The sequence below is a fragment of the Chelonoidis abingdonii genome, chromosome 15, assembly GCF_003597395.2.
Source record: "Chelonoidis abingdonii isolate Lonesome George chromosome 15, CheloAbing_2.0, whole genome shotgun sequence".
Lineage (NCBI taxonomy): Eukaryota > Metazoa > Chordata > Testudines > Testudinidae > Chelonoidis > Chelonoidis abingdonii.
In genome coordinates, this window is record NC_133783.1 from 26,848,240 (window position 1) to 26,992,418 (window position 144,179).

At 42.0% G+C, this 144,179-nt stretch overlaps 1 protein-coding gene and 1 long non-coding RNA gene across 3 annotated transcripts; one reads left to right on the forward strand and one right to left on the reverse strand.

The window, feature by feature from the left end:
- The first annotated feature begins 4,846 nt into the window (after positions 1-4,846).
- On the forward strand, positions 4,847-83,111 carry IPMK (inositol polyphosphate multikinase). Of its 2 annotated transcripts, none has more exons than XM_032765862.2 (6): positions 4,847-5,253; positions 18,348-18,433; positions 50,384-50,480; positions 58,261-58,433; positions 75,874-75,955; positions 77,127-83,111. In XM_032765862.2, the coding sequence occupies exons 1-6, from the start codon at positions 5,016-5,018 to the stop codon at positions 77,759-77,761; spliced, it is 1,311 nt and encodes a 436-aa protein (XP_032621753.1). In that variant the 5' UTR covers positions 4,847-5,015; the 3' UTR covers positions 77,762-83,111. The 2 variants fall into 2 exon arrangements, with proteins under 2 accessions (XP_032621753.1, XP_074928753.1); XM_075072652.1 differs by lacking the exon at positions 4,847-5,253 and adding an exon at positions 17,034-17,476.
- LOC142047807 (uncharacterized) lies at positions 6,236-11,235 on the reverse strand. Its single transcript, XR_012657069.1, has 2 exons — positions 10,411-11,235; positions 6,236-9,420 (listed from the first exon to the last, which is right to left on the reverse strand). It is a non-coding gene; the product is annotated as an uncharacterized LOC142047807 (long non-coding RNA).
- Positions 83,112-144,179: the final 61,068 nt, after the last annotated feature.

Here is a 144,179-nt window from a genome sequence, read left to right on the forward strand (position 1 = left end):
ACCTCATCCCTCTCAGCTTTTAGAAGGCACTTAAACCTTCTTGTCCAGTGCTGTAGCTATCTTTAGAAATCTCACATTGATGGTACCTTCTTTGTATTTTGTCAAATCTGCAGTGAAAGTGTTCTTAAATTGAACAACAGGTGGTGGGTCATCACCTGAGACTGCTGTAACACGAAATATATGGCAGAATGCAGGTAAAACTACAGAGCAGGAAATAATTCTTCCCCCAGGAGTTCAGTCACAGATTTAATTAATGCATTATTTTTTTTAAACAAGCATCATCAGCATGGAAGCATGTCCTCTGGAATGGTGGCTGAAGTATGAAGGGGCATATGAATGTTTAGCCCAATGGTTCTCAAACTTTTTTCTTCGTGGACTACTTGAAAATTGCTGAGGGTCTTGGCGGGTCACTTAATGATCTTTCCAAATGTTGTTTGTACTGTTAGCTAACTACTGTAAAGTGCTTTGAATAAAAGCGCTATATAAAAAACTAACCTTTTTTGCTCTACAGATAAAAACACACAACTCAAATTTTCATATCAGTAGTCTTACCTTTCTAATGTGATGGATGTGAGCCCTCTCCCCTGCTGCAGGATCCTGAGCTGAGGCTGGGAAGGAGTCGGGGGGGATGTCTCTCTCCAGCAGCTGCAGCCCTGGAGCTGGGGAAAGTTGCCTCTTTCTCTGGCAGCTGCAGCCCTGCACATCCCAAATTCCCCCTTTCCTCTCTTCTCACCCCACTGTTCCCTACCCCCTACTCCCTCTAAGGCCACTACCTTACCTTACATGAGCGTCTTCTCCAGGGTCCAGGCACCTAATTAGTGGAGCCATGCCTGCACAGCTCCACCGATTAGGTGAGTGGCCCTTCATTCTCTTGTGTGCGGCCACCCAGCTGCACACCTTAGAGAGAACTATCCGCAGACCACCTGAATGGAGCTCATGGACCATTAGTGTCCACGGACTACAGTTGGAGAATTTCTGGTTTAGGCTACCTGGCATGTAAATATTTTGCAATGCTGGCTACAAAAGTGCCCTGCAAACACCTGTTCTCACTTTCAGGTGACAATGTAAATAAGAAGTGGGCAGCATTATCTCCTGTAAACGTAAATAAACCTGTTTGTCTTAGCTATTGGCTGAATAAGAAGTAGGAATGAGTGGACCTATAGGCTCTACAGTTTTACATTGTTTTGTTTTTGAGTGCAGTTATTTAACAACAACAAAAATATCTACATTTGTAAGTTGCAATTCCATGATAAAGAGATTGCACTACAGTACTTGCATGAGGTGAATTGAAAAATACTATGTATTTTGTTTCTTTTTTACAGTGCAAATATTTGTAATGAAAATAATAATCTAAAGTGAGACCTGTACACTTTGTATTGTTGTAATTGAAATCAATATATTTGAAAATATAGAAAATATCCAAAAATATTTATAGTACATTTCAATTGGTATTCTATTATTTTTTAACGGTGCAATTATTTTGTTTAAATCAGGTTAATTAGTTTTGAGTTAACTGCGATTAATTGACAGCCTTAGATCCTAGTCTTAAAATTCCTTATCAGCATCACTCTGGAAAAAATCTAGATGGCTTTATTGTGCTTGGAGAAAGGGAGCAGTTCACTTCTCACAACTATCCTGCTGCCCAAAATCTTGAAGTTGAGCAAAGGAGATTGAGTGGATGCACAGTGGGAAGGGATGAACCTTTTCAGGGGAGATGAGCAGTCTTTTCAGTCTAGGATTGGTCCTGCTGAACTTCTATTGCTATACTCTCTATACTAACAAACTAGGAATCAAAAAAAGACCTTAATCAAGGTTCAAACTGAGCTGCTATATACCATTACTTTTCACTGGAATAAGGTACTGTCACTGTGCCCTAGTAGGTATTGTATCCCTTGCAATAACTCCCTGTCTCTTGCACTGTTCGGATTCCCCTGGGCAGTGGGCTTTCTGCCTTTTCTACTCTTACTGAACCAATGCATCAGCATGATGTTAGGTGGCATATTTTTCTCTAGGAGGTGCTAATTGTCATGTGAGACATAGTATAGCTGACTTGATTACTTATCTAATTACAACCAGGTAAGCTGCTGTGCCAAAGTGCAGATCCGGTGGTTGCAATTGCAGGAGTGAATAAATGTCACAGAAGAAGAGAAATGGGGAAAAGAAACTGCAGTAATTACAGCATGACATGAAGAGCTGATACTTGCCCTGGGGTAGGAGAGAAGAAAGTGAGGGTCTACACACTGAGCCATCATAGTGATGTAGTGGCAGTCTTTCCCTTGAAGACATGGCCTTAGTCAGTCTACATGTAGAAACAATAGATAGCAGACTTTGTCTACCATAAGGAATTTTAGAGAGAAGAAAAATCCCATCAGTGTGCTACTGTTGAATATAGCTGGCACCCTGAGTCTGGTTTTACAATACTCAATTCAATCTAGAGGAGCACGTTTACTTAAATTTGTATTAGAAACAGGTCTGCCCCCTGTCCACAAGAGCTTTGTTTACCACTAGGCTCCTCTGGAAGCCAATGGTAGCACTGGTGGTGTCTTCTCCCTTCCCCACCTAAAACTGCCTAGTTTGGAGGAAACCTGAAAGCTCTTGTGACAGCTCTAAGCTCTAATCCTGCCCACGCTCTGTGGGAGCTTGAGGGCATCATCAAGAGTGTGGATCAAGGGGATCCAGTGGATATAGTTAGATTTTCAGAAAGCCTTTGACAAGGTCCCTCACCAAAGGCTCTTATGCAGAGTAAGCTGCCATGGGATAAGGGGGAAGGTGCTCTCATGGACTGGTAACTGGTTAAAAGATAGAAAACAAAGGATAGGTCTAAATGGTCAGTTTTCAGAATGGAGAGAGGTAAATAGTGGTGTGCCTCAGGGGCCTGTTCTGGGACCAGTCCTATTCAACATATTCATAAATGATCTAGAAAAAGGGGTAAACAGTGAGGTGGCAAAATTTGCAGATGCTACAAAACTACTAAAGATAGTTAAGACCCACGCAGACCATGAAGAGCTACAGAAGGATCTCTCCAAACAGGGTAACAAAAAGGCAGATGAAATTTAATGTTGAATTAGAAAGCATAATCCCAACTATACCTATAAAATGATGGGGTCTAAATTAGCTGTTGCCACTCGAGGAAGAGATCTTGGAGTTACTGTGGATAGTTCTCTGAAAACATCCACCCAATATTGAGGGGGAGGAGTAGCTCAGCAGTTTGAGCACTAGCCTGCTAAACCCAGGGTTGGGAGTTCAATCCTTGAGGGGGCCATTTGAGGATTGGTCTTGCTTTGAGCAGGGGGTTGGACTAGATGATCTCCTGAGATCCCTTCCAATCATAATAATCTATGATATGCATCAGTAGTCAAAAAAGCAAACAGAAGGCTGGGAATAATTAAGAAAGGGATAGATAATAAGACAGAAAATATCATGTTGCCTCTATATAAATCCTTAGTATGCCCACATATTGAATACTGCATGCAAATGTGGTTGCTCCAACTCAAAAACAATGAATTGGAAAAGGTTCAGAAAAAGGCAACAAAAATGATTAGGGGTAGGGAATGGAGAGATTAATAAGGCTGGGACTTTTCAGCTTGGAAAAGAGACAAATAGGGGGAGATATGATTGAGGTCTATAAAATGGGGGTAGAGAAAGTAGATAAAGTGTTGTTTATTACTTCTCATAACACAAGAACTAGGGATCACCAAATGACATTAATAAGCAGCAGATTTAAAACAAAGTATTTCTTCACACAACATATAGACAGTCTGTGGAACTCTTTGCCAGAGATTACTGTGAAGGTCAAAAAGAACTAGATAAATGCATGGAAGATAGGTCCATCAATGGCTATTAGCCAGGATGAGTACGAATAGTGTCCCTAGCCTCTGTTTGCCAAAAGCTGGGAATGAGCGATGGGATGGATCTCTTGATGATTACCTGGTCTGGTCATGCCCTCTGGGGAACCAGGCAGTGGCCACTGTCAGAAGACAGGATACTGGGCTAGATCAGGACCAGCACTAGTATTTTTAGCACCCTAGGCACACAGCCATTTCATCGCCCTGCACGCTGCTCCCGCAGCTCTGGTGGACCTGCTGCAGTCATGCCTGCAGAGGGTCTGCTGGTCCCTGGTTCTGGTGGAGCTGCCACAAGCGTGCCTGTGGGAGGTCCACCGGAGCCATGGGAGCAGCGGACCACCCACAGGAATGCCTGTGGCAGCTCCACTGGAGCCATGTGACCAGGGGACCCTCTGCAGGTTCAACTGTGGCAGTTCTACCAGAGCCGCCTGCCACCCAATAATCCTGGTACCCAAGGCAAATGCCTAGGCCGCCTAAATGGAAGCACCAGCCCTGGGCTAGATGGACCTTTGGCCTGACCCAGTACGGCCGTTCTTATGCTTAAGTTTGGGAGCACAAGCCCCTCGGTCATAAAGCTCAGCTCAGGCCTGTTTCTAGGATGCCACCCCTGCAGCCGTCGCCTTGGCGGGGGTGGGGGGGCGGTTTTCTCTGAAATCCGGAAAGCTCCAACGGCTTTTGCAGAAGGTGGGTGCTGGGTAACACCTGGCTCGGAGCGAGCAACTCCACTGCAGGAACCGGGTCCGTCCAGCCTACAAGCCGCAAGGGAGCTGGCCCCCTCCAAGAGAAGGAACCGGCAGAAAATGCCCCTCTTGGAAAAGGGCTGCAGGAGGTTGCGTTTTGTCCGTAGGGTGCAACGCGTGGGTCCCCTACAGCCTCGCGACAGGCCACGCGAAATAACGACAGGCTCCGCCGCCGATCCCTGCCTCAGAGCTTGCACGCAGGGGGCCGGACCAGCCCCGAGCGGGGCCGCTGGAGGAGGAGGAGCCGGGCCGGAGCAGGGAAGTATCGCGGTGCTGCCGCCGCCAGTCGCTCTCTGAGCGCGGAGGGAGGGAGCTGGGCTCCCGAGCGGGGCGATGGGTTCGCGAGCCCGCCCCACTCCTGCCTGGGCAGTCGGTAGCTGCTGAAGCCCGCAGGGCGCAGACCCGGAGCCCAAGCTCTGCCCCCCGGGACATGGCAACCGAGCCCCCGCGCCGAGCGCCGCCTCCGCCTCCACCTCCGCCTGCGGGGCGCCCGGAGAGCGGGCAGCGCCGCGCTGGAGACGGGGAGGAGGCCGAGCCGCTGCGGGGCTCCGCGCTCGAAGCGTCCAGCCCCTCAGTCGCGGTAGGCGGGGGCAGGCAGGGGTTGCTGAACGGCTGCGTCCCGCTCTCCCACCAAGTGGCCGGGCACATGTACGGCAAGGATAAAGGGGGTGAGTGCGGCCGAGGGCAGCGAGCAGGGCGTGGAGCCCTCCCCTGCCTAGTCGAGGAGCTGCTTCTAGGGTGAGGGGGGACACACCGGGCCCCGACTGGCTTCCTTCTCCTGGGAAGTGGGGCGGGGGGTCTGGTTTTCTCTCCTACGCCATCCCCTGGTGTGTTTTGAACCTGGGTCCGGTGCCCGTTACGTTTAATTCTCCTTTTAATTTCCTTTGGGAGTGGATGTGCTGTTCTTTGCTTTGCTATGATCTGAGCCTCTCCTGTGTGGTGTCTCTGTGTTCCCCTTTTGCCTGCTGGGGTGTGTGAACCCTATGTGGGGTATAGATCTGTTTCTTAGCCATATATAGGGCTTCCTACTAAGGAAGAAGTTGTGTGAAAGGGATAAAACCTGCATTACCACCCAAGGGGCCAACAAATGTCAGTTTCTCAGTAGAGATTGTTTTTAACTAGAGGCTGTACAAAATTACAGGAGCGATTGCATTGAGATTCTCTAGAGCGAAGGGCTTGAGTATTGGAGATTGTTTCACTGGGAGGCTGAGTAATAAGGAAAACATCAGAGTGAGGTGTAGCTGAACATAATGATGGTATTCATTATGAATGACTGAAGAGAGGTTTTGTTACCATGCAAAAAGTTTCTTTGTCGTTTGGAAAAATCTGTTGGAGGGGGAGGAGGAGAAGAAGCACCCATACTCTGAGTAAAAGAGGAAATTGTCAAATCTCAACAACCAAGGTTTTAATCACATTCATCACCCTACTTTAAACAAGTGTCTTTAAACAAGTCACCCTTTTGGTGATATGTTGGGAAAAGTTCTGGGTTAGGCAATACAACTGAGGTAATATTAACAGACCCAGCTCAGTAGGTACAAAAGGGTCTATGGGAAATGTACATGATTATATAAATGGAAATACAACTGACAAGTGACTGCAGAGCCTTCCAGATATTAATTCTTTTAGCTGTTAACTGAGAGGAAATGCCCATTTTCTTTTCTTTCTTTTTTTTTTTTTTTTTGGGCTGGATGTGCATTTTAATGGATCCCTAATGTTCTGATATCCTCTTTTTAATTGTCCTCCTCCTCCTGGTTTCTGAGATACTTTTGGTGAATACTTTCCTCCCACAGTATGTGTAGTACTGCAGCACTGAAGTTTTAGGTTGCTGGTTAGAAAAATATTAACTGATTTTTTTTTTTTGGTTCAACTAACTGTCTCATAAACTAAATATTAATCTGTTCAGGGAAATTGCTAGTTCAACTGAAGATGTTTTGACTGTCCACTTAAAGTAGGTTTAATTTAAATAAAATCTGTTCCTCTGCATTGAGCCTCTCTGTAATACAGTTAAATACCTTGTCCGACATAGAAAGGTGGATTTTTGCAGGGTCCCTCCCCCAAAATATGCAAGCATATAAAAACAGTAGCTATTAGAGAGAAATTTGATAACTATTAAAAAGTTTTTTTTCTCATATTTACATATAGAAGCAGCCTACAAATTTGTTTGATAAATAAACATACATCTGGACCACAGATCTTACCCATTAGAAATACTAATACAGACAGTCCCTGTCTAAGAACTTAACCATGGTCTTTCTAAATAACAACATTGCATAAGCAACTGCAATATTATGTGATATGGTTCTTCTCCAGTTTAAAATACTCATAATTCCTTCTTGTCCTCTGAATACCTGTCCTTCCTCTTTCAGAGGAAACCGTTCCCCAAAAAGAGAGTTAGCTCAAGTTCACAAAAGTATTGAGGAGCCTAGCTTTTATTAGTGTCAAGTATTAATAATGTCATCCTTGTAAAGAACACAGAAAATATTTTATAACTATTTCTGATGTGTATGTTTGAAGAGAAAATTAGGGGCATGGTCTTTTTTTATTGAACACTTTCTGTATGATAGATGGGAGTAGTTGGCAAGTCTTATCTGCTAGTGAGCACAAAGTTATGAACAAACTATAATGGCATTATGACTCTAAATATAAAATTTAATTTATATATTAATTTTGCAGCTTCTCAGCATAAGTCTGTCTTTTCCGTGGATGCAGTGGGCATTATATTGACCTTGTGAGTCTATCTGAAATTGTCCCTACTAAAAATCTTTTGTATGGTAAGAAAAAGTATGTTTGTTTTCCGTAACATCTGGCAATAAACATCTGTCATTTCTGTTTGAGTGTAAGGGGATGAGTGATTGCTTAATATCAGAGGGAACATATTAGTGATCTGCCAGTCAGGATGAAAATATAGTCCTCAAGCTCCTTGTTGGAGTCCAGGGAGATTGTAGTTTGAAGAATGTTTGTAGATATCTGTTTGTCTTCCTTATTCATGGCAGTTTGATGGGACTAATCTGTTGACAAGTTTGAAAGTTGGAAAAGAATTTGTCACCCTATTTCCAGCAGTGATAGTGGGCCATGTTCTTGGCCCATCTTTGTAAAGTACTTTGAGATTCTTTCAAAGGATCATGTCTTTGTTTTTCTACTTAAGAAATAAGCAAATGGGGTGTCTTCAAAATAAATGTTCAGGCTATTTATGTGAAAAACTGGTTTAGTTATAATCCCATCAAGGGTCTGTATTGGATGTAAAGCGAGAATATTTGTGCAGTAACCAAATAAAGTAACTTTTTTTTCTTGTTTTGGTCATCCGAGAAAGCATAAAGGTGCACACACAGAGAGAAAGTTCCATTGTGTTTTCTATTGGTGGAAGTCAGCTTTTTCACTGCCAAGCTGCTTTACTAATTGTTCATAAATGCATTGAGCTGTAGATCTTTATTGTGCACGAAACTAAACTAAACTAAACCAAACCAAACCAAAACCACTAAGACGTTTCCCTCTGGTGTTATGTGGACCGGTGAGCTGCTAGGTCACTCCAATCCTTGACTTGGGGAGCCAACCTTACCCTGCTCTGCTGTGAGAACCCCCACTCCTGGGCTATTAACACACGGCCTCTGGCATGTAAGCTGCTCCTTGGATTGTGCAAGCGAATGACACTAGCCAATATTTCCGGTCCCAGACATAACCCTAAGAACCTCTGCCTTGCAGTGTCCAGTTATGCCCGCTGGACACTGCAAGCTTATATGAGTTTGTCAATTTAACAAAGAAATTGATATGTACCAGGCTTGTTATCCCAAGGGGAGTCTTGGACATGCTTCAAACCAAACGCACTGCTTCAGGTATAATAAAAAAACAGATTTATTAACTATAAAGATAAATTTTAAGTCATTAGAAGTCAGAGCATAACAAGTCAGATTTGGTCACATGAAATAAAAGCAAAACACATTCTAAACTGATCTTAACACTTTCACTGCCCTTATAAACTTAGATGCTTCTCACCACAGGTTGGCTGGTTGCTCTTCAGCCAGGCTCTCCCCTTTGATCAGTGCTTCAGTCACTTGGTGTAGTGTCTGTAGATGTAGTTGGAAGAGAGTGGAAAAGCATAGCAAAGTCTCTCTGTTTTATCATGTTCTTTCTTCCCTCTGGGCTTTGCCCCCCCCCGCCCCCCAGCAGAGTCAGGTGAGCATTACCTCATCGCCGCCACAAACTGACCAAAGGAAGGGGGGTGACTCACTTGAGAGTCCAACAGATCCTTTGTTGTTGCCTAGGCCAGTGTCTTTGTTCCTGTGAGGCTGGACTGGGTTTGTCCTATACATGCCCTGATGAAGTATGAACTGCCTCTTTGCTTCTGGAGAGTTTTTGCCTGGGCTTGCTTTAAGCCATGAGGACAAATTTTCAGCCTCATAACAGTATACATGAAATGACAACCTATGACATTACTATAACAACGATTACTATAACATTACCATAACAACAATGCTCAGTACATCATGAGCCTTCCAAAGACACCCTACATGACAAACTTAGCATTAAGATATCACACAGTCCTATAAGGATGAACATGGGGGTGCTGAGTGTTTCCCCTGAGGTACAGAATGTCCCACCCACATACTCCCAAACTACATTAATATGATTCTCAATTAGTGTTGTTGGTTTTAGTTTTAGGTGGGTGGGAAGAAAGAATCTTGTCCTTGTGAAAAGTGCAAGCTCTGGAAACTACCTAGACCTCGCTTTACCATTCGTTAGTAGGTTTTAACACTTGGAGTGTTCTATATAGTTAAGAACGATTGTACTAAGTTCTTCAACTAATAAACTTTATCATAATCCAAAGTGTCACATATCAGCTTGTCATAAGTAGATAGGTAAGGGTTAATTTTCTTTTACCTGTAAAGGGCGAACAAAGGGGGAACCAAACACCTGACCAGAGGACCAGTCAGAGACCTGGATTTTTTTTTTAAAGTCTGGGAGGAAACTGGAAACTCGGGGGGTCTTTTTGTTTTCCTCGGCTGTGAGTAAACAAGCTTTTCTTCTAACTCCATCTTCTTTCAAATAATCTATTATCAAGTGTGAGTACAAAGGAAACAAAGTAATAGGCTGTGATGTGCTTTGATTTGTATTTACATGGGTGTTGATTTGCTGGACTGGTTTAATTGGGCTATCTTTTAAATCAGGCTGTTTATTCCTATTTTCTTATAAGCCATATCCTTGTATTGAGTTTCTTAATGCAGGGTGTAGTATATGTAAGTTCTTTCTTTTTTTTTTTTATAAAGTTTTCTTTTTAAAACTTGTGGGAGTTTCTCTTCCTATTGAGGCGAAGGGGAGAGAAATTTCTGTGCCCAGAGCTCTGTTACATCTGTGACAGGCTAGGGGGGGGAGGGAAAAGCCCATGCTCTGTGGGTTACTTTCCTATGTCCAGGGCGGGAAAAAGTTACGGGGAAAGAAAGAGAGAGAGAGTCAAGCTCGTCCTGGTGCTTAAGGCTTATCTCCTTGGAGAGACGGAGACAAGTTTCTTGGTATTGTGATGTAAAGAGATTGCATCAATTCCCTCAGGTTGCTCAGAGCGAAACAACGGAGAGAGAGGGAGAAGGGAGGGGAGATCATTCCTTTGCCGGTAGACTCATACTTCTGAGTCTTGGGGGTCCTCCTAGGGAAAGTTGGGGAGGCCAGAGGGGGGTCCCCCCAAGGAATTTGGGGAACCCAGGCTTATAGTAGCCTCAATATTATCTGGTGGCAGCGAAATAAGATCCAAGCTGGGTATAAGCTTGGGGAGGTTCACAGTAAGCACCCAGATTTTGTATGCTAAGGTCCAGATCTGGGACAGACGTTTACCACACAGCTGTTTAAAAAAACAAACAAAACCCCAAAGCAAACCAGCCAAAGACTTGTATAACAGTTTGTCCTCAAAGTTCAATATTCATCACATTTCATTTTGTTAATTCAGTATTGGATGGGTTTTATTTTGAGAAGTATTTGCCTGGCCTTATATGTTGTCTAACCTTGATGATGCAATGGCAGAATGTGAGCTTTAGGTTAACCGAAGTTCTGTATGTGGCCTTTAACACTGAGATCGTTAATAATTCACACATTTTTCTGTAGAGTACCATGTGCACCTGAAAGTGTGCTTTCCACCATGTCTGCAGGCAAATATATGTAAAAAAGCGCTGTTTCTCAAAGATTTTATGTTGGTCCTAGTGAGTTATGAGGCCCATATTCACTTCGTGTCTGAGAGTTCATAATTGTGGAATGTGTTCAAAACCCAGTCTTAGCAAACAGCTTGATTTCAGTTTTAAATTTATACCACTTAAAAAAAGCCTGTTACTAATGATGCAGCCAACGTATAGACTGTGAACTAACTTTTGACTGAATGCCCTTGTAGCTGTGTCTTTAGAGAGAGGGGCACATAATTCATATGCCCATATCTAAATAAAAGACAGAAATTAAGGACTCTAGAAAACTATATTCAGCTCTTAGCACACATTTTAAACTATTGTTAGTTGCCTGCCAAGACTTCTTTACTTACTTACAAAATCAACCACTACCTGATACATTGCATAGGCCACATAAGTAACTCCATTCCCTATGTAGTTGTTTGTGTAAATGGAAATGACAGGAAAATATAAAACCAGGCTTATTTAAAAAAAGAAGAAGAAAGAAAAAAAGCAACCATTTCCAAGACTGTCCAAAGAAACCCAGTCGAATGCAACTCTTCCCAGAAAATCACCAATTTTAGTAGCCATAAGAATTCTACCATGCCCTGACATGTCAGGGGCCACCCAGCTTTGTTTGTTTACCGTGTCTCATAAACTTTGAAAGGCTAAACATCAAAGTCAGGACTTATTCTAGGTACACTTTTTTTTAAACCAACAGCATATTGATATGTCTGGTAACTGCCACTCTGTATTTTCTCATGTTTTGTGTAGAAGAATTTAGCTGAAAAGTTAGGAATGAATAAATCCTAGAAAGAAGCTTGTCACCCCAAAGTGGAATTTTTCTTTTTGATCAGAATTACAGTCTTCAGTTTCTGTTCTCCATTAACAAAAATTTAGTAGTGGAGGGGTAGAAATCTCTTTAAAGGCAAAATGTTGTCCTACCCTGATGTTGTGATGAGGACAGTTTAATGCTGGCGGTGCAAGCTCTTGGTGAGCTGCAGTCAGTTTGAATCTCTCCCTTTTTTTCCCATCTTCTGCCCAACTCATATCTCTTGACTGTGTGCCAAAACAATTAAAGTAAATGTAAGCTGAGAGATTCAGTTAATTTCTTACACTGTTACTTTGCAACATTGCTATCAGCTAAGCCATAAGGCTGATCTTAGCAAAATAACGCATATGCAGGAAAAAGTGACACAGCCTTTTAAAACCTACCTTACCTATTAAATTTTGTTGTTATGGGCATTTGTTGGGTACTGTTATAGTTAAGTTAAATAGCATGGAAACTTTTTCAAGCATAACCTCTCTCCTCCATTTGTGTGTGCATAACTTGCTGAAACCTGAACATACTCTCCACTAAAGAAAATAGAATTATTTTTGTCTGGCTTAACTCTCAGCAGAAATTGACTAGTTTTGAAAAATAACATACCAATTGGCCTATAAAAAGGAGAGTAGCTTTGTTCTTACGCTATTCTATTCTATATAGGTTTTTACACCATGCTGTTCACCATTCTATCTGAGTGTGGTGTTCTTTCTCTCATCCTCTGCTCAGAGGGAGAAGTGAGTGGATGTTATGTTTTGCTAGCTGTTTTTTTAGATATACCTCTTGCTATGTTCATGTTAGAGAAGCGAGGTCAAAGAAATGCACCTTGACCTTAGAATGGAAAGAGGTGAGGTTTGTGGTAGTTCTTAGTTCCTGGGGGAGTTCAGGCCACAGTCTTGGTCCACCCCTCGAGAAGGTAGTCTCTTGCGCTGATGAGGCTTACTCTTGTTGTTCAAGAGTTCCTTTGTGCCAAAGGAATGAATGCTGCTCGTAGAAGCAATGTTATCTGATGGACAAGTAGGTTTCTGACCAAGCCACAGGTGAACTGACCAAGCATGAGTCTTAAACACACAATGAAATGAGAGTCCAGCGAAAACTCAAAGGTTTGGGCAGCTTTCTTAGACTGATCTGCTGCCTGTGACACCATATGGGTGAAGTCTTCTGAAAGCCAGCAAAATTATCCCATGCAATACAATGATAAAATTCTTCCGAGTAGTTCTGTCCAATCGCAGGTTTTTCATTTTCCTTGGTGACTAGGTCAGTAGGGTATGCTCTCTGAACAATTGCCTATCACAATGTTCAGTCCTAGGACCGATCTTGTTTAATATGTACACCAATGACCTTCCCCAGACATCATAATGGAAATCTGTCTTTGCTCTGACTACACAGGCACAGGATTTACTTACTGTAGAACAAGTCCTAACCAAGGATCTTAAAAGCATGGAAGAATATTTCTTATATTGGCAGCTGAACCAAAACCCATTAAGAGTGTTGTGTCAGCGTTTCATTGAAACAGTCAAGAGGCTAGGATGAAATTGCATGTGGACTTCTGTGGCCAGCAGATAAGACAGGATCCCACCCTGAATTATCTTGGAGTGACATTTAACTGAATTATCACATACCACCAGTACCTGAAAAATACTCATGACAAACTAAAAGTGCATGTAAATCTAATTTAGAAACTCAGGAATGATCAAGGAAGTGGATGCAAAAATTCTGTGGGCCTCTTCACTAGCCCTTGTCTGCTCTACTGCAGAATACTGCTCGTCTGTCTGGATTGATTGCTCTCACACATCACTTGTTAACACTCAACATCACTCTATGGATCACTATGGACACAGTAGAATCAATTCCATAACCATGGCTGCCTGTACTGGTACATGTCAACCCAACACAAATTTGTCACAACATGAGAATCCTTCTGGAGTTCCATCATGTTTGAGGGAGCAAGGATCTTCCAATATATGAAGACTTAAAAAACATACTGAGATTTCCAATTCAAGCCACCAGATTCCCCAGTTGGATCCTAAATGAGATGTTTGTTTGGAAGACTGGTGTCCTTCCACCTTGTTCAGCATTAATATTTGACAGCGAAATGCTGAGTCTTCAAGCTCTTGCACTCCAACTTTTGGCTTGGAATGAGGGGTCTAGTGGTGGAGATGGAATTTCCCATCACTTTTGTTTGGGTATATCCCTCCAGCTGTTACTCAGACCATTAAACAATCAGGGCCGGCTCTGGCTTTTTTGCCACCCCAAGCAAAAAAAACAAAAACAAAATCAAACTGCGGGGCAGCTGGAGCTCTGAAGCAGGCGCCCCCCCCCCCCCCCAAAAAAAAAGGCAAACCTGCGGGGTGGCCAGAGTGGCAGAGCAAAAAAAAATCTGTGCGAAACCAAAAAAAAAGGCAAACCTGCGGGGTGGCCAGAGTGGCAGAGCAAAAAAAAATCTGTGCAGGAGCGCGAGTGCAGGGGGACTCCCAGCACTGCAGACGTGCCCCGGGCAGTGAGGGGGAGGAGGAGGGAGCGGGGAGGTGGAGAGAGAATGGGGGCGGCTAGGCCTTCTGCTGCGCTGCCTGGTGGAAGGGCTTGCTACAGACCTGGCACCAGCTGGGGCAGATGGAGGGCATAGCCCGCTCCCAGCAGGGCACTCCTCTCCTCCGTGCCGCTGCCCCCTACAGGATAGCCAGAGTGGTGAACCAAAAAGGGAAAAAAAAAAACCTGCGGGGCGGGCGAAGTGGGGAAAAAAATAAAAGGATTCGAGGGAATGCCGCCCCTTAGAATCTGCCGCCCCAAGCACAAGCTTGCTCGGCTAGTGCCTGGAGCCAGCCCTGTAAACAATATCACCTCACCCACCTTGTCTTTCAAACCAGTATACTGCATTAACACTGGACTCCTGCCTCCAATCTCAGATGAGAGCACAGTATCTCATGATCAACAGGGTCAAATGCTGCACAGAGGTCAGGAGGATAAGAATGGATGTCTGTATGCTATCCATTGACAGCTGGAGAACATCTGTCAGTGTCACTAAAACAGTTTTAGGCCAAGTCTACACTGCAAACCTATACTGGTATATAAATATTCCTCAGTGTTATGAAAATTAACTGTCCCAGAGTAACATAGTTTTACTGACCTAATCCTGCCGTGAAGATAATACTTTGTTGATGAGAGAGCTGCTTTTTCCTCTTGAGGAGGTAGATTAACTACGCCGATGGGAGAAGTCCATAGTTTTGTGTCCTGGCTTACAACCCAGTTGTGCTGGGTCTAGAATGTTGGCTTCCGTTAGATGAACTTATAGTTGATTAGCTTGCTCAGGAGTGACAGGTTTGACAGTGGATGATAGTTGGTAGGACTGAAGTATCTAGGGTGAGTTTCTTTATTATTGTTTGGATAATTACATGTTTGAAAGAAAAGGGAAGTTTTTTCCTTTTTTGAATGGGGCACTGGTTATTTTGGTCAGGAGTAGTGCTTGTTGTTAATTTCTCTCTTTCACAAGCCAAGAAAGGCTTGGATTTATGTCTTGGGTTGGGTCTCCTTTAAGGTAACTGGAACCACTTGATGAGTGAATACATTGAACTCAGAGAATGCAAGTGGGATGTTGGTTGGGGGATGCAGGCGTAGTGGATCCATGTTGTTTGAGAAGACATCTTGAATGTGCATAATCTTTTCAGTAAAGTAGGATGATAGCTCTTTGATGCAGTTGTAGACACTCAGGTCATGTCTACACTACCAGGTAAATTGGCACCGTTGTGATCAATGTGGAAATGTTGATTTAGCAGGTCTGGTGAAGATGCTCTAAGTAGTGGCAGAGTGCTGTCCCATCGATGTCTTTACTCCACCTTCCTGAGAGGTGGAAGCTATGTTGATGGGAGAACATATCCTGTCAACATAGTGTGGTGTAGATACCCCTGTAAGTCAACTTAAGTTATGTCAACTTCAGTTACTAGAATAACTTAGATCAACTTAGAGCGTTAGTGTAGTCCAGCCCACAGAATTAAGTGATTTACCACTTTGGATAGCTTCTTGGGGTGGGATTTGGCAACCTCAATGGAGGCGAATAGGAAGGTTCTCTTGACCTGTAATACAGCCTCAGCATAGGCTTTGAGGAATTTTTGTTTCACTCTGTCTGAATCAGCTTTTGTTTTCTGCCCTCTGCACTTAAGTTTCTGCTCATCTCTCTCCATCCAACAGAGGGTGTCAGAAAACCAAGGAGATCTGTGTGGGCAACAGGAAAGAAGGAGCCATTTTTGTTGGAGTGGCATGCCAGTGGCTGAGGCCAGTGTAAAATGGTAATGATTCACCAGGTCTTCGACTTCTTGCCCTGTGGGTAGGGTACTGTTGTCCTTTAGTAGGCTTTAGAATTTGTTGAACACAAAATTAGAGAGAGAGACGTACACTGCTGATATAGTTTTTTTTTTTTTTTTTTTTTTTTTTAACCAGTATTTTAACTTGTCAAGCCACAGTCCTTACTCCACCTTCCTGGCAAAATAGAACCAAATCTCCCCCCCCCCCCCCAATTGCTAAAGATAGGTAGAAATTATGGAAAAATTTAAGGCTTTTGAGAGGAAAATACTTGATAAAGTTTTAGAGGGAGCTGAGATAAACAATTACCATTTGTGAATACCTCATTCCAGCATGATGCGTCAGTATGTATTGCTGTAACAAATCTCTTTGATCTAAAGTGTGCTCTTGTTTTCTTGTGTTTAGTGACAAAGTAGGTGTTTGGGATTTAGCTCAGAAATCATAAAGTCAGAAATTTGAGAACTGTTAACTTGTTAAAGACCTATTCAGATAATGGAAAAATGAAGTTAGATTTCTTTTGATTAATAAAGGTGAGAAGATAAAAAGAGAACTTGAAAGGGCTTTATAACTCTCATCAGATTGTCTGTGTGTTTTCAACATTATGCCTATTGCAGGATTTGTATCTTTTTAGCGTGGCTTCTAGTTGCATAACAATAATTAGTACAAAATGTTGATGTCTTATTTGTCATAAAACAAAAATCCATTTATAAATTTGAAAACTATTTTGATTAGCAAATATATAACACTGCATTCTTATTAGTTCTATATGGTTATCAAAATGTCCCATAATTGAATGTAATTTCTGCTGTAGTTTGTAATTTTTTTTTTAAAAAAAAATCAGTTTAGCTGATATGCTTACAAGTATCAGTGTATGTCAAAATATATTGTACAAGCTAGAATGCCTTTAGTGACCACTTTCTAGATAGTGGAAGAAACATGTTCTTGAAACTCTCATTACAGTGAGCAAATACTTCTTGTACTGCCGTAAAGGGCCCAATCTGGTCGCATTCCACATGCACAATAATCATTGTCTTTAGATTTTCCTGTGCAGAACAGCTATGGGATCAATAGGTTCCTGTAAAACTGACAGGAACAATAAAACTATTTGGTTTCAGAAATATTTTGTCTACAAAAGGACCAGTACTCCTGGTGTGCTGTTAAACAAAAAAAAAAAAAAATCACTTTCTAAAGGAACATTTTTTACGATTAATGCTCAAACACTACATAGTGTATTAGTTAAAGTTTCTACACACACAATATACCTAATGTGGCAAGGTCGGGCCACATGGCTACAAGAGAGTGTTAGAAGGCAGATATATTAGTCCCAGATTAAGCAGATACCATTTCTCTGGGTAAGGTAACGGGGCAGTTCCAGAACAAGCAGGAACTTGCTGGAACCAACTAAGGAAGGCAGGCTCATTAGGACACCTGGAGCCAATTAAGGAGAAACTGCTAGAATCAATTAGGACAGGCTGGCTAATCAGGGCACCTGAGTTAAAAAGGACCTCACTTCAGTCTGTAGCATGCATGCGAGGAGCTGGAAGCAAGAGGCACTAGGAGCTGAGAGTGCGAAGGCATATTGCTGGAGGACTGAGAAATACAAGCATTATCAGACACCAGGAGACAAGTCTTGTGGTGAGGATAAAGAAGGTGTTTGGAGGAGGCCATGGGGAAATAGCCCAGGGAGTTGTAGCTGTCGTGCAGCTGTTACAGGAGGCACTCTAGACGGCTGCAGTCCACAGGGCCCTGGGCTGGAACCCGGAGTAGAGAGCGAGCCCGGGTTCCCCCCCAAACCTCCCAACTCCTGATCAGACACAGGAGGAATTGACTTGGACTGTGGCTTCTACCAGAGGGGAAGGTGTCTGGGCTGTTTCCTGACCCACATAGTGAATTTCTGAGGTGAGCAAATCCGCCAATAAGCACAGGACCCACCAAGGTAGAGGAGGAACTTTGTCAGACTAACAAAACTTTACAAGAAAGGAAATGGAACAAGTAAGGCATTACTACCCTCAGCACATTAGCACTAGTGCAATTTAGTGCAGTCAATGCAGTACAACCTCAACTTTTTTCCCTCGTCTTCCAGACCCTTTTTCTCAAGCTTCTTCTCACTGGACCACCTTCTTCTGACCAGACCTTTCTGCCTCTTTCCTTGCAGCACAGTACTATAAAATCACTTGCACTGGGAGTTGTGGCAGGAAAGAGGCAGAAAGGTCTTCCATCCCTACTTGTGTAGAGATAAGATTTCCATTTTTTTCCTATAAAAATAATTTTGTAACTTAACACACTTTCTACAAGAACTCTTCTCCTCTCCTTTTCCCTAATCCCTGCTAAGGGCTTGGTGATAGGGGCTGTTTGTGCTAGTTTCCGCTGTTCTTTGTAAAGAACAGTAGGAGTAGTTTACACTGAATGGTTGGGCTACCTCTTGTTTAATATTTATTAGCTTTAAAAGACTGGATGGTTGCATTCTTTAGAATTAAACTATAAATGAACTGTTTTGTTTTTCTAGGTATACTGCAGCATCCAGATGGCACAGTCTTGAAGCAATTGCAGCCACCACCTCGGGGTCCCAGAGAACAAGAGTTCTACAACAAGGTAAGAGTTCTTCAGTAAAGAAGTGGCCTATCTTATTGAAGGGGGAATGTTGTCTGATTCACTGAACGTTCCCTACTCATCACTGCCTGAAAAAGTTACAGTGCAGTGTCCAGGTTTAAGTGGTAAGTAATGCACCGTCCATGGCACACCTGCTTGTTCGCATACAACGTTGAGCAATCAGGAGATTCAAATCCTGCTTTCCCAATGTTGCAGCTTTGAGTGATGTTGCATTTGCAGAGTTGTCAGGACATTTGTGTGTTTCCTGGATCTTGCTGTTAGCAGAGTTTCTGCTCTTTGGGTCCCAAATGCACTATCCAGATAGGGCTTTGGGATCATGTACCTGTTCCATGGTCTAACATATAACACTTGAAAAACAAACAAAAAAACCTACCACTCCACACACCTATCTTCTCCCATTGCAAAACCATTATATGTACTTCAGCTTCTTATTCCACCCCAGTTTCTGTATAATGTCTCAAAATCCTATGTTTAAAAATGTAGTGTATATGACCCATCCCTCCAGTTTTGGTTCATTGTTGAGAGAATAATTCCATTCTCCACTGTATTAGCAAGCTAGATCCATTATCTTAAAACAAACAAAATTTCCCTTCTAACTGGGTGAAATTCCCAGTCTGTTCTGAGTGGACTATGATGAAATTTATATACAGTCCAAATTTATTGCCTTTTGGGGTTTGCTTTATTGGTACCTCAGATAATTGTAGCAAACATAGGCCGATGTTTAAGTCTCCTGGCCAAGGTTTTGCTCTGTCTGGGGTTTTCCCTGTAGGACTTCCTGTTCACCTTCTCTCTACCTCGGTGAGTTGCTCCAATCCTACTAACATGCATAGGTTGGAGCAAATTGGACAAGAGAACATAGAAATCTTCATATGGGATCAAACCAGTAGTCCATCTAGTCCAGTATCCTGTTTTTTCAAAGTGTCCAATACCGTAAATTTCAGGAGAAGGTTCAAGAAACCCTCTAGTAGACATCACATTGTTAACCTTTTCCATGTTGAAATAAACCATTTATTCCTAGTGTGACAGGTTGGACCCCCCACTTTCTAGGGTGCCACCTGATGTGCTGGGGTTCCACTGAGCCCACCTGTGCCACCACCTGGCTCCCCCCCCCCCCCCCCCACTCTGTGCTGCTACGTCAGGCTCTCAAGCCCCTGTCCAGCACACACAGTTAGCAACGCTCCCAGATGCGGAATCATACAGTCTGAGATTAGCTCTCTGTGGGAGGGCTGAGCTAGGGAAATGCCCAGCTCTCCTGTGTGCACACCCTCTGGAGTGTAAACCCAAAATTATATTGTCTTGCACTGTATAAAGAGCTCTGTTCAGCATAAGCTCATAAAAATTGCCCCCTCCCTGAATGTGGAGGGATATATGCACAGCTTTTTGCCCCCAAGATATGAATTACACAAACTGGGTTTTGAAATAAAAAATGTTTATTAACTACAAAAGGTAAATTTAAGTGATTATAAGGGATAGCAAACAGAACAAAGCAGATTACTGAGCAAATAAAACAAAACACTCAACCTAAGCTTACTTCACTAAAGAAACATGTTACAAATAGTAATTTCTCACCCTAAATGTTGCTTTAGGCAGGTTACAGAGTTTCTGCAGCTTAGAGTTTCAGTTATTTCTCTTCACAGGCTAGACTCCTTTCTCAACCTGGACTCAGCCCCTGCTTTTCCCCAGTTTAGTTCCTTTGTTTCTTCTGGTGCTTTCAGCGGTCTTCCTTCTTGGGCAGGGGGGCAGTGGAGAAGAGCCTTAATTGGCTCACTGCCTAGCCTTAAGTAGGATTTACATAAAGCGGGAATCCTTTGTTTCCAGAGGAAAAATACCAGCAGTGTCCAAGGTGGTACTCTGTACCAGCTGACATCCTCACATGACCCTGCAATATCAAGCAACATCCCAGGAATCTTCTCAGGAAAGTGGGCAATTAGTATCTTCAAAGTTCTTATTGTCCTTCTTAAATGGCCCATTCAGGCTAATTGCCTACTGTCTGGTGGGCTTTCCCCCCAAGTACACGCACAGTTGTGCAGGAACTCCTCATGTAATGTTGTAGTTATGTTCCTGATAAATGCAACTTTAAGTGAAACAATGTTAAGTGAATCCAATTTCCCCATAAAAATTAAGGGAAAGTGGGGGCGGTTAGGTTCCAGGGCAGCTTCCCCTCCCCTGCAAGCACCAGGGGTGGGGGCTCAACCCTCAATCTGCCCACCCCGCCCCTTCCCCTAAGCCTCCACCCTTGACCTGCCTTTTCTCCCCACCCCACCTCCTCCTCCTTTACTTCCCACGCTGCATCCTGGCTCTCCCCCCTCCTTTCTAAACGCCTTGCTGCGTTCGAGAGGCAGGGGAGGGAGGGAGCAGGTGTGCCGAGTCCTTGCTCCTCCCTCCTGCCCAGGGAAATCAGCTGGCTTGCTGTGTTAGGGAGGCAGGGGAGGGGGATCCTACGTGCTGCGTCCTCGCTCCTCCCTCCTGCCTCCAAAAGACTGCAAGCCAGCTGACTGCCGCTGGCAGGAGGCCCGGGAGGGAGGTGGAAGGCGTGCCCCTCCTTCTACCCGGGGCAATCAGCTGGCTTGCGGCGTTTAACTCTTTCTATGTTTTGGACTTTAAAGTTAAAGATTTTTCTAAACTAGTGAGGTCTCCAGAATATTTTCTGTTTTGGGATTGTGTGTGTTGATACAAAATTGACTGCAATAAACAACACACTGCAAGTGAAAACAATATTTATGTATTAGTGTAACTTGATAATTGACACTTGAGACTAAGTTAAACAAAATTACAACAACTCTTGAGTTACAAGAGGCTCAGCAGGAGCCATCTAAACCTGAATGTAAATATTTCCCTGAAATTTCACAATGGCTACGAAGGACATAATCCAGACTAAGTAGTAATTCCCCAGCAAGAATAGGAGGCTGAATCCAGGTGTCTTGAACGATAAAATACCAAAGGAGAATGTCTGCTGGGCAAGTTCCTAGACCCTGATAGGGATGTGCCATCACCACCCAAACCCTCAATTGTTCCTTGAAAATCCAGGGGACGGAAACATTCAGATGTCTGAGGAAAAACTTTCAAGTATTAACTTCCATCATGCAGGATTTGTTTGTCTTCTGTTTTCATAAACCCATGTGAAAGAAGCTTGAGGACAAAACTAAGGACAAAAAGAGATCCTGAGTAGCATCACTTCTTTGTGATGCCACCACGGATCGAGTTGCTCTTTCAGGGCATTCTATGGCTACTAATGTGGAGGCCAGAAGTCAGTTTTAATTATGAACCCCAGGAAGAGGATTCACCTGCTTAACAAATCCTGGTGTTGACCAAGATTTGGGGGAGCAAGCTATTTGGGAGAAACCCTGGAAGAAGCACTAATTGAAAAGGAAAAGCATGTGTTACTAGTCTCCAACTACTCAAGCTAAAGTAGAGAGTGGATGGTGTTCTAGATAGAATATTCTTTTGGTTGTGGGGCAGAGTCACTATAAGAGAGGCCAAGAATATAGCAAGAACAGACAATGGAGAGGGAGGAAGTAGAGGATGCATTTCCAGATACAATGACTTAAATGCCACCTTATCTTAATTTGTCCATTAATATACCACCAGGTGTGTTCTGCTCCCTGTTCCTCCAAATCAAATCATCTGGCTCTCCCGAAATTGAAGGACTTCATTTCTGTTGGCAGTTGTCTGAAAATGACAGATAATGTGGCAACTGTTCAGTGTTTTCCCCAGGAATTGAAATGGAAGAGGGGGAGTTTCAAATTTACAGGGGGCAGGGTCATGGCTGATGAGGGGTGAGACTGTCAGGGTGAAGGTGGGCTGTATGGCATCCTAGTAAAAACTGAAAAATGTTTCATGACTATTTTATTAGATTTAACTCATGTTTTAAAAACATCACAAATTAAAGTTGGCCACTCAAGCCTTCTGTGAAGCACTACATCTACATCCTTCTTGGTTTCTTGTTATAATTTTGCACAACTGTTAACAAACTTCTTGAATGCAATGCGTTTATCTTTGATGGCTTCTCGTGTATCCATTCCTTCAATTGATATGATCAATAGTTCATTCATGTTATCGGGCAGAAGGTGAATAGAATTTTGTGTTCTGAAAGAAGTCAATGATGAAACAGAATACTCAACTGTAGCTGTTGTGACTGGGAGTAGCAAGAGTTGAATTCCTACTTCTTTCATCCCAGGAAACATAGCACAAAGATGGAGTTGAGCCACTAGTGATGATTTAAAAAAAAGAAGCTGAAGTCAAATCTTCATTCATTCATTCATCCTATGATATCCACTCTGTGTTCAAATTCTCTATTTTATCCTGAGCACATGGCAGCCCCACTGCTGGTAGTGCGTCACTCCACTCAAATGTTGGTGTTTTATAGGACAGGGATCTGTAAAAGCTACGAAGAGGTTGAGTAGAATCTAGAAGTCGCTGTTGTAGATTTTTAAGAATCTAGTCTATGTACTTTTTCAGTTGTCTTAACAAACACTTCTTGTCCTCTTCACTTTATGAAGGCATTTAAATTGAATCTTTTAGTCAACTTCTGAACTGAAGTCTTTGCTTCTTCCAGTACTTTTTCAATGGATAGTTCTCTGATTCAAATGTAGCTTCTATTGCTGGACAAAGATCTACTACTGTTGTCGCAGATGCCTGGATGGCATTGTTTATGACCCAAGTGGTTTCAACAGTAGACTTACAAGAGAGAGAATGGCAATAGTCTTCTCTGAACATAGTAGCAAAAGTAATTCACCAGCCTCACTACTTAGATCCGTCCCATCTTGGTAGATGCTTCCCAAAGCCAGTAATAATGGCTGGAGTAATTTTAAGACAAGAGCCAAGGATCGCTTGAGAGAGAGAGCCAGCGGGTTTTCACAGGTTGGACTCATTTGAACTTCAGTCCCAGTGTATCATCTATATTTTCCAAGATATTCAGTCTTTTTGGACCCTTGCTGAAAAAAGAATATAATGAAGACGTTAAATTTATAGCTTTTTTTAACATCTTTTGAAGTCTGCAGATGGACTCTGCAGTGTGTATAGGAGAGATTAGAGTTACACTTTTCTCTGAGCAAAGCTTGTACTCCACCATGTCTTCCAAAAAAGTTTGCAGCTCAATCAAACGCATAAGCAGCCATCTGTTTGGGGTCCAATTGACAAGCATTTAACTCTTCTAAGATGTGGGTTGTCACAGATGCAGTTGATGTGTCTTCTATAACTTGAACATCTAGAAATGCATCTACTGGCCTGCTGCTGACATCAAGACAACATACATAATGACTTAATACTTGATGCCCATTTGCATTGGTGCATTTATCAGCCACGTGTGCAAATTTTTTGAATCTGGTGAGAGAGTTCTTCACTTTTTCAACTGTTGAGTCTTTCACTGTTGCACCACATGCTTCTAGACAGTCAGTTGAGTTTCTTGCCGAAAGATGGTGAGCATTTGCCAGTCTTGTCTGGAAACAGTGTTCAACTTTAGGATGAACAAGTGACAATGCACTTACCATTGGCCTCCAGTTTGTAGTGTGTGGTATCTCTTGATTAAATAGAAAGTGTGATGCCACAGCCATGTTTGTTTGCATGAACTGTGTTGTTTCCCCAGCATTCTTAACAGCCTCATTAAGTACTTCTAAAATTGACTTTGAAAATGGGCTTATAAGGCCTTCTGCATGTTGATGCACTCCAGAGGCATGATGTTTTGCAGCTGTTTCACATAGTTTGTCAGCATTGGCTTTGCTGATCGGTCTGACAAACCAAGCTCCTCCACTTTTACCAATTGTAGCATTGGAAAGCTTTCCTTCTTAAGTTCTTTTGCAAGTGGTGCACCAGTAGCCATCTTTTGTAACTTCAATAAATGGGAACACTTTGACCGACAAACATCAGGAACTGCCCTTAGGTTTTGGAGGCACTGTTTCTTCACTAGGTAGCTGTATTTGTGCTTTGGGCTGGTTGGATATTGATACACCCACTTGAACTTTCAAATGACGTTTTCTTCACCTTGGTTGGTTTTGAGGCCTTTGAGTGGAAAAATTGTTGCATTGTGTTTTCATCTTTTTCACTTTGACCTGCAGCGTATAAAAGAGAGATGATTAAATTAAATGTTTTGTTAGGATAATGCAAATTTAACATAAGGATACTGAAGCCGTCATGGGATAAGAGGGAAACTTCTCTCATCGATCAGTAATTGGTTAAAAGACGGGGAAACAAAGGGTAGGAATGAATTATCAGTTTTCAGAATGGAGAGAGAGAGATAAATAGTGGTATCCCTGAGGGGTCGGTACTGGGTTCAACATATTCATAAATGATCTGGAAAAATGGGTAAATAAAGAAGTGGCAAAATTTGCAAATGATACAAAATTGTTCAAGATCGTTAAGTCCAAAGCAGACTGCGAAGAGTTACAAAGGGATCTCACAAAACTGGGTGGCAGCAACAAAATGGCAGATGAAATTCAATGTTGATAAATGCAAAGTAATGCACACTGAAAAACATAATTTCGACTATACTGTAAGGGGGAGCCCTGGCTCCCCGCTGCGCCTGAGGGGGACGAGCCAGAGCAGGCACCTCCGTGGGCGGAGCCAACACCGCCTGTCCCCGCCCCCCGGAAGTCAAGGGGCAGGACAGGAAGTATAAAAGCCCGGCCCCAGAGCTCAGTTGCGGCCCGGCCACTGAAGAGGACAGACGCTGAGGCCCAAGCTCCCGCTGGGCCCAACCTGCCCCGTGCCCGGTATCCGGAGGAGCGCTGGCTGGACCTGCCTCGGGCCTGGTACCTGGAGGACCCCCAGCCTGACCTGCCCTGCACTCGCTATCCGGAGGAGCGCTGGCCGGACCTGCCTCGTGCCTACCTGCCTCGGGCCTGGTACCTGGAGGACCCCCAGCCTGACCTGCCCTGCACTCGCTATCCGGAGGAGCGCTGGCCGGACCTGCCTCGTGCCTGGTATCCGGAGGACCCCCAGCCTGCCCTGCCCTGCACTCACTATCCGGAGGAGCCGTCGGAGTGTCCTGCCTCCCAGCATCCAGAGGAACCCATGGTCTGGGACCCCCCGAACTACGCCAGCGGAGGCCAGGTACAGGGAGAGGGGGGAATTGGAAGCAGCCCGGCGGTAGCCGACCGCAGTCTGGCTCCTGGGGACTGTGAATCGATGTCAGTGTGTTGCGGCCTGGATTCCCCACTGACTGCAGCGAATCCTTGTCGCTGCTAGGGCCCAGGGCTGGGACGCAGTGGAGTGGGAGGGCCTGCGTCCCCCCCTGCCACCCGTCCAAGGGTGGCAGATTCCCCCTCTCCCAGACCTGAGAAGACCCTCTGTATAGACTCACTGCTTGTACTGTGTTGTATTTGCTGCCCCGCCCTAACCAAGGGCTTGGGCTATAGACTGTGTTTGCTCAGCCCCTGAGCTGAGCCTGAACTAATTGCTGCCCCGCCCTGACCAAGGGCTTGGGCCATAGACTGTGTTTGCTCAGCCCCTGAGCTGAGCCTGAACTATTTGCTGCCGCGCCCTGACCAAGGGCTTGGGGTAGAGACTGTGCTTGCTCAGCCCCTGAGCTGAGCCTGAACCATTTGCCGCCCGCCCTGCCCAAAGGCCAGGCGGAGACGCGGACTGCTGTGTGTAAGGAGGCGCCCTGGCTCCCCGCCGCGCCTGAGGGGGACGAGCCCCAGCCTGACCGGCTTACACATACATACAAAATGATGGGGTTTAAATTAGCTGTTAACACTCAAGAAAGAGATGTTGTAGTCATTGTGGATGGTTCTTTGAAAATATCCATCCAATGTGCAGTGGCAGTCAAAAAAGCAAACAATGTTGAGAATCATTAAGAAAAGGGATAGATAATAAGACAGAAGATATCATATTGCCTTTATATAAATCCATGGTATGTGCACACCTTGATTACTGTTTGCAGATCTGGTCACCCGATTCCAAAAAAGATATATTGGAATTGGAAAAGGTACAGAGATGGGCAACTAAAATTATTAGAGGTATGAAGCAGGAGGAGAGATTGAAATGACTGGGAATTTTCAGCTTAGAAAACTGACTAAGGGGGGATATGATAGAGGTCTATAAAATCTTGACTGATGTGAAGAAATTGAATAAAGAAATGTTATTTAATCCTTCACAAAACACAAAGAGCTAGCAGTCACCTAATGAAATTATTAGGCAACAAGTTTAAAAAGAAAAAACAAAAGGAAGTACTTCTTCACAAAACATAAAGTCTACCCATGGAACTCTTTGCCAGGGGATGCTGTGAAGACCAAAATTATAACAGGATTAAAAAAAGAACTAGATAAATTCCTGGAGAATAGGTCCATCGGTAGCTATTAGCCAGGATGAACAGGTATGCGACACCATGCTCTGAGTGTCCCTAGCCTGTTTTCCAGAAGCTGGGAATGGGATGGATCACTTGATGATTACCTGTTCTGTTCATTCCCTCTGAAGCATGTGGCTTTGACCGCTGTTGGAAGACAGGATACTGGGCTAGATAAACCATTGGTCTGACCCAGTGTGGCCATTTGAATGTAAAAATAAATTAATTATAATAAAAATGTTTAGTACAGGAACTCCCCAACATAATGACCTCTCAAGATAGCAATGATGTGAGTTAACCTTGGCAAATAATGCATTTTAAAAATCCTGGCCTACTAGGAAATATATTTATATAAGTTTCCATTCCCAGTCACAAATCTAGCATTCAGGAGCAAAGTCACTAAAGTGTAGTCCAACAAACAAATATTTATTTAACATGCCCTTCACTTTTCCCTCCACCACACCCCGCTCCCCAATGTTGTCATTGGTCAGTGGAGACTCAGAGTTCAGAGGTTCTTTCACATGAGTTCACCTCCCAGTCAAGGGGCAAGAAGGCATCTTGCTCGTTCCTCCAGCTGCTCATTGTTTGCTCTTGCCACTGTTGTTCGTTGTCATACCGTTCACTCCATTGCTCTGTTGCCAATGGCCCTGTGCCATCACCTTCTGCTGCCACCTGCCACTGTGACCTTTGAGTTGATCTCTTGAGGTTCCACCCAGCTCCCAGTGAGGGAACCTCGCGATAGCTAAGGGTTAATGTTCCCTTTACCTGTAAAGGGTTAATAAAGGGTTAACAAAGGGAACCACACACCTGACCAGAGGACCAATCAGGAAACCGGATTTTTCAAAATTCAGGGAGGGAATTTTTGGGTGTGTGTCTTTTGTCTGTGTCTCTGCTCTAGTGCTCTCTCAGAGCCGAGAGAGGATCTCTCTACCTTCAGATTTTCTAATCTTCTGTTTCCAAGTGTAAGTACGAAGGTAGAAGACAATAGGTTTTTATATTGTTTTTGTACTTACATGTATGTAGTTTGCTGAAATGTTTTAAATTGTATTTCTTTTGGGATAAGGCTGTTTATTCATTTTTCTTTAAGCCAAATACCCTGTATATTGTCAACTTGATACAGAGATCATTTTTATGTCTTTTTTTCTTTCTTTTTATAAAAAGTTTTCTTTTTAAGACCTGTTGGATTTTTTCCTAGTTAGAACTCACCAGGGAGTTGGTGGGGAGGAAGGAAACAGGGGGGAAGGGAAAATCTCTTTGTGTCAGAGTTGCAAAGCTTACCTTTGCAGGGACTGTGACTGAGGGTGAAAGAAACTTGATCTCTCTGTGTTTGCATTTCAAGGACTTGCAACAGGGTGATCGTCCAGGGCCATCCAGGGAGGGAAAGCCTGGGAGGAAATTAAGAGGAGACAAGGGGAGGGAGTTATTTCCCTTTGTTGTAGACTCAGGGCATCTGAGTCTTGGGGTCCCCCAGGGAAGGTTTTGGGGAGACCAGAGTGCGCCAGACACTGGAATCTGGCTGGTGGCAGCGCTATCAGATCTAAGCTGGTAATTAAGCTTGGAGGTTTCATGCAGGCACCCACATTTTGGACGCTAAGGTTCAGAATTGGTACTTATGCTCATAACAAGGTTCCACCCAGCTCCCAGTGAAGGAACCTCGCTGCTAGTGCAGGCTGGGCTTTCTCTTCCACAGAAACATTGTCCCACAGCAGGTCTAAGCACTTAGACCTAATTATTAGTGTTTCAGCTGTAATGGTTACTTAACAAAACAAAAGACTCTCTATGGAGCTTAATCAGCTCTGTCTTTAAACAATGGAGAGGGGCAGGTCAAATAGTTCTTGTGACTCAGACAGACCATCAAGCAAAACACCTGTCCTCACCCTCTCTCTTGATGCCCTCAATCAGCACAGGCTAAGTACAGTTCTACTGCCCTTTCCTCATACAATAAGAATCACAACATTTCATTACCCCCCATATTCAAGTGATTTGTAATCCAACTCTTGTCAGTAGCTACCTGTGTGGTGCACTGCTCTTGTTCGATGTTCGATCAATCAGCTGCATGCGTGTTCCCTCTGTGTGCTGCCCCTGCTCTGCGCAGATAGCTGACACAGCAGACCCTGAGAGAACCCCCAAAGATCGCAGACTCTAGTAAGGCACGAAGGAACCTGAGCCAGGTTTATTGTCGAACGAAACACAGTAATAGTTTCCCGTAGACTCTACAAGACATACTACAAATTTGTGCCCCCTGACAATGGACCAGCTCAGTCAGTGGTGGGACCTTCCACTGCCCCCTAGACCAGACAAAGATGCGCATTCCGGGACCTACTTTTATACATTTACAGGACAGATTCTCATCCCTACTGATGTATTGAGGTACAGCCCCTTGGGTCATTAGGGTGCTGTCTCCCCTTTGGTCATGTTGTTTCAGACAAACAGATCTATCCATCATGCTGTCCTGTCTTTAAGATGCACCTGCCTGTTCCTTGTTATGCCTATGGAGTGTCCTTGTATTGGGCTGTCCAGGTGTCATCTTGGCACAAATTCCTCTTATTAGCACTTATATGTGAATGCACCTGCTTCTAACAACCCTCTTCTCGCCAACTTCTGTGAGTGAGGCCTGCCTCTGGGTCACAGCCCAGCTTTGCTTAGCAATGCCCGGAAGTACTTTGGTTCAGGCTTCAGGCCTCAGACTGGCCCTCCTGATACAAAAGTTTGTTTCAAGGCCTCATCTTACTACACCAGCCCCAGCCAAAATGTATCACTTCGGTAACACAGCTCTATTTGCTGGATATCTAGGTGGAATAGATGTGAATGTAAATACAGTGTGGTCCTGAAGCCTTTTCCCCTAGCTCATCACTAGCTGTCAGGGAGAGCTCATTTAGACTTTGCTTATAAATCATAATTTAAAATTATTAGGTTGGCCAACATCACCGAAATGAATGCACTAACATTGTCATAAAAAACAGCTGTATAAGGAAGCTAGTCTATGTTCATATTTTTCAAATCTATTATATTTGTTCAGATACACGTATTTTATCATACACTGTGTATGCTTTTAAGTGTGTATTAATGTTTCAATTTAAATTTAAATTTCCAGACAATCACTAAATTGGCAACACTGCATGTAACTAGTTCACAAAACTGGGGAGGGGGTGTTGGGGAAATTCGGGGGTATGTGTGTAAGGAAATCCCAGCAACTGTTGTCTGTTTCAGTAGGACAGCAGAAGCTCCCTGCCCCCTGGGTGGTAATGGCTAATCTCCATTGAGCAGAGAGCCAGAAGTGCCACTGATACGGGGTAATCACAAAATAGGAGTCTTACAGTATACAGCAAGGCAGACTCCTTAGTGGGACAATATTGGATCAATTAAAGTGGAACCTGCACCAAACAACAAATTTAATAGCAATAATGGCCCAGAAGGGGAAACCACAGCTGAATCTCTTCAGAAGCAGATGATAAATCCAAAGTGCCAAGATAATTTTCAGGAATCAGTGAAAATGTAAGACATCTTTAGTCCTCTCTGTTCAACTTCTGCCTAAATATGGATGACTGGGTTGAATTTTTTTCTTTACTTGTTTTCCTGGAAGACCTAAATTTTTGGCCAGGGAGAGAGACCTTTTCAGTCCAACAGTCTTCTAGTTAACAAAAAGAACAGGAGTACTTGTGGCATCAACTAACATTTATTTGAGCATAAACTTTCGTGGGCTACATGCATCCAATGAAGTGGGCTGTAGCCCACGAAAGCTTATGCTCAAATAAATTTTTTAGTCTCTAAGGTGCCACAAGTACTTCTGTTCTTTTTGCAGATATAGACTAACACGGCTGCTACTCTGAAACTAGTTAACAAAGTAAAACTTGGCTTGCTTGCTTATTTGTTTTCTATGAGATTATTTCATTGGGTATTTTACTTTACTCTCTACAAGACCGTGTGTCGATCTACACTGATTAGAAATGACAAATAGTGATTATCTCTGTTACTAGGGAGGGGAAAAAATAAACTGTAACAGGAGACTGCAAGAAAAATACTGAAACTGTCCCCTATAAAAGGCAATTTACTAACAGATTAACTATCAGTAATTTTAGTTAATGGCTTACTAGAAATTGCTTAAATTGATAGCTTTAAAGAATGTGTATACCAGTGTTAAAATAGTAGTGTAAGCTTTGTCATGTGGTGTTAATATGTGGCTAGTATCTGCTGTGAAAACTGCAGAGAACCCCTTCCTCTTTCAAATAAATTATTTCCCCTCAGGTTCTTGTCCCCATTTTCAGGCACATACTCTGGAGGCTGCATACAGAAGTGGCCCATATCTTACTGCATAGGGGTGCAGAACTATCCAGAAAGTGGTACCACTTCATTTCTAGTGGCTCTGCCTAGTTAAAAAGCTGAGATTCTCTTGCTGTTCATTGGTTGCAGCTCACTTCAGCAGACTTCCAAATCATGAGCAGGGATTTCCTTCTTGAGAATTTCTTACACTGCAACAGATTCTGACAACTTAGAATTGCAGCCTAATGGAAACGTGTAGTTGGAGCCAGTGGGGAAACTACAGAGAAATTGCAAGACAAGAGGGAGATCAGTGTTTTTGGGGGGTGTGATTGTAACTCTAATATGGCACCTTTTCTGTCTTCCCCACTTGTGTTTTTTTTTGTTTGTTTGTTTGTTTGTTTCTGGGAAAACCCCTTTCTCCTGCTGTCAGCTAATATGTTAATCTTGTAGCTCAAATAGTAGCAGTCAGTATTGCAGGTTTATGGTTCAAACCCTGTTGATTGATGTGGCTGGGAGGAAGCTATTTGTTTCTCATACTAGAAGTTGGCTTTTACTTTTTTCTTTAAAATTAAAACTCATAAACTAAGACAGTGCTTACATGCAATCTAATATTTTTAAATGGGTTAGGCTGCCAAGTCAAGCACTTGTGCACTAGGAAACAAGATTTATAGTTTATCATGCAACCTCAGGGTTAGGTTGAATGTAGCTGCATTAGGTTGATTTTATAACAAATGTGTCTACACAAGCAACCCTGTTCCGTCAACCTAAAGGTCTCTTAAAATCGACTTCTGTACTCCTCCCCAGTGAGGGAGTAGCACTAAAATCAGCCTTTCTGGGTCGAATTTGGGGTGTGCGGATGCAAATCGACTTTATTGACCTTTGGAAGCTATCCCAGCGTGCTCCAATGTGACTGCTTTGGTCAGCACTTTCAACTCCGATGCACTAGCCAGGTACACATGAAAAGCCCCAGGAACTTTGGAATTTCATTTTCTGTTTGGTCAGTGTGGCAAGCTCAGCAGCACAGGTGACCATGCAGTCCCCCCAGAACAGCAAATGCGCTCCAGCATGGAGTGAACAGGAGACACTGGATCTGATTGCTGTATGGGGAGAAGAATCTGTGCAGACAAAACTCTGATCAAAAAGAAGAAATGCTAATATATATATATATATATATATATATATATATATATATATACCAAAGGGACACACAGCAGTGCCGCGTGAAAGTTAAGGAGCTCAAGGCAAGCCTACCAAAAGACAAAGAAGGCAAACGGACGCTCCTGGTCAGAGCCCCAGATATGCCGCTTCTGTGATCAGTTGCATGGCATTCTGGGGGCGGACCTTACCACTACCCAACCGCTGTCCGTGGACACCTGCAAGGGGGGAGTCTCAAGCAATATAGAGGAGGATTTTGTGAAGGAGGAGAATGCACAGCAGGCAAGCAGTGAATCTGTTCTCCCCGGCAGCCAGGACCTTTTCATCACCCTGGAGCCAATACCCTCCCAAGGCAGGATCCCTGACCTTGAAGGTGGAGAAACTACAGTACAGGGTTTAAAAGCAAAAGTATTTAATGTTTGATTTGCCCTGAAGACTTGGGGTGCATTCACGGCCAGTACAGCTACTGGAAAAGTCTGTTAACGTGCCTGGGTTGGAGCAGGAATCCTCTAGGGACATCTCCATGAAGCTCTTCTGGAGGTACTTTGAAAGCCTTTGCAGAAGGTTTCTGGGGAGGGCTGCCTTATTTCGTCCCCCGTGGTAGGACACTTTACCACACCAAGCCAATAGCATGTAGGCTGGAATCACTGCAGGACAAAGCATGGCAGCGAATGGTCCTGGGTGCTGCACATCCACCCAAAAACCGCAGACCCTCCTTTTAAATGGCAAACACGATCAGCATTGGTTGCTATGGGAAAGGAGGGTGCTGCAGTTTGAAACCATTCCCACGTTATGAAGGCGTTAGAAGCCCGCATACCTTTTGGCTTACCATGGGTGTCTGGAAACTGAATTCTGTTGCCCAATCGTATGTGGTGTGTCACCATACTGGCAAGCGTTCAATATAAAAGGCAAAATGCAACCTTGTACCTAATGCACATGTGCTGTCTGCTGTGAATTGCTTGATTCACTGTGAAAGAGTCTCACATTTCTGAGAACAAAAGGATCATCTTAAATTTTACTCTCTCCTTTTTATCCACCCGCAGGTTCAAATGTTTCTATGCTCCCCCTACAATCTCCATCCCTGAGGTTATCGCAGATTAGAAAGTGGAAAAAAATGCACTCGCAATTACATGTTTTCTGAGCTCATGCAGTCCTCCCGCACTGTTAGAGCACAGCTGAATGTATGGAGGCATTCAGTGGCAGAGTCCAGGAAAGCATTAAGTGAGCATGATGAGGAGAGGCAGGATGCAGTGCTGAGGCTAATAGGGGAGCAAACGGATATGCTCAAGCATCTGGTAGAGCTGTAGGAAAGCCAACAAGAGCACAGACCACTGCTGCATCCACTTTACAACTGCCCTCATCCCCAAGTTCCATATCCTCCTCACCCAGATGCCCAAGAATGTGTGGGGAGGCTCTGGGCACCCTGCTCCTCCACTCCAGAGGATGGCCCAAGCAACAGAAGGCTGTCGTTCAAACAGTGCTTATTGTAGCCACACTATAAATCAAAAATGTGGCCTTGTCCTTCTCTCCTCCCCCACCCAGGCTACTTTATCAGTTATCTCCTATTTTTTCCCTTAAATTAATAAAGAAAGAATGCCTGGTTTCAAAACAGTAGTGACTTTATTTCCTTAGCCAGCTGTGACTGAAGAGGGGGGAGGGTGATTGGCTTACAGGGAATTAAAATCAACAAAGGAGGTGGGTTTGCGTCAAGCAGAAGCACGCACAACTGTCACATCCTAGCCTGGCCAGTCACGAAACTGGTTTTCAAAGCCTCTCTGATGCCCAGCATGCCTACCTGTGCTCTTCTAATCGCCCTAGTGTCTGGCTGTTCAAAATTGGCAGCGAGACGATTTGCCTCTACCTCCCACCCCGCCCTAGACGTCTCCCCCTTACTCTCACAGATATTATGAAGCACAAAGCAAGCACTAATAACAATGGGAATATTGGTTATGCTGAGATCTAAACTAGTCAGCAAACAGCGCAAGTGAGCTTTTAAATGTCCACTGTTCTGCACTTGCTCAGCCTATAGTTGAACTGCTCCTTACTACTGTCCAGGCTGCCTGTGTATGGCTTCATGAGCCATGGGAGCAAGGGATAGGCTGGGCCTCCAAGGATAACTATATAGGCATTTCAATGTCCACAACAGTAATTTTCTGGTCTGGGAAGTAAGTTCCTAAAGATGAGAGCATCATGCACCTTTCCCGCCATCCCACATTGATGTTGGTGAAATGTCCCTTGTGATTCACCAGTGCTTGCAGCACATTGAGAAGTACCCCTTGTCGTTTAAGTACTGGTTGGCAAGGTGGTCCAGTGCCAAGATAGGGATATGCATTCCGTCTGTCACCCCATGACAGTTAGGGAAACCCATTGGAGCAAAGCCATCCGCTATGACCTGCACATTTCCCAGAATCACTACCCTTGTTAGCAGAAGGTCAGTGATTGCATTGGCTACTTGAATCACAGCAGTGCCCACAGTAGATTTGCTTACTCCAAATTGATTCCTGACTGATGGGTAGCTGTCTGGCGTTGCAAGTTTCCATAGGGCTATCGCCACTCGCTTCTCAGCTGTCAGGGCAGCTCTCATCGTGGTATTCCTGCACTTCAGGGCAGGGGAAAGCAACTCACAAGTTCCACGAAAGGGCCCTTACGCATGCGTAAGTTTCACAGCCACTGGGAATCGTCCCACACCCGCAACACTAAGTGGTCCCCCCAGTCTGTGCTTGTTTGCCAGGCCCAGAATCGGAGTTCCATTGTATCAACTAGCCCCACTGCTGCCGTGATGTCCCAGTTGCCACATCCCATGCTTTCAGGAACGTCTGTGTCCATGTCGTCATCACAATCGTCCTCATGCTGCCATCTCTTAGCCAGGTTCTGCAATTATAATTAGGATTCCAGTGACTTGAGGCAGCTCAAAAGAATTCTGATGGTTCATCTGCCCCCTCAGTTGCAAAAAGCCAGCCAGCCATTTGACAGAGGTGTCTGGGTTGGAAGATTTCTGATAGAACTGTAACAACTAAAAGGCTCAGTGCTTTTTTCAGCTTATGTAGGGCAAAGAATAATAAGGCAGCCTGTGTTCCAGAAACTATTCTTTGCTGGTTACAGAAAATGAAGTAGATCAGGGAGGCAAGGCATCTTTTGCTGCAGGTTGAATTATAGTATTTAATAAACCCAGTTAATCATTTTTACAGTCTTAGTTCACATAACTGTGCTTTCCTAAAAAATAAATGAACAGGAGCTCTGTCACTCCATCACTGTACTAATGTACTTTTGCCCCTCTGCAATGTTTTATATAGAAGAAACAGTTTCAAATAATAGAATTCAAAGAATTTTCTTATCCCTTAGGGTTTTATCTGGGGCATCTTGTGTCTTGCATAAGTGGTTTTTTTTTCTTTTGGGGGTGGGGGGGTCTTTTCTGCTGATTTGTGGTTTGATACCCTGACGTATAATCTGTGCAGGATGTTTTTGTGACACATTGAGATTTACCTATTCATGATCATGAATGTGGTGGTTTAGCCCAAATGGGATGGAGAGTGAGGTCAAAATGGGAGAAGTGGCACAAATGAATAAGCTGCAGTAACTTGAAAATACTAAAGTGTGTGGGGTTTTTTTGTTTTTGTTTTTTGGACCTTTTTTGGCTGCAGAACTTAAAGGTGTCCATGTAGTTCCTCTAACAGAGGATGTTCATCATCACTCATTAGTTTCTTCTGCACTCCACACAGTCATATGTGAACATCATTTCTTTTATATAGTTTTCCACTGAAGTGGAGGATTCCTACAAATCCCAAACCTAATGAAGGATAAAACACAAACCTCCAAAAGGAAAAACAATTAAATTAGATGAAAAGGAAGATTAAATTGAATATTCCTGGATTAAGCATACCTTAAAAAGACATGTCAACTTGAAACAAATTTCTGACAGAAGTTGTTTATTTACTATAATTAAATAGTTAAAAGTAACTGATTATAAACTTAATTAGAATATTTATTCTGTGTTCAGATTGATTACCGGTACTTTGCATTTGTATGCTGAGAGTTTCATTGCTTCTTCTGAATATTCTGTTTTTCTTTTTGTGTGGGTCTTTGACGCAGTAACGGGATAGAAAAAGACTTAACAAAAAGGGAATGTAACTTGCCACACCTTAAAAATTTAACATAGGGGAACAAGGGCATGTATTTCCTTAAACTATTTTTTTTGTAAATGACTGTATTTCAAGTTGGCAATATCTGTATAAGGTCCCTTCTTTCTTACTCTATCCCAAAAGCAGTGGCTAGAAAACTAGCAGATCTCTAGCAGCATCCATGTCACTGAACATAAAATGTTTATTTTGAGAGAAGCTGTAACAGAACTCAAATTAAAGAAAATGATCTATTAAGCTCCACTCCAGGCAAAAGACTGAGTAAACTGATGATCTTTCAGGGCACAATGCAAAGTTAGAGGTTGGGGAAAGCCAACTTTATTTGCATATTTTCAGTAGCGGGTGTCTTGCCACCAGTTCTTCAACCTCATTGCCTTGTGAAGTTTTGCACAGATAAACCTGAAGGCAACATTTGAACCTGCAGGTGGAAAAAGGAGTGTATTTTGTACCTATCATCTACTGAGGCAGTATGTAAAGCTACTACTTAAAGCTTTTATAAATAGGCTATAAACTGATATTAAAAGGTATTGTCTAAAATACTTAAACACAATCTCATCCATACTCTAAAGCAGTGGTCCCCAACCTTTTCATCTGGCGGGCGCCAGACAAGGGACCGTGGTGGCGGTGGAGCACCTGCCGAAATTTGCTGCTAATTAGATGTAAAATCTTTGTTTACAAACATAGGTCTGTTACATGACATGACAAAGCAAATAGTTTACTAACTTGATCAGCTTGAGTGTAACTAAATCCAGTTACACCTCTACCCCGATATAATGCTGTCCTCGGGAGCCAAAGAATCTTACCGTGTTATAGGTGAAACTGCATTATGTTGAACTTGCTTTGATCAGCTGGGTGCGCAGCCCCACCTCCCCGGAGCTCCGCTTTACCGTGTTATATCTGAATTAGTGTTCTGTTGGGTTGTGTTATATTGGGGTAGAGGGGTACCTCAATTTTTTTTTTCTGTCTTGCATTAGACTTTGACCAAAGTCTTGGTACCATATGTTTCTTTATTCCTTCCAATGCTTTCCAATAGGATAGCAGTTTTCTTCGTCACCTGCAGAAGATGCCCCCAGCATGCCTATGTTGGTAAAAGCCCTATTGTAGCTGTAGTTATATTGTCAAAAGTGTTTATATTGGTATATCTGATGACGGTAAAGTTAAACTGGCAAATCCCTGCTAGGATATACTAGTCCTAATGCAAAATGCACATTGTGGTGCACCTAAAATGCTTTGACACAGCTACATCTAACGCTAAAATGACTATGGTGTAACCAGTTCTATATATTAGAGCAGAGATCGGCAACCTTTCGAAGTGGTGTGCCGAGTTTTCACTTATTCACTTTAACTTAAGATTTCTCATGCTGTTAATACATTTTAATGTTTTTTCGAAGGTCTCTCTCTATAAGTCTATATTATACAACTAAACTATTGTTGTATGTAAAGTAAACCAAGGTTTTCAAAATGTTTCTCAGCCACAGAGTGCATCATAACCTCATACAGAAAGTCCTCTTTAGTTCTTTGTGGCTGCTTTCTGATTCTGCACAGCCGTTCAGCCGGCTATAACAAAGAGGGAAGCTGGGCTTCCAAAGTCATATCTGTGAAGCCAAAATGCAACTTTTTACAGAAGCAGTGTTAAGTATCAGAGGGGTAGCCATGTTAGTCTGGATCTGTAAAAGCAGCAAAGAATCCTGTGGCACCTTATAGACTAACAGGTGTTTTGGAGCATGAGCTTTCATGGGTGAATACCCACTTTGTCAGATGCATGTGTTGTTTGCAACACGCAGACCACTGATTTAAAACACAGCCACAATTCGCATACATGAGCCCCAAGACGCCGAAAATGGTGAGTAACTGCCGGGGCAGGGGAAATCAGTGTTCCAGGACTGTACTGTACACTTGGGGAGAGCCAGCACTGTAGCGGGGGCTTTTAATCATTCCTGTCCCCACATTTTTCACAGGCTGTGTCCATTATGGAAGATATCTTGCTGCTGAGGGTAAGCAGGGAATCAAGGAAGGGTCTTCTCCAAGACTGCGGCTTCCGCCCTGTATTTATGTGGCTTGCCTTTGTGCAGCAATGGTCTCCCCGCCATCCTCTCCAGGGGTGGCAGAGTGGCATGGGAAAGTTACCCTTAATGGGGCAAGAAACAAAGCAGCTCTGCCAAAGAACCTGCAGCAGCGGATTGCCGAGTATCTCCGTGAGAGTTTCCTGGAGATCTGAGGCAGATTCCCATGAAGTGAGGGAGTCGAACACCCTGTTCCGTCGCTCAGACTAGGCATGTGGTGGTATGTGCATCACACAGACGCAGCCTTGCTTTCTGCAACCCTCCTGTCCCCAACAACTTGCTTTAATGAGTCCCAAAGCCACTTACCGGGGGCCTCCTCTCCTGTTTATGCTTTGCCAAGATCTGACAGATGTGACTGGCTAGCCTTTTCCGGGGTAGAGAAGAGCTCCTGGCTGCATGCTTCTCTGACCTCTGAGTTGTCCTCTGCCTCTGGGTCCCTCTCCTCCTCCACATCCTCGCCCAAGATTTCCTTCTCCTAACTCGGTCCACTCTCCACTGGCATGTGAGGCACCAAAATATCCACAGTGGCCTTTGCAGTGGGGGTGGGGTCGCCACCAAGTATCACATCCACCTCTTCGTAGAACTGGCAGCTCATGATCGCAGCACCAGAGTGGCGGTTTGCCTCCCGTGCCTTGTGATAGGCGTTCTGCAGCTCCTTCACTTTGACCTTGCACTGGAATGTGTTCCGGTCATGGTCCCTTTCTGTCACGCATCGTGAAATCTTTCCATAGGTATAATAACCCCTATGGCTGGAGCGCAGCTGGGACTGGACTGCCTCTCCCCAAATGCTGATGAGCTCCAGCAGCTCGGTATTGCTCCAAGTGGGGGATAGCTTGGTGCATGGAGCAGGCACGATCACCTGGAAAGATTCGCTGAGACCACTACATGCATCACCGAGCAAACAGGAAGAGGACTTTCAAAATTCCAAAGGAATTTACGGGGTGGGGATGACGGTTGGTCACCTCAGACCAATGACCAGAGAGGCGAGAACAGTATTGTGGGACACCTTCCAGGGGCCAATCACAGCGCTGTAATTGACCAGGGTATCTACACTTGAACTGCGGTGCTGTACCCCCAGCGCAGAAAGCTATACGCCTCTCATTGGGATGGTGGTGTTTTTTTTACAGCGCTGCAACTTCACGGTTTTTGCCGCTAATTGGTTTGGTAGTATGTACACCTCGGGAGTTACAACACGGAAGGCTCCTTTACTGTGCCAAAACTTGACAATGTAGCCAAAGCCTTGGTATTTTGTTGGTTAGAAAATTGACTGAAATGTCTTTATATAAAATCATGTTCTTCCTGTCTGATATCAAACTGAAACTTCTATCTAGTTTAATAGGCACCACCAAAGCAATACATCTTTAAGAAAAATGAGTTTGGAAGTATTAGAGACTTTCTGAAATCCACTTCCACAAGATGTTTTACTAAGTAAACTATGGAATTGTCAAATAGCAGCTGTTGAATTTAGTAGAAAAACTATTGCTTTATTGCAACTTATAGTATAGCTGTCTTTGTCAGAAGAGTAATTTTACAATGTTTACGAGGCCCTGTTTTGCCCAGCAAAAACATTTCCCACAATTGTAGGAATGGGGAATATCCTGAGAAATTAAATGCAATTTCCCTTTAGTCTCAGACACAGGTATCTTTTGCTAGAATCTGAGAGTTTACATACAACTATATATATTTTTGATATTTAAAATTAACTTTCATAATTCTTTATAAATATTCATGAACTCAAAGTTTTATAATTATTAACCTCCTCAGTAGCTGAATGACTATTCTGATATTTGTTTACTGAGATGTGTTGAGAAATATTAGAATAGTTTGGCTAAAGGGAAACCTCATCTGACTTTTGACTTGTGACATGAATATATTTCCACGTTCTTGTGACAGTCACATGATACTACTTAAGAAGTTGTGAAGTCAAACAGTTACGTTAGGAAATTTTAGATTTACCATTGCTGTTACAACCTTAATTCTCTCCCACCCCACTGATTTGTGCTTACATCTCATGCACTGCATGAGGCTGTGGTGCTGTGGGAAATATAAAGCATGATCATATAACTAAAGGCTTTATCATAATGCATTTCCATAAGGAGGCAGAATTAAAGCTGCATATGCAGTCATAAATCTGGCATTTCCTAGCTTTTAAATGCTTGACTTGACAACCTAATGTTCTTTAATTTTTATTTATTATTATTTACAACTATAACAACATCCCATCATTCATTATTGGAAGTGTCTGAACCCTGAACCTTCAACACCGTAGGACAGATTTCAACCACTTAATTTATAGGACAAGCTACAACAGCTGGTGGCGCAGAAGTTTGAGGGGAGTGGTCTTGGTGAACCTCGTCTTTTTCTTTCGCCTTGTTTCATTCCCTGCACGTTTATCTTTGTTCTCAGGGTTGCTAAAAAGTACTTTAAAAACCGTATCAATTGCACTGCACATGTTCGTAATGCAATTTCAAAACATTTGAGATTCTGTCAAATGACTAGTTTCACCAAAACCATTTAAAGGCTCTGTTATAGTAAAAACTAGTTTTCCTTCTGAAAATTCAATGTTTTCTCTGCCCCAAGTCACTTAGATGCATTAATCTGTTTATAAAAATTCTTGCAACTTTTAATAGGAGCTAGTATTCCCTGCCCCACCCACGCCTTCTCTTAGTCAAAAACAAATGAGTTGTTTAGCCCAAACTCCCTCTCTGCCATTTCCCTCCAAAAAGGTACTTTGGGGCAGAGACCAAACATCCAATTTATAGTTTTAAACCTGGACTACCATTAGATTCAATAGCTTCCATTTGTGCTATCTGAAAAATATAGCTCTTGGTATGTGACATCCATACCTACGCCAGTATGAACTGGCATAAGTTTGTTGTGCAATTTTTGATTGATTATATGAAGATTTTACAAAAATGTGTGTGTTTGACTTTGTACTACTAATGGGCGTATTTTTGAAATTTACATACATGTGTTACACAGAATGGTGATAACTTGAAAAAATTAAAAATGATTGCTTTAAAAAATAGATTTTATTAATGTGACATTGCCCAGAGTACAATCTGGACTAAACAGCTGTGTTCCCTCAATTCTCCAACCTGGGGTGCCTTTTTTACACTGCTTTACTGTGGGAGCACCACTCCTGGTCTGCTCATACACTGCCTCCAGCATGTACATTACTTCCAGCTATATTGCATGAATGCTATGGCTGAGTGCTCTTAAATTACACTGCAGAGGAACACCACCAAATTCCCAGTCCCAGACTTTCCCCAGAAATGTCCTAGAGGGGGCTGGGCAGTACAAGATATACAACACAAGCTCATATAAAGTCCATCATTTTATTAATAGAAAATAATATGCACAAATCCTGTTATCTGTAATGGAGTTTCCCAAACACTTCAATGCAAGCACAATGGCTTAAATAAAACAAGTTTATTAACTACAGAAAGAGAGAATTTTTTTTAAGGGATTACAAATGATGAGATATAATTGGTTACATGTAAATAAAAGGTAAAAGGCAACTAATATCTAACTTAACAAGCTAGACTAAACTCAAAACAAAAGTGTTTCTCATCATATGTTCTGCAGTCTTACTGGTTGAATTCCTTTCTGCCAGGATCTCTTCCCTAGTCCAGTGATGATTCCTTTGTCCATCGAGTGTTTTGAATGCTGTGAGTAGAGATGAAGGGAGAGAGATTATTCAGGGGTCTGTTTCCCTTTCTTATAGCTCTTTTTCCCCCCCCCCCCTTTGAAAATCCTTTCCAGCTGAGCTTCAGGAGACAAAATCTGTTTCGACAGAAACCTCCACCTCTTTCTTTGCCCAGATGTAAAATGCTCACTCAACCTTTTTTTTTCCTGCCAAAGACTGGCCACTTGACCAGGTGATAATCCATTTGATCTTGTTGACATCTGGCTGTGGGGTCTGTTTGCCTGTTGTTTCTGAGGAACTCTTTTGTGGCTGTTTTTGCAAACTTGGAACATATCTCTCTAATATTGTACAATAGAATCTTTATGTAGCATGTTGCCACACACATTTTACCAAGATAGTAATGATCAGCCAGTTATGAGTTTTCAAATGATACCTCACAAGGCATGCTTTGTACAACATTTATCATAGTCTTGTAAAAGGAGTGAACATAAGGTGCAGACTGTCACCGTGAATGAGTGATGTACATGCTGAAGATTGTGTGTTTGGAATAAGCAGTAACCTTTGGTTCCAGGCAAGGGTTATTGATGGTCCTTGTTTCCAACTTTTGTAGTTATTTTGCACAGAGCATGTATTTCTTAATGTAGCATTAACTGTAATACTGTTGTATGAGCTCAAGGGGAGACTGACCTGTCCTCACTTACAGAGACCCACAACCTGAAGCAAATACTCACCAGCAACCACACACCACAGAGAAAAAACACTAACCCAGGAACCTATTCAACAAAGCCCGATGCCAAGTCTGCCCACATATCTATTCAAGTGACATCATCATAGGACCTAATCACATCAGCCACGCCATCCGGGGCTTGTTCACCTGCACATCTGCCAATGTGACATATGCCGTCTTGTGCCTGCAATACCCCTCTGCCATGTACATTGGTCAAACCGGGCAGTCTCTACGCAAAAGAATAAATGGACACACATCTGACATCAGGAATCATAACATTAAAAAACCAGTAGAAGAACACTTCAGCCTCTCTGGTCACTCAGTAACAGACTTAAAGGTGGCAATTTTGCAAAAGAAAAGCTTCAACAACAGTCTCCAATGAGAAACTACTGAACTTGAATTAATATGCAAACTAGATACCATCAATTTAGGCTTGAATAGAGACAGGGAATGGCTGAGCCATTACACACATTGAATCTGTTTCCCAGTGTTAAGTATCCTTACACCTTCTTGTCAAACTGTCTAAAATGTTCTATCTTGATTATCACTACAAAAGTTTTTCTCTCCTGCTAATAATAGCTCATCAATTAATTAGCCTCATAGAGTTGGTATGGCATCTCTCTCTCTCTCTCTCTCTCTCTCTCTCACTCTCACACACACACACACACACACACACACACACACACACAAGGTGCGTGTGTATATATATGTGTGTGTGTGTGTGTATATATATGAATATAAATAAATAAAATATAAATAAAATATCCTTACTGTGTGTTCCATTTTATGCATCCAGTGAAGTGGGCTGTACCCACGAAAGCTTATGCTCAAATAAATTTGTTAGTCTCTAAGGTGCCGCAAGTACTCCTGTTCAAGTTACCATCGTTGTAGGTATCGTAACTGAATTTGTTGACTCCTGTACTTGTGAAATTTAGTTGCATGTACTTGGCTGTATTAAAACAAAGTAGACAATGCAATTTCACATTAATATGCAAGATCCCTATTCAGTTCATATTCAGCATTCTGGACTTTGTGTCTGACAACAGTGTGCTTACTGGAGTGCATGCAATCAAAGGAGATGATGTCCATTAGCTGCTGATTATTAGTACTGGGCTCTTTGTTATGAACAGGCATTGCTCTCTTTTATGCATGAGAATGAGCAATGCTTCCTGGTCAATTTTTTGCAGTTACTTCTTAATTGAGTGGCTGGCTTTCCCAGATCTTCCTCCATTATGAACCAAATACATGTACTTAGTTGACATGGTTCTCCCCTCCACCTGCCAAAAAAAAGTTATCATGAAAACTGATACTGAGATCTGTATTTAAAGAAAAATAAGTGATCTGGATATTTTAAGTAAAATTAGTCTAGGTTTAAGAAAAATATCTCTTGCTTTTGGGATCAAGACAACTTTGTAGGAGGCTGATTAACATAATGCTCTTAATTCCATTTTTGACAGTGTACCCCATAAGGCTTCATGGGGTGGTACTTAGAAATGTATGTATGATAACTGGAATAGAGTTTTGTTACATATGCCATGTAACACATCTATGTAAAGTTATGATCTACTGGTTATGTTCATCCTAGTTGTATGCAGGTACCATTTGTGTGTTCAAGTTATGAACATTGGCCGTATACTTGCTTGATTTCTAAGGGTTTGGCTACATTGGCACTTTATAGCGCTGCAACTTTCGCACTCAGGGGTGTGAAAAAACACCCCCCTGAGCGCTGCAAGATGCAGCGCTGTAAAGTGTCAGTGTAATCAGGGCGGCAGCCCTGGGAGCACAGCTCCCAGCGCTGCACTCTACACCCATAAGGGATGTGGTTTACAAGCAGCACTGGGAGAGCTCTCTCCCAGCGCTGCGGCTCTGACTACACTCACACTTCAAAGCGCTGCCGCGGCAGCGCTCCCACAGCGCTGTCGGAGCAGCGCTTTGAAATTTCTAATGTAGCCAAGCCCTAAGTAGCCTTAGTCAGAACATTTGCTCACTTCTTGGGAAAGGAATGTTCAAGTTAAGTGCTCAAGCAGGAAGCACTTAACAGACAAAAAGCTTGGAAGACTCCAATCCACGTAAGAAGTCTACCTGAGGAGGTTCAAAGTAGCATGTGAGTAATAGCTGCTACCTGCAAGTCCTGAGTCATGCATGGGCATATGACTTGCCCATGTGATTCTGAATCTCCATTTTGTGACTGGATTCTATATGGGGAGAGAGGGGTGTCTATCCAGAAGAGAGAGTGTATTTAAACCATTGGGAGACCCCTCCATTTTGTCCTCAGCTGGCTAAAGAGGGAGCCTCTCCACCCTCTAGGATACTTGAAATAAACTGGAACAAAGGACAGTAACTACAGGGGGTGTGAGTGATTGCTGGACCCAGGCTAAAAGGAGACTGACCTGTAAAAGGGAGCATTCTGAAACTGGTGAGGATCTTATCTCTATTCAGTTTGATTAGACATAGATTTGCACATTTTATTTTATTTTGCTTGGTGGCTTACTTTGTTCTGTCTGTTACTGCTTGGAACCACTTAAATCCTTTCTGTATTTAATAAAATCACTTTTTACTTATTAATTAACTCAGAGTATATATTAATACCTGGGGGGAGCAAACAGCCGTGTATATCTCTCTATCAGTGTTTTAGAGGGCGAACAATTTGAGTTTACCCTGTATAAGCTTTATACAGTGTAAAACAGATTTATTTGGGTTTAGACTCCATTGGGAGTTGGGCATCTGGTGGTTAAAAACAAGCACACTTCTGTTAGCTACTTTCAGGTAAACCTGTACCTTTGGGGCAAGTAATTCAGACCCGGGGTCTTCGTTGGAGCAGACGGGAGTGTCTGGCTAAGCAAGCCAGGATGCTGGAATCTTGAGCTGGCAGGGAAAACCGGAACAGAGATAGGCTTGGGACATCAGTTGGCAGCTCCCAGAGGGGTTTCTGTAATCCAACTCGTCACACCATTACATTGGTGTTGAAGTAGTAGCTCATTCTTTAGCATGACAGTAAGATTTTTTCCATTTTAAAATACAGCTGTTATACATCTGCTCTTCTTCATAGGATAGCAGACTATTTAAGAAACCTTCTTAGAGAGATTAAGCCTTGTTTTTTATTTGGTCTTGAAGTTGAGAGATCCTACTGCATTAGTGTTCTAAATCTACAGAAGTGTATTTTTGGTACCTTCCCAAGTCCGTGGACACTAATATTATTATCATAAAAATAAGTCAAACTATGATTCTGATCTTAAAAATTGTAGAAATGGCATCTTTTAACTTAGCATGCTGTTCCCGTGTCTGTTCAGAATCATATCTGCATATTTTATTGGCTAAAATAAATCTTTTAGTATCATAAAACCAAAGCAGGACAGGTAACTGAACTTTTTTTTTTTTTTTTTTTTTTTTTTTTCTGGTTCATGTGTCAACAGAACTGTCGACTCAGTTTGATTTGTAGAATATTTACCATCAATGTGAGCTAAGAGAACCCAGATTCAGGTTAACAATGAGGAAAGCAGTCTCCTTACTTGTAAACCGAGCAGATTTGTTTTGGAAGTCACTAAGGCAACAAATATGAAACTTCGCAATGCTGTTATGTAGGAGTTTTGTTTTTCGGAGTAGAACCCCATTTAAAGACTTATTTGCATGGTGTGGCAAAGCGCATATGTTAACATTAAAAAGTACCTAGTTCGAGGTCTACCCTGGGCAGTTAAAGTGCAACACGTTAGGGTGCTTTACAAATTACACCCCTCTGGCACACATTGTTGCACAGTAGAGACAAGTCCTTTGTCGTCTTTAGTGATTTCACTCGTAAATTAGGGGTTTTCTTGTTAATGTGCTCAATCATTAACATCCTCACCACTACCCTCAGTGACACCATACCGTGAGGCAGCCATCATGCCTCGAGAGGTAGAGCAAACCATGAGTGAACTTGTCTTGCTTTTTTACCAACTCAAGGTATCTGCAAGGAGAATATGCAGCTGGAGTTGGATAAGGAGTTCACCAGGTGATCAGAACAACAGTATGGAACAGCTTGAGTGCTGGCAGGAGGACCTAGGGAAGGCTGAAAAGCAAAGAGAGAAGCAATTCTGAGCTGAAAGGGAAATGCTGGTGGAGTATTTTCTTTATGATCAGGAGATAAGAAAGTGAGACAATCATTTCCCTCTGAAATGCTATGAGACGTTTGAGGATCATGAGTCATTCAGCTCAAAGCTGTCCTGCCCAAATTATCTGTTTACCCATGTCCAATCCCATAATTTTGTCTCCACTGTACTATGACCTCCAACCTATGGACAGCTCTCGCTGTGGGCAAAGCCAGTCAGCAGTTATCTGCTGCACTCTGTTCCAGTTTGAATATGGATGAAGTGAATCCCTCCTGATGTGCAGTTCCTTTCACATATAACAAGGCACAACATTTTCAGTTTATTTTGATGTCAGATGTTTGGAGTGTGTTGCACTGTTACACTCTTGCATGCCACTGTTGCCGTTTTGCACTTGTTTTTTTCACTTTGTACATCCTTACAACTTTGTCATGGGATCTGGATGCGTAAATATGTTGATCTTTAATAAAGCTTTGCTTAGTCACATACTGAATTCTGGGGTTGCAGTGGATAAATAAAAAGAAATAACAGGTCCACCGGGTTTATTTCATACAAAAATATTGCAACCCATTTCATTTCACTCCCCTGGCCCACATTCTGGCATCAGCTTGGATATACTTCCTACAGCTCAAATGGGGGTGCACAAGGCATCCCATGTGGCTGTTGTTGTAATGGACCCTGTGCCAGCCTCAAGAGGTGCCCAAGGTGGCTGTCTGTAAGCAGACTCCAAATCATGAGTGTCCCCAATCCATTCTGCCCCCAGATATTCCCCCTTGTATTGTGAAGCATATGTGTATCTGTGCCGTGTTTGGCATTATATATCCTACAGTCCAAATGAGTCTGTAAGTAGCACCATCTTCCTTGCAGTCAAAAGCATATTCTGCCACCATCCTTTACCTGCATGGTATGTAATTGTACTCTGTCTTGCTAGGGCAGTGGAAATCATAAGTCTTCATCACCCAGGGCATCAGAGCGTAGGCAGGGTTGGCTGAAATGAGAATGGACAGGGACATCCTACTGATCACTGTTACTTGGTCAGAATCCAGTATCCGCTTACCTTCACTGAAACAAACCAGACCTCCAGACCACCCTCATCTTGTGTACTCTACCATGTGTATCCTTTGTAGGTGTCCATGACTCTGACACAGTAGCCCTGCATAATGACGAAGTAGTAGCCCTTCCTGTTAATGTACTTGCTTAAGTTGACAGGCATATGATAAGTATAGGTGTGCCATCAATAGCACCCGCACAATTTGGGAATGCCATTTGTTCCAACCCCACAGTTATTCCTGAATAACCTCCCTATGTTGCTGTAGAGCAATAATTGCTTTCAGATTTCTGTGACCACTGTGCTGAATATGGATTTGCCAGTCCCAAAGTTGTTATAATAGATCAGTGTGGAGTTGCCGGGTTCCATAGTTTGGTAGCAACACGCTTCTGGACCATTATTGCTTCTCTTGCCTGAGTGTCTTGTTGCTCCAGGCCCCAGGCAAATTCCCCCCTCCCCCCACATCTCCAGGGATCTTGCTTTCCTCATACAAAAGTTCTGGGCCTACTGCTGATTGTATGTTTCCGTCACAATATATAGTCCCACCACTCTGTGCTCTGGTTCTGGAAGTGGGGTGATGGTGTGTTTGCTGTGAAAGAGAACATCATCTGGGTCGAGGCCTCCATATCTGCGTGGTGCTGATCTCTTCTAGGTGTGCTTTTAACAGTAAGCACTGCTCCTGCCTTATCTGGGGAAACCGACTCTTTAAGTGTCTGCTGGTGTCTCTTAGTGGCAGCTTTTGCAGAGGCAGGCCAAAGAAATGTTGCCTTCATAAAAAATAGTAGTTTTTGGTCCTAGTTGTTGGAATGAGCAGGTTGCATATCTTAGAGTCCAAGCAGGTAAAAGCAAAACAGCTTGTGTCCTGGCAGGCAATGGATTTCCTGGGCCTAGATCATTTCTGCCCACAATTCCCAGAGGGGACAGACGCTTTTCCCACAGTGCCCTGTGAACACACACACAAAGTGGTGCATTGAGCCATGGTGATAGGGACTATGGGATATACACCCAGAAATCTCTCTCAACTGGATACAGTGCCAGTGCAGACATTAGGCATGATAGCAGTTATGTGGAATTTGACCACTATTCTGCAGTGTGACTGTGCTCTGTCAAATAAGGCTAAATCAAGATGACTGACTTGTGAGTGTTCAACTCAAGATTAGACTGAAGGTAAGACGATGCCTACGATAAAAATGCTTAGACCAGTGTTAATATTTTGCTGCTGCTTGATTCTCCAGTGTATTTGAATTGACATAAATGGTCACAATTGAGGTTTGTCTTGATGTTTGTGGAATTGTAACTAGACTTTTTTGTTCACCTTTGTCCTAAAGCCATTGTGGTATCGTTTAGTTCAGTTTACCATGTAACATCTTCAGTTCTGAGGAGGAGATTCGATTATAAGAAGGAAATCTCCTGCCATGGCTATGTGGTTTAGTTCTGTAACATAAATGGGCCCTGTTTGTTTGGGAGTTGCATTTAAGTTTTGGATTTAAGAAGCTTTGTAAACAGTTTGGAAATGCAGTTAAAACATTGCAGTATGGTGTGTTGCAGAAAGCAAATGTGTTAGTATTTCTAGGTAACTACTACACTGTGCCTGCGGGATCTTCCGGCACAGTTGCTACAGTATGGATAGGAATTGACCCACATCTGCAATGGCTTTGGAGCTTTCTTGTCTACAAGTGTTTAGACTTGATGTTTAGCAGTGGTCTGTATCCTTTATCAGTGTGGATGTGCTTTTTTTTTTGTCTAAAACCCATGCTAGTAAAACTGTGCTCTCAGTTATCTCCTGTGCTACCTGCAGCTATGTTCTCTGACAAAAAATTCCATTCTGCACTCGCCAGGGAAATGTTTTTTGGAACCTTGCTAGGAACAGCACCATTTAAAAGTGGTTGCAGTTATAGGACAGTCTCTAAATTCCAGTTTACGTGAATGAGAAATTAATACTGCAGAAATGTAATAAAGAGCAGCTAATATTCCCAAACAATTTTTTCCAACCGTTTCTTGCCAAATTCAAGAAAAAACCAAAAGCAGAGGAAAACAGATGTATCTGAATAGCGTGTTATGGCTGTGTAATTATTCAAAGGATGTACTGAGGGTTTTTTGGGGGCGTGGAGGGGCGAGTGAGGAAAAAAGAATCCAAACTGGATTTGTATTCTAAGCTTGATACAATTTAAAATGGCTAAAATCTATAGTAATCCTTCAGAATCCAGGATTTAGGATAGAAGAATGAACTCAGTCTGTACTATCTGACTTTTTAATACCAACAATTACAACTTAAATTTTGATAAGAAAAGATTAACTAATTTTTTTTTGTTCAAGTTACCTAATACAGTGTTCCATGGATAGTAAAAATCAATGTATGTTCTGCATGTTGGAAGACTACAAATATCTTGAATTTCTCATATGTACTTTATCATCTCTTGTAGGTTTTTACATGTAAAGTGGTTGTAAACATTCTAGAATACAGGTCGCTGTTGGCTCTTGAAAATATAAAATGCATAATTTAAAGTTATATTTCCCCTCTTTTGTTTCAGGTTTATGCTGCTGACTGTTGTGACAGTGTTCTTCTAGAGTTGCGGAAATACTTGCCAAAATATTTTGGCAGCTGGTCACCACCTACTGCACCTAATGGTATTGTTTTAATTTTATGCTAGCTGCCTCAACTGGATGGGAAGTTTTCTGGGAAATTAGTTCAGCAGTACCAACCTTTTGTAACTTTTTTGTAGCATAATCCTATTCCCTATAACATCACATACAGTATAACAGTCATTTAAATAGGTACCCTGTTTAAGAAGAAATTTTAATGTAGGAAAAATGTTTTGTCCTACAGATATTCCTGAGTCTGAGTGAGACCAAGGTCTGACACCTTTAAAACTTTATTTGTATTACACTGTAAATATGTTACACTTTTTTCTCTGATCTTTCTGGTGAGTAACTGGAAACAGATACAAATTTCTGCTTTATATTTAAGAAATAAACTAATGTCCCCACTTTCTTATCTATTATCCATATGGGAAGATAGAACTTCTGGATAGGGAGACCAGATATCCTGATTTGATAGGGACAGTCCTGATTTTGGGGGCTTTTTTTTATATAGGCTCCTATTACCTCCCATCCTCTGTCCCGATTTTTTACACTTCCTATCTGGTCACCCTACCTCTGGAACAGGACACTATAAAGCCCATCTAAATCTTTGGCCACCTGTTAATTAGCAGTTGAACTCTTTTTGTATAATTCTGTTGCGTCTTGCTTATGCTCCCTGTGGATAACTTGTGTTCCATTAACAAGTCTGAGTTATTCTGTGTAAAGAAATTCTACTAGAATTCCTTTGGTGCCTGGTACCTGCTTGGGTCACAGGAATGCCTTCTTGTGTTTGTATTTGGCAGTATCTCACAGAGCTTTTTTTTATAGCACCTATCCTTTTTTATCCTTCATTCTTTGGTTTGGAGTTAGCCCCTCTGGGGCTATCCAGGGTCCTTCTGCTGCAGCACATGGCTTGTCTCCTCAGTCATGGAGCCCCCTGCTCCCCTTTTTCAGCGTGTCCGTCTCTTTTCCTCACTCCTGCTGAAATATTCCTGTCAGTCCCTCAAGTTTATAGGTCTTATTATTAACACCTGGTTCTCTTTTCCTACTGCTAATACCTTTCCACTCTCAAACACCAGCCCCTTTGTGGAGAATTCAGGCTGTCCTAGGCTTGAGCTAGCTTATTGTCCTTGGGTGTTTCCAACTGAATAGCTGATTGTAAAGGTCTAACAACTGAGTATTGTTCCTGCTCTGGCTGAAATGTGAGAGCCCTGTCAGCCCCGGTGGAATCCATACACACGCAGCGATATTCAATAATGCAGAAATTTTCATAAGAACTTGATAATATCAACCAGAATTTGTAAACTGTACAGAGAGCGTGCCAAAATCGTCACTGCTTCTGGGAGTGTTCTATTGGGAAAGGAGTGGGGGTTGGAGAGAGGATTGATCTAGACCAGAGTTTGGTAACCTATGGCACGTGAGCTGATTTTTAATGGCACGCTGCTGCCTGTCGGGGTCCTGGCCGCTGGCCCCGCTCAACCCACTGCTGAGCCCAGGCTGGCAGCCGGCTGGGCAGGGCCAGCAGCCGGGACCCCGGCAGGCAGCAGCGTGCCATTAACAATCCTGCCTGGCCCAGCCTGCTCTTCTCCGCCCCCCAGCCACCGCTCGTTCCTGCGGGGGTAGCGGGCAGAAGCTTGGTCCTGCCACCTGCTGCTGCAGGGCAGCCTCCAGCGGCAGCCAAGCTCCCTCTTCCCCCAGCGTGCTGGGTTCCTGCCCTTCCTCCTCTCCCTCCCTGCTGCTGAACAGCTGATGGCCCTGGAGAGGGAGAAGGAGCTGGAACCACAGCCGCAGCATGCTTGCTGCTCTGGAGAAGAGGTGGGGACGGGACCTTGGGGAAGGAGGGTGGAATCAGGGCATATCCCCTCCAGGAATATGGGAGCATCCTCACGAATCCAGCCCACATCCCCATAACCCCTCTGCCCTGACTCCTGAACCCTCCCATAACACCTCTGCCCTGCACCCTCCCACACCCCACAGGCCCCTGCCCTGACTCCTGCACTCCCCCCACGACTCCAGCCCTCTGCCCTGACTCTTGCACCCCCCACACTCCCACCCTGAGCACCAAAGAGAAGCTTCTGCAACCCCTTCCCCCCTAAACATTCCCACCTGCATCCCTCACACCAAATGGAAGCTGCCCAGGTAAGAGCTCCACACCCAAACCTCCTGCCCCAAACCTGAGCCCCCTCTCTCATTCTAGCTGCTGGCCAGACCCTACACCCCAACCCCCAGCCTGCTCCTTCATCTCTAGCCCCTGTGCTCAGTGCACTCCCACCCTCAGCTCAGTGCAGAGAGAGAGGAAGAGAATGGGCTAAAACCAGGGAGAAGGTAGGTGCCCACTCTATGTGGGCAGGTCCAGGATCCCAGACTGGCAGTGGGCTGAGGGGGGCTGGCAGCTGGGACCCTGGCTGTCAGGAACCGGCGGATGGAACCCCAGACCGGCAGCGGGCTGAGCCCCTCAGCCCACTGCCGATCTGGTGTCCTGGTTGCTGGTCTCGCTCAGCCCGCTGCCGGTCTGGAGTTTTGGCTGCTAGTCCCTTGCCAGCAGGCCCCACTCAGCCCGCTGCCGGCCTAGATGAATGGAACCTCAGGCTGGCAGTGGGCTGAGGGCACCAGTGGCATAAGATCAGCATTTTAATTTAATTTTAAATGAAGCTTCTTAAACATTTTGAAAACCTTATTTACTTTACATATGACAATAGTTTAGTTATATAATATATAGACTTATACAGAGAGACCTTCTAAAAATGTTAAAATGTATTACTGGCATGCGAAACCTTAAATTAAAGTGAATAAATGAAGACTCGGCGCACTACTTCTGAAAGGTTGCTGATCCCTGATCTAGACACACTGCTGGGAATGGTAGACTTGCAGTGGGAAAGAGGAGGACTGTTCAGAGTTGAGATTGTTGAAGATACCTGAAAGGGGACAAACAAATGTTATTGTGAGGGCCATGAATTAAGCAGGAACAGTTGATAGCCAAGATGGAGGATGATGTAACTTATTTCACAGGAGGGGAAAGGTTGGAAATGAGAAGTCTAAGGCTAGATCATTAATATTTGGGTGAAATGGGAGAAGATGCCAGCTAGATTAGATAAAATAATACTAGAAAACATTGATGTTCATAAACATACTTATTAACATTCATATATCCTCATACATGTGGAGCAGCTGTTCTGCTCTATTTAAATACATTGTTCCATCAAAGAATGAAGGGAACGTCTGTTTAGGCTTTCATGTTCACGATTTAACATTAGTCAACAAGCTGGTGTGTGCGAGCCACAGAGTTATAGGATATAGACAAGTTGTCTTCTCCCAATCCTTTCCCCCAATAAATTGCTGTAAAATTGGAGCAAGACAAATTTGATTTGAATTTAGATTTCATGGAGGGAGGATAATTGAAGATTATTAGCAATGTACAAAAACATGATTCTGAAGGCATGCAAAATATCCATTTTAAATTGTCTGCTGAAACTTTTAGGGCTTTGACCATTGCTGCCCGGCTTTTTCTCCTATTTACTTTTCAGTACTTCATTACTATTCAGTGTATTTTCCTTTTGGGATCTGATTTTCTTCACCTGGATTAAGAACAGAGCAGATCAATATGAATTATTTTCAAATTTTTCCTCGTTTGTTGCTGATAGCAACTTAGGTTCCCCCCTGCTTCATTCATTTATTTCAAAATGTGTCTTTGTAAGTTATGAAAACAAATCAGATGCCTCAAATAATTATTCCACTACTTCTTCCAGCAAAGACTGAATTCTTAAGTAAGTTCATACTGATGCAGGGGTGGCCAAATTACGGCCTGTGGACTGGATCCAGCCCATGGGATTGCCACCCCTGTGGTGCCGTGGACCCCGCGCCGCTTCTGGAAGCAGCCAGCATCATGTCCCTGTAGCCCTGGGCGGGGGGGAGACAGAAGGGTCTCTGCGCTGCCCTTGTCTGAAGGCACCGATCCCCGCAGCTGCCTTTGGCCGGGAGCGGGGAACTGTGGCCAATGGGAGCGTCGGGGGAGATACCCGCAGGTGAGGGCAGAGGGCTTCCCCCTCCCACAGGGACATGGGAGCGGCGTGGGGCTAGGGCAGGCAGATAGGCAGGGAGTCTGTCTTAGCCCTGCTGCGTGCCGCTGCCACCCTGGAGCTGCTCCAGGTAAGTGATGCCAGGCTGGAGCCTCCACCCTGAACCTCTCCTGCACCCCAAGCCCTTGCCCTGAGCCCGTACCCCAAGTCCCTGCCCTGAGCCCCTTTGTACACTCCGCATACCACCTGCACCCCAACTCCTTGCCCTCAGCCCCTTCCTGTACACCACACCCCCTCCCACACCCTGCACTCCTTCCCACACCTCAACCCCCTGCCCTAGCCCTACGTTCATGGCCCTGTATGCAATTTCCCCAACTCCTGTTACAGACACAATGAAAATAGAGCCATCGTCAAGAAAATGGGAACCAGGAATAATACCCAATTCTTGACTTCCTGATCAGAAGTCTCTTTCCTCCAGATCTTTCAGTTACATGAACAGTACTTATAAGTGCTGGGGAATACGTCTTATTTAGGATTCTGTGTTTCATACAATGGAATAACTGTGAGTAGAACGCTTTATCTCCAAAGAACATATATATCAATTTGAAACTTACTTAACCTTCAGACCTATAAAGGGGACTTAAAATATTATTATCCTGACAATGAAGGCTTTTTGACGTGCAGTTGTGCTCAGGCAAATGTATCAGAAGTGCACTCTCTCTCAAGAGATCTGATCTCTTTGTGAAGAGACTTTCATCAACCTGATTTACTGACAGCTTTTATTACTTTTAACTTCTGTGAGCACTACAAAAACAGCCCTACTAGAGGAGAGCAAGCTGGTTATATTCTGGCTCATTCATCAAGAGGAATTGTTAATTACATTACAGCTGCTGAACTTTTACTACTTCTCCTCTTTACTCTTAACTGATTTCAACTGTGGAAGTGCTCTGTAGCTTTTCTATAGCTTACTTTATGCTTTGGGGGTTTTATATATTTTCATATTTCTCTAGGCCCAATTAAACACCCAAATACAAAGTAATGTAATCATGAAATAGGTTATATTTGACAAAAGCAAACTGTTAGGAGGGAGAAGTGTTAAGTGAGAGATTTGGGAATGGTTTACAGAAGACCATAGTTGGTAGAAATAGATGTGTGAAGAATGTTGGAATTATCTGTTAATTTTGTGAAGGTGAGATAGATACAGAAGTGTGTGTGTTTGTGGACTTGGTGGTGGTTGTGTGCTTACTCTCTGGAACACGGAGGGTTAATTCCAGTTGGAGCTCTCCCCAGGCATCCAGGACCCTGGCAATGACTCTAATTCAGTTGCCTGCTGCTCATATGGAGATGTTTGAAAGATGAGTTCCTACCTTCTCTGGAGAAATGCATAAATCAATTTGTCCTTATTCAGGAGCCCTGCTCAAAACCTCAGGAGCCCTTTGTGTGAGAACTTCTTAATAAAGGAACTTTGAAATGGGTAAAAGAGAGCCTGTGACTGTCATAGGCTGCACTCCTGCAACTTCTGCTTCTGTCTTGCTCAGCCCCAGTTGCTGTGTGTATCTGCATCAAGTATGACCTACTTAAGCTAGGAAGGAAAGTCTTAATTTAGAGAAGATAATATGCATTTGGGCTATTGTTACTTTAACCTTATCTCTGCTTGTGATGTTCCTATGGATGAATAAATCATACTTGGTTTTGAACAAGCTGTTTCCTGTCACTGCGCTTACCAGCTCCTGGAGAGAGCCTAAAGCAGGCTTCTCATTTGTACCTGAGGTAATAAGATTGGTACATGGGAGGATGCTGTAACTTGCTGATCCAGTCAAAAGTGGGATGAATTTCAGGATTCCACCTTGACAGAAGTGCAGGTATAGGCCTGTCACTTGAAGGAAGTGCCCCACAGAGGAAGTGAGAGAGAGGCCAAAGATAAAGTTCATCCTGGAACTGGAACAGGATGTTTCTCCTTTTATTCACTGAGTGCAGATAGTGGGCTCAAACCTGTTCCTACACAGAACACGTCGTCCCTGCTTCAGTTCAGACAGTTGCTACTGTAGAGATATCTGCTGTGATACACAGATGAAAGCATACGCTCAAAGTAGTGGAGATGACTAGAAGATATTATTGTTGAAAGACTTTGCTGTAGAAGTGTGTTTCAAGATGAGATTTGAAGGAAGAAAAGGTGGTTTGGATTGGTATGGAAAACAGGAGAAAGATGAAGAAAAAGGGAATAATGAGTGTAAAATGGCAAGAGGATAAAAGAGAGCAGAAATGTAGATTGCACAAAGTTTTGTGCAGGATCTTGAAGGAGATGGTGAGAAATTTGAATTTGATACAGTAGTAGTATTAGGACTTACAAAATTCTTCTTTTTAAAAGGAAATCTTTAAACAAACCCTTGTATTCCTGAAACTCTTGTGCATTTTGGCATGGCTGCTTGTAAAGGAGTCACCTTAAATGAATGAAATGATGGTCTGTAAAGGTGAGGAATTTTTTTTTCTCATGATCATGTATGGCTTATAAGTTCAAAATTGGCTAAACAGGGGATCTGTGTCCAGCATATGAGAGAGAATACAAATCTGATGACTGCCAGGAGAAAAGAATATGCGTGCATTTATTCACAGGGTGCTAAATGTGGCCCTAAAGTGTTCTAGTTTCAGCAGTAGTTATGCTGAAAACCTGTACAATGGGTGTCATGTCATCTGAAAGTTAGATTTGTGACTAGTGCTAACGTTTCTGCACTCTTTTTCTCCACCCCTTTTCTGTATAGCTTGGTCAACTCCTCATCTTGTATGGAGTACTGCCATGTAGTAAGGCTAAGCGAATGTATGGAATGGGGAGCATAGTTGTTTGGGAACCAAGGGGTGGGAAATAAGCTGATTAAAATGTACCCTTATCTCTTGCAGGCTCTTTCTGCGTCAGGGAAGGAATTGTAATCGTTTGAGTTGCATTTCCTTCTCTGCACTCCTCCTGGGGTGACACAGGAAATACACTGCTCCATACTCAAACTCACCCTAAAGGCTTTCTAACCTACAATATAGTACCTGGTACCTGTGAAAGTGGAGACATGATCGCACATAAGCATGTCTGAAAATGCCAACAGAGAGTATTTTTTGCTTGGATAGACATGCAGACTTGATATAACATCTTGAATGTGTTTCCGTCCAAAAGACTTATGCGATTGTAAACAGTTTGGAAGTTTCTGTTCTGTTTCAGTTAAAGATTTTATTGCACACACTAGGCCAAAATGCTTTGTTGCTGGGTACAAATGGAAACTTCTGTCTTGAACTAGGATGGTTAAACTGGATGAGAGAAGTGGGTGGAGAATTTTTATCTTGCTGTGTTAAGAATATGAGATGTGCCTTTTCCCCCTAAAACAACAATTCCCATTGATTTTTAATTCTACTTGTCTCATGTTTAAAAATAATACTTACCGGTAATTTGGTCATTGGTACTTTTAAATTTATTAAAGACTCATGTGATTCAAACTCCTGAACTCCTTTTCAGCAATAAATTGCAATCTGATTCAGTACTGGATAGGCTGTTGTAATTAATGTGTTTTCCTGAGGCAGGCAGATTGGTGGCTACCTTTTGAGACTTAATTGCAACAGAATTTGTAGGTGTACCGTGCTAGTAAGGTTTTGAGTTTTTTTTGTTTTTGTTTTTTATTCACTGGTACAGATTTGTCCTCCCTATTCTAACACTTCAACTTAATATCTAAAGTGTGCTTTCCCCCTCCCTGCCCCCACACTGATTCAGGCATAACTTATATAATAAAGTACTTTGTGTTATCCTATTGTTAACAGAGTTGTCTTTTTAACAGATCTATACCTAAAACTGGAAGATGTGACCCGTAAGTTTAATAAGCCGTGTATAATGGATGTGAAAATAGGCCAGAAAAGTTATGATCCATATGCGTCAGCTGAGAAGATTCAGCAACAGGTCAGCAAGTACCCACTAATGGAAGAAATTGGGTTCTTGGTGCTAGGCATGAGGGTAAGACCTAATCTTTTGTTGTATTCAAATTCAGTTTATGCTCTGGTCTATTACTAAGAGTTAACAAGATTTAACTAATAGTTTTCTAGTAAATAACACACTTCTGTCCCTCCTGTGTCACTAAAATGTTATCTGAGTAAATTCACAAATATTGATGTCATATAAAATATATTTAAAAACACAGCTCTTGTTTAAAAAATTTCTTTTAACTGTGCAGTGTCCCTTCCAAGATCCTAACCATAAATTGAACATATAAATAAGTATGATACAAAAATGTGTCAAGTAAGAAATTGGGTCTTTTAAAACTGAATTTAGTTTTGTCCCAAAGATTTATTTTCACTTGTCATCATCTAAACTTTAGGGATTACCAAAGCAAATTTTCCTTGTTTTTTTTAAATTATGAAGAATATATTAGTTACTTCGTATAGTAATAATCCCACATTTTAATGTGTTGGTTTGTATTATTTTGGTATATTAAAAATATTTACAAATAGAATGATTTTATGGGACATCTTGCCAGCAATACATATTAAGGTAGCTTTTGGCTTTGCTTTCAAGACAGGGGCTCTGATCTTGCAAATACCTACATTTGCTTAACTTTGCTTATGTGAGAAGTCCAATTAATGTTGTATGGGGTCTACTCGTGTACAGTTAAGCACATGCCTAAGTGTTTGCAAGGATCAGGGCCTAAGATATTAAATAGAAATAGATGTTATATTTTTCTGAGATGAAAAGAAATTTGATGTTTGAAGTTTCAAAGAAATTTGTGGTATGTGGAGACAGATGCACACCTACATTTACAGTCTATTCTGTTTTTTTTAAAGTTTTTATTTATAGTTACGCTACTTTCTGACTTCAGTGTTTACCACTAACAGTGCACAAAGTTAAGGTTTTTTGGCATCATTGGACTTTAGTTCATGAAGATATTGACCACATAATGCGAAGAGACACACATTATGCATTCTCCAGTAAAGGCAGTGCTCAACAACATCATGATTGACCTTTTCTTTCACTCAGCCTGTCCAGCATAATCTTCATGATTGTTTCAAATACAAAATTTCTTCTCTGCATCTCTTCCACGATGTCTTTTTCACCCCCCCTTTCTAGAAGTAATATTTCTTTATATTGCTAAAGCACTTTCCAACCACTTTTGCACTAATTATTGAGCAATGGCAGAGATTCGTAAAGTAAAATAATTGACTAGGATTTTGCTTACGAATATTTTTGCTTGTTTTTGCCAGTATGGGGTCATTTTGAATAGCTAGATGCTTCTTTCCTGCATTATCATCTTTTCGTGTTGATCTAGATTTTGCTTGAGAGTCGGACAGGATTTTATGTTTCAGTGAACTGACACTTGGTGTAAAATCAAAGAATTACTCTTGGTGGCAGGAAGGAATATAGACCATGCTGCAGCTCCTTCATTAATTATGTTGGGGACCAAGAAGCTCTTTGAGACTTGTTCTTGGATAACCTAATCATGAGCTACACGGTCTCCTAATCTGAAATTTTGATTTAGTTTGTTTCTGGTGTGTGCATATGCTTATGCTTTAATGGGCTGAGGGAAACAACGTATCTAAAGGAGAGAAGGTAAAATGCAAATGCAAAAAATTTGGCTAGTTTCTTGAGCACCACACTGAGTGTGTTCTCCATCCGAAGCAGACTTTTTAAACATCAACTTCTCAAGCATTTGTATACTTGTATCTAAATAGACATTCAAGGCAATGCACATTTGAGACCTGAGAGGGGCAGACAGAGAAGATTACAGACCTTTAGAACATCTGAACTGAATGATTGCATCTTTTTTCTTGTCCTTGTCTGTCTTACTCCAGGTTTAAAACAAGACTTTTTACTTGTATTACTAACAACCCTGGAAAATGTATTTGTATTTGTAACAATCTTGCATAACTTCCCTTTATACTGAAGAGTTAAGCAGCTTGTGCTGGATCATTAAGCACATAAAGATTTTGCTCTCAAATCTATAAACCAGATCATGATGTCTGAGTGCATTAAAACTAAGCTTTATAGCCTTGAGGGCAATAGAGAGCTCCTTTTCATTAGAAGAACTATCCTATGGACTACTTAGATCATCTGTAAACAGTAATTTTGTACATCGATTGACACATTTTGTAGAAGCCTGTCAACCAGATTATCCTTTTCAGAAAGACTTTATTTTGTTATCGATTTACTACACACTTCAATTTGGGAGGCATTTTCTGTCTGTGTTTATAGTAGGCGAAGAGTGTTACTCATGTTTCCTTCATTTTGTTTTCTCATTGTGATATCCTGTTACTATTTTAAGAGGGAGATCTTTTGGAATAGTTTTTCTGGGATCTGTTGGGGAAAAATATTTGATCTGAGATTTCTGCTGTCTCAGCTAATACTGTGCTGGTATAGAATGTAAAAATGAAAATTAAGATAAATGTTTGTTCTGGAGTCTTAATAAAGTCATAGTATGTAAATGGATAATGGTTTTTCTATATATAGGTATTTAATTGAATGGGGGCAGCAAATTTAGATGTTAAGCCAAAAACATGAAAAAGTTACTTTGAATTTAGTCACAAGTTCAGAAGTGAATGCATTTAATTTGTACATGAAGTGTCCTCCTAGGAAAGCTTCATAGTGCATCAAGCCATGGTTAGAACAAACATTGTCTCAGAATTCTGAGGCAAGTATTGTGCCTCAGAATTCTGAGACAATGTGCTGGGGTTAATTTGAAGAGGGCTGATTTTCTTATCCAATGAAACACCAGAAGTTACATAGTTAGTCCATGAAGAAGTAGACCTGACCTGGCATCAAGTGAAGCTGACTTTTGATGCAAGTGAGATGGAACAAGAGCTGCTTCGTCTGGGATGGAGGCATCTGGGTTCCACCAAGAAGTCTAGAGAGAGAGTGAGGGAGCTTGAGGACCTGCCTTAAGCCTGAGACCTTTTGTATGGGGAGCTTGTGCAGGGGTCACTGCAGAAGGCAATGGGGATAGAGGCTGTTTTGTTCTCTTCAGCCTGTGTATCGCTCTTCAGGTCCCTATGTTAAGGGAAAGCAAGGATAGGCTGTGCTTTGTAAGGTGGGTTTCATGTTGAGAATTGGCCTCAAAACAGCCCTGTACCATCTGCCCAGAGCTGTCTGCTTAAGCAGCATCAAAAGCCAAAGGGTCCAAAGCCCTTCATCTGCAAGCATCAATAACTGAAGGGCTTTTGAAGGTTTTCAGGTTGCTTAAGTATCTTAACTGAATCTTTTCATACCTTTAACGTGTTTGTGCTTCATTAAAGTTTAACCTTAATGCTGAAATTCCTGGTTGTATAATGATTGTTTTGAAGATAATTCCCACATCTCATTCCCTAAACTACTGGTATGTGCTCTCAACCTTAACTCCTTTTTAAGATACTGTTTGGTTTTTTTCTTTAGGAATTATAACATGGAGACGTAGTACTTATGTAAGATTTTATTCTCCTCCCACATTCTCTTATACAATGACTAATCAGAAACAATTGGATTCCAGTCCCATAAGGAAGGATGGAGATTATAGCTCTGCTGAAATGTGGCTGATTTTAATTTGTTCTCTTTATATAACCTCTCTTCTGTGACCTGTAAAACACTATATTTTATATGTTTTTATAGTTCACTGACAATGTGAACACAATGCTTATTTTTACATTATTTTGTAATTGTGACAACTATTAGTGTTTACATTCTCTGTCATTAGTTGTGATAGTTTTGTTCACGTGGAAAATTCATTCAGCTTCGTAGCAACAATTATCTTCTCAGCTGTAGTTCATCTGGACACCATGCTGTCCTATCTAGTGCCATTGCGGTTTCCATTGTGGTATCTGGATTTTGTACATCTTATACAAAAGCTGCAAAAATAGTATTTCTGTTGTTTTGTACGTATAAAGAGTTTGCTGCTTGGAGTACACATTTTTTGTATAATGCTCTGCTAATAATAGATTCACAAGACTTTCCCTTATACCCAAATCTCTTCTGTTGGTTAACTCTTTCCTGTGTTCTTGTTTTATTTTTGGTAAAGATATGATTTTATTCGATTACTTCTGTATGCAATCATCTGTTACTCAATATACCAGCTGTCATGTGCAAGGGATGTTGCCCTGTGATGGAGAAGATGATAAACTAAGGGCATTATAATAAAGAAAGTAGGCATTTCCCTGTTCTTCAGTCCTCTTGAAACAGTTTATTATTAGAGATGATGATCTGTAATAATAAAAATTGTTGACTAATTCAGTAGACTGCAGAGAATTGCTTTTAAGGATCACGTATGTAGTTTCATCGGTTGCCAACAGTGTTAAATATTTCTTAGCTTTCATGTGCTTGAAAGGGTAGTATTTAGAAAGATCTACAGAAATTGAATTTGTATGATTGTGAACCATTCAACCTTCCATGCCATACAGAATTTGTTTTGCAGAGTGAAACATTCTGAGAGCCATGAGGTAGAGAATGGGAAGTAGGGAATCACTGGTGGATCTTTCTCTTACAGAGTGGTCTGCACAAAAAGAGAGCTGGAGAGGCACTTCTTTAGAGCAGGGGTTCCCAAACTGTGGACCGCAGTCCAAAGGTGAGCCATTACACAGTTCCAGGTAGTCCACCAGTGCAACTGCATTGTCCAGTGAAGCTCTTAATACTTCACATGACTTGTGTAATCTAAGTAAAAGCTATATAAATGTAATGATTTGAGCTGTATATGTTGGACAAAATATAGAAAAAACTTGTATTTTTTAAATAAGCTGCAGTATATTTAATTATTGCAAGTACAATGGTGCATTTCACTGCAAGGTAACCTAGCAACCTGTACGCAGTCCACCATTTACAACTGCAAAAAAATGGCAAAACAATATTTTACTCTGACATGGAATAAATTAATTTTTGAAAATGAGAAGTGTGCGCTGTTGGAGAAAATAATGAAAGTCCTGGACCGACTACAGCTACACAAAATGAGCCAGTCAAAGGAATAAATAAAGTGGTAAGAAAATATCACGACAAATACATGAAGTTTGGATTCTCCTTTAGCGGATCGGATGAGTGCCTGTTGCCTCACTGTGTTGTGTTAACTTACTTTATATTTTTAGTTACAATATTTGATTCTTTTCCAATTAGTAGAGAGTAGAGTTGGGTCTTTACTTCCACAGCACAGAAATCCAGATTTTACCATAAAAAAAAATTGAAACACAATATAGTGTTCAAAGTTGGACGACTATTTTGTTTTAAAATAAAAAAACACAATGTATTTTTTAATAATTTTGTTAACGTTGTGTTGCTTATTCAGTTTCATACATTATACATTTACACTGTATTTTTTCCCTGTGTGAACATGACATTTTGCTCTCAACATTTTTTTTTCAACTGTAGTTTTAGTAAAACTGTTTGGTTTCAGAGATCTTGAAGCTTTTCTTTGAGTGCATATTGATAGGGATTTCTATCATTATAATTGTTTATACGTTAAAATGAAAAGGAAACATATACATTGTTTATTTACCGTTTATATGTATGTAATTAAAATAATTTTCCTCAAGAAGCGTTAATAGTGGGCTGCAGTGCTTATAGCAGCTGTACAGCTGGGACTCAGGGAAAAAAGTTTGGGAACCCCTGCCTTAGAGCATGTTATATAGCAGAGGTTTTCAAAGCATAGTCTGCAGTTCACTTGCTGGTAGCCTGTGAGAGATCGGACTGCCCTCACGTTACTAGGTCTCCTTGTTTCCAGCAGAGAGAACAGATGGGTGAACAAATAAAATAGAAAATAAAAGTAGAAATTGGGATTAACCATTGTTCAAAAAGCACTAACCACTTACAATAGCATAAGGGCAGCTAAAAATACATATTTACCTATTATTAGTCTTTCCATCTAAGACATTGCTCTAGTTGATACAGGGTTGTTATGAATTGGAGGATGGGTGGAGAGAGTCCATGAGACAGCCTCTCTGTTTTAATAAGGTTTATCCTAAAACACACTTGTGAAAAGAAGCAAGTGCTTTGTAAAGTAAATCCATTGTTCTATTGGAATATTTCTGGCAGTGTTTTCAATATACTAAACACGGGTGCATTTTATTTCAGTGAATAGGCATTCCACTAAATATGCACACATGTTAATGTCTGAGGTATGTGAAGAATAGATTTGGAATGTGCATTCACTTACGCGAACCTAAAGATTGTGCTCCAGATAGATTCATAGTCTCATACTGAACATGGATAAAATTGTGTGGTGTTCAGTGTGGGATTAGGTTTTTTTTTGTTTTTAAAAAAGGAAATTGATTGCAAAACAACCAACTTTAAAGCAAAGAGAATTTAACACACAAGTTGAGAAATATAAAATATGGTGTAGGAAGCAAAATTTGACACCCATATATGCGGTATAAGAGAGAGGTTTTAATAGCATATGCAACAGTGCAAAATACGTACTGCATAAATGCAGGTAGAGTGGGGGTGTAACAAAGCAGGCCACATATAGCTTGCACAGACATATTAACACACCAACAGTCTCTTTTATTTGCCCCAAACTTAAGCAAAACAAACAGTTCTTCAGCTCACCCTGGTCTATAACTCTCGAGGGATTTTCCTCTTTACTTCTCAGGCTGTCACTGACTCCCCTCCCGGGGGACTCTGGTTGTCCTGCTTAGCTCTGAGTCACTGAATCTCCCTCACTATAAACCTAGGTTCCTTCTTCTAAAGCTCAGCTGGTGTTAGCAGACTTGTCCCAGGTACACTGGCTTTGCTCCCTCTTAAAGAGCCAGTGTCACCTTGTGACAGGGGAAGTGTTTGATTTTAGGATCCATAACTTGAATTTCTTGACTTCAGTGGAATTAAATTTTTATCCATAATATTGCACTCAAAACATGTAGTCCTTAGTGCTAATGAAATTGTCTTTAAAGCATAGGGCAGTAAATTAATCTTCACAAGTGTAATCTCTCCTCTGTTAATAGAAAGTTAATACAATTAGCGCACAGTTAAAGCAGGCACATATCATTAGAGCTACTTTCATGGCTTTTCTTTCCAGTGCGTGGAAAGTTTCCATAACCCAGATATCCTTGTTAATTATCTTGACCGACTTGAACTGAAACCATTTCTTTTATTGTTGAAAGCTCTCTCCAGAGGTGATTGTAGATCTCATTGTAGATCTAATACACTGTAGCAAGATCTGGGAGGGAGTTAAAGGAGACTATTAATGGAGTTGTTGAAAAATCTTGCACTCATTTTTCATACTCTTTTGACATTGTAAATGTGGTGAAAATTGTAACATGTCACATTATCCTACATATTCATGAGTCTAATTTCTGAGACTGAAACTCAGAGAAACTTACTGGAAGTCAAATCCAAGATGATTGATTATGGCAAGCAACAAGCCAAGATTTTGATTTTCTGCACAACTGTTTAGTTAGTTACCTTGTCCTCCCATCTTCCCCCTATTTGTCTATGTTGATCACCTGTCATTTCCTATCTGACATCTAGACTGTAAGTCAAAGATTTTAAGGTTTGAAGGACCACTATGACCATTTGTTTAGTCTGATCTCTGGCAGAATGTAGGCCACAGAATTTGATACAGTAATTCCAAGAAGTCAGTCCAATAAGTTGTGGTTGAACTAAAAGATATCTTTTTAGAAAGACATCTCTTCTTGATTAAAGGGTTCTTGTGTTGGGTAATCCACTACATTGCCTGTTAAAAGTTCCAAAGGTTAATTATCCTGGCTGCTAAAAATATGTACTTTTAGTTTCTCTAGGTCAGGGGCTGTTGTCATTATTGTCTGTCCAACAGCGCTTTGATCATTGAGTGGGATTCCTATGTGCTACGATAATATAAATAATAATAAATGAGGCAGAGACTGCCCACCACTGCGGCCCCCCTCCCCTATTTATTGAAAGGTTATGGTGCAGCACAAATGTCTTAATTGCTCTTGAAAGCTTACCTACTCTGTGGAATAATGTTTTGGTCTGCAGATCTTTTGTATTTCAGAAAACATTTTGAGACAGTTCATAATTTGGAACGTTTTTCATAGGAATCCTCAATTGTATTCTGCTTTTTCACTGAACTAATTTAAATCAGTTCTGAGTCCATAACTTGGTACTGAAGTGTTCTTTGTTACTTATTCAAGGAATGAGTTAATACTGTATATTCAAACTGTATGTCTTCACTTAATTAATTGTATGCTTACTCAGAGCTGTTCGCCTAAACCAGTGTGCACATAAACCAGAACTGTCGTTTAGAAACCAGAGAACAAACTGTACACTTTGTATCTTTGTGACTTTCTCACTCAGCAGCAGTGAGATTTTGTACCTTCGTGGTGTCAGTGCAAAAAAGAGAACATATGTCAACATTTCTAAGTTAATTCACAGTCCTTGTCAATAACAATACAATACCAGCCATTACTCGAGATTAAGGGTATTAGAATGAGAGAATAAAAAAGAGTTCCTAGAGGTTTTTCAGATCCTTAATCCCCCCTCTCCCCCCCCCCCAAAAAAAAGTTTGTCAAAACTTAGTGGACCAGGTCTTCTGCTGGTATAATAGAACTATATTGATTTGCATCAAAATATCTCAGTATTTGTTTGCTTGCTGTGTTTCATCACGTCACGCACTCCTTTCTGCCTGGATCTTCCAATCTTGTGAGCAGGCAGGCTATTGATATTAAAGATTCTTGCTGTAAGAGCAGAGATACCTTTATGTAAACAGAACACTGTATGTATAATTGTAATTACAATTATTATGAATATATTTATATGTAAAAATAAATGAGACCAAATGAATAAATAAAAGCACTCCTGAATAATAAGTGATCATCCTTTAAATGTTTTCAGAATCAGTAATGAAGCTTAATTTGCACATTTATAAAACTGATTTTTGACAGATGTTCAAGAAGTCTGAAAAATATTTAATCTAGATATTTATTTATGAAACCAGAATAGGACTTCATTTGATAAATATTCAGATGAAGGTCTGTAGAGGATCGTGGGGGGTGGGGGAGTTAACCATAGATTATGATTTTTAACAGTTTGTATATTTCTCTGTCTTGCCCTGAAAATCAGTACTGGATTAGTATAACTAATATAATGTAATATTTGCCTTGATTTCTGTAAATCATCTTACAACTTCAGATATTAAGTTGGAGCTGCAAATTTTCAACCCGTTATTAATGTGTTAAACATTTTAGAAGGAGAATATTGGCTCCACCTTTTCTTTTGAATTTGAGGTTTACATTAAACCAAATAAGTAATGTTAACTAAAACTGTACTTAAAAAGAGATCTCTCTCACACAAGGATCTATTGGAACTAAACAGAAATAAGATAACACATTGACACGCCTGGAAACAAGAACAAAGTCCTGGTTAAGTTCATATGAAGAGGCTTTTCTTTGAAAGTTAATTATTATTTGAATTTCCTCGCCGCCTTCTCTTGTAGAATCCACATTAACATCTGTTTAAAAAGAGATTGGTGTGCTGGGCCCCAATTCTGCATCTGGGTCTGCCCATGTGGAAACCCATTAACTTGGGGCTCCTCATTGGTGCACAGATCTGCCCACAAAGAACCAGATGCATGGTCTTTGTTTGAGGTCTAGAGGGAACAGAAACGTGCAGCGATTCTTGGTCACATACATAGTGCAGAAATGGCAGCTAACTTTAAAGGAAAGAGTTTGTATTTTAGGTGATTTTGGCAGGGACCTGGAGATTTTTACCTTCCCCTGGGATGTTGAATGGAGATCAAGTGGGCATAGTCCTTGCAGTCAGTGAACTATATAGTTGCAAAGGGGAGGGTAGATAGAGATCTTTCCTGTCTAATCACTATTTGCATTATGAGGAAGGTTACAGGTTTCGCTGGTCATGTGCTTGGCTAATTTATTTGACAGAAATGAGCTAGTGCTGTTAGTTGCAACACCTGGGTTGAAACAGTTTTTGGTCCAGAGACAAATGCATTTGGGGAAGTGAGTCGTGTTGTTAACAGCATCTGAGTGGGAAGAAAATATGGTCAAACAAGAAGTCAGGTTGTTTTAATTAATTGTGCTGGGTATGGAGAAGGAGTTGGTTACATAGAGGAATGCAGCTGTAACTATGCAACTATTACTGTTGTTTGGCACAAGGTAATGATCGAGTAAGGTTAGGTAAGGGGTATAATGGAGTATTCCTATCAGATCCTGGGTTTCAACTCCAATGATTATCAGAAAAGGAATTGTTGTATTTGAGATATCAGACTTGTTTAGAACCCTCCAATAGGTCATTTCTATTGAATCTGGAAAAGATGTTTTTGAATAGAGTTGAGTACCATCTTTATGGTTAACTGTCCTTAGATATTGGAAACAAAATTCCTAACTATAATTTATATATATTTCTTTCAATGGACATTCTTTAAAAGTAGTTATTAAAAAAAATATACTGGAGGAATTTCAGCTAAATCCATTTGTAACTTGGGTAACCTCACAGTATTTATATCAATGCACAGGAAGATTGAGAAATATATTTGTAACCATAACACTCTGATATATTAAAATGCTAAAATATCCATTCACCGGACCTGATGGTTATCTTCTTTTCTTTTGAACTGTAGGAATACTATGTAAATCAATACTCTAAATAGTTACCAGGTAACTCTTTGACTAGTGTTGGACAGTAACTGTGTGATGACTCTCTTGTCTGTTAGAACCCCTGGAAATGGTTGCATCAAAACAAGTTGTCATAGGCATAGTGGAATACACAGTTTGCACCCAGCTCCAGTGAGTGAGATTTTTTTGTAATGATTTTGCAATACATATACATAGACCATCTACATAACTGTTACCCAAAGCACACCCCTGTATTCACACCCTACATACTGTTGTAATAATATTTGTACAACATATGCATTGTGAGGTATCATTTGAAAACAACTAACTTACTGGTCAATAATATCATGGTGAAATATATGTAGCAACATATGCAAAATTATGTTCCCCTCTTGTATGATGCCATTAGCACATGTTCAAAACCAGACAGCCCTGCCTAGGCAAAAGTTGTTAAACTCGTCTATTCTAAACAAAGGAATGTGTGTTTACCCCCAGTTTACATATAAGTGGTAAACAGGATCATCAAGATAGCCAGGGGAGGAGATAGCAGGGAACGGAACAATTCACATTCCAGCAAACACAACCATGGGGGAAAAAAGGGACCATTGCACCTTCTTCACCATCGGACTCCATGTTGCCTTCCTCACTGCTTGAATAAATGTTGCTTTGAGGGGTAACCTTCAGAATAATCTATTTCAAAGGTTTGCTGGACTATAAAAGAAAGGAGCAGAAAACCCAAAGTTATCTCTTTCTCTTAAGAAGACATAGGCACCAGCACCTCTGGAAGGGATCCTAACTGAGGAGAGTGCCAGTCACCATCTTGCTGGAAGACTGTGGGTGAGAGAGGCCAGCTTGAAGGAAGTCTTGAATCAAAACTTGATAGATTAAATTTTAAACTTTTAGATATGGTTTTTCACTATTATTTGCTGGTAATAATTTCTAACTTTCTTCTATTTGAACTCACTTAAAGTCGTATCTTCTTTTGTTGATAAACTTGATCTAAATCAACAGTACTGTATTTGTACAAGAGTGAATGTTAACTCTAGTTAATGTGGCAAACTGGTGTATGTTGTCTCCTTGAAGGAGGAAATGGATCTTCTTATTCTTCTGTACGTTGCAGGAGAGGGCTGGTCATATCAGAGCGCACAGGTCTGGGGAAGTTCAGAACTGGAGTATGTTGGGGTCATCTTGCTGCTTATAACTAAAGGTGGTGGAATCCACTGTGGGGCTGATATTGTGTGGTGGTGGCAGTCTGCTAGACTAGGGCTGCAGTTCTACGCAGATATTCAGGGTAGGATGGTTGTGAGTGGCCCATATTGGGAGCTACAATAACAAAGCATTGTGAAGCACCAGGGTTACAGGGTAGGTGGTGACACAAACCATCACTGTTCCGAATTGCACCCCAGAATGTGACAATAACTTAGTGCTTTTTCTTCCAAAGAACACATCTTACCATTGTTGTGAAACAGCAGCAGCTTTCCTTAATTTTTCAGTTGTCCATTTTGGAGTCTTGTCATTAAAATAGTAAAACAAACAAAATTATTAGCAGGTACGCAACATCTTGAGATGAATAATTTGTGAGTTAGAGATGGAATGACTCTCAGAATGTCAATGATATATGTATGTTTTGGAGGTGATGTATAGGATCCAGTGGGAGGTAATCTCCTGTTTCATGGACTGTGTTGTGGATGGGTGCACAGTTAATGTGTTGAAGAATATATAACTATTAAAAACCAGAAATGATAAAGGGAAAGGACACTGTGTAAAGAGGAGACATTGGTTGCCCAAATTAAAATATAATGGGTCTCATTAAAGCAAAATACTGAGGTCATTTGGCATTTTGCTGGAGTAAGGGCTGAAAGAGGCACGATAACTTTAAAACAAAACTTCTTCAAAATATTTTAATGCTTTGCCATTAGGGATCATTGCATTCAGACTAATTAAGGAGACGAAGTTTAATGCACTAGCCTTTAATCAAGTAGGGTGTTCGTGTTACTGGTGCAGTGTGGTGTTACATGCGGAAGGTACGGGTTCTACTCTCCCTAATTACCAGGACCAAGGCTTTTTATGAAAGCAGTGTTTGTTTTTTGTGCCTCTTCTCAAGCTGCTGCCAGGGAACTTTGGCAGGGGTTTCAGAATCTGTCTTGGAACAGAGAAGACGCTACTTCTAATAGCAAATTAGAAGTAGCACAACAGCCGCAACTGAATGGAACAATGTGAACTGAGCTGATGCACTTTTTAATGGAAGATGACCCCTGTGTAGATTGCCACTTCTGAGCCAAGAACAGAAGCACACACTGAGGGGACTGCATTGTGATGGAAACATAGGATGACCAGCAGTGGGCCCAGCACTTTCACATGAAGACACATTCGTGGAGCTTTGTGGGGACCTTGCTCTGGTACTTGCCTCGCCAGGCAATCGGATGAGAGAACAAGTAAAGGTTCAAAAGTGTGTTGCCACCACTCTAGGGAAACTAGGAACCCCAGAGTGCTATATAGATCTGTTGTGGTCACTTTTGGATTAGGAAATCTACAATTAGTGCTGTAGTTATGGAGGTTTGCAAGGCAACTAATGCTGTACTGACCCCACATTCAAATAATGGTAGGCTTTGAATAGAGGGGCTTCCCAAACTGGGTAGGTGCAATTGATGGGACACATGTACCATTTCAAGCAAGTCAGTATATTAACAGGAAAGGGTATTACTTCATCATTCTGCAGGCCCTTGTGGACCACATGAATATTAATGGACACCTTCGCTGCATGCACTGACCAGGTGTGCATGATGCCAGGATGTTCCGTAAGTCTGGCCTGTTTTAACATGGCTAAGCTGCTATGTCATCTTGCTACCAGCACAGTCATCAAGGGTTGTCTATGCCAACATGATTTTAGGCAACGCGGCATATCCATTGCTGTCCTGGTGCTTGCAGCCTTAACCTGATGTGTGCCAGCACTACAAGAGGCGCTTCAGCAACATGCTGAGCAAGTGCAGAATAGTGGTTGAATGTGTCTTTGGCTGACTATCGGCAAGAACTCTCTAGAACGCACCCACACTAGCATCAGCTTCATGTATACCACAGTCTACTTCAACAATGGAACTCTATAGATAAGTGTCTACCAGTAACCATGCCAAACACACCAAGAGATCTGTTAACTACAGCCGGGCACTCAGATACCACAGAATATGCTCAGAGAAGAAAGTCCGGGATACACACCTTAACACACTTAAAGTCATGTTCACTAAATGAGGACATTCTACCAGAGAACTAGGTCATGTCATGGAATGGACTGCTCAAATACCCCGAGAGAACCTACCTCAATACGGGGCGAGGGAGTCTTCAAACTACATGTCCTTAGTTGACACGTACCACACCGCAGTGGAACCCATGCAGGCGATCATTAAACAGTTACAGAAATTGGTCCAATAAAAGATACTACCAGCTCACCTTCTCTAAAGGCATGATGGTGCTGCTGACTGACGCATTTGGACTGTAGCGTCATTAATGCTATATGTATGATTAGAGCATGTTGTATGCCTCACAATATACTTGAGCATGAGGGAAAATACTTTTGAACGGACAGGGTTGCTGACAATTGCGAATTGAGGTGTATTTAGAGAGAACCAACAAATGAGTGCCACAGAATCTGCTGTACCAAAGACCATAAGGGATATCATTTGTGATTGCATATTCAAGCTACATGGGGAGAACACAGGCTGACTAATGAGGTTGCATGGCACATTTGAATTGTTGTATGGTACATTGAGGCTGTTGCCTTGTATTCAGATTTAATGTTTATGCATACTGTGACAAAGTTCCTCCTCTACCTTGGTGGATCCTGTGCTTATTTGGCAGATTTGCTCACCTCAGTGATCTTCCCAACAGTCTGGGTCAACTTCTCCTGTGTCTGATCAGGAGTTGGGAGGTTTGGGGGGGAACCCTTGTCCTGGCTACTTCCCCATGGCCTCCTCCAAACACCTTCTTTATCCTCACCACAGGACCTTCCTCCTGGTGTCTGATAATGCTCGTACTCCTTAGTCCTCCAGCAGCACACCCTCTCACTCTCAGCTCCTTGCGCCTCTTGCTCCCAGCTCCTCACACGCACTTCCTCTCCTCTGGTTCCCCCCTCCCTGACTGGAGTAAGCTCCTTTTTAAACACAGGTGCCCTGATTAGCCTGCCTTGTTTGGCTGCAGGTGTTCTAATCAGCCTGTCTGCCTTAATTGGTTCTAGCAGGTTCCTGATTACTCTAGTGCAGCCCCCGCTCTGGTCACTCAGGGAACAGAAAACTACTCACCCAGTGACCAGTATATTTGCCCTCTACCAGACTCCTGTACCCCACTGGCCTGGGTCTGTCACAATACATTAAAGAATACAAATCAATGTATAAATCATTAATGTTGTATCTGAGTTCTTTCTGGTGATCTGGAGCAGATAGAGAGTGACAAGGGTTGTGTGTGTGTGTGTGAGTAAAATGGACCAAAGTCAGAACAGTAATAAACCAGCTGCTGCAGTACTGGTGTGGTCTCTTACCGTGCAGGTGTTTGGGATGTTAGGTTATGAAAATTTACGTTTTAGTTGAGATATGGCCACAAAGTTCCTAACTTTTATATTAAAGCATTTTCATTAAATAAGCTGCTGCATTCATCAGCTGTAAGTGCTAGTTAGATTTTTGTCTCTGCTTGTCCACCATTTTGAACAGTGTGATTTGGGAACTGAGAATGCAGTAGGGGAGAGAGGGAATTGGGATGTGAGCATAAATGTGTTACATCCCTCCTCAATTGAAGCCAAAGCTAGAATTATAGGCTAAGAAACCACTCTATTATTTCATAGAATTCTTTATAATAAAAAAGATAAGCAGCCTCCATCTTAGTGACCTGAGATGCTAAGTCCTCCCCTGCTTTTTAAGTTTGAGAAACCTCCACCACTTAGCGGTCTTCCTGGGATACATGAAGGAACATGTCCTGTGATTCAGAGTTTCTGGGTTCTGAGCGTTCACCCATCCCAATTCTACAAATGATTCTGTGGTGAAATGGGCCTTCATGCTCATATGGGTGGTTGGAATATGGTCTAATTCTTTGTAAAGCAGATGGGTGTAGGGATATCACTGATTTCTTCTTATCCCTGGCCTTCCAGTTGCTCATTTTGAGTCAGCCCCTTTTTTTGGTTGCCCTGCTGTCTTGTCTACTTGATCCCATGTTCTTCTCACAGCTGCTTAGATATACCTTTGTTTGATTTTCCTCTTTGTACTGTTCAAGTCATGGGTTTTACTCACTTCAGCTCAAAGCTGCATCAAGATTCTGGTGTGTTCATATGGCCAGGTGACTGCATGCTGATGTGCAACCTTATCAGGGGCCATTGTACTGTTGTTTGAAACATAGGATGGGGAAGCCTGGAGCAACAGCAATCGATTGGATCATGGACACTGAGTGGAGGGATATGAACGTGGACAGGCACAGGCAGATTGCAAGGTAGTACACAGGAATGGATGCCCAGTGGGATTATATGAAGGGATTGGAGGACTAGGATACCTCAGTTTATTGTGGATGCCCATGGCTGCACCTATTAACTGCATTAACCCTGTACCAACACATAACTACCTCGTCTGCCTTACAGTTCAGAACACGGTGGCTGCTTTGCCATGTGGCACTGATAGCAGTATGGATGTGTGAATGTATACAGCATTTGTGGGGAAAAGGGGAGTGAGCATGAGGTTAGCATGCAGTGAAGACAAGGCCAATGTATTAAGTAGGCAGTTTTGGCTACAAGTCTGTTTAGATCTCTTAGCACTGTTTGGAGAGAACGTGAGAGCTTTGTTTCTTGGAACAGGGCATAGGTGCCAGGCATGAGAGTTCTGCTAGAGACAACTCCCTGTTTGACATGTTGTTAAACATCCCTGCTTCTGAAAGCCAGGCTTTGTGTAAATGTTGTAAATAGAACAATTGTACGTAGATCTTTGTTGACCAGCAAGTTTTGTCCTGGTATATCTAACTGTCAAGGCTGCAATTTAAAAAAAACACCCTGAAATAGTTACACCAGTGAAAACTCTACTGTGGCTCAGTTATGTGGTACAGCATATTCCCCTACCCGTATGTACAGCTTATTCTTCTTCTTGTATAGGAATAACTGTACAATATTAAACACCATTATACTGCTATAACTGCATCTATACTAAAAGGCTTGTACTGCTTTTGCTAAAACATACAGCTTTGTAGTGCAGACAATGCCTAAAAAAATCTGATTGACACCAATTTCAGTTCCAAATGAAAAACTCACCTGTCAGGCCTTGAAAATCTGCTACCGTTTGGCATGGAACCACATTATTCCTTATCTTAGTAAACTTGTTGAAATAGTTCATACTTTGAAAATTATGAAACTTTAAAATTAAGCTTGATTTTTATAAGCTTGTTGAGTTTAATTGTTTTACACTTAGGGTGACCAGATGTCCTGATTTTGGGGTCTTTTTCTTATATAGGCTCCTGTTACCCCCCACCCCCGTCCCGATTTTTCACACTTGCTCTCTGGTCACCCTATTTACACCAGAGTATTTTACTATGGGAATAATTTTCTGCAAATAGTTAAACCTGTAGTGGAATGTTATTTTCTGGTTTGCCAGATAAATCCACATTAGACAGCACTATAAAGTGTTTGCTTCCAAGATACCAATAAGTTGTTGATAATGATAGTTGCGGGTATTTCATCACGACAAAAGTCTGTGTTCTTGAAAAGTAAAATTGGATCAGATTGATAATTGGCATAGTACAGCACAAGAGGGCAGTGTTGACCTCTTAAAATCTGGTATTATGACTCACTGGGACAAATTTATCAAAGTTTTCTTAGAATGTCTGTTACATGGCTCATAGCTATACAGGAATATGAACTGCTCTGAATGAATTCGGACTTCCTTTGTTTTTTGCAGGTTTACCATATTCATTCCGACAGTTATGAGACACAAAACCAGCACTATGGAAGAAGCTTAACAAAAGAAACAATAAAAGACGGTAAGTGAATTAAAATGTACGTGGATGGATATGCACATGTACATAGTACTGAGTGAATAGGAAATTTCAGACTCTAAATATTTTCTAATTTCTTGTGGACTCTTGTGCACTGGATAACCTGCTGGATCAGGCTCAGGTGGCATTTGAATTAATCAGTGACAGTCCAAGTAAACTTAGGCATTTGGCCTAAATAGCTCTGCAGATTACTGTGAATGTCTCAGAACATTTGTTTCTTGTAAATAAGGAGGTAATTTGTGGTAGAATACAAGTAAATTGTTCTATGCCGATATGACTTATTAGAATAAATTCACAAGAGTGTTCAATACACAACATCAGATGATAAAAATTTACCTTTGAAAGATCATATAACAGAGCATGCATTATGCCCTTTTATGATAAGGTTGCTGTAAATGTATGTTTACTTACATCAGTTTTCCTCGATTTAAGCCTACCCTTACCTTCTGAACATGCATCTTAAAATGAACCTGTACCAACTTCCTAAATAACTGCAACAGAATGTGTGGTGCAGTGGCCTTTGTATGTTTCAGAATAAAATTATTTCTCTCTAAAACCAGCCTGTTTAAAGCTGGGCCAGGTCTGTACACAACAAAGGTTTCTACCACATGCCTGTTTGATCTTCGTGACGTTTATTTCAAACCAATTCCTAATTGACACGTGTCCATTTAACAAAAATTCCTCCACATCTACACTAATTTGTCACCTTGTTGACTGTTTTAGTAAAGAAACAAAGGACTACTTGAGCATGAAGATCAAAGTGCTTGCTCCTCCTGGGAGCGTTGGTCTGCCTGCAAAAAGATTGATGCAGATTGATAGTGTGACGTGGTTGACAACTTATTTGGTTGTTTTCCTTGGTGCACTTGTTCTGTGAATAAATTTGTGAATTTTCAATACTTTCAGTCTTATACTTATAATGAGTGCTATATATACTGCTAGATATGCAATATAGTTCTAATTTATTTGAATTTTAAGTGTGTATAGAAAGGAACATATTGTATGCATCTTGATTTTGAGCCACTAAAATCAGAACAGATTTGGACCCAAAAACTTATCACTGTAATAGAAGGGAAATAATCCTTTTTAATGTTGATTTTTAAAAACAATACATATACTATAACATTACTTATCCTGAAAGTTTGTTTCCTTTTTTCAGGAATGTCCAGGTTTTTTCATAATGGGTTCTGCTTGAGAAAAGATGCTGTTGCTGCCAGTATTCAAAAGATTGAAAAAATCTTGCAGTGGTTTGAGAGCCAGGAGCAGCTTAACTTCTATGCAAGTTCCTTACTGTTTGTTTATGAAGGTTCCTGTCAGCTGACAGCCACAAGGTTGAGTGATGGCACTTTAGCAGAGAAGAGAGTAGTGCCTAAAGGACTCTTACAAGATGGAGACTTACTGGGGTATAATAATAATATTCATGTAATAAATTCTACAGAGAATGGAAAAATAGAGGCCTCTGTAGGTAAAAGCTTGCCTAAAATTTATGCATTTCACAAAAAGGCATATTCAAAGAGGCACCACAGTCAGATCTCACTAAAAGCCGAAAACCTGGAGCAAGACAATGTATGGAAAAGCAGCACTTGCATTTCCCAAGAACATCTAAATGGAAATGTTATACCCCAACTGGAAAAGGTTTTCTGCCATATGCCCAAAGAGATGAAGGAAAATGCAGATGTAGAAGTCAGAATGATAGATTTTGCTCATGTGTTTCCTAGTAACACAAAGGACAAGGGCTACATTTATGGTCTGAAGAATTTAATTACTGTACTTCAAAATATTTTGGATAACTAAATTGTTTGTTATGGATTTAATGAGGGCCAGTGATAACGAAAAGCAACAACATAAAAGAACTTTTGCTCTTGTAATGCTGTATAACTGGGTTTGTATTGTTCTACATTTTATTTGTCTTTGTACTTTTGGTAGAAGGGTTTAACTTTTTATACTCTTACTCAGGAAAATTAATTGGTAGTTGATTAGTAAAGTATGAAAGGATAAAATTTTTAGAAAGTTCAAGAAGTGATGATAGTGGATATATGAATTAATGTAATGAAACATGCTTTGCCCAAATCAAAGGAAAAGTGCTATCTTAGAATTAATTATTGAGGTAGCTCCCCATAACTGCTTTTGGTTAGATGATGTCTGTTCACCTAGCCTTGACACTGAGCCTTATCTAAAATAACGGGTTGTTGGAAGATAGGCAGAAAACTAGAAAGCCTAGGCTGATGTCCTCAGTATTGCTCTCCATGATTACTACATTGTTAAAACTGGAGTAACCCTACTTTGAGAGAGATCCTATTTACATGCTGAATTCTAATTTAGCAACCAGCATATCAAGTGGTGCTTCTTAAAGAAATGGCATGATATTGCTGCATTCTAAAAACTGGTAGGAGCTTCCCCTTTCTCATGGGTAGCCCTTAATGTAAGTTCATAGTCGACAGGCTACAATGTAATTAATGTGTAAGTGCTATTGAAATGCTGGAGTAAAGAATCATAAATGAAAATAACTTTAATTGTATATTTGTGTGATAAGTCTTTATTTATGTTTTAAAAGGAAAAAGAAAAATCTAGAAATCCCATCTTGTATTTGATGTAAAATTTCTAAGCCTGCTCAGTTTGTCTTCTGAAACATACTTTTACTTACATTTTATCTGTGGAATATCTGCCATTGTGATTAAATGGAGAACTTCCATCAGATTCCTTTCTTCTAAAAATGACATTATAGCAAAAAAAGCAAAACAAAATATGGCATTTTAAAAAGGAACATTTATTGCATATTGTCTCTGCCTGTTGGTTTTATTTATTTATTTTATTAAATGTTCAGAGTTCCACTGTAGGGTAGTACCTAATAGAAGCCATGAGTGGTATATGCAGAGGAGCCCTTGTAACTGAAAGACCAAATTTAACCCGTATGTAATCTGGCACGGTTCCATTCACTTCACTGGAGTTGTACCTTACTTACACCAGGGCTAAATTTGACCCTTATTACTGACACACAAGCAGGCTATGTAATTTGAAAGCAAATCTGTTTTTGTGTACAGGCAAAATAAAGATTCATATGCATTAGTTTTGTGCTGGAACGTCCCAAGTATATTTTGCGTGCCCCTTTATGTGCCGTTTATGCTGCTGAACTAATTTGCATACATAGTCAGCCTTATGAGATGCTTAGAATGTTTTAGTACCTGCTGTGAAAGGTGCTTTATGCTGAAGTTAAACCCAAAATAAAATGGCTAGAATGAACTCTGGTCTTGGAATTACATATTTATTAATTCTAAACATGGATTTAATGTGGCCTTGCTTCTCAATATAGTGTTATGCACTGTGCACTGATTCGTACAACTCCCTTTGCAAATTTTGTTAGAAACAGTTTTGTATTTTGGAAAGAGATAATTGCCTTTTCAATCTAACTAGTTTTTATATCAGGCTGTCTCAACATTTAGATGCTGAGATACTTATTTAATTAGAAGCAAAATAAAAGTATAACGTAATAGGTTGTAAACTAAATTGATTTTTTTTTCTAGTTAATAGTTGATAATGCCTTAGTGTTAAAACAAGCAATTTGCAAGGCAAGATGTATTCAAAGCATGGAAAAATAATTGCTCCAAAGTAGGAACATAGTCATTTTAATGGAAATTTTATGCAAAATGTAGTGAAGGCTAAAGGAAAATAATAAAAGAGATTTTATGTTTTGATGGCATTTCCTTTACAAACTTAAATTTAGACTCTCTGATGCTCACCAGAAGTTAGGAGTATTGATTTGAGTCATATTCCTGGGAAAGTTTCATTTTGTTGCAGTTATGCTCTTGTTTCTGTGTTTGCTGTTTTGTTCTATCCTACAAGTAGTTAACACTATTCTAGCCTGTTTATGGCAATTAGAGTAGTTTAGCTTGTTAATGACAATTTTCCCAAGTATATTCAAAATGCTTTATAGAAAAAGCAGTAGAAAACCCATGTTATAACTGCATTTGAATTCTCACCTGTAATTCATCTCTGTTGCATATTACTACATTTGTGTGACGGAAATCAAACTTTTGATTCCATGGAGCCTGTTGCTGGAAAATGATCGGTCTTCTCCCAGTCAGAAATGTGTGTGCACTCCTGTCTGTACTGTAATGTGTATGTCTTAAGTATTTGAATGCCCTTTTAGTGTTGCTTATGGCAAGTAATGCACCTGGAATATTGTTAAATTGTCAGATTATTTTGAATAAAATAATCTAAATAATTATATCCTTTTTTAACAGAAATTACAGATATATTTTCTATTAATTAAAACTGCAATTCAGAAGATAGAACTAGTATTTTTAATCTGAAATTAGATATAGCTGAATGCTTGTTATGGAAGTGCTTCAACATAGTATCTCCTGTGAGTTTAAGTCTGCAAAATTACCACGTTCAGACTATATTTTTGCACATTTTAGGTTAATATATTAGTGTCTTGTACAGTGCAAATAAACATTTTCAGTTTTAGCTGGAAATGTAGTTAGATCACTGAAATTAGTACCTTGACTTTCGTTGGTAAACCAATTACAAAAATCAACAGTAAACAAAAGGAAGACACACTGACCAGTATCCATATGTTTTAGCATTGATTCTTTTGGGCCTAATTTTTCATATGATCTGTGTCCCCTCTTTACAATCCCCATATTATCCATGTATGAAATGTACGATATAGAGAACAGTTACTCAGTAGTCTTCACTTAAATATTAGTGAGACTTATGGGTATTTCTGCTAAATAAAAACAAATAATAACTGACTGAAGTAATCCATGATCTCTATTATCTATTGATTAAATCTGACTAAATGAGTGTTTTGATTTAAGCAATAAGCATGAAAGACATTTGATCTAACAAAATAATCAGTTGTCAAAAGGGAAAATTCATGAAAATGTTGCTTTAAATGTATTTTTGTGAATATAGTTTAAAGACTTTCTAGCTATGTAATTGTGGGACTTGTGTACAGGTTTACCTAATAGGAATTTAAATTGTATACATTTTTATAACAAAGCATATACATTCTTGATATTTTTGCATATTGGTGGAATTTGTTGCATAGATTCAAATGAAGTTGGAAATTATGCCATTATGAATTGTTGAATAATTTATTCAACTAGTTTCACAAGTTAAAACTATAAAATCTTCACTATGAACAGTGTTTAACGTAGAGCTTGTAATATTCTCAAACTGTTAATTTTTTCCCTAGTGTGCAGCTGGACTTTATTTTTGCTTCTACATAACACTACATTTCTGTGTGGGGTTTATAGACTGTTGAGTAGGAAAGATGACTTGATTTGGATTAACAGAGTAATCAAGTTATTGACATAAATCAATATGCCTAAGGTGCCAATCATGCATTTATTGTGTACAGAGAATTCCTATAGACTTCAGTGGGAGTTCTGGATAAGAAAGTATGCAAGATCAGGCCCTTAGTCCATGATTACAAAAAAGAATGAACTACATAAGGATGTGAGCATTTGTTACCTGCAACCTAAAAACTTTTGAACATCATTGAAACTATTTTACATTCTGTTTAAACTGGAAGTAATATGAAGTCTAGGAAAAGGAAGAAAGGGTAGAACCACTAACATGTCTGGTAGGGGCTAACAATTTTAGGTTTATTGGGTTTTTTAAGGCTTGGACTACTTTAATAGCCTTCTATATAAACATGTCCACATCTGCTATTTAAACTATTATTTGCTTATTTAATTGTGTTTACTTTTTTCAATAATCATCCCTGCTGAGTGCCTTCAGCTCCTGCTTTGATACCTTTAGTGACCTCACATATGTAGCATCTAAAGCATCATAATGGAATGCTTTAAAGAGGATTTTGATGTTGTCATTAATTTTTTTTTAAGTCCCATATCTATATAACTATATAACCTACTGGTGAACATTGCCCAAATGCTTTAAATAATATGGAAAGTGCAATTGGACATTAACATTTGTCACCATCAAAAAAGTAATGTAATCTGGTTGGAAACTAGTTATCTTAGGTTTTATGAAACTAGCTGTGTCTGTGTTTAAAAGAGAATCTTTCAAAGCATGATGCATGAAAACAAGACTTGTTTTAATGTAATCAATATTCAGTGCCAGGCTTGGGGTGGTTAAATTAGTACAGCTGAAAGCAGTAAAGGATCATCGTATAAAATGAGTGGGACATCTGCTTAATTCTGCAATGCAAGTAACTATTACAGATACTGTCCAAAGACTTTAAGCTTTCATGTATCTCATTCCTATGGTACTTGCTCATGCTGTCCATTGAATTACAAACATATTGTAGTAAAAGTCTTACTGTGAAGTTCATTCCAATTACATATCCACAGGCTAAATACTGCACATTTGCCATTGTACATAAATTGTTAATTGAAGCACCAGTGAACATTACAACTTCCAAATTGCAAATGTTTGTCATAATTGACACAGTAAAATAAAAAAAAAATCCATTTTAGGAAAAGTGAATTTCAGGAAATATTTTGCCATAATTTTATTTCATAAAGATGGGCCCCACATATTTGGAGTTAATTCTTGTTGGAAATCATTTTGATTATGTGAAATCCAACAGAAATAAGGAGATTATGCAGAAGAGTGGTAACCAGGAACATATGTACTTTTAAAACACCTTGTTTTAAATTGTATAAACATTGGGACTTGATACTAATCTGTTCAATGAGATATTAATAAATCTGCTATGAAGTAACACTTTCCAAGTGTGATGTATATTGCACCTGAATATAAGTGAAACTAGAGGGAACAAAGGCACTTTATTACTCTGGGATCTGTACTGGAAGTTATTTGAAAGCATGTGAAAGTGCACCTAAAGCTGTGTTATTAACTGGTGACTTTAAAAACTACAGTGCTAAATTTATTGTACTTGATTAATGTACCTAGTCTGGTTTCAGTTTCTTTGGTTCAAATGTCTGAATTGTATCACTCTGTCTCCTTTAATTTGTATATGTTTGACTGTGGTTCATACTTTGTGTTTTGCCATTATTGCACTGCCAGGGGTATTGTGGATGTATAACCTCTCCATTATTTTATAGACCAATAGAATATGCTATATACCAACTTTTTGTAATTTAATTGAGTGATATTTAGGTAATTCTAATAGCTGTATATTTCGCAAACTATTAAAATTTTCAGCAAGTGATTTTGTATGTGTAATTGCTTCCTTTATTAATATGGACTATTGCCAACAAACAAAAATCTATGTATCTATATTCTTAACCCCACTCTTTGCACTGTTTTATCTCCCAGTTCAATCTCATTCTGTTCACCGTTACATATCAGATAATATCAACAAGCAGGAGGTCAGATATTCCCTTGGATTTAGCACCACTGCTGGGAAAGTGTCTCTCAATGGGGCATCCACTCCTGATAAAGCCTGCCTGTCAGCACAAGGGGGGCTGCTCTGCTGAAACTGGGCTTTTTCTGCAGAAGTCTGTTTCTGTACTGGATAGAATGCTGTACTACAGAGGAGCTACAGTTGTCTGCTTCCATCCATTAGCGTTGCACTCACTTACTGCTACTATCCGTTGAGAGCCTCTTCCCTGTAGAAGAGCTTTTTTCTGCTTTCCTGCTAAGAAGCAGCTTTCTGAGGGACAAGACAAAGGAACCCTCCAGACTGGGGAAGAGCAGAAAGCCAGGCTTCTAACAAGTTCTTGACCTTTCAGGCCTAAATCTAACGATATTTGCAAAGTACTGATTTCCTTACTGGTCGTATGTTTCAGAAGACTTGCTCCTGAAGAGCTATGTATTCAGTAGACCTCAAGAACGCATGTCTCTGTATCCCAGTTCTCCTCTGCCACCACCAGTTCCCAATATTTGCAATTGCAGGTAAACATTTAAAGTAGATAGCCATGCTTTTAACCTTTCCTAGACTTGGAGGGCATTTATCAAGCTAATGAACAGTTGTTAATAAAGTTGAGAAGGGTATCCAGGTTTACCATTATCTGGCTGGCTAATCTTTGAAAGAAACAGCCTTTCACCCGCTACAGATGGCTGAGCCTTCCAGATATCATAAGTTCACTGTGGAAAAGCTATTCTGCCATAGGAAATTGTTTGAGAAGTTATTTCTCAGCCATTTTGGGAACAGTTTGCCTTTTGAAGTTACAGAAGATATGATGCCCTCTTCTTTCTCACACTTCCTACTTTATAACAGTCATCTATAACATATTGAGTCCTACTTCTAACAGGTGAAGCTTTGGAAGTCTATCCTGGAACATGAGTACAGGGCAACAGTTTATCCAGTAGATGGAGACAGGACTTCCTGTAATAAGGAAAAATTTTAACAAAATGGCTTTGGCAGAAGTGCTTCCTTACAGAAAGACATGAAACTAATTACAGGTAAGATTAAATTTTAAGTACTGTAGAGACTTAGGAAACTTACTTTGAAGGTTAGATGCAAAATTGCAACCTTTTATATGCAAAGGATGTAGGAATCCGAAGTCACATATGCTCTGTCTCTATGGCAGGCAATTCTAGAGACCCTGTCACAGTATATTAGAAATCAAAAGCATCGTGCACCCAATGGAGTCCAAAACTATAATTTCTTTTTCTGTTCATTTGGGGTTTCAAAATTGGTGTGAGTGTGATGATTGAAGTTGGCTTTTATGGTGTAGATAAGAGTCTCAGTGGCAGTCAGGAGAATCAAATACATTAACATTTAATTAATAATAAACATTATTTGAATTGTGTTAAATTTCTGTGCCACACATTTCCCCCTCATCCCTGTATTGAGCTTTGATATTTAACAAATGTATGTTCTCCTAGACTGACTGTTTCAAAAGTCATTTTGCATACTTTTCGATCACGTAGGCAGAATGCATCTAAGGTAAACAGCTCAGTTTTCATATCACTATCCTCTTATGTGTATTTCACAGTCAAAACTTCACTATAGCCATGGCCATCTTTTAATTTCATTGAAATCTCAAAAGTGAGGAAAATTGACATCAATTGTACAGTGCCTTTCAATGCAGCAAATACCTATTACTTTAAGGATAATGAAAAGAGCCATCTATCTTCCAGCGCACATGAGGTATTGAGGCGAAGCAAGTACTCCAAAACTAAAGTTACAGTAATTCGTGCATGCAATGGTGATGTAGCCATGTGGGTCCCAGGATAGTAGAGAGACAAGGTAAGTGAGGTAATATCTTTTTGTTGCACCAACTTCTATTGGTGAGAGAGACAAGCGTCATCACAGAGCTCTGTTTAGCTCAAAAACATCTCTCTCTCTGTCTCCCTCAACAAAAGTTGGTCCAATAAAACATATTACCTTGCCCATCTTGTCTCTCTAGTAATTCTTGCATGCTGCTGGGACCTAGTCCAAGGAGAAAGGCAGAGCAGTGCTGACGACCGTGGAAAGTGCTTTACACAAGCTTTCCTTTCACAGGGAATTCCTTGCCACCATAAATTTTTATATTTGTATTTTGTTTGAGTTTTTGTTTTTGTTCCATGCATGAAGCTTGTAGGACTCAAAGCTGCTAATAGATTCTGTTGAGTTAGATATTTTATTTATATCTGGGTTAACTCAAGAGTTTCTGAAAGACTTTATTCAAAACCTGCAGACTGGATAGAATTATGCTCAGACAAGGTATAGTGAGAATTTTAGAAACTAGGAATTCTCAGCTGTGAAAATTACAGTTTAAGTGAGGTAGTTTTTTCTGCATTTGTTCTTTTGGAAGATACTGCATGAGCAGCAGCATAATGAAAATAAAGACAAAGCTGTAAATGATAAAACTTTATAATCCAAGAAGGAGAAAGAGAAGGCTCCAAACACACTTATATGGCAACCCAAGAAGAGACTAGCACTGATAACTTACCATCTAAACTATATATATAATTTAAATGAGGCAACAGTTTTAAGATGAATGTGCAGATCAGAAAGATGAGGACAGGAAAGTTATGCACTCTATGATCTTAAACCTCTTCAAATTATTTGAAAGGGATGATACAATTGTTAGCTTTTCTTGTAAATTTTGTGATCAAGGAAGAAATTTACTATCTACCTGGAAAATTTAGTTTGCAGATGCAAAGGCTAAATGAAATGAGTCTGCTGCCAGGCATTATGGTTATAATTCTATTGGAACAGTTGGTGCCATTTAAAGGCATTTTCAGGCTAAGATATATTTACAGAAAGCATATGCCAATTATTTTGGAATATAGTACACAGCAGTTGTAAGTGTTTATCATAGCTTATTCAAAATGTGGTGGGTGATTATTCTCAGGCTAAGTTGGCAATGTAGTGGGCTTTGCATAAAATACTGGGGTGTGGTTTACGTAATCATCAGGCTTGGGGCAAGACTAGATTACATTCCAGTCTTTGCTAAAGGTTGTAACCCTTTGAGATATATTAAAGGGATAGATACAGCTCTACAGAGAATGGAAAAACAGTCTGCTGTAGGTAAAAGCCACAGAAGAATGGCCCTACTGGGTCAGACTAATGGTCTACCTAGCTCAGTATCATGTCTCTAAATAACTAAAGGCCAGTGCCAGATGCTTCTAGCAGCTGGATGTTTAGGGACACGTGGAGCATGGGGTTGTATCCCTGACCATCTTGGCTAATAGTCGTTGATGGACCTATTTTCCAGGAACTAGATTCTTTTTTGAACACAGTTACTTTTGGCCTTCACGAAATCCCAGGGCAAAAAGTTCTACAGGATAACTGCATTTTGTAAAGAAGTACTTCCTTTTGTTTGTTTTATATCTGTTCCCTATTAATTTAATTGAGTGACCCCCTAGTTCTTGTGTTATGCAAGGTGTAAACACCTCCCAATTCACTTTCTCCATACCATTCATTATTTTATAGACTTCTATCATATCCCCCTTTACTAGTCTCTTTTCTAAGCTGAACAGTCCTAGTTTTTTTTCTCTCTCCTCATATGGAAGATGTTCCATACCCTTAATCATTTTGTTGTCGTTCTTTGTACGTTTTCCATTTCTAATACAATTTTTTTGAGCTGTGGCAGCCAGAACAGCATGCAGTATTTAAGGTGTTGATGTATCATGGATTTATATAGTGACATTGATAGTTACTGTTGTATTATCAATCCCTTTCCTAAGGGTTCCTATCATTGTTATCTTTTTTGACTGCCCCCGGACATTGACTGAATGTTTTCAGAGAACTATCCATGATGACTCCGAGAGCTCTTTTCTGAGTGGTAACAGCTAGTTTAGACCCCATCATTTTGTATGTATAGTTGGAATTATGTTTTCCAATGTGCATTACTTTGCACTTATTAACATTGAATTTCATTTGCCATTTTCTTGTCCAGTCACCCAGTTGAGTGAGATCCTTATGTAACTCTTTGCAGTCAGCTTTGGACTTAACTATCTTGAATACTTTTTTATCGTCTGCAAATGTTGTCACCTCACTGTTTACCACTTTTTCCAGATCATTTTTTGAATATGTTGAACAATATAGGCTCCAGTACATATCCTTGGGGGAACCCGGCTATTCACCTCTCTCCATTGTGAAAACTGATTTTTTATTCGTACCCTTTGTTTCCTATTTTTTCCAAAGGCTTTCTGAATGTTCAAGTACACTATATGCACTGGATCACCCATCTCCATGTGTGTTGATTCCCTCAAAGGCATGATTTCTCTTGACAAAAGACACATTGAGTCTTCTCCAACATATCATGTTTAGCTATGTATCTGATATTTTTGTTCTATGCTATAGTTTCAACCAATTTACTTGGTACTGAAATTAGGCCTGTAATTGCCAGGATTGCCTCTGGAGCTTTTTTTTAAATCAGTGTTACATTTGCTGTCCTCCAGTTATCTGGTACAGAGGCTAATTTAAGTGATAGGTTACACACCAAAGTTAGTAGTTCTGCAATTTCACATCTGAATTTCTTCAGACATTTTGGGTGACTGCCATCTGGTGTTGGTGTCTTATTACTATTTATCAGTTTGTTTCAAAACCTTCTTTATTGACACCCAAGTCTGAGACAGTTCCTCAGATTTGTCGTCTAAAAAAGAATGGCTAGAATCTGAGGATCTCCCCCACATCTTCTGAAATGAAGAGCAATGCAAAGGCTTCCTGCTTCTGATCAGGGGTGGCTCTAGCCATTTTGCTGCCCCAAGCATGGCGGCATGCCATGAGGTGCGCTCTGTGGTCGCTGGTCCCGCGGCTCCAGTGGAGTCCCGCAGACGTGTCTGCAGAGGGTCCGCTGGTCCTGTGGCTCTGGTGGACCTGCCGGAGCCATGCCTGCAGATGCTCCACTGAAACCGCAGGACCACTGGACCATCCGCAGGCACGCCTGCTGGAGGTCCACTGGAGCCGGCTGCCGCCCTCCCAGCAACTGGCAGAGCGCCTCCCACGGCATGCTGCCCCAAGCACATGCTTGGCATGCTGGGGCCTGGAGCCGCCCTTGCTTCTGATGTACTTACTTATCATATTCTTCTTCGGGTGCTTGCTCATATCGATTCTAATTAGGTGTGTGCACGCCATGTGCATGATCGTCGGAAGATTTTTACCCTAGCAACACTCGTTGGGTCAGCTGAGGCGCCCCTTGGAGTGGTGCCCTTATGGCGCCGGAGATATGCCCCTGCCGACCCAGTGCCCCCTCAGTTCCTTCTTACTGCCCGTGATGGTCATTGGAACTGTGGAGCGTGGCATAATTGATCTCCACCTCCCTGGCGTTACTCGTTGTACTGTAGATAGTTGTTTATAACGGCTAAAAACTATTAACAACTGCACTAATTTAGTAATAGTAAGTTTGTACATAGCGTAGATAGTACTTGAAGGGAACGGGGTCCCCGGGTTTCAAACCTTGCTTGGCCTGTCTCAAGTTGATGTCTGTGGGAGACCCCATCACCCAGATATATCAAATTTGTAAGGCTTTCAAGCCTCGAACAAAAAAGGAGTGGGACTTCTGTTTAAAACAGCTCCTAATGGAAGCAACACTTAGCCCAGCGCCTTCGGTACCGCGCGTAGACCAGATGCCGTCAGTCTGAAGTGCATCTCTGGCACTGGAACGACTCGGCACCAGCAAAGACTCTCGGCACCGGACGTCTCTAGCACTGGTACAGTCGCGACATTGTTCATTGTCCCCATGGCCCAAGAAGCAGCACAAACCACCTGCTGCTTCTATACAGCTGAAGACATCGCCTGTAGCCCCATTGGAGCAACAGCCCAGACCGGACCATCCCACTAAGGCTCCAACTCTGGCACCATTGACTTCGGCACCGTCGATTCCAGCGCCACAAGGGCCGTTGAGTCCAGTGCACACAGGGTCCCCCGTGTGCACCATGGTTGAGCTTGGCCTGCCGTCCACTCCGGAGACCAGCTCCACTGCTCGCGACCTGATCGCGCTGATGGAGCCTGGACCACCTCAGCCCCCGGCACCGCCAGTGTGGACGGTTCAGTCTAAACCTGCCTTCATGCGAACCTCCTCACAGAGTGAGACAGCTCGGCACCGATCTCGGTCCCGGACCCGGCACCACTAACAGTCCCGGCACCAATCTCCATCTTGGCACCAGTTGTACTTGTGGCACTGCTCCGCCTCATGCAGGTCTCCCTCCCAGTGTGATCGGTACCGATCTGGGTCCTGGCACCGGTCCCGGCACTGGTCGCCTCGCAGCCGATCCCGACACCATAGATCCTTGTCGAGATCTAGATCGGCCTCCCGGCACCGTTATGACCGTTGGTCCTGATCTTGATTGCAGTACCACCGAAGATCCTGGCACCGGTCTCCAGCTCCCAGGCACAAACTGACAGAGCGGGATGGTGCAACGCCACATGGGCGTTCGGCCCTTCCTTTGTCTTCGCGACTGAATTCATCGTCATTCCAGGCGGGGAGTGGCTACCACACTCAGGGCCATGACGCTAAATATGCTAGTCAGGGACAATATGAGGGACAGGATGTTGATCAGGGACCCCCACAATGGTCCTTCTGGACTCCTTGGGCATACCATCAAGCCCAAGGTGTCCCCTCAGGCGCTTCTCGATCCACTCATTCAGAGCATCGGATGCCTGAGGCCATTGTGAGCTGGTCTCCCTCGGTAGACTCGGAGGTGACTGTCCTACCACCAGATCAGGCTCATGCCACCACCGTAGTGGACCTAGGGCAGCAGGACGCTCCCCAACCAGAACTTCCCCAGGATCCTTTTGTCCTGGGAGTATCCTCTTCCTCCTGCTGGACGAGGCAGTGGCAGGCATGTCCTCTGGCCCACCACCTATAGATCTTCAGGCACACCAGGATCTTCTGCGCAAGGTGGCACAGAACATGAACCTGCAGGTGGAGGAGGTGATGGAAGTGGAGGATCTGATGGTGGACGTTTTATCGGCTGATGCCCCCACACGTGTCACCCTACCTTTCATTAGGACCATCCAGGCTAATGCAGATATGATCTGGCAGTCCCCAGTGTCTCTTCCTACCACGGTCAGAGGGGTGGAGAGGAAATACACGGTGCCCTCCAAGGGATATGAATATCTGTATGTTCACCCTCACCCTTGCTCCCTCATGGTGCAGTCGGTGCATGAGAGGGAGAGACATGGCCAGGAAGCACCTGCCCCTAAGTCCAAGGATGCTAGGCGCCTGGATCTATTTGGGCGCAAGAGTTATTTTGCTGGTGGTCTACAGCTCAGGGTAGCTAACCAGCAGGCCCTCCTGAGTCGTTATAACTATAACACCTGGACCTTGATGGGGAAGTTCAAAGAGTTGGCCCCCAGGAGTCCAGACAAGAGTTTGCGGCCTTGCTTGAGGAGGGCAAGACCGTGGTGAGGACATCCCTGCAGGCATCTTTAGATGCGGCGCCGGCAGACTCGGCAGCTAGAACTCTAGCCTCGGGCGTGGCTATGCGCCACATCTCATGGCTACAAGTGTCCGGTCTTCCACCGGAGTTGGAGCAGACCATTGAAGACCTGCCCTTTGATGGCCAAGGGCTGTTCTCTGATAAAACTGACCCCAGACTTCAGAGTTTAAAGGAAAACCGGGCCATTGTGCACTCACTAGGCATGCGTACCCTGGTGACACAACACAGACTCTTCCAGACCCAGCCTCAGTGCACCTACCTTAACCCTCAACCACGGCAAGACTTCACTAGAAGGTGTGGCCGTGGTAATAGGAGGAGACAATCTGGTCCTCAGCCAGGCCAGAATCAGGGCCCCCCAAAGCCATCAGCGGGACCCAAACAAAACTTTTGAAGGTGCACTCGAGGATGGAGCACCAGTCTCCTTGCCGGATCCTTTCCTGCCTTTCTTCAACTGCCTCTCCTATTTTCTCCCTGTGTGGTCCTGCATAATGTCAGACCACTGGGTCCTATGCACGGTGGAAACTGGATACTATCTTCAGTTTTATTTCGGCCCTCCCATCCCACCTTCCCTCCCTGTCCCTCTTCAGGGACCCCTCGAGCAACTTCTCTTACAGGAGGTATAGGCGCTTCTGGCTATCGGAGCGGTAGAAGAGGTCTCAAAGGGTTTGAGTGGTAGGGGGTTTTACTCCTGTTACTTCCTAATCCCCAAGACAGAGGGGGGCCCATTCTGGACCTGCCCGGAATCAACAAATTCATGGTAAAGTTGAAGTTCCGCATGGTTTCCCTGGGGACCTTTATCCCTTCCTTGGATCATGGAGACTAGTACTCCACCCTCGACATGAAGGACACGTACTTCCACATAGCGATTTACCCACTGCACAGGTGATTGCTTTGCTTTGTGGTCAACCAGCAGCATTTCCAATTTACTGTCCTTCCCTTTGGCCTGTCCACAGAGCCAAGAGTCTTCACAAAATGTATGGCTGTCGTAGTGGCCTCATTCTGCTGACGTTGGATACAAGTGTTTCCATACCTTGACGACTGGCTCATTTGAGGCCCCTCCGAGATGCAGGTGCGCTCTCATGTCCGTTATGTCATGGGCTTGTTCAAGCAACTCGGCCTGCTGCTCAACAACAAAAAGTCCTCTCTGGAATCTACACAGAGAATAGACTTCATAGGGGCAATCCTAGACTTGAATCTCGCCAGGGCATGCTTACTGCAGGCGTGCGTCTAGTCCATGATGACCATTATTCACGGCCTCCAAAACTTCCTGACCTCGACAGCACGCACATGTCTCACTCTTCTGGGCCACGTGGCCTCGTGCACTTTCGTGACCAGACATGCCAGACTACGCCTCCGTCTACTTCAGACTTGGCTCTCGTCAGTGTACCGTCCAGGACGAGACAGCTTGGACATAATTCTCACTGTGCCGGCGGAGGTATTAGCCTCTCTGGGTTGGTGGCTAAACCCCACATTGGTTTGCGGGGGAATGCCATTCCATGCCCCACAGCCCTCTCTAGCCCTGATCACGGACACATCATCTCTGGGCTGAGATGCCCACCTTGCGGGACTTCACACATAAGGTCTTTGTTCCGCACAAGAAATAACCCTGCACATCAACATAAGGGAACTGAGAGCAGTATGCCTCTCATGTCAGGCATTCCGCAAACACCTTCAAGGTCGTTGTGTTGTCTGTGAAGACTGTGACACAATGGCCATGTTTTACATCAGCAAGCAATGTGGACTGTGGTCGTCCCTCCTCTTTCAGGAAGCCATACATCTCTGGGAATTTTGCATAGCCCACTCAATCGACCTGGTGGCGTTGTTTCTCCCAGGAGTCCAGAACACCTTGGCAGATTGCCTCAGCAGGTCCTTTCTAGCTCATGAGGATCGATTCACCCGGACGTTATCCATTCTGTTTCCTGGAAGTGGGGGTTTCCCCACATAGACCTTTTCACCTCTTGCGAGAATCGGAAGTGCTAGCTGTTCTGCTCTCTCCAAGGATGTTGCCCGGACTGCCTGTTGGACACCTTCCTGGTAACATGGAAAGACTACCTGCTCTATGCCTTTCCTCCGTTCCCACTGGTCCACAAGGTCCTTCTCAAGTTATGCAGGGACAAGACCCGCTTAATCTTGATCGCTCCGGTGTGGCCCAGGCAGCACTGGTACACCACACTCCTCAGTCTGTCGGTGTCCAAACCAATTCTGCTACCGTTGTGGCTGGATCTGATAACTCAGGAACATGGCATGCTACGCCATCCAGACCTACAGTCCCTCCATCTCACAGCATGGATGCTGCGTGGTTAACTCAATCTGAGCTACTTTGCTCCAGTTCAGTGCAGCAAGTACTCTTGGGTAGCAGAAAGCCCTCCACTAGATCCACATACCTGGCCAAATGGAAGCACTTCTCCTGCTGTTGTGCCCAGAACAGTACGGTCCCTCTGGAGGTGCCAGTGCCTACCATCCTAGAGTATCTCTGGTCCCTGAAACAGCAAGGCCTAGCTGTCTCATCCATCAGGGTACACCTAGCAGCAGTTTCAGCCTTCCACCCTGCCGAGAACAGGCATTCAGTGTTCTCTAATCCTATGGTCAGCAAGTTCCTCAAGGGTTGGAATGTCTGTACCTGCAAGTTTGTCATCCGGCCCCTATGTGGGACCTCAGTCTGGTTCTGTCTAGGCTCCTGGGTGCCCCCTTTGAACCGATGGCCACCTGCTTGCTTCTGTACCTTTCCTAGAAAACAGCTTTCCTCATCGCTATTACATTGGTGAGGCATGTGTCGGAACTTCGGGCCCTCACAGCAGACCCTCCAAATAAAGTGTTCCATAAGGATAAGGTACAGCTGCGACCACACCCCACCTTCCTCCCTAAGATGGTGTCTGCTTTCCATGTCAACCAAGACATCTTCCTCTTGGTCTTCTTTCCAAAGCCGCACGCTTCACGATGAGAGCAACAGCTGCATTCTCTAGATGTTTGTAAGGCTCTCGCCTTTTACATCAAGTGAACAAAACCTTTTAGAAAGACATCCCAGCTGTTCATAGCGGTGACAGACCAGATGAAGGGTCTCCTGGTCTCCTCATAGCGAATCTCATCTTGGGTTAAATCATGCATCCGTGCGTCCTATGACTTGGCTCATGTCTCATCTACCCGCCTCACTGCCCATTCTACTCGGGCTCAAGCTTCGTCCTCCACATTTCTGGCCCATGTGCCCATACAGGAGACCTGTAGGGCAGCAACTTGGTCATCCATGCACACCTTCGCTTCCCACTATGCCATAGTGTAGCAGTCCAGGGATGATGCGGCATTTGTTTCAGCGGTCCTTCACTCCACGACATCTCACTCTGACCCCCACCGCCTAGGTAAGGCTTGGGAGTCACCTGACTGGAATCGATATGAGCAAGCATGTGAAAAAGAAAAAACAGTTACTCACCTTTGTAACTGTTGTTCTTCGAGATGTGTTGCTCATATCCATTGCAAACCCGCCCTCCTTCCCCTCCATCGGAGTAGCTGGCAAGAGGGAACTGAGGGGGCGCTGGGTCAGCAGGGGCATATATCCGGGTGCCATAAGGGCACCGCTCCAGGGGGCACCTCAGCCGACCCACTGAGTGTTGCTAGGGTAAGAATCTTCTGACGATCGTGCATGCAGTGCGTGCACCTAATTGGAATGGATATGAGCAACATCTTGAAGAACAACAGTTACAAAGGTGAGTAACCGTCTTTTCTCCCCCCTCCTCCCAAAAGTAATTTCCACTTGACAGAAAAATCTAGTAGTACCATCTAGTAGTAGTAGATTATAGCAGCCAATGCTTTTGTGCAAGGAAGAGAGTAGTCATGATTCCTAAAGAGCTGTGAGAATGTATCCAAGTAACAAACATTCTTCTATTGTAAACAACCAGAAACGGAAGTAGCATGTGAGTACAGTGGGCTTTGCTTTGAAATGATCACAAAGCAAAATGGATGTGGCCTTTCAGATTGTATTTTCTACAAACTTGAAAAAATCAGCCTGATTTCCTCTGAATTACTGCATGTAGGAACTGTTTAATTTTTGCTTTAAGCATAACACCCTGCGGCTCCATTTAAAAAATGTGTTGCACAAAGGATTTTTCATTAAAATCCCTTTTTCCTCTTTAAATTCTTAGTTCATTATTTCATTAGTTTATTTTTTCACCATTTCTCTTCTGTAGCTTTACTTCTCTTTTTTATGCACTGTATCTCCTCTTTCTTCCTCCTTACTATTACTTATCGAGCTTTGACAATAAGCTTACTGTTGGACAGGCCATAAAGGAATATAGACCCTCGGTCATAAGGAACTTACTAAATCCCTGATCCTGCAAAGGGGTTCGTGTGTGGCCCCTTACATCCATGCTGCATCCCACTGATTTCAGCAGGACTTCTCTGTGTCGGTATCAGGTATGGTGCAACCTGCTAAAGTAAATTGAACTGTTGACGAGCCTGGGTCACTTTACTGTTGAGGATCTAAGTCTCTTCTTCCTCTCTTTGGTTCTCAAACCCCTTGCTACCTTTCTCTCCTTCCGTTTTCCATTCCTCTTGTCTCCCATTCACAAATTCATGTTTCTGGTTATGCTACAAAATACTTTAGCTCAAATGCTTTCTTGGAATCAAGTTTTGTATGCAGTTATAGTCAGTGTTTTTATTACATATTTATTTTCCTTCTGTGGTTTCTATATCTAATCTGCCATTTGAGTTAAAAATAAAATATTTCTAATGGCCAGTTCCTCCTGGCATCTGACACCCAAGCAATGTTCTTTCATAGAGCATCACCGCCACCAGCAGCAATAAAGATTCTGGAATCGAAATCAGCTGACAATTTTATTGATGTTACATAAGGAGGAATTGGGTGCAGTCCATTTTCCCTCAGCTGTATTAGCTTTGAAATGTGGATAGTAGTAAAAACTTGATTTTGTTAGCAAATTCAGCAGATATAATTGGGCAGACAGATGGGAAGTGATCAAATAGATGCTGTGACAAAGTACCAGTTTTATAGAGTCACTTTTTCTAAACCATCCTTCAAAGTTATGACTTGAGCTAGAATTTCCTGGATTTAGAATAACTTGACTTCTTGGATTACATGGTTCTCAAAACAGATTAGTGTATATTCTCCACAATCCTGCCCTCACTACCTTTTTTCACATACAAAAAACCCACCTCCCCATTCCTACTAGCCTTAAACATCTCCATTAGATCCTCTTTCATTTTAGGATTCAATTCAAAATTTCCCTTGTGTTGAAAACCTTTAAATTGCTCAGCTCCAGCCTATCTCATAGACTTTGTAACTCTCTGCACCCTTGTCCATTCACATTGTCAAGTACTTTTCTTCCTTTGTTTAGTTTCACCTATGCTTATTGAAAAACCTTCTTTGCAGTTTCTGCCCCTAGGAACATCCTTCCTGTGTATCTATACCTCATGGACACTCCATTTCATGTCAAATCTCATCTGAAAACCTTTTGCCCTGTACCTTTTAATTTCTATTTCCTTCTGTTATTGATTTTGATTGGACATTTTAATTTATTACCACACCGTGTCTTTACACCATTGCTTCTAATCATACATTTTGTTGTATTATTTCAATCTAAAGCATTTTGGGACCATATGTATGAAAAATTATGCAAAACAAAGCTGAATTGTTTACCAGAGACATTTTCTGGAAATTTCCTGCTTTTCTTTATCCATTAACACATTCTGAAACCACATAATCCATAAAAGTACATTATTGTGTGTCATATTTTTTTCATACGATGTTGTGCTTTGGTATGGTAGCAACCCTTGTACATAAAGATCATATATTATGATGACATTCCGGTAATAGGAACAGAAAGCTGGAAGGCATTTCAACTTGACCTGTGGGGACTCTAGCTTCTAATCTAGTTGTTATAAAACTGATTAAACTTCACTTTTAAGTGTATTACAGTTCAATTTTTTTTAAATTGTAGCCAGAAAATAAATGCTAGGATTGCATATCACAATTTCTGACGTCAGTGAAACGGTTTAATTTTTGTGCTCTGTATAAGTCAATGACAAAGAACAATATGGACATCAAAGCAACAGTTATGGCCTGTCTCTGTCAGTAGATATATTTTTATGGGGATATATTCAGCTTTGTAAACTGGAAAACCATATCACATTATGGATAAATCTGTACAGTTTGCATAAGTGCTTCTGTTTGCCCTTTGTGTTACTAGACTAATTGCATCAAAGCAGTGGCCCAGACATCTGTTCCATGAATGTACAGATGTGGCTTAAAGCTAATTAAGGTTTATTTAGCATGATTTTTTGATATAGTTCCCATAGATTCACAGAAGTTGTTTTTAAATATCTGAAGGCTCTCATTGGACTTAATTAATATATCACTGAAAATTCCTAGATTTGGTAAAAACAAAGGAGGTCAGTTGCAATAATAGAGTTTCTAAATTTGGCCAAAACCCCAAAAGTTTGATTTCTTTATAACCTATTCAGACAGCGTAGAAAATATAGTCCTGACCTTCTTGACACTATTTTGCCCTATATAGACAGCTATAGGGAGAATCAACAGTTGCTGTTGCTCAGCTTTGTTGTTCATATGCCTAAGGCAAGAACAATGAAAAATCTGATTTGAAATGTAGATTTCTTTTCAGAGAGATTATCTTGGCCAAATGTCCTGTAATGTGTCCAACACAGCCATAATATTTCAGTTCTCAGTTATCATTCATCTCTGAACATTCCGCAAAGTGATAGGATAAGACACAGAGCAACTGTAATTAAGCTTTTTTACTTAGTACACGTATTTAGAACCTGCTAGTGGTACCATGTAACCCAGTACAACCTGCTCGGCAACTAAATTGGTAACCTTGCCACGCACAGAGCAGTGGTGGTGGTGGGGGGTGAGGGCAGGGAACGCTAGATACTCCTTTGTGGATATTATTTTTCATTCCAAGAGATAACTCCATCTGGCACTGCTGCCGTGCAGCTAGTTTCTTGAGCAAAGGCTAGGGGAGAAAATCCTGAAACAAATCCACCGTGGAGTAAATGTCAAGCAGCGGCACTGCAACTCAGCTCTGATCTCCAGCATCTTCTGCAGCAGTACTGGCTTCCAAAAGACCTGGCCTCCGAGTTTTTACACCCAGTCAATACTGCCGAAAGGGGTGGGGGTGGGGGGGCTTTAGTTCTAAGGCAAGCCTCTGCCTCTTTATTGTTTTTATGGCTAGGGGTACATACCAAAGGTTCGGTTACAATGGTCACTTCTTCAAACTTGCCTGTTGGAATGTGAGGACAATATGCACTGTTTGTCAAACAATCTAGAGGAGGTCAAAGACACTAGAAAAACTGCCATCATTGAGCTGGACATCAATGTAGACAGTGTCTCTGAGACCAGGCTAGCTGACACAGGCTCTATATGCAGCACATGTTACGCTTTCTTCTGGCAAGGAAAAAGCAAAGACGACTGTCGCGAACATGGGTGCTAACTCATTAACACTCATGGTTGAATGTCCTGTTGCAACATCAAAATGTATCCTATCACTAAGAATATTGACTACAGGTGGCTTGCCTGCTGGATGGAAGGAGGAGTACCACAAACCATAAAGGATGCCAAGATCACGTTTTATAAAAATAGAGAAGATCAGAGTGATTGCAAGAATGATGGAAAGATTTCTCTCCTTAGTATTGAGGGCAAGACATTCATGTACGTCAGTCTGAAAAGACTGCAAGTTCTTGTTGAACATGTGTATCTAGAGTCAGTGCAGCTTCCATGCTGGTAGATCAACTATCGATATGGTCTGTGCACTAATGCAACTACAAGAAAAATATCAAGAACTTGGCAAACCTGGCTACATAGCCATCATAGATCAAACAAAGGCTTTTGGCCTGGTGAGAAGGAAGGGCTTCTTCCAATTGCTAGAGAATTGGTTGTCCTCACAATCTCCTTCAATCTGATTCTATCCTTCCACGATGGCATAAAGGTTACAGTCCACTATAATGGTGATCTATATGACTGCTTTGACATCTGCAGTGGTGTGAAAGAGGGATGTGTTTTGGCACCGACACTCTTTGGTATATTCTTCTGTCTGCTGCTTCATCATTCTTTTTTATTTAGCACTGATGGCATACATCTGTATACAAGATTAGATGGAAAATGTTTCAACATTGCACATATAAAAGCAAACTCAAACACCTGCTGATAAGAAGAGAATTTTTCTCTGACAATGCAGTGCTTGTTGCACACAGTGAAGAGGAGCTCCAGCAACTTTGTAATATCTTTGAGTTAGCTTGTGATGAGTTTGGACTAATTGTCACTCTAAAGAAGACAATGTTTACGGCACAAGGTTTGTTTACTGTACACGTTTTAATGGGTAGCAATGCACTAGAAGTTGTGCATAAGTTCTGCCATCTAGAATCAACTGAATTGGATAAATTATTTCCAGATGGCAAGCTTAATTCTCACATTGGAAAGGCAGCCACCACATTCAGACAACTGGCAAAGTGCATGTGGGGTAATAGGAAATTAACAGTAAACACCAAGAGAAGGATTTACCAGATGTGCATTCTGAGCATGCTGCTGTATGGTGGCAAGACCTGCACCAGGCATGAAACTGCTAAACACTTTCCACACTCAGTCTTCACCATATTCTAAATATCAAATAGGAAACCAAAGTTCCTTACACTGAAGTACTTGAGAAAGCAAATTTGCCAAGTCTGATCACAACTCTTAAACATAGACATCTCTGTTGGTGTGGTCATCTGGATCAGATGGATGCATTGCAAAGCATCTTTTGAATGGAGAACATGTGGATGCACCAAGGTCACAGGGCTGACCTAGGTTGACATTCAAGGACATTTGCAAGAGGGACTTGAAAACTTTCAACATCGGCCCCACAAGCTGGGACAAGCCCCAACTGAGGGCTGTGCTGCACCAGAAAGTCAAAAAGGCTAACAAGAAGTGGTTGAGAGAGAGGAAAGTGAAGTGAGCAAAGAGGAAAGTGCAGCAGGCCCCAAGTTGTTGTTGTGCACTGGCTTGATCCTCTGGCCTTGCACTCTGTCTGTTTTATCTGTGGCAAGAACTGTTGCTTGAGAATTCGATTTTTTAGACACCCATGATCCTGCAGCATGATACACAGTAACTGAGTTGCATTGGTGCTTAGACTATCATCTTTTGAGATGGGTGGCTGCCATATGTAAAGGCCAAAACAATCAATTACACCTTTGATAGGAAAACTACCTGGGGGAATGTGGAAGATCATGAGAGAGTCTGGATTTAAGCTGCCTGGATCACCTCATCAGTATATGGTTGGTCAGCTCAAGCTTGGAGAGATTGTTACAGGTGTCCTTGACTCACACAGCCGATCGTAGTCTTCCCTCTTTATTTCAGTTATTATGGTGCCCAACTTGATTTTAAAGTGATAATCTTACTCTGACTTTGTGTATGTAGATCTTGGCTGCGTTAATCCTATGAAGAACCAACATGTAGTCCCTATCTTGGTGGAATCACACAAATTCCCTGTGTAGCTATCGTGATAAGTGAAACAATTTGATATTATATCAACAGGTGTAGTACCAATATTCTTAATGTGCACTGTGTGTTCATAGGGCACCAAAAACATCACATGTTTTTATAGTTAGTCACTTTACATATTGGTAGAAAGATAAAGGCTAGAACTCATGGTGGTGGGGGACAGCGGTAGGGTGACAATGCGCTTTGACCGCGTTTCAGCTGGATCTCTTGCTGTGTGTATGTATGTGGTATGTATACATGTCATGAACAAGGCTCAGCATGGCCTTGGAGCATACACAAAAAAGGGTATGTATTGATCAAGTTCTATTGAGCATGGTGATTTTTTTTCAGATTATAAAATACACAAGATTGTTTTAGATGGGATTTGAAGAGTACAAATGATGTATGGACTATCATTGGAATAGAGCTTCAGGAATGAGGAATGCATGGAGGGCTTGAGATCTGTAACATTCTCTTTCTCTCTCAATCACTGAAGGAAAAGCAGTCTTGGCAAAATAAAGTAAGAGTTGTGTTTGCCGAATAGATCAATTTGCCTCTGAAATTGTTGCAAAGTTATCATCCTCTGACATTTTGAAAACTTCCTGGGGAAGGACATAAAAGTAGGTACTTAAGTGAAATGAAGTGACCTTTGAAGCTGTCTAACACCAATGAAGAAGTAATGAGGGATGTGAAACCTACTTCTTTTCAGGGCCTATAGCCTCATGTTTAATAGGCTTTTTAAAATTAACTGTTTCATAACCTCTTTGCTGTTGTAATCATTTTAATCCCCATTGCCTCCTTCTCTTGTCAGCACCTGCCACACTTTGTCTAATAAGCTTCCAGGGGCCAGTTCCTGTCTTTTTTTTTTTCTTTCAAATTCTGCACGTGCCCCTCCCCCCCTAGTTTGTAGATTAATGGGATCAATCCTAGTGCTCCATAGAAATATTCATAAAAGGGCGAGGGCACTCTGCAATGTTTCTCTGTCAGTTTCCTCTCTGTTCTTTTACTGGAAGGGAGGGAGGAGGACTGTTTGCTTCTCCTCCCTGTGGAATAAATTAGACATCTGGCTCAGACCCTGCACATCCTCTGAGATCCAACAGGACACATGGAAGCCCTATGTCTCTGCATTGGCTCTGGGTCTCCTGCAGCTCTGTCCAGCTCCCTGGCAAAAACTTCCCATCTGTTATCTGCCTTAGACCCTTCTTTCTCTTATGTGAATTTCCCAGCACAGAAGATGCTCTGCTGGAAAGTGAGCACAGTCATAGGCTCTTGTCTATGTCCTTGATATAGGGGCTAGTGATGTGCCTACCCCAGAGCCTTGCCTTCTCCCATTATATGGATCCTCAGACTCTTTCTGAGATCCAAGGGGAAGGGGATGCATTTATGCAACCTGTTGGTCTTCTTTTCTGCTTGGGAAGGGAGAGATACATGCCCTGAGGTGCTGTTCTGCACAGGGATCCGATATGCAGAGTCTGACCCAATTACTGGATGTTCTCTTGTTGCTGTTGACCCCTGCTGTAGGTAAAATTAGAGGATGCAGCCCTGTGTTTGAGACTAAAATTTTGGAAGGGAACACTCTACCTGAACAGTGACAAGAAATGACGAATAATGGCTTAATATGCCTGCCAAAAGGCTTGTATGGCAAGATGAGAACAGAAGAGAAATAAGAACTACTGGAAATTCCCTTGATATTATGATTTTTACTGACCTTCATAACTTTGAAGCTTCCCAAAATCTTTTGAAGTTGCCTGATACTTTATAGTATGAAAGTAGTTGCAGTACATTTCAGAAAGAGTGGTCAGCACGACAGCCCAGTGAGAAATGTTTCAGACAAATGAATCATAGTGTCTATTTAAATTTTAAACTTTTTGCCAGCAGGAAATTAAGGTGCTTTGCAGTGCCACTTACAGACCTCAATTATGTTAGCTTTGGTCTAAATGAAAAGAGTGCTTTGAGGCTATAAAAATCAATGTGCTTGAAGAAAAGAAAGAGAATAAAAGTCAGAGGAGAACTTCTCAGAAGAGGGGGAGCCAAGTGGTAGGGAAGCATGAATTTTTTTCTTAAAGAAATTTACTGTGAAAAATAGAAGAGGTTTAATGAAAGATAAATTAGTTTAGTACTCAGGAAAGATACCAGGTTGGTGGCCCATTAATTGATGTCCTTTATTTATCTGCCAACAATTACAGTGTGGGAGTTGCAGTGCAAATGCTCTTTACACCACCTTCCCGATATCTTTAAACTCTAACCTCAGGTCTTTTCATAGGAAGAGGTTGTGCATATACCCCATTATTGTGTACAATGGGAAATTAAATAGGCTGAAATTTTCTGCTTGAGTGTGCACATCACTCTCATTGCTTACTGAACCATTGTATCTAAGTGTTTCTGCCACGTGATCCAAAAAACCAGACACATCAAACATGCTTTTGGTTAATATCAGGGACGTAATCTCTTCCTTTTCTAGAGGTGCATCTGGATGACAATGGAAACTATTTCCATAGGGCCTGTCTGGACAGGACTCTCTTGCTTCTCTAATCTATTTCAATATCACGTTCATAGTTGCAACACTGTCAACAATCCCCACTGCGGTCAAAGAATCACAAGCCACCCTTAGATCACGTACGTTGTTTTGAGAGCTTGAGAAAACCCCACAAAGCTTATATCTTTTGCTGGGGTTGATAATTCCCAGCTAACAAAATTAAAATCTTCCTTTCTGTTTAAAGAAACCCTGCAATTAACTCACCCTGTCTGTTTATGGCATAGGAAATTAATCAGTTCCCTCTAATACAAACATTGCCAGGTTTAACCACAGTTATTGAGATGATATTGAATGGGGTTAGGCTCTGTCTACACTTGCAGGTGAACCATGTTCAGCATTTGTTCTGCTGCCCTGGTTGCTGACGCCAGTTAAGAGCAGATAATTTTTCTTGTGCAGACAACCTTTGAATTTGTATATGGGCACAGTTAATGACAAAACAACATTCTTTAATGTAACCAGTCACAAGCAATCCTACAAGAGAATGGCCACCTACTTATGTAAGTACACTTCTTAAAAGGCTATGGGGAAAAGGTCAAATGTCACAGCACCAAATGGACTCACATGCAGAAAGCCTCAGCTTCTTCTCTACATACCTCTAATATAAGGTGTTGCTAATTGCAAAAACAAAAACCAGGGTAAGTAACAGCTTCCCCATTTCGCTGGCTGGGGACTGATGCACAGACTAAGGTATAATTTATAACTATCAATCAACAAGAAATAATACATAAATCCTTAAATTATGCACCCACCTTCTCTAGGCTGTATGGTAAAGACGCATCTGAGCATAAAACTTTTCCGAAAAACCAAGCTATTCCTAAACTTAACAGGTCTCAAATCCACAGAGGCTTCCAAACATCCCGTGTACTGAACTTGTTCCCTGCCATGAGCCTGATTCTCAGTAGTGCTGAGCGCTCACAACTCCATCTGAAGTCAGTGAAAGGTGTTAGGTGTTCAGTGCTTCTGAAAATCAGGCTCTGAGTGTTTCAAGATTACTCTAGGATATCACAACCAAGCAAAAGGAAAATCTTGATGTCCAAAGTAAAAACAACACCCCCGGAACTGTGACCGGCAGTGACTTGTATTGTCTTTCAGATATATTTTACCCTTTTATCTTGGAATTTAGTAGAAGCATTAACACCACAAAAATATGTGGCTAGCAGGTCACACAGTCTTCCATCCCTCACACTATGCTGTTCAAGCATGACGTTTCTGAAATTTGCATTCAACTATTTGTTCAGTATTTGTTTTTCTGTATTTGGGTTCTGGATGTTGATGGCCCATGTACCCATAATTTTGTACCTTTATTGTTTGGATTTTGTACATACTGTTACCCTTCTTGACTTGAGTCAAAGTTTGGGGCCCTGGAGATGTTCTGGCTGGAAGTAGCAATTAATGGAGTCTGCATCAAATAAAATAACAATCTCATTTATTTAAAAGAAATGTACAGCATAGAATCATAGAAGATTAAGGTTGGAAGAGACCTCAGGAGGTCATCTAGTCTAATCCCCTGCTCAAAGCAGGATCAACCTCAACTAAATCATCCCAACCAGGGATTTGTCAAGCCGGGCCTTAAAAACCTCGAAGGATGGAGATTCCACCACTTCCCCAGGTAACCCATTCTAGTGCCTCACCACCCACCTGGTGAAATAGTTTTTCCTAATATCCAACCTAAACCTCCCCCACTGCAACTTGAGACCATTGCTCCTTGTTCTATCATCTGCCACCACTGAAAACAGCCTTGCTCATCTTGCTTCTCCAACCAAGAGCACAAGGAGCAGTTTCTTAGCTTGCAGCCTAAATCCTCTTTAGCCAGCAGTCCCAAGAGCGTTCTCTCTAGCTTTTTCCAGGGTAGTACTGTGCTCACTGACTGTTTGGCTTGTGAAGGCCAAGATAACAGGGATTAAAAAAAAAGCTATATAAATTCATGGAGGATAGGTCCATCAATGGCTATTAGCCAGAATGGGAAGGGGTGGTATTTCTACCCTCTGTTTGCCATAAGCTGTTCATTCCCTCTGGGGTACCTGGCATTTGTCACTGTCAGAAGACAGGATACTGGACTAGATGGACCTTTGGTCTGACACAGTATGGCTATTCTTATGTTCTCGTTTTTTGCCTCTGCCTCTCTCTCTCTGTTCTGTGTTCTCAGTTTCTATGGGTTGTCCCTTCTCTCACCCCCTGATTTGTGTCATTTCCCTGCCCCAATAGGTAGCAAAAGCCCCGCCAGCTACCCAGTCTCAAATTCCTTTTTGTTTTAGGTGAGGGAGTTATGGTTAACTCATCCTTATAGCTGTGTTAACTGAAGGGTGCGCTAACACCCATCAATGTCAATGAGGTTTTAACTCATCCCATAACAAGGTTTAACCCAGCTCATTACAATATTCTTCATTTTGTAAATCTTGGGTTTATCAGACCGATTTCTGTGTTCACTATTGGGTATTTAGACATAGTTGCCGTTGTCTATTACTGTAGCTTGGTTAGGACAATCCCAGTGTTCCAAAACTGATCAACCACCTGCCTGCTACTTCTCTTGGCAGCAGCTAGCTCTAAACCAGGGGTCAGCAACCTTTCAGAAGTGATGTGCTGAGTCTTCAGTTATTCACTCTCATTTAAGGTTTTGCGTGCCAGTAATACGTTTTAACGTTTTTAGAAGACCTCTTTCTATAAGGCTATAATATATAACTAAACTATTGTTGTATGTAAATAAGATTTTAAAAATGTTTAAGAAGCTTCTTTTAAAATTAAATTAAAATGCAGAGCCACCCCCCGCCCCCCACTGGTGGCCAGGACCTGAGCAGTGTGAGTGCCACTGAAAATCAGCTTGCGTGCAGCCTTCGTCATGCGTACTATAGGTTGCCTACCCCTGCTCTAAACCCACTCTTACAGCCCTGGCTCAGTAGTTCCTAGAGAAGCTGTAGGGCTGCTGCTGAGAGAGATACAGCTGGCAGGAAGCAGGGAAGGGGATCAGTGAGGTGTTTTTAGAGAGATGTCTTCATGGGTCAGACATCAGTCCATGGGCACTAGGGAGAAAACACATGAAAGTGGGGAAGAATGAAGTAGTCATGTAGGGGGTTGACCATTAACAGCTTGGCCTCCATTTTCTTCTCCTCAAACCCCTTTATTATTTTTAAACAAAATTAATCATGGTCAGACTGATCAATACTAAGTTTGGGCTTTTTGTGTTGTGTTATGTCAGGTTCAGCTGTTACATAGAGATGGTTGATTTTTCTTTTTCTTTTTTGCTATGATCAAGGTATACTGAGCTCTGCAAGCACATATTCTCCATAGAAGCTCTTGAAAATTGCTGTATATCTCAATTTCAATTATCAAAAGGTCAGGCATCCGTGAGTCGTTCAGATAATCAAGGCTTTCAGATAATCAAGGGTTAATTGGGGGACGGGGGTGGAGGAGGACCCAAAATACTACAGTTATAAGTACATTTAAAATGGAGAAATAGTCAGTCTTTAGATGGGTCCACAACACTGCCTTTGTCTCCTGGAGCACAGTGAATACTTCAATAAACATCTGGGGGCATAACTGATCTTCAGATAAATTAAGGTTTTGGTTAAATGAGGCTTTATATTGTATATTATAATATGACATCTGGTTTGTTTGTGATGTTGGGTTTTATAAACACTGTAATAGAGTACAATTTTCAAAGTCCAGGAAAAAAAAGTTATAAAAACTGGTAAATTGTAAAATGTAACAACTTTGTGTGAAAGACTTGAGATCTTCAGATTCATCCCCCATCACTGTAGTTAAACAGAGCAGATGGCTCTAAGTATCATTATTAGGATTTGTATAAAAGGTGCTTGAACTTCTGAACCTTTCTGCATCTGAAAAAGGCTGTTGATTGTCTTCGTACCTATGGCTTGCAAGAGCTAAGAGAGTGTTATTCAAAGGTCCTTGGATCAATGTTTGTGTGCATCGTTAAAACTGGTTGAAAGTGCTATTCGAGTGATTTTGCTGCAGCATGGACACTAAAAGGGAACTGCAGCCTTAAAAATAGAGTGGAACATTAACACAATACCACTAGATGGTGTTATTGCAGAGAGTATTCAGCGTTCTCTTCATAAGAGCCTCTGTGGTTAGAGCTAGAGGATTGTTTCTTGTTATGAGGACAGGGCTGGTGCAACCATTTAGGCGACAGCCGCTGGGATTTAGGGGGTGCCATTTTCTTTGGCAGTGACCTGGCAGCTGGATCTTTGGCCGCCCCAGTCGCCGCTGGCATTTAGGAGGAGGCTGCTGGGGCAAGGGAGCTCAGGAAGGGCTGCCTGCAGCAAGTAAGGGGGGGCGGCATGCAGGAGAACTCCCTGCCCCACCTCCTCCCTGAGCACGCCGCCTACCAGGCTTGCGGCGCCTAAACTGATTGGCGCCGCAAGCCTGGGAGGTAGGAGAAGTGAAGCAGCCACAGTGTGCTCGGGGAGGAGGTGGGAGAAGTGAAACAGTGACAGCGTGCTCGGGGTGCTCGTGTGCGGAGCAGGGCTGAGCTGGGGTGGGGGCAGGAGCGGCGCCAGGGTTTTTTCTGCCCTAGGAGGGGGTCCTTCCGCGCTCCCGGCAATTCTGTGGCGGGGTGTGTGTGTCCTTCCACGCTCCTGGTCTTTGGGGCACTTCGGCAGCAGGTCCTGGAGCGAGTGAAGGACCCACCGCAGAATGGCTGCTGCCGATGACCCAGAGCGCGGAAGGACCCCCTGCCACCGAATTGCCGCCGAGGGCAGCCCGCCCTCCCAAATCCTGGCACCCTAGGCGACTGCCTACGTTGCCTAAATGGAAGCACCGGCCCTGGGTGGGGGGTGTCTCAAGGCAGAGGGTGGGGGGCTGCCACGGGGGGGGCACCTCAGGGCAGGGGCATGGGGAGTGCAAGGTGGAATTTTGCCTAGGGCACAAAACATCCTTGCACCGGCCCTGTATGAGGATGTTCCTGCTAGGAAGGGGTTCTCTGCACTAGAAAATTTAACTGTCCAAGTTTTGCTTGTAGAATTGTTTTCTGAGGTAGCAGCTGAGCAATTGCCTACACTAAAAGAGTTATACTACATCCTCCTAAAACATTGCTGATAGTGCATTAAACCTGGCCATGATTGGCTTACTACTGTTCATCCCTTGGCATTATAACTGTGTATCAGAAGTAGCATAATAATATAAATGTATAGGGTTACTTCAAAGACACAGAGAAGTAATAGAGCTCCTGCATCATTGGGACTGTTGTAATTAGTGTTAGGATTAATTATTCAGTGTTAATAAGCAGTAGTATTCCCCAGTGGAAATTATTGCACATGCTCATTGGTGTCTATTACTGAGAAATATTGACCTATTTTCAAGGGTTTTTTAAAAATGTGGTTTTAAGGATATTAGTTAATTTTTCCCTTAGTTGTAAAGTTGTAATAGCTGAATAGTTGAAAATTAATAAATGTATAACTTTCAGTGTAAACGTCTTTTCTACAACAGAATTCCTCTTTATGGCCAGCCCTCTAATTTTGTAGTGTAGTTACCCCTCATACAGATAAGTCATTTATTGTTCAGAGTAGGAAAATAAAGTTGGTCTGGCTTTAAAATTCCCTTGAAAATTCATCCCAAAGCAAACCAGCATGTCTTCAGGAAATACCACTCCAGGAAAACAGCACTGTCCCAGCCACTCAACATTTCAGCACTGTATTGTTATTCCTTGAAGTTACTGCCTTCAGCTTTGACGTTCCAATAGGAGAATGCAAGTGCACAGGCACTGTATTAAAATAGCCAAAAAATATCCTCCAGCAATTTCGTTTCTTTTCTGCACGCATCATAACCCATGTTAACATATATAAAAACTATCAGGTTGCAGAACAACTACTAGGCAAGGCAGCCCAAATGGATGCCACTTCAGTCACTACAGCCTTAGCCTACCCATGCATGTCTCAGCCAAGAGCTTGAGCACACAGATGAGCCTTACAGGAAGTCCTGCAGTCAATAAACTCAGGCTAACTGGGAAAGTGAATTCCAGAGTTGGGAGCATTTCAGCTGTCATGATGGTGCATAGGGAGAGAAAAGGTTTCTAGCATAGCCATAGTCAAACCGCATATCTTGGCTGTAACACAAGGGACCTTCAGGACACATCCTGTATGCTGAGCTAAGGCAAAGTTAGCACAGATGTGTTTTGGACCTTTCACCAGATGGTGATGAGCTAAAGCATAAGGTCCATATATGGCCTCTGCCTTTAACATGGAGGATGTATTAAAGTAGGTTGGCATAGGGACTCTCCTAAGTTCATGCCCCTTTAAACTTAATAGGTACACCACAACTTGAAACTTGGAAAGAACCGAAATAACCAGTTAGGACAGAAATAACCAATGTGATACCTAACTACAAAAAGGTCATGGTAACGAATGGATGTATATGATGATAAGTTGAGATCCCTGGCATACTAACCTATAGGAAAAAGACATTCCAACATTAGTAAGATGAGGAAATACAAATAAGGGAAACAGGAAAAATCCCCTACTAAAAGTGGCATCCCAGCCTAGGGGCGGTCAGAGAGAAAGATGTGCCAGAATGATGGCCACTGGTGATGATGGGGAAGGTGATTGGTGATGAGGAAGATGATGGCTAATATTTCAGGTTGTTCTACAGGAGATGGTATGAGTATACAGGTGTGCAGATGTATAGTCTGTAGTATCTCTGTCTTACTAAGTTAGGGTTTTTGTGACTGTGCTTAATGTATTAATAACCTATATTTGTAAATATAAGAGCGTTCCTACAGTGTGAGTGTTGCAACTGTGTACATCAGGGTTCCCAACCATATAATAATACTGGGCCTGATCTTGGGGCAAGAACCTGTCAACCCTCAAAGTGGTAACTGGGGATTCTTAAGTAATCAATATAATTAATACATAATATAAAGATCAGGCAACATCTGAAATAAATGGATTGATTTCTGGCTTTGTTTTTGAAGTGGCTGCACACATTATGGAATGCTGGGTTGAGAATCATAGCTCTATTTTGCTTTGTTTGAAAGAATCTGGCAGAAACAGTAGTCATGTGGTAGAGCTCTCAATACCTGTCACTCTGCAGGCATTGATAGAAATTCAGTACAATTGGGTTGAAGTGGATTGCATTAGCACCACTCAGTAAATTCTGGCTGAATTTTGATTTTAGCTACTCTGGGTTCAGCTGAAAGTAGTCCTGCAAAGAACTATTAGCATTTTTTTCCCCTTTTTTTTTGCTCTGAAGAGGTGCACAGGAGAAAAGTTCCTTTGTTATGGAGCTTAGGAGATGCTTGTTCTGTGGAGCTCATGATTTCTGAGGGAACTCGGGCCATGCTATTACAGAGTTTGGGTCTTTACTAGGTTGTCTTGTGCGATCTTCTGCTGCATCAAGGTTTTTCCAAAGATTGTTTTTGTTTGGAACTAGCTCACACTTAAGCATTCTCATGACAGACTCTGAAGTGCAATATTTCATCCATCGCTGGTTCACATTATTATTTATTTTTCATCTTTCAACAAATACACTTTTTTCTGTTGGCTTTTGTGGTAGAGACGGAAGAAACACCGGGGAATAATGCTGATAGTTTTGTTGGTTTCGATTTAAAGATTTTTGCCCACCCATGAGGTTTCTTTTTAAAATCTATATAAGTTAATGGGGGTCTGGAAAATATTAGGCACTAGACCTATAGTTAAAAAACAAGGGCTTTAACTCTTTCAGCCACCTAAACTATTGACTGCATTTGTGTGAACATTTCCAGAGAATTTAATCCTTTGGGGCACGTGAGCAATTTGTTTTCATCCTTAGTGAAGAGATTTAAACCTCCCTTTAATTTTAAAACAAAACAAAACAAAAAAAACCAGAAGAGCAGTAAAAGAAAACGCCTCAGTGTAACTTTAACTACAGAGCTACTTCATGTTCCTTCATCCTAGATTTGTGGGGAAGGTAGTGGCCTGGAGATCTGGGTTCTGTTCCTTGCTCTGTCATGTATGGCCAGAAGCACCTTTTGTATATCAGGTAGGGCCACATTTCAAAGTGCTCAGGAGCTCACAATTGTGGCCAGATTTTTTCAAAAGAGCACTGAGCTCAACACCCAAAGAATGGAGCACTTTAGAAAATCTCTGTGTGTTATTTCCCCACCTGGCTAGTAGGGATAATAATACTGCCCTATCTCACAGGGCACCTTGCAAAGACAAGTATAATAGGAAAACCTGTAAATAAATAAATTAAATAAATAAATAAACAAAAGCTCACTCCTGAGCTCGCCTACATGCCCTTGCCCCATTACACTACTCATCATGGATGGAACGCAGCAAAGGGGAATGAGGCAGGAACACTGTCCAGCTGCTACTGTCCCTGCTGTTCAGACAGGGGTGGGGAGTGGATGGAGCCTTGGCTCCACACATGCTGTCTGGTGGTGCAGTTAGAGAAACAAGTAATCTGCCCTAGGCGATGGGCTTGCAGAGTTTACTTCCCCCAGGCAGCAAGGGAGAAACAAAGATCCAAATGCGACTCTGACTCAAATGCGTCCCTTGCTCTGCTCTAGAGGCAGCATAGCTATATGCTGCCTCTTATTCAGGGTAGACTGCAAAATGCCAGTTCAGCCCTGAATGCATAAATAAAAACTTCAGAGGAGACAAGTAGCAGTAAAGGTGGAAATCATGAGGAATAAAGATCAGGTCTACAGTGCTGCTGAGCATGTGTTCCTATGAACTATTCTTCATTGAGAATAGTGTTTACAGTTCCATTATTGTTTGTAGTATGCCTTCCAATCTAGCCCCAGGAGTAGAGATTCTGTTTTAACGGAAGTCTATTAAGGTTTTAAGTAAGCTCTGGTAGTGTAGCACTGCTTTACTATTCCAGCCTGAAGTCTAAATTAAGCTTTTAAAGGGGTAATATGGTGGATGGAAAGGGATATGAAATAGGTTATTTGATTATTTCCCCCAAAGTAGAAGTAATTTTATAGTCATTTTGGTTGATTTCCTGTGCAGCATTCACATATATCACTTGCTTCTTGTAACAGATATGCTGCTTCCTGAGTAGTCCCTTAAGGCCAGAGTTCCCTCTGCAGATGCTTCCCATGGTCCTAAGGTATTGTAAATACAGACTTCTCTTCTCCAGTACTGCACAGCTGTATTTTTTGAGTCAAAAGCCCTGGGCTCCATCCTGAAGTCCCACGTGTGATATAAGAGATGATCACAGTCACTGCATATTGCATGCACAGCTACTGATTCTGTACAATATGCCAGTGGGTCAGAGCTACACTTGCTGAAGAAATCTTTTCCCATGCCTGTCATTGTTTGGGCTTTATGAGTACACGTCTATAACTCTGTCCTCGGGAGCCAAAAAATCTTACCGCGTTATAGGTGAAACCGCGTTATACTGAACTTGCTTTGATCCACCGGAGTGCACGCCCCACCCCCCTGGAGCACTGCTTTACCACATTATATCCAAATTTGTGTTATATCGGGTTGCGTTATATCGGGGTAGAGGTGTATTGCATGATTTATAGTAACACACCAAATAAAGAAAAAGAATGTACAAGATAGCTGAGTTGCTAAGCAGCAGTCAAAGTAGATTATATCATCAGAATGTGTCTTTGATATGATAGTTATGATAGATTCAAGGTTCATTTATATCAAGGGCTGTATATGCCATTAAAGCTGTAGTCTTCAAAATGCTGTACAGTTTTAAAGCTGATACACAATATATCAGCACTACATAGCCACTGTGTCTCAGATGGTGAATTTTTGTTAATGTGTTAGTAGTCACGCTCTATTTAGGGATATACTCTTGGGGTGGAGTGGGGGAAGATAGCCACTAGTATGTATGCACCACTTCCACCTGCTGGATGGAATGTCAGACCTTCTAAAGTGCATGTGTGAGAGATTATGTTATGAAATTCAGTGTTGATAAATGCAAAGTAATGCACATTGGAAATATTATATAATCCCAACTATACATGTAAAATGATGGGGTCCAACTTAGCTGTTACCACTCAAGAAAGAGATCTTGGAGTCATTGTGGATAGTTCTCTGAAAACATCCACTGAAATGTGTAGCAGCAGTCAAAAAAGCAAATATAATGTTGAGAGTCAATAAGAAATATAGATAAGACAGAAAATATCACATTGCCTCTATATAAATCCATGGTATGCCCACATCTTGAATACTGTGTGCAGATGTGGTTGCCCTATCTCAAAAAAGATATATTGGAATTGGAAAAAGTTCAAAAAAGGGCAACAAAAATAATTATGAGGGCTATGGAACGGCTTCTGTATGAGGAGAGATTAATAAGTTTGGTACTTTTCAGCTTGGAAAAGAGATGACTAAGGGGGGATATGATTGAGGTCTATAAAATCATGACTGGTGTGGAGAAAGTAAATAAGGAAGTGTTATTTACTCCTTCTCACAAGAACTAGGGGTCACCAAATGAAATTAATAGGCAGCAGGTTTAAAACAAACAAAAGGAAGTATTTCTTCACACAATGCGTAGTCAGTCTGCGGAACTCTTTGCCAGAAGATGTTGTGAAGGCCAAGACTATAACAGGGTTCAAAAAAGAACTAGATAAGTTCATGGAAAATAGGTCCACTAATGGCTATTAGCCAGGATGGGCAGGAATGGTGTCCTTAGCCTCTTTTTCCCAGAAGCTGTGAATGGGTGACAGGGGATGGATCACTTGATGATTACCTGTTCTGTTCATTCCCTCTGGGACACCTGGTATTGGCCACTGTTGAAAGACAGGACACTGAGCTAGATGGACCTTTGGTCTGACTCAGTATGGCCATTCTTATGTTTTGATTGGTTGAAGGCCAAAAGAAAATTATCTAAATTGGGCAGGGTTATAGAGGCAGAGTTAAGAATGCCACACCAAATCTCACTCTGGATTTTGTAAATTTTATTCAGCATCTGAATATTCCATTAGCGTCACTTTTGTTTCTGCATGCAGTTCCATTAGATAACTTCTACTGATACTATGAGCAATGGCAGTACTCATCAAACTAAGTAATCATCTTGGATTTTGGCATGAAGTCTCCTCCCAGAAATCTATCAATTGGGGAAAAATGTTTAATCTGTCTCAGATTGCAGATGAAGACAGAGGGGAGGAAATGTGTGAACCTCCTTCAGTTTTCTTGGGCCTTAGTTAATAAGAACTCAGCTAAACACTTTACTTTGGTTGCCCAGCTGTTGTCCTCAGGTTCCCCAAAGCTTAAGATGGATCCCAGACTCAACCCAAAATAAATGGATACCTCTCAGTGGTATGAGAGGGAATACTTATTGTTGTTAAGGGGCAGCTGAGTCTGAAGCAGCACTCAGTTAAACGTGGAGTGTATTATTGATGATTGTTCTCCAGCCCTGCTGCAGAAAGGACAAGAAGTAAATGGCTTAATCTGCAGTAAGGGAGATTTAGGTTGATATTAGGAAAAACTTTCTAACTATAAGGACAGTTAAACATTGGAACAGGTGACCAGGGGAGGTTATGGAATCCCTGTCATGGGAGGTTTTTAAGAACAGAATAGACAAATGCCTGTCAGGGATGGTCTAGGTCCTGCCTCAGTGCATGGGGATGGACTAAATGACCTTTGGAGATCCCATGGGTGGCGGGTGGAGCTCCACTCTGGGGAGGCTAGCTCCCAGCTCCTCCCCTTCCAGCCACATCCTCCCCAAGGCCAGAGCCACGAGACCCCTCTCTTCCCCCCGCTTGGAGGAGCCCCAGCCAGACTGGCTGAAGCCCTGAGATGCCCGCCCCCCACTCTTCCTCCCGCTTGGAGGAGCCCCGGGCAGCTGCAGCCTGGAGCAGCCCCACCACCCCCTCCCGGAGGAGTCCCGGCCAAAGTCCTGTCCTGATCTGAGCCTCCCTTGCCCGGAGGAGCGCCCTGGGCTGGCCAAAGCCCTGAGTGGAGGAGCCCCAGCCAGACTGGCCGAAGCCCTGAGCCTCCCCTCATCCTGGAGGATCCTGGGGTTGACCACAGCCATGCCTCCTCTCCCCGGACCCAACCCACCCAACTGCCCAGAGGAAAAGCATCTGTAGAAGACAGTTTTTGATATGCCCCATGCAGGTTCCTGGGTGGCTGAGGTGGTATGTGCCTCCTCAGCTACCCCAGAACCTGAATGGGGCATAATAAAGCAAAAACTTCACTGCCAAACCCTGCAACAGGGGATCCAACGGCCATGGCAGCATTGGGGGAGGCAGAGCCTTACCTAGCCTATTATATTCTTCGCCTGTGGGTGATCTCTTCCACCCCTATATTCCTATGAATCTGATATATTTCCAGTGGAACCATTCTTTGTGGGGCTCCTCTGATGTTTTAGGCCAGGTACGAGCAACATGATGATACTTTGTACAGTGCATGTATAGTGATAGTGTTGGGAAAAATCTTTCCAATTTAACCTCTGAAACATAGCTATCGTTACTTCAGAATCTCTTGAATATTGTAAATTATCAAGTTAATTAACTGCAAACTTTACCTAAGACAAATGACAAGTTCACACCACTGTGGCTATATAATTCAAAGACGACACCATTCTGCCTTCTGTGTCTTGAACATTTAAATATAGAGCAGTCTCCTGCAGGGCAGTTGAGGCAGCCGTTATTTTGTGGTTCATTTTGCATGCAGAATGTTAGTGAGCCACTGTGTTCTTCTCTCTCATGGAGATTTTATATTTGTTTTGTTGTTTTACCTCAAGCTAAAAAAATGTAGACTGCGAAATATGTGTTGCTCCCGGTATATGAGAAAGCATAACACATCTCACCTCTTCTTTCACTACATGCAGGACTGTATACTTTAAAATAATTTTCCGCCCTGTTGTCCCTTTATGGGCCAATGCATCTTTGCTTTTCAAAATAAGATCCAAGTATTAACAGCCTCTTGCTCTCCTTTGCTTACCCTGCCATTGTTTTTTATTCTATATCTGTTTGACCTGTACTGCCCTGTATTCTGGAGCTATGTCTGGTAAATCTGTAGTATTATTCCATCTAGTCTTTCCAATTTGTTCATGCTCTTTAGTACATTCCAGTTTTTCCCTACTCATAGGATGAGTCATTCGGGGCCTCTCATGAGCTGGAAAGGTTTGATCAAAGTTTACTGAGGTACAGTATAGGAACAGCTTTGTAGGTCTGCATCAGAGTCCATTAGGGAACAGAAAATTGTTAGAAACACTTTAATGACAGAATAGAGCAAGAAACTTAGAAGTGGAAGGCTATGATTTGGCAATCTTCTGTTGTTTATAAACCACTAATTGTTTGACCTCTAGACAGAAAGCAAGAGAGGGACCACAGCAAGACAAACAAGGGAGAAGGAGATAAAAACTATTTGCTTTCCATTCTTGAAAAAATAATTACTATTGCATTTTTTACGGGCAAAGATTTCATTTATTTTTTGATTTATGAAAATTTAAGCATCATACCAGAGTAGCAAGAGCACATCACACCAATATCCCATTATTTGTGCTGTCTTTCTTCCAATTCCAGATCTACTTCAAAGTCCTTGGGTAAAATTCTGGCTCCACTGAAGTCCAATGGGAGTTTTGCCATTGACTACAATGGATCTAAGGGTTTCATTTCTAGTGTTAATGGGCTGTGCTATTGCAATGACAAGACATTGTTTATGATTGAACAGAAACCAAAACCTCCAAATTTCAGTCTGAGACAATAAAACAGCCCAGAACAACTAGTCTGTGACTGTGGATGCAGTTTAGAATCCATGGCTGAGACAGAAAAAGAGAAGTCTGCTAGGGGTGTTTTTTTTAATGTGTTCTGGGCCTAATATGTTATACAAAGCTTGATTGAAAGAAAATGTTTTCCTGTGTTACCTTGTATTTAATTTTGGCTTCAGTGATCTAAAACTGAAATGTAATTAATAGTGACATTGAGTACCATTGTTATAGCAGTGTTAATCCCAATATATTAGAGAGACAAGGTGGGTGAGACAGTATCTTTTATTGGATAAGCTTCTGTTGGTGAGAGAGACCAGCTTTCGAGCTTACATAGAGCTCTTCTTCAAGCCTATACAGCAATGAAACAGCGTCACAACCCAAGCCCTGCAAGCCTGCGTCAGCTGGATACTCTTTGCTTTTAGTGGTTCTATGGTGTCCTAGGGCAGGGCACTTCTTACTTCAGTCCCCTTCTTGGGTAACACAGTTACCCTGGTGAATGGTTGGCCCATCCCTGGGCCTGTTTAAACTCCCAACCCCTTTCTTGGGCTTTTAATCCAGAGTCTTAGCCCTTCCCTGGGGCTTACACCATTTCTCCAGTGGCTGGTGGGGGAGCCAGGCCCACCCACTGTTCCAAGTCCCAACGCATGTACTGCTTTCTTTTACTTGGTTGCTGCTACTATTCCCTGGGACACTTCACACTTGGTCCTGTCACCTTCACCAGTTACCTTACATTATGGGGGTCCTTGGGTTCCAAATGTATTGTTCCCTGTTTGCATAGTGCCCCCCACCCCCCTGCAAGCCCCATTGCCTGGAAGGTTTCTCCAGCTTCCAGGACTGCTTCACCCTTCTGGTTCTAGTCAGAAACTGATCCGTCAGGCCCTTCAGCTCCTTTTAACTGAGCCTGCTGCGCTGTGATTATCTGCTTCCCTGAAGCCTTTCTAGGCAGGTCTGGAGGACCCACCTTCATTGCTCCTTTTCTGGGATGTGATAGGACCCATAAGGCCTCCAACAGGTGGCCTCAAAGAATCCAGTACACCCCGTCACACTCTGGTATATCATTGGTTTCATGATGCATTTGTCCAGAAATTCTTCTTCAAGGTGCCCATGAAGAGGTTGGCATGTTGCGAGCCATCCTAGTACCCATGGCTGTTCCTATGGTTTGGACAACACATTTGCTGTTAAACGTAAAACTATTATGAGTGAGGCTGATATGGATGATTTGGAGATGTTTGGGGTGGATAGCTGATGGTTGTCCATTGTCTTGTAAATATTTCAGGCAGGCTGCTATACCATCATTATGAGGGATGTTAGTATATAGAGAGGTGACATCCATGGTGGTGGCAAGGATGGTCTTTTGAAGGAGGTTGTTAATGTTGCGGAGTTTGTGGAGGAAGTTGGTTGTGTCTTACAGGAAGCTGTCCCTTTGTGTGGTGAGTGGTTTGAGGATGGTTTTTGTGTTGTGATATTCCTTCAGTAAGAGTGTGATGGGCAGATAGGCTAGATCTGCATGGGTTCCCTTGTTTGTATATCTTTGGAAGCATGTAGAAGGTCCCTGGGCTGGGTTTGTGGGGGATGAGTTTGTAGATTTTCTCTTGGAATTTTTTGGATTTCTTGCATGATTTCCAAGTAACTTTCCTGATTATTTTCTTCCAATGTGTGGAAGCATGTAAGTACAGTAAGCGGTTCCTCAGTTTTTCTGAAGTCCATCTGCAGAGCTGGTCAGCATATTTGGAGTTGTATGCAGTTATGCGAACCCCGAGCATGCTCAAATAAATTTGTTAGTCTCTAAGGTGCCACAAGTACTCTTGTTCTTTTTGCGGATACAGACTAACACGTCTGCTACTCTGAAACCAGTGGTCAGGGGGTTATAGATGATGTTACCTCTGGGGATGGTGGTTTGTTTCTTGCATTTGCTCAGGAAGTAGACATTGCTGTTAAATTTTGCTTCCTTTTTCTTCCTGTTGTGGAGCTTCCATTTCAGATAGCAAAATTCAATATCTTCCATTGTTGTATGCACTGTTGCTGTAGCCGTGCTGATCCCAAAATATTAGACACACAAGGTGGAAGAGGTAATATCTTTTATTGCATCATCTTCTGTTGGAGAGAGAACAAGCTTTTGAGCTTAGACAGAGCCCTTCTTCAGGTCTGGGAAACTAAATCTGGGCCGGTCTATGGTACAAACTGCACCCCTGTAAGCACTTCTGGTGAAGATGCTTTAAGCCGATGGAAGAGAGCTGTCCTATTGGCTGCATAACTCCAAGTCCATGAGAGGCATTAGCTATGTCATCAAGAGAAGCTCTCCTGCTGATATAGCACTGTATACGTAGGGGGTTAAAGTCGGTGTAACTGCATCCATCAGAGGTATGGATTTTTTCACATTCCTGAGCAACGTAGTTACACTGAAGTAAGGCTTTATCTACACTAGCATTTTTGTCAGCAAAACTTTTGTTGGTCAGTGGTGTGAAAAAAAACACAGCCTAACCGACATAAGTTTCACTGACAAAAGCACCCGTGTGGACAGCGTTATGTCAGCGGGAGAGTGTGTTCTGTCGACATAGCTACCGCCACTTGCTGGGGGTGGCTTAATTATGCCAGCAGGAGAGCTCTCCCCCACCAGCATAGAACGACTACACAGGAGACCTTACAGTGATGCAGCTGCAGCAGTATAGCTGTGCTGCTGTAAGGTCCGTAGTATAGACATAGCCTAAGTGTGTAGAGTAGACCTGGCTTCAGAGTTTCACTGCTAAGCACAAAGTGGAACAGATTGTTTATCTTAAGTAGTTAATCATATTTCTAGGTATCATTCAAGGTGAAGTGGCCCATTAACATGTCTCCAGTCATAGGGCAGAAAGGGGTAGTGGCAGGGGAGAGAAATGCAGGTGCTTCAATACAGAAATAATGACCCTTCCAATAGCGCACCCCTGTTTGGAACGCAAACAGAGTATCATCAACCAACTACAACCCATACTTGATGAGGACCCATCTTGAAAGAAATCTTTCCTAAACCCCCTCTTCTGGACTTCAAACAATCTCCCAACTTCTCTAAATTCATCATCAGAGGCAAGCTCCCCACAGATCAGGACACACCAACTTGAAGTGACACCAGACCCTGCCAGAACAACAGATGCAAAACCTGCAGACATAGCTACTCTGCTACAATGAACAACACCCCTCCCCCCCAACACACCTTTCAAGATCCCTGGATCCTACACATGCCTATCACAACATGTGGTGTACCTCATCCTGTGCACTAAATGCCGCAATTAAAACTATGTGGGTGAAACTAGACAATCACTACGTGCTCAAATGAACTCTCACAGGAAAATGATAAAAGATAAAAACATCACATGAACTGGGTGAACACTTTTCACAAAGTGATCACTCTGTATCTGACCTCTCAGTCGTCATCCTCAAAGGAAAGTTGTACAACACCTTTAAAAGACGAGCCTGGGAGCTTAAATACATAACTTTACTAGACACTAAAAAGCCTGGACTGAATAGAGACACTAGATATATGGCTTATTATAACAATCTGTGACCCACTAACAAGCCACTCTGCCCTCACTCCCTAGCAGCTTTCCCCACCTCCCTTCCTTTCCACCTTATGATTTGGAGGGGTGTTAATGGGCCGTGTAAATGTGCAGACTCACCCCCGCAGTGCCTCCTGCTGGTGACTCCTGGGAATTAGCTCATTCCAGCTCTGGAGCACCCTCTGCAGGCCGGTAACCTGCCTGTCCTCTGGGCCCTGTGTCCCTCCTGGATCCAGTGCCCCTTTTACCAGGGGTGCTGCCCCCTAGCAGCAACCCCTCAGTCTTAGGGTGCCCCCTCCCTGGGGAACTCCTACCCACTATTTCCACCTCGCCTCAGTATAAGGCTACTGCCAGTCATCGTCTAGTCCCATGCCCTGGGGCAGTCTGCAGTATCAACCTACTCATCACTGGCAAGGAGGGTTTGGACCTGCTGCCTTAGCCTACCCCCGGGCTGCCCTCTGCAACTCACAGTACCTGTTGCCTTCTACTAGGCCACAGCCTGGGGCTTTCCAGGCTGGAGCTCCCCAGCTCCTCTGCCTTTTCCCAGCCCTGCTCCACTCAGGTACCTTGTGTCTAGCTCCCTGCAGCCAGGCCTTTCTCCATCTACAGGCAGAGGGAGACTTCTGTCTGCCCCTGGTTTCTCTGCCTTTATAGGGCCAGCTGAGTCTGTTTGGGGTGTGGCCCCAGCTGCAGCCACTTCCCCCAATCAGCCCAACCTAAAAGCTGCTTTCTCCAGCCACATCCCCCTCCCAGGGCTGTTTTTAACCCTTCAGGGCAGAAGTGGGGGTCTACCCTGCTACAGGCCACTTCACCTTGAATGGTTCCTTGAGATATGTGTTAATTACTTATGCTAAACAATCTGTTCCACCTTGTATTTAGCTGACACATTGAGTGAGGCCTGGTCTACACTACAGAGGTAGGTCAATGTAAGGCAGCTTACGTCGACCTAACTCTGTAAACATCTACACTAAAATGTAGCTCCCACTGATGGAACTCGCCCACTACAACGACTTAGTAACTCCACCTCCGTGAGAGGCAGAGCACTCTAGTTGATGTAGTTAGGTCAATGTAGTGTCAATGTAGACACTATGTTGCTTTCATTGATTGTTGCTGCCTTTCAGAAGCAGTACCACAATGCCCCACACCGGCAGTTAAATTGGTGTAAGTGCTCCCTGGGAGGACTGCACCACCAACACAAGGAGTGTAGTGTAGACATGCAAAAGTGATTTACTTTTGTAGTGTAGTCTTGCTGTTAGTTTCCCAGACCTGAAGAAAAGTTCTGTGTAAGCCCAAAAGTCCCTCTCATGCCAAGAAGTTGGTCTAATAAAAGATATTACCTCACCCACCTTGTCTCTCTGATTGAGTACCATTGTTAGTTTAATACTTTGGACAACAAAAAACATATTTTAACACTAGATGTCAGTAGTGCTTCAACTATTTCCCATGCCACATGCAGTGGACTGTCTCTGCAGTTAACCCTCTGGCACGCTGTTATACTCTCTTTATTGTATGTCCTCTAACATAAATAAGTAGAAATGTTTTTTCTTCAAACACACATTTTCCTCCTTCTTTGCAGTCCTTGGTGAATATGTGATTTAGGTCAGTTATGACTTGCAAAATTACTGAGGACTTACTTTGTGACAGTTCAATAGATTCTTGAAAGAGTTCCCCCTCCCCTTTTTTTAAATGGCTAAATCTTTGACTATTGGTGATAAATTAAATCTGGATTTGCAGCACTGAAAATATTGAAAGAAGATCAACTCATTCAGTAGTTGCTTGTAAAATTTTTGGTTTAGAATTCTCTAAGTAGCTTAACATTTCTAAACGAGGTATTTTTAGAAAAATGTAATATCTGTAAACTCTGATTTATCCAGAGTCTTTCCTCCACTTTATTAAATATCAGCTAGAGCCACTGTCAGTCAAATGCTTTAATAAACTGTCCTGTATTACACTGAAGGAAACCAAATATTGAAAGGAACTAGTATAATGGACTGGAATACTACTGACATTTAGAGTTCTCTTGTTTCAACTGACCTTAAAAGCCATATGATTTTGAAACACATTTTTATCACCATCTCGATCCAACTGTTGGTTCGTTAACTGCTTCATAATAACGATAGGAGAATAAAATTCTATGTCCAATGGTGCTGAATAAAGCCAATCAGTTCTCCTTATTACTACATACATTGTACAAAACCCAGACAAATATTAAATATATTAACATATTTCTGATACCAAATCTTTGTTATTAAAGGACTTTCTGAAACTTGTAATTATTTCTCAAAGGAAAACTGTCATAAATATTCAATTTGCAGTTGATAAAATATTTATCCTGTTCTAATTTTAGCTTGGAGATGCAGTTTTTAGAAACATAAAAATATTTCTGACATTGGTTCCTGAATTTCCTCCTTCAAAATGGCAAGAGCTTTGTAAGGGCATGTCTATATTACGAAATTAGGTCAATTTTATAGAGGTCGATCTTTAGCTACCGATTTTATACAGTCGATCATGCATGTCCCCACTAAGCACATTAGGTTGGTGGAGCGCATCCTCAGTACTGTGGCTCGCATTGACTCACGGAGAGGTGCACTGTGGGTAGCTATTCTACAGTCCCTGCTGCCCATTGGAATTCTGGATTAAGCTCCGAATGCCTGATGGGGCAAAAACATTGTTGCAGGTGGTTTTGGATACATGTCATCAGTCTCCTCCTTCCTCCCTCCCTCCTTGAAAGCAATGGCAAACAATCACTTTGTGCCTTTTTTCATGGGTTATCCGTGCAGATGCCATAGCACAGCAAGCATGGAGCCCGCTCAGCTGTATACTGCTTCTGTGAGCATTGCAAATACCTTGTACGTTATCCTGCAGTATGTGCAGAGCCTAGCTAGGAGCTGCTAGCATGAGGAAGATTGTGAGGAGGACGTGGACACAAACGTTCCTGAAAGCACGGGATGTGGCAATAGGCATATCATGGTGGCATTGAGGCCGATTCTGGGCCTGGCAAACAAGCACAGACTGGTGGGACTGCATAGTGTTGCAGGTATGGGATGATTCCCAGTGGCTGCGAAACTTTCGCATGCGTAAGGCCACCTTCATGGAACTTTGATATGCTTTCCTCTGCCCTGAAGCACAGGAATACCAAGATGAGAGCTGCCCTGACAGTTAAGAAGTGAGTGATGTTGGCCTTGTGGAAGCTTGCACCGCCTGACCATACTACTGGTCAATCAGGAATCAATTCAGAGTGGGCAAATCTACCGTGGGGGCTGCTGTGATCCAAGTAGCCAGGGCCATCAATACGCTTCTGCTAAGAAGGTTAATGACTCTGGGAAACCTGCAGAGCATAGTGGATGGTTTTGCTGCAATGGGGTTCCCTAACTGTGGTGGGGCGATAGACGGAACGCATATCCCTATCTTGGCACTGGACCATCTTGCCAAAGAGTACATAAACCACAAGGGGTACTTCTCAATGGTGTTGCAAGCACTGGTGCATCACAAGGGCCATTTCACATCAACATCAATGTGGGATGGTTGGGAAAGGTGCATGACAATTGCATCTTTTGAAACTCTAGGCTGTTTGGAAAGCTGCAAGAAGGGACACAGGCAGCCTGGATAGTAGTAAGGAGCAGTTCAATTATAGGCTGAGCAAGTGCAGAATGGTAGTAGATTGTGCCTTTGGCTGTTTGAAAGGACGCTGACGCAGTTTGCTGAGTAGCTTAGACCTCCGTGAAAACAATATTCCCATTGTTATTGCTGCTTGCTGTGTGCTACATATTATCTGTGAGAGTAAGGAGGAGATGTTTATGGGGTGGGGAGAGGTTGAGGCAGATCACGTGGCAGCCAATTTTGAACAGCCAGACGCCAGGGCAATTAGAAGAGCACAGTGAGGCACGCTGTGCATCGGAGAGGCTTTGAAAAGAGTTTAATGACTGATCAGGCTATGGTGTGACAGTTGTGTGCGTTTGTCCTTGATGCAAATCTGCCCCCTACGGTGAATGTACTTCTCTGTAAGCCAACTCTTCTCTCCCCTTCGACCACAGCTGGCACAGGAAATAAAGTCCTTATTGTTCTGAATCCATTCATTCTTTATTTATTAAAAAAAACTTGAGATCACTGGCAACACTGACTAGTAAAAGGAAGCCTGGATGTACAAAGGGTTTGATAACAAGGTGGGGTAGGGGAGGCGGGAAGGACAAGGCCACATTGCTTATTGTAGCCACACTACAAATCAACAGCTTTCTGTTGTTTGGGCCTCCCGCCGTATTCCTGAGCATCTGGGTGAGGAGGATATGGAACTTGGGGAAGAGGGCAGGTGGTTTACACGATGGCTTCAGCAAGGGGCCTCATCATGTCCGTTTGCTCCCCCATTAGCCTCAGCATCTCCCCCTGCGTGTTCCAATCATGCTTGCTATATGCTTTCCGGGCCTCTGCCACCGAACGCCTCCATGCATTCAGCTGTGCCCTATCAGTGTGGAAGGACTGCATGAGCTCTGAAAATGTGTCATTGTGAGTGAGTTTTTTTGCCTTCTAATCTGTGATAACCTCAGGGCCAGAGTTGATGCGGGGAGCACAGAAACATTTGCAGCTGCGGGAGAGCGGGAGGGGTGGCGGGGGAAAGGAGAGTAGACTTTACAGAAGATGATACATTTCTGAGAACAAAAGGGAGACTCTTTCACAGTGAATCAAGCAATTCACAATAGACAGCACATGTGTTTTAGGTACAAGGTCACATTTTGCCTTTTATGTTGAGCGGCCTGCCAGTATGGTGACACATCACACACGGCTGGGCAACAGAATTCAATTTGCAGGCAGCCATGGTAAGAATAACGGCATGTGGGGTTGGCTTCTTCTGCATTCATAGCATGCGGGAATGGTTACAAACTGAAGCACCCTCCTTTCCCATAGCAACCAATGCTGGTTGTGTTTGACGTTTAAAAGGAGGGGCTGCATTTGCTGTTTAAAAGGAGAGGCAGCTGTTTCTGGGTGGATTTGCAGCACACCCTTCACCCCCCGAGTGGCTATTCTCTGAGATAATCCTTTTTTAGCCAAGTGCAAACAGCCCAGCGTGCCCAGGGTCTAACGTGTCAGGGATCAGCAAACAGAGGGGATTACTGTTCCCTTACAAAACTTCCCTGATGTAAACCAAGTGACCCTGAATGATATTACTCTCCTGAGGCTGACACAGAAAGATAAAGACCGAATGTTGCATGAATGTGACCAAAACCCAGGACCTTTCGCTTCCATGCTTTGCACTGCAATGATTCCAGACCACTTGCTACTGGCTTGGCCTGGTAAAGTGTCCTACCATGGATGACAAAATAAGGCAGCCCTCCTCAGAAACCTTCTGCAAAGGCTTTCAGAGTACCTCCAGGAGAGCTTCATGGAGGATTCCCGCTCTATCCCCAGACACATTAACTTTTCCATTAGCTGTACTGGCCACGAATGCATCCCAATTGTTCAGGGCAAATGAAACATTAAACACAATTGCGTTTAACCCTTGTAGTGCTGTTACAAATGTGCACTCATCAGAGGTGCCTTCTCCGCCGTCAGAGTCCGGGAACAATACGCCCTGGGAAGGGATTGGCTCCAGGGTGAAGAAAAGGTCCTGGCTGCCGGGGAGAACAGATTCTCTGCTTGCCTGGTGCTCATTCTCCTCCTCCTCCTTCCTCATCCACAAAATCCTCATCCGTGTTGCCTGAGGCTGCCACCTTGCAAGTGTTCACGGAGAGTGTTGGCGTACTGGTAGGGTCCCCCCCCTAGAATGGCATGCAGTTGATCATAGATCCAGAGTGACTGTTTGCCTCCTTTGTCTTTTGGTAGTCTGGCCTGAGCGCTTTAATTTTCACATGGCATTGCTGTGCATCCAGGGCCGGCGCTTCCATTTAGGCGACCTAGGTGGTCGCCTAGGGTGCTAGGATTTGCGGGGGCGGCATTTTGCCACTCTCGGTGGCAGTTCAGCGACAGGGGGTCCTTCCGCGCTCTGGGTCTTTGGCAGCAATTCTGCGGCGGGTCCTAGGACGCCAAAAATCCTGGCGCTGCTCCTGTGTGCATCCATGGTGTAGCCTCTCTCCACCATGCCCTGTGCGATTTTGGCATATATATCAGCATTTCTTCTGCAGGTCCACAGTTCTGCCTGCACAGATTCTTCTCCCCATACAGCAATCAGATCCAGTGTCTCCCGTTCAGTCCATGCTGGAACTCATTTGTGATTCTGGGACTGCATGGCCACGTGTTCTGCTGAGCTTGTTACGCTGAACAAACAGGAAATTAAATTCAAAAGTTCCCAGGGCTTTTCCTGTGTACTTGGCTAGTGCATCAGAGTTGAAAGTGCTGACCAGAGATTCTTTCCCTTGTGTTTGTACAGTGCTCAGCACAAATGAGTGCCATCATAATATAAATATTTACTATTATTTTCTGTTTAAAGATGAGATACAGGAAATGTATTGGTAAAATGTTACGAAAATACTTAAGTCCTCATGCATGCAGGAAACCCCAACTAATGGGAACATTACAAAAAAGTTACTATAAGCAGGTGGAATTCTTTCCCCATTCCTAACACAGCTCACCCACTTACTGTACACACACGCACTGGGTTTGGCCCAAACTTAGGGACAGACCTGTGTGGGCAATTTTACAGCAACTAGTCCCTTGCCCCTTTGTGGGGTTTGTCGTCTTCATTAACTTAAACAACAAATCAGAGAACACAAGTTCTGTCTTGAGTATGGCTGCCACTAGTTCCCTCAGTCTCAGAGACTCAAACTTTTTAAAAAATGTTTCTTAATAGGAGCCACCTGGCTGCCAGGGTGAATCAGCATCCTAGAACCTGATACCTTGTTAGTTACTTGCAGTGGTAAAATACAGTGATGATGCTGATGATTCTCTTTTAATTTTCAGTGACATTAGTAAATGTTTACGATAAAAGAAAAAATAGGAAAATCAAAACCATTCATGTACGTCCTTGTCTAAATCAATTTCTATAGATCTTATCTAAGTTGCAAATATTGAAACTTAGTATCTTATAATGACAATATACTGAAATATATTACATACTATATGATGTATGTACCTATCTACTGATTTTTATTACACTAATTTGAAGGACTGCTTCTAAAACTAAAGGATGGTTGTGTGTTCCATCTACTTACAGATAAGGATGTTGTGGGACATTATTAGCTCTAATGCATCCCTCTTCCCCACCCCCCAGTCACCTATTCTCCAGGAGTTTGCATGGTTCTAAAGCACTCTTATTTCACTACAAACATTACCCTAGCCAGCTATCAGCATTTTGTGGATTCCAGACTTTGTGGGATGAATAATAGTTTTCCTTCCAGTTGCAAATTCAGCTATAATATTTCCTCTGGGGGTGGTTTATTCTTTAGAAATCTATATAAACCAGCAAAATGTGAATGAATACTTATCCATTTATGACTAATTACAGGGAATCTTTTCATGGTCTGAGACTGTCATTTTATTTACATTGTAATTACCAGAGATGCTTGGATTTGCTTTGCTCTTTTACCATCTCAGTTATTTTCTGTACATTTATCCTGGATTAGCATTTATTATAGTTTGTATAACATAAAAAAGTTTAAAAAAAAAATCTAAACTCTATTTGTAGGGTCACAGGCCAATGTGCTAGCATCTGCAGCCCTAGGCTAAACAGAGATTAATTAACTCAGTGCAGGTATTTCTCATTCCAGCAAGCAATTTATGGCACCCTCAAAAAGAAAACATTTCACATTTCCTTAAAGTGCAGAAATAATTCATGTTAAGATGATGCAGAGCGTCTATAGAATCTCCTTTGCAGCTTTACTTACCACACTTTAGCCATTTTAGCACATAAAATGTGTTCTTTCAGTAGGTTTAACAACTTGATCACCAGAGAATGAGACAGCTTCTGGGAACAAAATTCAGCTGTTCTAGCTCATCCAAATCAAAACAGGCAAAAACAGCTGTTGAGCTGACATAGGTGAATTTTAATGTGTTTTTAATTTAGTTTAAGACCACGGCTATGGCTCACAAGTGTAAATATATCAAGGAATATAAAAATGTGATTGACTGATATTGTTTTGCAAGAGACTGTGTCACATTCAATTATGCAAGCACATTGCAGAGTTGCTTACTGAGAAACCTGATGAAAGAAGTATGGAAAGGATTATCAATGTAAATGCTTTTTCAAAACATAAATCTGGCACCCATTTCCTTGGAAATGGAGTCAATGAAACAGCAGAAGAAACTTCTCTTTTCTGGGAAATTCTCTAGCTTTTTTAAAAATCTTTTTCTTTTGTTCAGGAAGCTGAATTTTCGGGGAGAGGGAGAATTGGAAGAGTATATTAAACTCAACTCAGGAAAAGCATAGTGTCATTTTAGTAATTTGCTCTTGTATTAGGTAGTTTTTGAGTAGATTGTCCTAGAAGGAGATTTTAAAGAATATGATAGAATATTCATCTATCAGGGTAAAATTTACTTCTGTGTGGAGGCTGGTCAAAAGCAACATGCACCAGCTAAATCCCACTTAAGCCTTGTTTTGCAGATTTCGGTGGGGCATCATTGAGATTTTGCTTGACCTCTGTATATGGGAAGGACTTTCAAAGTGTAGAGACACAGGTATGATGAATTGGGAGCTGCTTTGTACTGAAATATGAAAAATTTAGGTTGACCTGGTTATTGCGATGTTTATTATATAAATATATTGATTTAGTTTAATAGGGGACTGCCGGGTCGGCGGGTGGGGGGGAGGAACACAGACAAATAGGAAGGAAAGAATGGCTCAAGAGAAACTACTACTTAGCAAACACGTGACTTGTTAGAGACAATCCCATCACAGGAAAAAGCCCAGGAACACAAGAGATCAAAAGAACTGTGGCAGGTTAAAAAAAAAGGAATACTTTCTCAAGAAGGAGAGTAGTTGTTCATGAGAGCCAGACTGAGGTCACAGCTACACTAGAGAGTTTACAGCAGTACAGCTATGCCGCTGTAAGCTCTCTAATGTAGCTGTTCTAAGCCGACGAGAGAGAGCTCTCCAGTGGACACCCCTGTGAGTGGTTGTCGGTGTAACTTATGTTGCTCAGGGGGATGATTTATTCACACACCTAAGTGACATAAATTATGCCGTCAAAAGCTATGGTGTAGACATAGCTGCAGACTTGGGGCCTGCTGGAGGTATCTGAAGAAGTTAGGCCTGTGTAGATTACCAGCAGGGAGTGACAAGCTGTTAGCTAAGATAGACATGCATGCATTGTGTTTGTTGTTTTAAAATCTCTTTTCTCTAAAGGCTTTGTTTCTACTGCCTAAATAAACAATACTTTTGGTTTAAGAAGGCTGTTTGGTCACTATATATGAGTCACAGACTCCAAAAGAGAAGATCTGTGGATACCCGCACTCAGTCAGACCTTCCAGGTAAGAACTGTTGGCACAAGGTGCCAGTGTTTCCCCAGGAATTTAAATTAGGGGGGGTTGTTGGAATATTCAGGGGGTGGGTGGAGGGGGTTGAGGGCCGGTGAGGGTTGAGACCATGAGGGCAAAGGTAGGCTGTATGGCACCAGAGTAAAAACTGAAAAATGTTTCATGACCATTTTATTAGATTTAACTCATATTTTAAAATCATCACAAAAATTAAAGTTGGGTACTCAATCCTACTATGAAGCACTATATCTACATCCTTCTTGGTTTCTTGTTAATTTTGCAATCTTTGGTGTCTTCTTGTGTGTCTGGTACTTCTAGTCCTTCATGATATGCTCATGATCAGGCAGAAGATGACTTCTTTCAGAACACAAAATTCTATTCAATGAGGAAAAAGAATGCTCAACTGTAGCTGTTGTGATTGGGTGTAGCAAGAGATGAATTCCTACTTCTTTCATCCCAGGAAACATAGCACAAAAATTGAGTCGAACCACTAGTGATGATAAAGAAGTTGAAGCTAAACCTTCATTCGTTCATGGTATGCTATTTCACTCTGTGTTCAAATCCTCTATTCTGTCCTGTTCACATAGCAGCCCTGGCAGAGACTCACTCCACTCAACTATTGGTGTTTTATAAGACAGGCATCTGTAAAAGCTACATGGAGGTTGAATAAAATCCAGAAATCGCTATTGTAGATTTGTAAGAATCAAGTCTGTGTACTTTTTCAGCTGGCTTAACAAACACTTCTTGTCCTCTTCACTTAAGGAGTCAATATAACTACCTTCATGAGGTCAACTTCTGGACTGAGGTCCTTGCTTCTTCCAGTATGTTTTCAGTGGATATCTCTGATAGATCCAAGGGTAGCTTCTATTGCTGGACAAAGATGTTCTACTGTTGTAGCAGATGACTGGATGACATTGTTTAATGATCCAAATGGTTTCAACAGTAGACTTACAAGAGATAGAATAGCAATATTCTTCTCTGAACGTAGTAACAAAAGTAGTCCAGCAGCCTCACTACTTAGATCTTGGTGGATACTTTCCAAAGCTAGTAATAATGGCTGCAGTAATTTTAAGGCAACAGCCAAGAATTGCTCATGAGAAAACCAGCAGGTTTTCCCAGGTTGGACTCATTTGAACTTCAGACCCAGTGTATCCTCTATTTGTTTCCAAGACGTTCAGTCCTTTTGAACTCTTTCTGAACAAAAGAATATAAAAGAGCCATTAAATTTATGGCTTTTTAATGTCTTTTGAAGATTATGCAGCTTGTACTAGTGCTAGCTGGAGTAGTCTCTGCAATGTGTATAGGAGAGGTTAGGGTCACACTTCTCTCTGAGCAAAGTTTGTACTCCACTATGTCTTCCAGAGACGTTTGTAGCTCCATCAAATGCACAAGCAGCTATCTGTTTGGGGTTCAATTTACAAGCATTTAACTCTTCTAAGATGTCACAGATGTAGCTGATGTGTCTTCTATAACCTGAACATCTAGAATGCATCTATTGGCCTACCACAGACGGCAAGATAACATGCACAATGACTTAATACCTATTTGCATTGGTGCATTCCTCAGCCATGTATGCACATATTTTGAATACGGTGAGAGAGTTCTTCACTTTTTCAACTGCTGAGTCTTTCGCTATTGTACCTCATGCTTCTAGAGAGTCAGCTGAGTTTTTACAGGAAGATAGCGAGCATTTGTCAGTCTTGTTCTAAACCAGTGTTTGACTTCAGGATTAACAAGTGACAATGCAATTAACATTGGCTTCCAGTTTGTAGTGTGCAGTATCTCTTGCTTAAATAGAAAGTATGATGCAACAACCATGTTGGTTCACATAAACTGAGTTGTGTCCCCAGCATTCATAACAGCCTCATTAAGTTCTTGTAAAATTGGCTTTGACAGTGACTGGCTTATAAGGCTTTCTGCATGTTGATGCAGTCCACAGGCATGGTGTTTTGCAGCCTTTTCATGTAGGTTGTCAGTACTGGCTTAGCTGATCAGTCTGGCAAATGAAGCTCCTCCATGTTTACTGTAGAAATCCATGATATGACCGCATCTTGAATACTGTGTGCAGTTCTGGTCACCTCATCTCAAAAAAGATATATTGGAATTGGAAAAGGTTCAGAGAAGGGCAACAAACATGATTAGGGGTATGGAACAGATTCCATGTGAAGAGAGATTTAAAAGATTGGGACTTTTTAGCTTGGAAAAGAGACGACTAAGAGGGGATATGATAGAGGCATATAAAATCTTGGCTGGTGTGGAGAAAATGAATAAGGAAGTGTTGTTTACCCCTTCACTTAACAGAAGAACCAGGGGTCACCCAGTGAAATTAATAGGCAGCAAGTTTAAAACAAACAAAAGGAAATATTTCTTCACACAATGCACAGTCATCCATGGAACTTTTCCCCAGGGATGTTGTGAAGGGCAAAATTATAACAGGGTTGAAAAAAGAGCTAGGTAAGTTCATGTAGCCAGGATGGGCAGGGATGCAACACCATGCTCTGAGTGTCCCTAGCCTCTGTTCGCCAGAAGCTGGGCGTGGACGACAGGGGATGGATCACTCGATGATTCCCCTGTTCTGTTCATTCCCTCTGAAGCACCTGGAATAGTCACTGTCGGAATACAGGATACTGGAATAGATGGACCATTGGTCTGACCCAATATGGCCGTTCTTACATTAAAAATAATTATAATAATCAAAAAGTTTAGTACAGAAACAAGATAATGACCTCTTGAGATAGTGATAATATGAGATGATAAACTTGGCAAATAATGCATTTTAAAAATCTTGGCCTATTAGGCAATATATATTTATATAAGTTTCCCAGTCACAAATCTAGCATTCTGGAGCAAAGTCACTAAAACATAGTCCAGTGCTCTGGCCTCTGTTGTTTGTCATGCCACCGTTCACTCCTTTGCTCTGCCCCAATGACCCTGCACTGTCACTTTCTGCTGCCACCTGCCACTGTGACCTCTGTGAGTTGGTCTCTTGAGGTTCCACCCAGCTCCCAGTGATTTCAGCTCTCAGTGAGGGAACCTCACTGCTAGTGCAGACTAGGCCATCTCTTCCACAGAAACACTGTCCTGCAGCAGTGATTTCAGCTTGATTGCTCACTTAACAAACCAAAAGAGTCTCTATGAAGCCTAATCAGCTCTATCTCTAAACAGGAGAGAGGGGCAGGTCAGACAGTGCCTGTGACACTTAGACACCACCAAGCAAAACAGCTGTGCTGCACCCTCTCTATCTTCACTAGGATATGACATCCAAACTTCCCACTTAGGGTGTGGAGTTCAGTTGAGGGTGACCAGTGCTTAATTTGTAATGAAAGAGGTGCTGGGAGTCAAGCAAGTTTGTTACTTTCATAACTGATGGGACAAGCCCAGAGGCCCCAGGGCTATGAACTGCCAATCCTAGAGTTGCTGGGGCTCAGCCCTGGCAAGCCCTAGCACAAATTAAGCACTGAGAGAGACCCCCTCATTCAGACAGGCTGAGTACAGTTCTGCTGCCCTGTGCTCACACAATAAGGATCCCCCCCATTTAATACTTAAGTGAATTGTAACCCAACACCAGCCAAAATTGGTCACTTGGGCAGCACAGCTCTGTCTGCTGGATCCCTGGGCAGAGTAGTAAGTTCATGTAAATACGGTCTGGTCCTGAAGCCTTCCCCCACTTCCCTGGCTCATCACTAGCTGTCAGGGGAGAGCTCATTCAGACCTTGCTTATAAATGATAATTTTGAATTAGAAGGTAGGCCAACATTGCTGAAACGAATGTGCCGACGTTGTCATAAATAACAGCTATGTGAAGAAGCTAGTCTTTCTTCATACTTTTCAAACCCATTGTGCTTTCTCAGGTACAAGTATTTTATCATATACTGTATATGCTTTTAAAGTGTGTATTAATGTTTGAGTTTCAATTCAAATTTCCAACCAACAGCTATTGGCAACACTGCATGTAACTGGGGGAGGGAGGTGTTGGGGAAATTCAGGAGGGGTGTACACACCCTCTGGGGAGGGCTGGTGTAGGGAAATCCCAGCAGGGTGCTGTAGTACAAGGCCCAGACTAAGGGGGGGAATTCCACCCCAGGAGAGGTAACGTGAGGCCTGACACTTGCGGGGTACACTCAGAGGGACCAGGAAGGGACAGCTAGTACTGTAGTGATGACAACTGGTATATGAAGAGATGAAAGAACTGCAGGATCTTTTCCTTGCTGGAAGTAGCTGCAAGGGGTGGGGAGTGTTCACTTTCTCCACAGAATCATAGAAATACTGCAATGGGAGCGACCTAGATGTGTCATCCCCTCACACTAAGGCAGGATTTCATATTCCTAGATCATCCCTGACAGGTGTTTGTATAACCCATTCTTCAAAACTCCAATGACAGTGATTCCCCAAACTCCCTTGGAAGCTATCTTCACAGTTAGAAAGTTTTCCTTAAATATCTAACCTACATCTCCCTTACTGCAGATTAAGCCACTTCTTTTCCTACCTTCAATGGCCATGGAGTACAATTGATCACCATCCTCTTAACATATTCAAAGCCTGTTATCAGTTTTCTTTTTTGAAGACTAAATGGTTTTTAACCTTTCCTCATGGATCAGATTTTCTAAACCCTTTATCATTATTGTTGCTTTCCTCTGGACTCTCTTCACTTTGTCCACATCTTTCTTTAAGTGTAGCACTCAAAACTGGACACAGTACTTCAGCTGAGTCCTTACCAGTGACAAATAGAGTGGAATAGTTACTGCTAATGGTTCATGTTAATACAGCCCTGAATATTTATCTTTTTTTCATTTGCATCACATTGTTGGCTCATATTCAATTTGTTATCCACAAGAACCACCAGATCCTTTTCTGCATACCACCTACCCAGTGATTCATAGAATATTAGGGTTGGAAGAGACCTCAGGAGGTCATCTAATCCAACCCCTGCTCAAAGCAGGACCAACCCCAACTAAATCATCCTAGCCAGGGCTTTGTCAAACCGGACCTTAAACACCTCTAAGAATGGAGATTCCACCACCTCCCTAGGTAACCCATTCCAGTGCTTTACCACCCTCCCTGTGAAATAGTGTTTCCAAATATTCAACCTTGACCTCCCCCACTGCAACTCGAGACCATTGCTTCTTGTTTTGTCATCTGCCACCACTGAGGACAGTCTAGCTCCATCCTTTTTGGAACCCCACTTGAGGTAGTTGAACGTGACTATCAAATCCCCCCTCACTCTTCTCTTCTGCAGACTAAATAACTCCAGTTCCCTTAGCCTCTCTGCATAACTCATGTGCCCCAGCCCCAATCATTTTCATTGCCCTCTGCTGGACACTCTCCAGTTTGTCCACATCCCTTCTGTAGTGGAGGGACCAAAACTGGACAAGGTACTCCGGGTGTGGCTTCACCAGTGCTGAATAGTGGGGAATAATCATGTCCCCCGATCTGCTGGCAATGCTCTTACTAATACAGCCCAATGTGCTGTTGGCCTTCTTGGTAACAAGGGCACACCTCTAACTCATATCCAGCTTCTTGTCCACTGTAATTCCCAAGTCCTTTTCTGCAGAACTGCTGCTTAGTCAGTCGGTCCCCAGCCTGTAGCGGTGCATGAGGTTATTCCTTCCTAAGTGCATGACTCTGCACTTGCTCTTGTTGAATCTCATCGGATTTCTTTTGGCCCATTCCTCCAATTTTTCTAGGTCATTCTGGACTCTATCCCTATCCTCCAGCATATCTACCTCTCCTCCACAGCTTAGTATCATTTGCGAACTTGCTGAGGGTGCAATTCCTCCCATCATCCAGATCATTAATAAAGATATTGAACAAAACTGGCCCCAGGACCAACCCCTGGACCACTCCGCTTGATACCAGCTGCTAACTAGACATTAAGCTGTTGATCACTACCCATTGAGCCTGACAATCTAGACAGATTTTTATCCACGTTACAGTCAGTTCATCCAATCCATGCTTCTTTAACTTGCTGGCAAGGATACTGTAGGAGACCGTATCAAAAGCTTTGCTAAAGTCAAAATATATCACATATCCACAGAGCCAGTTATCTCATTATAGAAGGCAATCAGGTTGGTCAGGCATGACTTGCTCTGGGTGAATCCATGTTGACTGTTCCTGATCACCTTCCTCTCCTCCAAGTGCTTCCACCTTCCTCTCCTCCAGTTCCCCATTTTGTATTTGTGCATTTGAATTTTACTTCGTAAGTTTGGTATTTTGCACTTGTCTTTATTGAATTTCATCTTGGTGATTTCAGATCAATTCAGTTTGTCAAGGTAATTTTTAATTCTAATCCTGTGCTCCAAAGTGCTTGTAACCCCTCCCAGCCTGGAGTCAACTGCAGATTTTACAAGCATACTCTCCATTTCCATTATCAAAGTCATTAATGAAAATACCAAACAGTACCAGATCCAGGACAGACCATTTGGGCATCCCTCTAGATAGTGCTCCCAATCTGACAGTGAACCATTGATAACTACTCCTTGAGTATGGTTTTTGAACCAGTGAGAATATCATGGGCGAAAGTGTCAAAAGCATTACTAAAATCAAGATATATTATATCACATCTACTGTTTCCCTCCATCCACTATTAACCTTGTCAAAGAAGAAATTAGGTTGGACTGGCAACATTTATTCCTGACAAATCGATATTGGCTATCATTTATCACCTTATTATCCTCTAGGGGCTTACAAATTGATTATTTAATAATTTGTTCCTGAATCTTTCCAGGAACTGAAGTTAGGCTGATTAGTGTCTAATTCCCTGGGTCCTCTTTGTTCCCTTTTTAAAGACTGGTACTATGTTTGCCCTTCTCCAGCCCTCTGGGACCTCATCTGACCTCCATGAGTTCTGAAAGGTAATTGCTAGTGGTTCTGAGATTGTTTCAGCTTGTTTCTTATGTGCCCTTAAGTGATTTTTGTCCTTGAATACATCTAACTTATCTATTCTTTTAACCATGTTCAGCACAATATCCGAATGCTTTAACTATGTGCTCAGACACCATAGAGGAGAGTGTAGTATAAACATCCTGAATGCAAGAGGACTCAGGATAACCTGCTGTCATGTGCTGCTGTGTGCCATTTGTCCTTCACAGCCAAGGTGGAGTTTGCCCATTCTTGCTGCTTATGGCTGTGCAACTGCGGACTGGGGGCTTAGACACCCTCTAATCTGCCCCTTGAGGGTGGATGTTCCTACAGTATTAGCTATCTCTGCAAGACTGCAAGCTCCTTAGGGCAGGAGCTACATCATTTCATATTCCTATGAAGAGCCATACACATCAGTGGTGCTATATGAATAATTTTTTGAAGCTTGTGAAGCTTGCCAACCCTCAATCACCACTGTTTTTCCATCCCTAAAGGAACACTCTTTTCCCCAAGGAGAAATTAAATAAATACTCTGTATTATCATTTTGGTTGTTTGTATTGCGTTGGCACTCAGAGACCTGGGTTCCATTGCATGAAGCACTTTATAGACATGTAACAGAAAGATGGTCTCTTCCCAACAGAGCTTGCAATCTTAGTTTAAGACAAGGTTTTGTATCTGTTCAAAATGTCAGCTGAGTGAGTCTGTCTCTCAAGCCTTAGATTGTTTTGAAGCTACAAATTCTGTTATCAAACCAATAAAGCCAGAAGAAGATAAATTACTTGGTCAGTATTACAATTGAACCCTACTATGAAAGAGAATCTATTAGGGTAGCCTATATACACTTTGTATATCTTCCCTAGGGAAAGAAAACTTATGATCAGGTAACTGGCAGACAGCTTTCATTATTATTTGTATACTATCTGGGGGCCTAATCCTACAAACATTGCAATGACACCTTTACTGTGCAGGTGAGAATCATTGAATGCATTTTGCATGGATTGTTTGGAAGCCACTAATTTTTATGTAGAAGATATTTAAGAAACTTAAATAGAAATCCTATATATGGTAGCTGGAATAAAATGTACCCCAACAGATTTAAATACAGTACTGGTGTCATGGTAAACCTTGCATTAAATGTAAGCACAACGTTGTTAAAATCAAGTAGGCATGTACCTGCAGGAAACAGCTATTACTTAGTGTCATTTGTGTGTCCTGCCCCATGAAAGATTTTACCTCAGTGTGTAAAAGGCAGACATTTATATTCTGAGTCAGACAATAGCTGGAAAAATCATCATGTTCAGCAGTGAAGGCTACTCCCTTTAAGATGACGGCAAGAGAAGAAATGTTGAGTTTGCTCTTTGAAAGGCAACTTCATCTCTCATTGGGAATGAATTTACAAAATTATTTTGCTCTAAGGGAACATTATGTAGCAAACCTCATCAACGGACCCAGATCACATTCAAGTTTGCATAGTGTTGTCTGTAATACCTGCTGGTTTTTTCTAAGCTGTTATTGGTGATGAGCCAAAACCTAAAGGAGCAAGCTCAGAAATTCCTTAATGCATATTATGACAAACTAGCAGTGACCATAATGTTCATATACAATGAAAATAATTGTGTACTTTATTTTTCATCTTCTCTACGTTGTTTCCTACCTTATTCTTTATTTGGACCAGATGTGAAAATAGGATTTCCCCCTCCGATGCTACCAACTTCCTTTTATTGTAAAGTAATGTAATTTTAATATAGCCTAGGAATCAAAGTATTTAATGACCTTCACATCAAAAAAATACCTTCCACTGAGTGTCATTCTGTAGAATTGCATAAACCAGACAATTGTGAACTTTCCAACTAAAGCCAAGAGAATCCAATATGTAGAAATTTCAAATAACTGTCACTGTATACTCTATGGGTAGTTTGTACTGTGACTTTATTTTTCCCACAAGAACTATGAGTAAAACTTGCTTTGGCTTGAGATTATTTCCAGTACATTGAACTGGACCAATTGTTAAAGTTAAAGTAATGATTCCTAGATCTGCTATCCTCTTAAGGCTTTTGCTTCTGAAATGTATCACCAATGAAGACAGCTAATGGTGAGTGGGTCTATTCCAGAAGGAGTAGCAGCACTTTCAATTAATAATAATAGCAGACAATGTTGCTAAATGAAAAAGTGGGATGAGATTAGTGTTTAAGGTTTATGCAGCAAAGCAAATATTTCAAGTATAAAGCAGATGCGTAGAGAAGGAGATGTCGTATTAGAGTTGATCTCTACAAACAGCTTTATAATTGTCTGAACCTCATGATACTATATTTTACAGTAAGTGAAACTGCTAGTTATATGGGTTGCTAATATGAATATCTGATTACTTGATACAAATAGAACTAGATTTCAGAATGTGTTTATGTAAATGAAGGATTTAGTGTACTTGGAAAAGACTTTAATGCAATGGTACTTTCTTCTCTTTTCAAATGTCTTATCATGTGTTACGCATCCAGACTTGGCTATATTGAAGTGGCCAACCGTGTGGGTTTTTAAAAGGACAATGGGAATTGAAAATAAAACAATCCTATAAGTTTTAAAATATCTCATTGAAATCTGTGCTTTATCCTGTTTTCCAAAAATAAGATTATAAATCTTTAAGGATTTAAATCTCTCCTTTCAGATCTCTTAATGAATAACAATTGGCACTTCTATTTTATTTTTTTTCTTAACTTATATTCACTGAAAAATAAAATTTAATAAATCATCAGAGGCAGGAACCTCTTCAAATCCCTAATGGTAAAATTCAGCCGTGTTAGGAGAATAATTTTTTATTCATGTGGAACTTGTTGAAAAGACTTTCAAAGTAAATGTAACCTCTGTTTACCCAACATTTCCATTTCTATGATAATTTTTTGGTTTTAAGTGTCAAATAGAATGAGCTCAGCTACTTCACTGACAAGTGCTGTAAAATGTTGGGGCTTGACTGCTGAATGCCTCAGTACTCGTAGATTCAGAAATTTGGTAAATTTTAGTTACTACATCCTTCACTATAAAGCTATTAGTTCAGTATTACAATGACTAGGGAGAAAACCACCATCTGATCAGCCCTGATACTGCACTCCTTTTACTTAGCAAAAAAAACTTTGATGTGGGTCTTTACAAAAAAAAAAAAGAGGTTACAAGACACGTCATGAACTTTGAAGGATAGTGCTATAGCTAATAACACTAGAGAGAATGAAGTATAGTGGTGTCTCTTGGAAGACCGTTTGTTGGTAGTAATCTTTGAGTTAGGAGGAACTGAGACTGGTCAGGTTCCAGTTTTCAGTTGAAATGTGATTTATAAACAAGATGCAGGAATCAAGTAAGCACATGGATGCTGCTTGAACTTATATCAATACTACATACAATTGTTTTCTGGAGGTGGTCCTAGGTTCCCAAGAACTGAGAGGAATCGTTTGAGAACTCTATTCCCTAGTCCATGCTCACTTGCCTCCTGTATCACTGGGTCTCAGCTTGTCCAAAATTTTCAAGCTTTCTCATGAACCTGTTCATGATTCCTCCCAGCCTATCCTGGTCTGCATCTAAAGCCAATTAAAGAGATAGTAGCAGATCCCCAAAAGGCAAACATAACTTCACACAAAATACTCAAACTAGACTGGAGACCTAAGCACAGCATCAGTGTTAATTGTAGAGCACTCTTTCCTAGAGCTGCAGGTGATACACTGGTGAGAGACCCAGAGTGAATGACTGGCTGTTCCAGTGATTTTTCATTATGAGCTATCCCCAGGGATAAGGCTACTAAATTCTGGCTCTCAGCTGCACTGAAGTTCATAATTTAAAACATTTCCTCTTGCAAATCTCCTCTTTGCTACAAGCCATATGATCCAACTTATGTTTCATGAAAACCATCCCCAAATATTTTATGGAGTTAACACTGTAATTATTATTTAAAATAAAATAATAAAAAGAAATCAAGTGGAAATGGAAACAGAGCAAGAGAGAAGAGTTATGTCTTCAAGTGAGATTTATAAATTGTGATCTGAAGCAGTGTAGAGATAGCAGAGACAGTCCCAGGTAACTGGAGCTGCAAGAAAAAATGATCCTTGAGTCAACACTTTTGAGATTGTTTTGAAATGCAGGATAGAAAAGAGGCTGGTCCTAGAGAGAGAAGTGGATTAGAAGGGGAACAGAAAGAAATGATTTTCAGAAGGCAGGCTGCAGATATGTCAGTTTTCAAAATGAAGCAACAGCGTGTTCTAGTGAAGAGGGCATTGAACTGGGTTTCAGGAGACCTGCATTCTATTCTTGTCTCTACCATTGATCTGTTGTGTGACCTCATGCAAGTCACTTCACCTCTCACCCTTTTTTCTGTCTTGTCTATTCAGACTATCAGCTTTTCATATAAAGACTGTCTCTTATGAAGTTTGTACAATATCTTGAACAATGGGGCCCTGATCTCAGTTAGTGCCTTGAATTAATAATCCTGAAATGAATGGGAAACTAATACAGTTGTTTGGGGGTAGGATAAGGTCACATTTCTTTGTACTGTAGATGAAAGGTTGGCAGCAGCATTCTGCATAAAACAACTGGTTTCCAAAAGCAGCCTAACAGGGTGGGAAGGAATGATGTACAGTGGCACAAAGGTATGAAAAAGATTGTAACCATCACAAATAGCTGGGACTGAGACAGGTGAAAGTGCCTTCAGTGAAGGAGGCAGGTTTATTTTTGCAGTTGTCAATGACAGGTTTTCAGCCAAAGGGCCAAGCTGAGAATTGTTATTGCTAATAATGGCATTTTTATTCCATGATGATATCATTAATATTGCAAATACAACCCTGGTGTAACATCCTGCATGTGATATTGCAGGCAAGAAACAATTCCGTTGCAAACACTGCTATTTTTGACAGTTCCAGAAAAGCTAATTGCTAGTTACACTAAGTCAGAAGACAGAAGTCATGGTTAGACTCATGCCCACACCTCAATAATGATGTATTGAAATAGTCTGAAACCGCAAAGCCTAGAGATTTTTGCACTGTAGGCAAAAGAAAGAAGCCACTAGGTCAGTTTCAAAAGGAAGAAGGAGAGAGAGAGAGAGAGAGAAGAAACTTACAAAAGTTCAAAAGTTTTAACAAACTGACTTTTTTTACTGTAAAACACAGAAGCCAAAATCACCTGCAGGTAAGGAACAGAGAGCTCATATGTAATGTAAAAGGGGAAAATAATTCAAAAACACAGAGATCTTTGAAGTAGAACACTTTAATTTTAAAGGAATACTTATCTTGGAATGTAACAGAACCAGCACATTAGTGTGAGAATCTACTACTGATGCCTTTGTGTGTCATCAGTGTCCTAGGCAGTGAGGGTGACTGTGGCTTACTGGCCAAGCACCATACAAGTCAGTCCAAATAGAGGGTTTAGCTTTTAAAAGTGCTTAAGACCTTGTCTACACTAAACTTACTTTGGTATAACATATGTCAATAAGGAGTGTGCATAATCCACAGCCCTGAATGATGTAAGTTACACTGACCTAAGCACCCACGTGGACAGCAGCAGGAGAGCTGCCTTTGCCGATGTAGCTACTGTCTCTTGTGGGAGGTGGAGTAATTAAGCTGACAGGAGAGCTTTCTCCCATCGACTTACAGCGTCTTCACCAGAAGTGCTACAGAAGCTGCGCAGCTGCAGCATTTCTATTGTAGATGTAGCCTAAGGGCTAGTCTTCACTAGCAACGGCAGTGCTTCAATGTGGCTGTGTAGTCGTGGCAGAGCCCTGGGTAAAAACCCACCCCCACGAGGTGCGTAGCTACCAGCACTGGGAGCGCGTGTGTACTGTTTACACTGCCACTTCACAGCACTGAAACTTGCAGCCCTCGGGGTGTGTGTGTATGTTTTCACACCCCTGAGCGAGAAAGTTGCAGCGCTGTAAAGTGGCAGGGTAGTCAAGTTGTCATAAGCATAATTCCTAATTCTGAACCTTAGAGTCCAAAATGTGGGTGCCTGCATGAAATCTCCAAGCTTAATTACCAGCTTGGATCTGATAGCGCTGCCACCAGCCAAAAATTCCAGTGTTTGGCTCACTCTGGTCTCCCCAAAACCTTCCCTGGGGGACCCCAAGACTCAGATGCCCTGAGTCTTACCACAAAGGGAAATAACCCCCCTCCCCTTGTCTTCTCTTTACTTCCTCCCCAGGCTTCCCCTCCGTGGGTTATCCTGGAAGATTACTGTACTTAAACTCCTTGAATTACAAAACAGAGAGGGCAATTTACCTTCCCCGCTCCTTCTTTTTCCCCTCCCAGTCTTTCCCTGAGAGAGACCGTAATCCTGGCACAGGGATTTCTATCCCCTAGAGCCTCACTTAGAAAAGAAAATCCAACAAGTTGTAAAAAGAAAAGCTTTATAATAAAAGAAAGAAAGACATAAAAATGGGTCTCTGTATCAAGATAACAATATACAGGATCAATTGCTTAAAGAAAAATATGAATAAACAGCCTTATTCAAAAAAAATACAATTTAAACATCCAGCAACTACACACATGTAAATACAAAAAACCAATAAAAGCCTATTGTTTTTCTACCTTTGTACTCACAACTTGGAAACTGAAGATTAGAAGCTTGAAGATAGAAAGAACCCTTCTCATAGCCGAGAGACAGACCGGAGACACAGACAAAGGACACAACCCAAACTTTCCCTCCGTGAGCTTTAAAAAACTTGTTTCCTGATTGGTCCTTCTGGTCAGGTTTTGGTTCCCTTTGTTAACCCTTTACAGGTGAAAGAAACATTAACCCGTAGCTATCTGTTTATGACACAAGTAACTTTCCCTCTCTTCCTTTCCCCCTATGACTGGAGGGATGTTAACAGGGCCACTTCACCTTGAATGGGCTGTGAAATATGTATTAACTACTATGATAAACATTTGCTGCATTTTGCATTTAGCTTGGAGAGTCTGAGTACATTTCCCAGACTTGAAGAAGAGCTCTGGCTGTGTCTACACTATGAACCTTACAGTGGCACGGTTGTACCACGGCAACCTGTGCCGCTGTAAGGTCTCCATGTAGCTGCTCTATGCCAACAGGGGACAGCTCTCCATTGGCATAATTAAACCACCCCCCAATGAGTGGTGGTAGCTTTATTGGCGGGAGAGCATCTCTGCTGACATTGAACTGTCCATACTGGTGCATATGTCGGTTAACTTAAGTTGGTCAGGGGGGTGGCTTAGTCACACTCCTGAGTGACATAAGTTATGCCAATATAAGCTGTAGTGTAGACATAGCCTTAGTAACTAGATTTGCTATTGAACATTTTACGTAGAGTCCAAAGAAACACGTACTATTTTTGCCTTTGAATCAATAGACTCTTTCTTGTCATGTTAAAAGGCTTCTCCAGCTTAAGGCTATGGAATGGGGCAAGGGCCACTAATGCCAGTCCATGCACTAGACACAGTAGAGGCTTATATAGCAGACTGCTGTCATTTGCCATTTGTTTCCTGCCCTCCATTGTGTAAGGAGCCTGAGAACAAAGCCCAATTTTCAATAGGAGTCTGCTTAGTACAGCAGAAGCACATAGTCTCACTATTGAAACTGCAGAAAATTCCTTCTACAGCTGCTGCTGATGTATCAGTAAGACGCCCTATCATAAGCATCTTTCCAAAATCTGGAACCTTAGCGTCCAAAATGTGGGTGCCTAGCATGAACCTCCAAGCTTAATTACCAGCTTGGATCTTATCTCGCTGCACCAGACAGGAATTACAGCACCTGCCTCGCTCTAGTCCCCAAACTTTCCCTGGAGGGACCCCAAGACCAGAAGCTCTGAAGTCTCACAACAAAAGGGAAAATAACCCACTTCCCTTCCCCTCTCTCTCCTACCCAGACTTTCCTCTCTGGGCTAACCTGAGAGTACTGATGCAATCTCTTTACATCACCAATACAAGAAGCATGTCTCCTCTGATTCACAAAGAGACAAACCCCAAATACAAGAAACAGAAATGATTCTCTCTCTTCCCCCTCCACCAATTCCCTGGTGCTGCAGAGCTTACCCTCCGTAGATCTAACACAAAGAGAATTCCCCTCCTC

Excerpts from the sequence above, each read along its gene's own strand:
- IPMK (XM_032765862.2), top strand. The coding sequence starts at position 5,016 with ATGGCAACCGAGCCCCCGCGCCGAGCGCCGCCTCCGCCTCCACCTCCG. Across the intron at positions 18,434-50,383 it reads AACAAGAGTTCTACAACAAG|GTTTATGCTGCTGACTGTTG; the intron begins GTAAGAGTTCTT and ends CTTTTGTTTCAG. Across the intron at positions 50,481-58,260 it reads ACCACCTACTGCACCTAATG|ATCTATACCTAAAACTGGAA; the intron begins GTATTGTTTTAA and ends TCTTTTTAACAG.